Source organism: Eschrichtius robustus, chromosome 11 (genome assembly GCF_028021215.1).
Source record: "Eschrichtius robustus isolate mEscRob2 chromosome 11, mEscRob2.pri, whole genome shotgun sequence".
Lineage (NCBI taxonomy): Eukaryota > Metazoa > Chordata > Mammalia > Artiodactyla > Eschrichtiidae > Eschrichtius > Eschrichtius robustus.
In genome coordinates this window covers 90,108,512-90,231,720 of record NC_090834.1, presented here as the reverse complement: position 1 = coordinate 90,231,720, position 123,209 = coordinate 90,108,512, and the positions used below count along the sequence as shown (strand labels likewise).

At 44.2% G+C, this 123,209-nt stretch overlaps 1 protein-coding gene across 1 annotated transcript; it reads left to right on the top strand.

Annotated features, from left to right (window-relative positions):
- The first annotated feature begins 70,749 nt into the window (after window positions 1-70,749).
- SLC1A2 (solute carrier family 1 member 2) lies at window positions 70,750-121,168 on the top strand. Its single transcript, XM_068554638.1, has 10 exons — window positions 70,750-70,879; window positions 72,719-72,871; window positions 74,720-74,970; window positions 80,838-81,006; window positions 85,387-85,513; window positions 92,909-93,142; window positions 98,116-98,310; window positions 102,304-102,438; window positions 116,147-116,378; window positions 120,388-121,168. Exons 1-10 carry the CDS (start codon window positions 70,750-70,752, stop codon window positions 120,457-120,459), a joined length of 1,698 nt encoding a protein of 565 aa, XP_068410739.1. The 3' UTR covers window positions 120,460-121,168.
- Window positions 121,169-123,209: the final 2,041 nt, after the last annotated feature.

The window sequence follows — 123,209 nt, the reverse complement described above, 5'->3', positions numbered from 1 at the left end:
AGCCAGGGCACCCCCATTGCCTTCAGGAGGGAGGTCGGTGGAAGGATCATGTCTGGGGGACCTTGTACAAGGCAGGGGAGTTTACCTTTCCAGCCTCCTGTGGTTAAGGTTGGGATTTGTTCAGGGGCTGGTGCAGGAGTTGGTGACAGAAGGACAGTAAACTTGCAAATTGCTGAGGGCGGAAGGGCTCCATTAAACGAAGACATCTTCTTCCTTTACATGTGGACCGGAGAATGCGGGTCACAGTTATAAAAGGGTCTCAAGGGCCTGGGGCCTCCTCTAGCCATTCCCATGAGAATACAAGCTCGGGGGAGGAAGAGGAAAATTGTGAAGGAAATGTCCATGATGATAAAAGGGACTCTCTATTCTCTCCTATCTTTAAAAAACCAGAACATTTTAGGCAAAGAATTTTTTAAAATGCCTTTTTAATACCCACATACTATTTGAAGATGCATGTTCTATTGACGTCTATAATGATTTTCATTTGGTTACTTTTTGTATATGGAGGGGGGGCACAAATCACCAAAGGGAATGTTCAAAGCTTGCAGGAAAAGTGACTGATGACATTTTTCAAATTCATGAAACATCCTTCCCATTTTGTCTGAGTGCCTCTTCCTGATTACCAAATATTAATTTGATTGAAGGCTTGGCAGTGAATACCAGTTTTTGAATAATTTTTGCCATCTCTGCTCAGGACAAAGGCAGGAAAAAGAATGGAAGGGTGGGCTGCAGATGCTTGGGTCACTTGCAGCCATCTGGCTTTAAAGTGACCAGGGAAGGGACTCCTGTATTAGCTGGGGGGGGTGGGGGTGGGGGTGGAGGTGAGATCAGGGGCTAGCCTGGCCTCTGCCTTCATCGTGGCAGCTTTAGAAATCAGGGGAGTCTCCTGATACATCACCTGGACCCCCAGCTTAAGCTGCAATAAAACATGGTGCCGTTCATTGATCTAACAGATGCTTGTGGAGTGGCTGGCCCTCTGCTAGGGGTTAAGGATGACCCTTCTGGGTCAGATGCAGCCATCTGGTGGGACCCAGCAGCCTGGTGCCTGGAGAGAATGCATCTTGGTCTTCTGCTATCTGCTGGCCTCACAGCCTGGCCAGAACCTTAGTACAGGACACTTGGCACCTAGAAGGAGCTAGAGATGCTTGAATCTAGGACCAGCTACTTTCCAGATGAGTGACTTGGCTTCTTGGAGCTTCAGATTCCTCTTCTATCCCTACTATAAAGTGGAGATAATAGCACCTACCTTGCAGGACTGTAATGAAGGTCATCTGCCATTTGACTGGTACTGGAACAAATAGGTGCTTGAAAAAAAAGGTGGCTGTTTTGAAACATATTGCCATGTAAGCACAGTTGTGCTTAAATCTCCCTGGAACACCTAAAACTGAGCCTTCAAGCTGTATAAAACCTTTGTTCAAAGTGTGCTAATGCTACATTTATGCATGCTACCCCTTCGAGCACACACGTGCACCTCATTGCTGCCGAATCTGCCAGAGAGGGAGATCCCGATGATGCTGAGCCCGGACAGATGCTGTGCAGGACTCAGGGCATCCCTTCCAGGTGGCTTTCCCAAGCCCCTCCACCGCCACCCGGAAGATTCTGGAAACCCTGGAAGCCTTTAGTTCGGCAGGCAAAAGGTGTGCTTTGGAGCTCCAGCTCTCTCACTTGTTTAACTCAATAAGCATAAGTACTGTTTGGCCCTGGGCATTCCCGATAGTCTATATGGAATTGCCCAGCAGGACCCCTGCCCCGGAGCCGCAGAGGCCGGCTTCCTCCGCCGGCTGCTGGTGACGTCCCCGCCCCTGGACGCAGGGGGGCGCTGCAGCCCCACTTTTCCTCAAAGACGGCTGGTGGCCCTCCCCGGGTTTCCTGACTGAGCCCTGAAGATTCCAGTCCTTTGTACTTACGTGATTATTCTCTGTGTCTTCCTATGTGGAAATCAGTGGAAGGATGGCAGTGCCCTAAAAACACACACACACAAAATGTGCATGGCTTCTTCAACCAGGAAAATTTAAAAATTTGCAAGCAATACACTTTCATTGTAAGAAATATTTAAAAGTACATACCAGCAAAAAGAATTCCACACACCCTGTGAGAATAGTCTTCAACACACACACACACACACACACACACACACGACAGTTACAACTGATTTTTACAGTGTCTTTTTTTTTATTATTAATTAATTAATTAATTAATTAATTTATGGCTGTGTTGGGTCTTCGTTTCTGTGCGAGGGCTTTCTCTAGTTCCGGCGAGCAGGGGCCGCTCTTCATCGCGGTGCGCGGGCCTCTCACTATCGCGGCCTCTCTTGTAGCGGAGCACAAGCTCCAGACACGCAGGCTCAGTAGTCGTGGCTCACGGGCCTAGCCGCTCTGCGGCATGTGGGATCTTCCCAGACCAGGGCTCGAACCCGTGTCCCCTGCATTGGCAGGCAGATTGTTAACCACTGCGCCACCAGGGAAGCCCCACAACTGATTTTTATTTATTCACCAAAATAGGATATCACTCTGCAAACTATTTTGTTATTTGCTTTTTCACTTAATAATAGCCCCAGTGAACTTTTTCAGTCTTTCCCACACTATTTTTGTTTCAAAGTGACTTTGTTTAGCTGTCTGGGACCATCAAATCTGAGGTGTGAAGCCCTAAAGTATTAGGGTTGAAAATGAAAATCCAGGCACCTTAATGAAAAGCCCTAATTGAAGTGAAGAGAGGCTTAAAATGATGGCAGTTTGGTCACTCTTAGAGCAGCATCTGAGCAGTATTTATTTGCAAGGTGGGTAGCAGGCAGCTCACTTTCCCTAGAACTAAACGAGTATTTACCACCCTTAAATTCCCTGAGGAGAGGCCTTCTTCCCCAAACCTGTCCCCGTTTCCCCCTGGACTGGTTGACAGTCCCATGGGCCAGTTCTCCAGCCACAAAGGTAGAATTTAGTGCTACATCTAGCTAGGAAGGGATTGTTTGAGGGAGGGGAGGGTGCATACAAGGGAGAAATGATAGCCCAGGCCTTGTTGTCAGACTGGCACGGGTTCAAATCCCAGCTCTGTTATTTGCTGCCCAGCTGGGTGATCTTGGACCAGTTACTTAATTGCTTGGAGCTTCATTTATAAAGTGTGGTAATGAAACTCCTCTTGCAGGATTGTCATCAGTATCAAGTCAAATAACACATATATGTACATATATACACACATTGACTGGCTGATAATAAGCATCTCGCGCTCTGTTAGGGGTCAGCAAACTTTCTCTGCAAAGGGCCAGGTGGTAAATATTTTAGGCTTTGCAGGTCATACACAGTCTGTGTCGCAACTCTGCAACAATACGTGAATGAAGCAGTGAGGGTGTGTTCCAATAAGGGTTTATCTACCAAAACAAATTGCGGGGTGGATCTGACCACGGACAGTTGCCGCTAACCCTGCTTAATGTGAGTCTCCTCTGTAATATCAAATTTTCTCGTAGCCACAGGAAAAAAGTAAAGAGAAACAGATGAAATTAGTTTTAGTAAAATATTTTATTTGCTTCAAAATATCCAAACTATTATTTCTTCCACATGCAATCAATATGAAAGAGGTATTTTCCTTTAATGTTTGGTAATATTTTTAAACATCTGCAGTGTATTTTAAACTTGCGGCCCCTCTCATTTCATACTAGTCATGTTTCAAGGGCTCCAGGATGAAATTGGACAACACAGCTTTGGAGAGTGCTTCTCAAACTGCACGTCCCCACCGTTTAGTGAGTCAAGAAATCCATCTGTTAGAAAAAAGTCAAATTAAGAAAATGAGCTAGAGGAGAATAGAATCTATCAGAGCGCATTGCATATAGAAAGAGTATAGGTTGTTTCCTGCGGTTTTGTATATGCTTGCCTGTGTGCGCACGTGTGTGCGTACTTGCACATGTGTGTATATATGTGCATGTGTGTGCATGCTTACATGTGTGTGTGATGCATGTATGTGTGTGCTGTCACGATGAGAAACATCAGATGTATTTCTTCCTGTGGATTGTTGTCAAACATGCTTGAAATTCACTCTTTTACAAGCTAAAGTCAAGTTTTTTTGTTTTTGTTTTTAAACTCAGGCTGAGGTGTTTAGCTTCTTCCTCACTTAGGCCGTGCCTGTGCTGCACCAAAGCTCTCTGTTGGCCACATGACTGGTGTAAAACCAGTCAAACCAGTTACTAAGTGTTAGGCTGACCATTTCAAAAATACAAATCAAAGTTCTCAACTTTAAACTTTACTATCGCTATACTTAGTTTCAAAGAATCCTCATTTTACAGATAGTAAACTGAAGCCAGGAGAGCTGAAATGCGTATTTAAGATCCCAAACGTGAGCCGTGACTTCGGGTGAGAACGAGACACTCCATGTGCCCAGCTTGGGGACAGCTCCTGCCTCACGTGCTGGAGCTCTACCTGTGCACGTGGACGGCGGATGGGAGCCTGGGCCAGCTCCCCTGGTGATTTAAGTGTCATGAGTCATTTTTGCTCGGAACTTTGGGATTTATGAAACAAAAGTTAAAGGGATGTTGCTTTAAAGTATTTCCGTCTCTTCTTGATTCTTTCACTGATTGTTTCACACATTTTTCTGAGCACCCCAAAACGAAGGTGAAGTAGGTTCAGGCTCTGCTCTCACACACCTCAGCTTTTATCTTTCTATAAAAATATGTCTAATATTTTTCAGAGGGTAGTGGAGAAGAGCACGTTGTTGTGTCTGGCTCGTAATTCCATAAAAGAAGAAAATAGGAAATTGATAAAACTCATTTTCCCCTCTTCTCTTTAGCTATGTGATGAAAGATATTTTAAATAGCATGTATAGTTAAAATTATTTAAGGTCCATTGTCCTGAAAGAAATTCTGGGTTTATCCCACTCCCAGTTGGATTCAGTTTTCTTCCTTTCCCACAGGATTGGTGTGTAGAAACAACACAGACTTTGGATTCAGGCTGACTTGGGTACAAATCCTGCCTGCACGGCTTCTAGGCTGTGAGGCTTAGCTGTGGTCTCTAAGACTCAGCTTCCTCGTCTGTAAAATGGGGATCATAATTTTGCCCTCATAAATTTGTGGTAAAGAGTAGGTGGGGAAATATATGTTAAAATAAAAAAGTTTGAGTGTGGGCAAATACTTTCATATATGAATTTTCCATATGAATATGTTTTCATAATAATAGAGCCAAGTTGAGTATAGAAAATGATATATTTTTTCACTTCCTCTTCCTTCCAGAAGGGTGCAGTGTAGAGCCAAGAAATGCTTTTGTTTAGTTTATTTTAATGTCCTGATATTTAATGACTTACAGACTGCATTTTTAAGATATCTTTCCTCCACCCGTTCCCATCTCACTCTCACACATATACAGTTTCCGTCAGGAATTCAACATTCGAGAAGAAATGGCCTCATGTTTTGGATACTTAAAAAAAAAAAAAAGGGCTTTATGTTGTTGCCATGACACCCAAACCCTCTCCTGTCAGTTATCCAGAGTGAGTTATTAAAGAGTCCTGTCCAGAGAGTCATTCTGAGGGGAAGGTTATGTGGCTCTAATAGCGAGAGGGCGGTTGCAGTGCTGGGAAAGTGGGGCATGGGCTTGCCTTCTCAGCCCACCCACGGAGGAAGACCCAAATGAGCCAGCCATTTACATGGGATCCTCCTCAGTGGCCAAAGAGTCTATTTTCCTGGCATTTCAGGTTGCTTAAAAGGCTGAGTGCCTCTCTGAGTCACTTTTCTAGAAGCAGGATGCTTAAACTAGCACTTTCTTTCATTCCCAGAAACAGTTGACCTGTTCCTGCTCAGAAAATCCTTCCCACACATTAAGATGGCCATCTACGGCGATTGGTTGGCCAGGAACAAATTCTTATACCATGAGAGAATGGGGGAGGCCGCTGGAAGACGAGAAAGTCAGAAAGTATATGCTTGCAACTTATTGAGATATAAATGGCTGTCCTCATTTTTATTTTAAATTAAGAAGCACTGCATGGTAGCCATGGATAAGCTTCCCAGACAAGGTAATTTTAAGGCAACTTACTTAACTTTTCTGAGCCTCAGTTTCCACACATGTAATACAGGTTTAACCAAATCTTTTAGGGGTGGTTGTGAGGATAAATGCATAGAAAATATAGAGGGAAGTTCCTGGCACACAGTAATCCTTTGGTATGCTAGCTGTTGTTCTTAAAATGGTCGATCCCCAGGCCATACATCAGTATTTCTCTAACATTGTCAAATCTCCTGAAATCTGTTAGGATGTTCAAAATAAAACCTTTTGAAGCTGATTTTATTTTCATTTTAAAAAATAAGTATTGGTTTTCTTTCCCTTTCTTTCAGAAGAAAATGCTTGAACCTGCCATCCAAGTCATAACATCTTGATGGCTTTTCTTCACTATTGAGTTTTGGTTTATACTAACATCTTTGAATTTCACTGCAATGGTGTCTGAGGGTGTCAGTGTCTGAAAGTATCTAGAAAATATATACATTTTAAAAGACATGTTCCTTTACTGACACAGTAAAAGAGTGAGAGACAAGAGAAAGCAAGATGGGCCTAAGATTTTGAGTATTCCATTGAAGAGAAAAACCTGGCGGTGTGGAAGAAACATAGCAAGGAACATGGTTAAGGCCCAGAGATAATAGTTTCTAAAGGCTGGTTTTGCTTGTAGCTTTCTGCCTCCTCTGCCTAAATTCTAATTCTGATGAGAAAAATTCCTGTAGGGTCAAGATAAAAAAAAAATTATTACATGAGTTTAGTTAGAAGATGCTAAGGAGAATCCAGGGGACCAGAGAGAAATGAGACTAAGCTCTGTGTCTTTGAAGGAGCACACCCTGGGGACAGATCACGTCAGGAAAGCAGATGGGCTGGCCTGGTTCCTTGTGGAATTGGTGTTCTGAGATAACTTAGAGGTCCCAAACAGTGTATCTTTAAGGAATTCCAAAAAGACCATTTTACTGCCAGCCATGCCCCTCTGAGGATTTTCTGCCAGGCAAGAGTGGGAGACATAGCACTGCAAAACCTGGAAGATTTAGAACCAAACAGACTAGCTCTGTGACCTTGGAGAAATTGCCTAACCTATCGGAGCCTTGGTTTGCTCATCTGAAAAAAGGGAGATAATATTTTCCTTGTAAGGTTGTGATGAGGATGAAATGAGAAGCCATCTGTGATGTGCTTGTCATGTCATTGGCTTTCAACATCTGTTATTCCTCTTCTGTGTATTGAAAAAGCTGTCCATTTTTCTAATACGTAAAGAGGAGGGCAGGGATGGTTTCACCTGGGAGATTTACTGGTCTTTATAAGTTACATTTAAGAGTGATCTTTTATTTTTGAATATTTCTATTTTGCTCTCATTAGTTCACTCTGAGACCCACCACATAGAGTATGATCTTATCAATCATTCAGCCTGTGGGTAAATTTTTATAATCATACTTCTTTAGTTTATCCTTGTATAAACAACAAATTTCTGGGAAATTTACCAAGCGCCTCTCTATGAGTTATGCCATATTTAGGCAGATGGTTACCTATTGGGTACACAGAAGGGTAGGAAAACCATACTGCACTGACTGTGGGCTTCCTGGCCTTGGCAATCACCTTGACCTCTCTAACCTTTATTCTTTTTTTCATATGTAAAATATGAGGTTGATGATCGGGTTTCTAAAATCCTTCTGCATCCTCCAAATTCTACGGTTCAAGTTCTCAGTTATTTGTGTAATTGTCCAATAGCAGAAGCAGATAAGTGGCCCAACTTCTGAGGTGGTATTTTTCTTCCCTGAAGTTGGTGAATCTTCTGAAGATTTGAAAGTTGGAACACTGATGAATATGCCATAGTGCAAGTATGGATAGGTAACTCAGCAAGTGAGAAAGCTTCAGTGATGAACTGATGTTCTCTAATCCATAGGGCTTAAGGCTGGAGCTGTCTGAGGCTCATTTAGGATTCTTAGATCCTCCACGTGCTTGTCATTTTGAATTATGATCATATGCTGTGCAGATGGCCTCGGGGCTGGTCTTCCTTGTTTGAGAGGGAAGAGGTCATCTTCGTTTATCTGTACTTTTCTAAAACTCATGGGATTCTAGGGATGAGTTCAGAATTCAGGCACACTAGGATCAAGCCATATGGATGAGAACAATCGTCATCCATATTCCACGTGGGATCTGAGGTCATCCCGAGTTTGGCAATGTTTTTATACACTTTCAGTTAAAATATTTCTAGTATTATGATATTTCAAAAAGTCCTTCTCAGCTCTAACTAACCAATCATCCAATGACTGGTCCAAATTGCATTTGGCAAGGCAGCTTCTATTATTATTTTGTTTCTTGTTCTTGGATTCCATGACATACCCATGCGTCACACTATCACAGTCTTCTCTTTTGTTTTGTGTGAGTGCATTTCTCTTTCAAGCAACCAAAAAAGTCCAGACCAGGACGATGGAGGAAGATGGCAGGCCATTGCTAAACTTTATTAGGTTGTGGCCATACCGTTTCTCAACTGCCCCTTTTGTTCCCTGAATAGTCAGCCCTCCAAACTGGCCACTAGAACAACTGCTGACCCTTCAGTACTAAGAAGCATTCCTGGGTTGTCTCGTTTCAGGCACTGATGGCTTCCGGCAGTCAGTGGGCTGCAGACAGAGCAGGGCCAAGGGTACAGACACCATGAGGGTCCTCCTGTTCCCTCCCACCTCTCGGCTGGGCATTTCTGGATTGTCTCGTTTCAGGCACTGATGGCTTCCGGCAGTTCAGGGCTTATAGCACCCTCACCATTGATGATCTCAGCCATTAAAAGGAAGAGCCATCATGCCTCTTTCCTGATGCTTCCAGGAAAAGGCCCAGGGAACAGTCTCATTAGCTAGACTATCAGTCACACCTATTCCTGGTCTGACCATTGCAGGAAAGGTTGTCTGATTGGCCAGGTCTGGATCACTGGGTTCACTTCTAGGAGCAGATGGAAAGGGGTGGAAGAGCAAAAAGAAAGGAAAAAAAGAAAAGAAAAGGGGAAGAAGGAAGGAAGGAAGAAAAAGGAGTATGTCTGGCTACTACAAAGTCCTAAAAATCTCATGATTATGTGGCGTACACCTGAGCTCTGCAATACTTAATTTACGAAGAATTTTTTCTCCCTTTTCCACCTCTAGTTCCACGTATGTGTGATTTCTAAGTCAGCTGTGGCTTCCTTTCACCTGAAACTTTGGCAGTCGCTGTGTGCATCCTGCTTCTTTAAGCTCAGGGTGTCATTAGTGGCATAACAGCCACCTTGTGCGGCTTAACTTCTCCCTACAGATTCTAAAAATACCCAGCGACACTCAAAACAAACAGTGAGGCCGAGGCGTGCGCAGGCGCCCCTGCATCCAGGCTCCCTAAATGCCTTAGTGCTGTCACTGGAAAGGCAGCCATTGGCTCCCTCAGCTCTATTCTTCACTCTTTATCTTCAGTTTTGGCTCACCTATACTGCTGCTTATGCAGAGGAAGAAAAAGGGGTTATTGACGGAACAGAATTGACTGGAGGAAAGGGAAAGAGAAACACCAAACTAGTTCATGCTGTCATTTTGCAGCTCGCTGTAGACCTGAACTAAGATGTGTCAAGAGATCAGACCAATCCAGGGAGCAGCAAAGATTAGCTGGCATTTAAAATAAAACTCTTTAACCAGAGGTCACCTAGAATAACTCTCACGTATGTGTCCATGAAGAGACCCGAGGACCATATTCGGAGAAGGTTAGTGCTCACAAACGACCTGGGCCACAACCTGGGTTATTTTCCAAAGGCAAGGCAAAAACCAATCCCCTTTCTGTGAAATTCTTAGGTGGAGTTGATCCATCCAGGGAATTGAGGTTTTCCTGTTTCAAGGAGGTGTCCCATCTTGTGGGATTGAGGAGCTAAGTGTATTGGCATCACGTGGTTTGGGAAGCTGCCTAGTGTTGTTTGTCTGATCAAATCAGTGAGTACTGGGGTTTTTTGAAACCTGGCCAAGGGATTAAATGATAAAATCAGGTGGGTTATGAAAATATGTGAGTCATTACAGATCTGACCTTTTATAGATTTCCTGGAAGAATCAGACATCCTCTTTAAGGTAATGAACCTGAACCCAGTGGAAGCATTCAAGTAATGTCTTTTGTTGTTGGTGCCTAAATGGAATCTAGTAGATGTCACGAGTGATGATCATGGAAAGGAGAAAAAAACACAGCTTTTTACTAACTCTACGGATGTCTGGACTACATTGAACCTTCGTTTTAGCTGTTGGGAATTGCCACACGATTAATAGATTGCCCAGAAGTTGTTCTCAGAGCAGCCTTTCAGTTGGCTGGTTTATGGCAGGATGCTGGGATTTAAATTAAAAAGTTCAGCCTTGTAGGGTAAGCATGAGTAAGTTCTTGGGACAGAATGTACTTAGCGTTGTTTCCACCCATATGTGAGTGGAGGAAGCGTATGTACCCCGGACATATGCTTCTCATTGGGAAATGCGATCAAATGTCTCTCTCTGGACTGATTCTCATGGAAAGTCCTTGGCATCTTCTCAAGCCTCGAGTAGAGGCTTCTAAGCTCCTGAATCGCTAGGTGGTCTCTCCCAAGGCACGTGTCAGAGGCAGGGGTGCTTTGCTCTTTGTGGGTGGGAGTTTGCTCATTCAGGATTTCATGTCTGCCTTCTTTTAAAAATCTGCATTGCTTATTTAAATTGAATTGCCTAAATGTGGTGAAGGTTTCTGATAGTTTTGTGAATCTGTGCAGCCCAATAACAATGTGAGTAATGACGATCGTAGCAGGAACAAGAGCTAACATTTCTAAAGCACTTCCTTTATGCCAGACACTGGTCTGTGTGTCACAAATTTTAATGCATTTACTCCACAAACAATGGGGTTTCAGGTTTATCCCTCCATCTTCTCCTTCTCCTTTCAGAGCTAAAATTAGCCAGGATGCCTATACACCCTTTCCAAGATGGCCAAGTAATTGCCAACTTTTAACTGTATCCATACAGATTTGACTTTTAATAGAGTTTAACTGAAGAGAGCCACGTGTTATAAGTTTGAATAAGAAGAGCAGTGAACTTTTAGAGTTGCTCATAAAGACACAAATTGCTGATGTGAACGGAAAGGGTGAGTGTTTTCAGAAATGAAGATTTTGACAAATCAGTTCAGGTTTATGACGATTTTAAACTGCTTCAGATTAGTCGTTAACATTCTTTTCTAGCTCTTCCTCTGCCTTTGTGGAAAGATGTATAATATGTAGCCACGAGCTGCTCTAAGACTGTTGTCTTCCCAGGAGGTAGGGTCCCCTGAGTGTCTTGTGTTTCATCACCCAGACAACGTTTCAGAATAATTGGTCCCCAGAGTCCTACAGTACAAAGGCATTGGGCCACTTCCACTGTGCCTGTGTTTTAGAATCTGGGGATTCTGTCCTTTCCTAAATTCATGTATTGCTTTTCCTTTCGAAACGTGGAGTCCTACACTGCGAATGCACTTGTGAAGTAGGAGACAGTGGTATTGCTGATCCTGTTTCCAAGTTTGAAACCAAAGGGCTGGGCCTGCGTTTAGGGGAGCTTGTCTGGTTCGGTGTGGCTTTATTCTGGCTGAAATTGCTAAAGGAACTTCCAAGTGTAAGGCTGGTCCCATTTGCCATGTGCAAGCGTTTTCATTTAGAATTGCCTGTTTTGTGAAATGGGTTGTGAATCTGAGTTTCTTAAAGAAAAACTCACACTGGAATGCAGGAGAGGGGTATTTGCAATTTTCTAGATAGCTTGAGTCATGGAGGTGCCTAAAATAAGAGATGTAGGCCCCAAACAAAAGATAACAAGCAAAACAAACAAACAAAGCAAAACAGACAAACAAAAACTACTCTAATTGTTCAGGGTCTGAATAATCTGGATTTGATCAACGTGACAGGCAAAATCAAGGACAATGGCAAAATCTGCATGAATATGCCTATTCAGGCCTATCTTATAGGGTTACTTTTCAGGGGCTTGAGAGGAGGTTCATTTATTCTTAGCTACTTTATTTTATTTTCGCCTTGTGACTCTGCCTTGGAAATAGAATGAACGGAGAGAGCATGGGCTTTGGCCATCAGGAAGATCCGGGCTTAAAAAATTCTGGTGTGGCCACTCAGCTGTCTGGTAACTTTTCTGAGCCCCAGTTACTTCATTTGATTATGGAGTTGATAATCACTCCTCTTTGGTGATGATCAAATGGAATGATGGATGTAGAGCAGCTGGTACATAGTGTGTGTTCTGTGATATTCATCTGGTTCACTTTGCATCTCACTCTCTGAGTTGAGGACAAACCAGAGGATGATTTGATAGAGAGAGCCAGTCCAATTTTGGCTGAAATAAGAAAGTCAACAAAGAAAGGGAAGCCTACAGTCTCTCATGACAACATGGTTTTCACGCTATATCCCTTCTCTGCTCTTGACTTGCTGTGTGACCTTGAGAAGCTGTTTAACCTCGCTGATCCTCAATTTCCTGATGAGTGAATTGGGAATGATAACAATGGTTCCTTCCTCCTAGGGCTGTAGAGAGGATTAAATGAGCTAGTACAGGCAGAGTGTTTACCTCAGTGCCCTGTACATAGTTACAGGGAGCCGCGCATCTGTTTTTCCTTTACCCCTCTGGCCGCCGAATGCCAGCCACCTTGACCCTCATGAAGACTTGGTTCTCTCTGGCTTGCCCATTCCTCCTTGTGCGTGTCAAACCCGTGCCTACGAAGTGGTCCTTCAACCTCCAAGGGATCCAGGCCTTTCCTGGGCAGCGGCCATCTACCTGTGGGTATTGAGTAGATTTGTTGAATAGCAGCACTGAGAGTGGGAATCTGAGAGGGAAAGATGATACTGTCACATCTTGAAGCACATGTAAATGATCCGTTCTTTTTGCTCTTACAGTTTTATTGAGCTATAATTAAGGTGCAACACTGTATAAGTTTAAGGTGTCCAGCATAATGAGTTGAATGACGTACCTCATGGAGTGATGATCATCCATCACTCCTATGGATACAGTGGATATAGTGGTCATCCATCATCTCCTATGGATACAAAATAACAGAAATTGAAAAAAAGTTTTTCCTGGTGATGAGAGCTCTTAGCATTGACTTTCTTAACAACTTTCATATATAATGTAGAGCAGCGTTATTATATTCATCATGTTGTACATCATATCCCTAGCACTTATTTATCTTATAACTGGAAGTTTGTGCCTTTTGACTGCCTTCATCCAGTTCCCCCTTCCCCAATCCCCACCTCTGCTAAACGCAAACCTGATCTCTTTTTCTGTGAGATTGTTTGTTTGTTTGTTGAAGTATAATTGACCTACAGCACTACGTTGGCTCCTGGTGTACAACATTGTGATTCAGTATTTCTATACATTTAAAACTGAAGTGATGTGTTTTTCTGAAGAAGATACAGGTTTCTAAACCTAATCATTGCCAGCTTTTTTTCTCATTGTTGTTTACAATTTTTAACAGATTTAATGTCAAATCAAGATAAGTACTTATTCACATACATAGGAGGAAACAATGTAGTTTGATTACAATTACAAAGATAAACACATTAGTTTATAAACCGAGAATGTCAGTGGTTTTGACCCTTTTGTCATTTGTATTTTTTTGTTTTTTCAACACCAAATTCTAGAAAAGTTTTAGATAATTTTAGACTTAAAGAAGAACTGTAAAAATAATATGGAGAGTTCCCGTATGCCCCTCACTCAGCTTCCTGTAATGGTAACATTTTACATAACCACAGAATATTGATTAAAACTAAGAAGTCAACCTTGCTCCAATGCTATTACAACTCATTTGGATTTCCCCAGTTTTTCCAAGAAGGTCCTCTCTCTGTTCTGGGATCCGATCCAGGATCCCACGTTGCATTTAGCTGCCCTGTCTCTTCCCGTCTGTGACAGTTTCCTTGTCTTTTACGACTTTGACACTTTTGAAGAGGACTGATCAGTTATTTTGTAGAATGCCATTCAAGTTGGAATTATCTAATAATTTCTCCATTTCTAGTTTTTTAGTTGGCTGCTCTATATACACTTGACTACCCAGGCCGAGAAACCAGTTGCAAATGAATGCTTCAAGGCCTAATAAATCTAGTTGCTTCTGAGGCTAGCCTGGTGGGGGTATTAGAGAGCCTAGAGGTTAAGAGTATGGACTCTGGAGCCAGAGACCCTGGGTTTTGTTCCTGGCTCTATGACTTACCTACTGTGTGACCTTATGAATGTTACTTGACCTCTCTGTGCCTAGTGTCTTCAACTACAAAATGGGGATAGAAATGACTTCTTTGGATTATGGTGAAGATTGAGTTAAAGTACAAGGTGCATCAGACAGTCCCTTGCATGTAGCCATCACTCAGCATGTCTTAGCTGCTACCATTGCTGCCCTCTGCAGCCCCACCCCATGGAAGTTCAGGCCTAGTGATGTCCTGGTGTCACTTCTCAGGTCTGCAAATTCAGGTGTGGTTCTGGCCAGAGTGATGACTTTGCAGCAAAGCCCTGGGGTTTTTGGACATGGGCCTCAGGTCCCATGTAGAAAACCCATTTCAACGGGAGGATTGAATCTTGGCTGCCAGGACCATATAGAGGTTCGGTCTCCAGGGCCGCCTGGCGGTGCTCAGCTCTTAGAATGTACTTGTCGCATCCCCTACCTTGCCCAGTTCCCAGACCAGTGTACCCCCTGGCCATGCTGTATTAGTCCCACAACCTCTCCCCTACCAGCAGATGGGCTCACCCACAGCCCTTCACCTTGATACAGCCCAGCCTGCAGTCCCCCACCCTTAACCTGTGCCAGCAGCCCTGGGATCTGCTTGGAACTCTCTCCAGGGCCCCTTTCTCTGCTCTGCTTTCCGTTCTTCTGTTCTGCATTCTTCTGGGCCTCTCACCTTGGCCCCATCTCTTCACCTTGTTCCTCTGACTTGATGTGAGGCAGCAAGGCATGATGGTTACACACCCCACTTCCCTGGAAACATTGGCTGGGTTTAATTCCCAGCCCCATCACTTTAACATTACTTAGATCTCTGTGCTTCAGTTTCTTTGTCTCTGAAAGGGGCTAATGATAGCAACAATTATTACAGTGAAATTGACTGAGGCTTTATTCCTTGTGATGCACAGCTTTATATGTTACCTCTACTGTCACAACTGTATGACATAACTACTAACATGCTCCCATTTTACAGATGAGGAAACTGAGAAACAGAGAGTTTAAGTAGCTTGCCCAAGATCACAGAGCTAAGAGGTGGAGGAGTCAGGATTCAAACCCCACCTTGGAGCCCACATTTTCATTCACTTCGCTCTTTGCCACATGGAGTCTCAGGGGCTTTCTCTGAGGGTTAAATAAGATAACTTATATAAAGCACTTATCAATGTGCCTGGCTTAGGGTTAAAGTTCAGTAAACTTTAACTATTATTAATCCCGTGATCTGACTTCTGTTTCCTCTGGCTCATGGTTTATACAATTCTGGGTTGCAGTTTCTAGGGTTTATCAATCATTGACCTGGCACTCTGCACCATGAGCAACGGACACCTTGCCCAGTTCCCAGACCAGTGTACCCCCAGGCCATGCTGTATTAGTCCCGCAACCTCCCCTCTACCAACAGATGGGCTCACCCACAGCCCTTTACCTTGATACAGCCCAGCCTGCAGTCCTCTATCTGTTTCTGATCTACTCAGTTTCTAGTGTCTTTGCTCCTTTTCCATGTAGTTTCACCTGCACCTCCGATGTTTGGTTCTGCTTCTCTGGCCCTGTTTCTGCCTTCTTCCCCTCACCCACAGCTGGCCTCATGCCTGCCCTGGACCAGTTGCTTCCTGTCCCCAGGCTCAGGCCCTGGGACCTGTCGTGTGGCACAGACTGAGGCAGGTCCTTGTGACTGGTGCCCCTGCTGGGTTTGCCCAACGCGTGAAGGGACTCTACCCTGTTATGGAAACAGCAGCACTTGGCCATGGTCCTCGAGGTCTGAAAGAAGGTATTCAAGGAGAGGGGAGTGCAAAAGGACAGCTGTAGAAGGGACAGGGGGCAGGAGCCAGCCAGCGTTTTGTTCCCTGGTCCCAGGAAGCCCTTTTCCTCATCCAGTGACTGGAGGCCCCTCGTGTTGCCTCAGGCTCTGTTCCAGACACCGTGTCTGAGAGGAGGCCTTCTCCATGCCCGAGATCCGGCTCAGGCCCTGCTTTGGTGGATCCCGGTGCTTCTGAAAGTCTGCCCCCTGGGTTGTACACAGACCTGAATCTCTGACCATGCTGTAAAGCAGGGAGGTGTAGTGGGCGGAGTCCAGATGCTCCAGCCGGACTGCCTGGGTTTGCATCCCAACTGCCACGTGCCAAATGAGCTCAGGCAGGTTACTGCAATCCTCTGTGCCTCAGTTTCTTCATCTGTAAAATGGAGCTACTAAGGGTATCTACCTCACAAAGTAAATTTTAAGGAAGCTCAAAAAGTGTTGATCCTAATTATTTTTATTAGCGGGAATTTCTCGAGGCCACGTACAACATCTTACTCATCTTTGTGGCTGGTCCTGGGCTAGGTCCTTCCTGGTTATTGAGAATTAGTTTGCAATAGTACTTGAGGATTTGAGAATAAATATCTCAAGTTGTATGGAGTGTGCACTTGGGAGATGATACTCCAAGAAGTAGAAAAGTTAATAATCTAGCTCAGAGGGTTTTAATGTGGGCTCCAGGCCTGGGCTCCAGAACCACGGAAGCAGGGGAGATGAGGCTAACATATAGGATGAAACCACAGAGAATAGTAACGGAGCGAAGCCATCAGCTGGGTGGTACGAGCTGCTGCTGGAGGCTCTGTATGAAATGATGAGATTCTAAGTCCAGCTGAACATGAATGAAAGAAGCATCCAATCCTAAGAGAAAAGCCAGCAGGGAGCATGGCGTGGCTGCCTGGAGGGGTGATGGGGGGAGGGGCGGGGGGAGGGTAACCTCATCATTACTCTTCCCAGGCATGCTTCCTTCTCTTGCCCTCTCCATTCCCTCCCTGCCTTCTCGCCAAGTCGCTTCTTTGCTCGCCCTTCTCCCTGCCTACACTGTGCCCACACCTTGGGGAGCTGCCGACAGTGGCAAAGGCACCAAGGGCTGAAGGGGGAGTCGGATTGTGGGCCAGACCCCAGGTCTCCTTCCTAAACTTCCCATGAAGATTGGTGGTTTCATGGCTCTCAGGCTGCTCTTATTGTGTTCCGTTTTTGTTTTTTTCAAATTAAACAAATTTTAGACCCGCAGCCTAGTCAAATGAGTTTCAAGATCAGGTAGAGTGATGCTTCTTAAACCTCAGAGGGTTTAAGGATCACCTGGGGATTCCGTTAGAAATGCAGTTTCTCATTCCTCAGGGCTGGGCGGGGCCTGAGACTCTGCATTTCTGTCTCCTAGGTGATGGTTGCTTGAGTATCTGTTGATAAGCAAGAACTCCAGCACATTAATTCAGCCAGTGGCACTTCTGACTGTTCGATAAAGAATTAAAAGTACAAAGGTGTTGCCTTGAGCCTCACTGCCTCCTCCTAAAGATGTTAAATGAGGTCATAGTCTGCCTTGGCAAAGGTTTCGAGGCATTGTTGGCATATTCCCTCATCTGCTGGTACCAAGGAAAATGAGGCCACAGGTTCAAAATCAGCTTTTCAGGGAGCAGTCAGCTTTACTTTGCTCCGCAGATGTAGACTGTAACTCAGTAGCCATTGGCCACCAAAGTCATACGCAAGGGCCGGCGAGGGGAAGAGAAAAATCCACTGTGATTGCGGGATGAGGTCCTGAGGGCCCAGCCGAACCATGGTAGATACTTCTCCAGGTCAGCAGGAAGGGAGTGAATGTGGGTCTGGCGGAGTTGGTGCCATATCCAGGTGGTAAGGGGAGGCCTTAGACAGGAGGTGAATGGAATGATGGGAATCAAGGGGATGGGAGCCGTACTGGAAGCGTCCCTGATGGGCTGGTGGAGGGGACTTGCTCAGGATGGAGGAGGCAAAGTCGTTCTCACTCAGGGTGGCCACCAGGCCTAAAGTTGCAGGATGAGAGTCAATACGGGTGAGTCAACTCATTCCATCGCCTGGTAAGGAAAGAGCTCAACACTCACCCTGCTGATGGGAGAGGGGCTGCCCCCCCCTTTCTGGTTCTCTGAGCCCTCACAGGCTGTCAGATAGGGAGGGCAAAGGTTCACATCTTCCATCCACTCTGGCCATCTCTTCTTCCCCTTCACTACTCAGCAGAGACAGCGCATTCTGTTCTTGGTCTGGGAGGTTATGGAATCTCTAGCTGGCCACTAAAATGCCGGGAAGGAAGACTCAGCACCGAGGCCTCTTCTTGCCCGTAGTTTCTCCCCTCTGCCATCTGCCTCAAGTGAGACAGCTGCTCAGATGGAATGGAAAGAGATCTCACCTCACCCTGCTTGGTCCCCATCCCCCTGCTTGGTCCCCGTCCCCCTGCCCAGCCCTTCTCTTCACTCTCTGCTGCATGTGGAAGAGTCCCGCTGCCCCCCACTAAAGCGCAGGGGTACCCTCTAACAGCCCCTCTGTTCTTTGCGCTTCTCTTCCAACTTATAATCCTGTCTGTCGGGCTGCTGGATGTGGAGACTCCGGGCTGCTTCTCTCGTGGCTGGCAGGGCATAGGTACCCCCACGCCAGCATCATCCTTGTTCACTTGAAAGCTCAGGTAACTCATGCAGTTATCTAAGGGCAGTCTCGGCTCCTTCCTTGAGGAGGCTTAGCTCTGCCTGGAGTACAGGTGGACCACCACCAAAGGGAAGTAGGAAGGGATAGTGGAATGTTCTACCGTCACCACTCCCCCATCATTTCCCCTAGCGATCCTTGATTTCCACAACCAGATGAGCTCATTACTTTATTCTTATATGAACTGTTTCTTACTTTTCTAGCTCTGGATACTTATCATATTCGGATTTTTGTTAGCATTAGTTATGTATTTGAGTTACTACCATACCATCCTACCCAGCCGCCTGCCTCACCACGTACCCCCCACCAACAGCTATGATGATCAGCTGTCAGACAGTGGGGTCTAGCCCTGTTTGGCCTGCAATGGGTGGCATAGGAGGCAGTCCAGGAAAATTCAGAATAAATGTGTCACATCCTGATATGGAAACGCCAAGCCCCTTTCAGGCCCTTAGATATGGCTGTATCATGCTCTGGTGGGTGTGAGGGATCTAGAGTTAGGGACAGTGCTTCGACAAATATCCGCAAAGCCATTTTCATAAATGAAAGAACATAAGTTTCCATCCAGAACTTCCCCCCTCCTGCTTCCCACGAATGCCCATGGGCAACCTGGGGTGTCCATAGCCACAGCACTAAGTGTCCTTCAGCTGCTGGCCGGCCAAGCCCCTTGGGGGGGCTTCCTGAGAATGTCCAGACTGTCCTTTGCTTCAGAATCAAGTGATCACATCCAAGGCAGACAGAATCCAGCAGGCACTGGGGATGCAGAGTGGCTTTTTCTGGACTGTTCCACTTGTCCTGGGACTCCCAACCTCAGCCAGGGACTTTTGGGGTACACTCTGGGTGTGGCCCTGTGGTGGGTCAAGAACACCCCGGGTACCCTTTCCCACAGTCCTACAGACCAGGTACCTCCTTTATCCCCAAGGCCCCGTCCGTGTCTTTATTTCCAGCCTCCAGCCTGGGTTTCCATTCCTTCTCTGCACATTTGTTTTGCTTCAGTTTGGGAGAGGCAGGGAGGTGCAAGGCTGCTGATAAGGAACCTGGAGCCTTGTAAACAGATTCTGTGGATGGAACATCTACAACACAGGTGATGCTGAAATGTAACTAATAATTTTTAAGTTAAAAGAGTGTCTGACTCACTCCACCCCCCACCAATGCCTTGAGTTCCATGACAAAAGACCCATCCCCTGGGTATTACTTTAGTCTTCAGAGCCCCTAGTCTCTGGGAAGGCGGTGGGGAAGAAAAATCCACTCCGGGATGTGTTATTTCTGCTGCCTTCACACTGTCAACTCCAGAGCAGGACTTGCTGTTTGTGCTTTAAGACCAGAGACGGGTATGGGGAGGGAAGTCAAGTGACATGTGTCATACGCTCTCTCTCTTCCAGACTTGTGCTTCTCTGTCATTTTAAAGTGTTCTCTGCAGGTGGTGATCTGAAGTAGAGTCGAAGTAAAATCAGGTGAGAAATGTAGAAATGGAATATTAAAAACAAAAAGGCACAGGGGCGACAGCCTCGTCCACACTCACCCCCATCACAGCAAGTAGCAGGGCTCCACACAAACGATGTGTCTCCAGTGGTTTTAGATGAGATCTCTGCCCTCACGTGCTGTCCTCCATGAAATGATAAACCCCAGGACACGTTGGTGCACTCTGGGGGCCAAAGGCGAGGCAGGCGCATCACAAATTGGGCCTGAATCTGCTCCCTACTGCTTATGTCCAGGAATCAATGCCCTCTGTATTTTAGTGGGAGGCAACCAAGCAAGCTTGTGGAGTTAGGAAAAATAAAATAAAAATCCTGGTTGCTCTTTCAGGCAGTTGCTTACAAGAGTGGGAAAAGTGAGGCTGTGTGACCTTGACAGATTACTCAACTGGGCCTTCCTTTCTTCATCTGTAGAATGGGCATCAAAATACCTACCATACAGAGTGAACAATAATAGATAATGATGACAGGCATAATTTAGTGAGCCTGACTGTGGGCCAAGCATTTTTCGAAGGTCTTCACATTATGAAGCAGGGACTATGATTATCCCCATTTTGCAGATGAGGAAAAAGAAACCCAGAGAGGTTTAGCGACTTTGCCAAAATTGCACAGCTAAGAAGTGGTAGAGCAGGACTCAAACCTGTGATGTTAATAATGAAACCACATGAGGTAAGGATCCAAGGCAATGATACAACTTTACTCAAAGCATGAAACAGATGCTCAATGAAATGAAAGACGATTTTAGAGGATACACGAGATGATTGTTCACTGGTGGCAAATTAAGGAACATTGCATCCCGTGGTGAGAAAATTACTCCCTTTTCAAATATCTTCCAATCTTTCTGATTAGGACAAAGTTAAAACCTTGGTTAGGTGCTGCCAGGCCTTTATCACTGTCCTAAAACCTTTCAACTTCCCTTTTAAACCAGGAGAGCAGGAGGCCAAGGCTTCAGCAAACATCCAGGTAGAATTCAATAAAGATGTTTGTTGTCACATTTGTTTTCACGCCTACCTTCTGTTTATGACAAGTGTTACTGGTTTTTCATTGACAGTAGTCATGTAATATTCCCTCTGAAGATACATGTATTTAAGTACAAAGAATCCATCAGTGCTAAATATTATTAAGTCAGTACTAGTAGAGGTGGTATTCAGATATGGCAAAAATAGCAAAGGCCGATGTGAGTGGCTCAAGCATGAGAAATCCTGTGATACATCATGAGTAGGTTTCAGCCTGATGGGTTGCACAGGGTTCATATTTAAATGAATGTTAAGGACAGAGGGAAGGGAGGCTGCCACGCTCTCTTTCCATCTGGGAACAAAGGAAAAGAAATGAGCTGTTGGTAAACTGCACGCGACAAGTCTTTCCCTTGAAATTTTGGGTCTGATTTTAGCTTGTTCTAAGGGCTGGTGGATCAAGCAGGGGATGAAGAAAATGAGGTTGGTTTTGGTCTTCAGCGAACCACAGAGGCTGAGTGCTGGCGGTGGACCTCAGCTCTTAGGGTCAGACCCCAGGTTACAAATGGGAGGCTCCAGATGAGGAAGGGGTTTCCCCCAAGGTCACCCAGGCAGAGAGCCGTAGTGTGACTAGTGCCTTCATCCGTTTCTAGGCCAAGTGCCTCATCTTAGTCTCTTTTCCCAAAATAGTCACCAGGCCTGAACTGGTTCGTGGTAAAACCCAGATGGCTCAGGGTTCAGTCCTCCTCTCTAGGTGCTCACCGGTTCCCAGCACTGCATGAGGAACCATGAGTTACAGGAAACTCCACAAAGGGAAGAAAGTAAATAATCATCTCCAACCTCAAGGCTCTGCTGTATGATTTTGCCCTTAGACGAGCATCATTTGGGAGGTAAGTAGCCCAGGTCTTCTAGAATAGCATCAGTTAGGAAGGTCCCTCCAGGAGTGATAAGCCCCATATTAGTCAGATTTCACCAGGTTATGCTTCAGTAACAACAACTCCCAAATGTCTGTGTCTTACAACCACGGAATTTTGTTTCTTGTGTCTTTACATGTTGGTTGCAGGCCAACTGCAAGTATCCACCATGTCTCCTCCATGTGGGACCCAGGCTGAAGACGCAACCCTTAGCTGGGTCATGCCATTGTTGTAGCAGAGGGAATAAGAGCAATGACAGAATCTTGTGAAGGTTCTTGATGCTTCTCCTGGGAAGAGACATGTGTTATTTCTATTCTGTGTTGGTTCGGGTACCTAAGAGCAGATTCCAGGACAAGGATTCCAGCACAAGTAGTTTATTTGGGAGGTGCAGGAAATACCAGTAGGAAAGGGGGAAGTGGAAGGGCAGCCAAGAGAGGGTAGGTTATCAGGCCCGCTATCACTGTGGGCAGCTCCAGTTTAACCCATGGGGAAGTCTGTGGAGACAGGACAAATCACATGTCCTGTTATCCTTGGAATCATGTGTCCTGTCATCCTCTCCAGGAATGAGGGAGCAGGTGTATTTACACATTCAAACCTGCCAGTCACTGGTTGAGGGCTGCTCCTGGCAGGGGCATTTAATTCCCCAGCACTTCTGACCTGTATGGGGGCAGAGTAGCCTTTTAGCTTCTGAGAAAGCCCTCAGGCAAAGATACACAGACACTGGCAGTTGGAAGTCAGCTGGAGTGCATTCGAGTGATAGGCGAGTGTTATGGGTGAGGCAGGGAGAACATCTGAGACATCTCTCATCCCATTGGCCAAAGCGGAAAGGCAAAGCATGGCATCGGGAATGGAGATATAATCCTCCCACAGAGGTGCAAACAAATATTTGAGGTCTGAAGCACAGTTTGCAGCAGGCCCTGAGCCATGATGTATGGAGTACAGTAAACTCTTTAGTCAAGAGCATCAGTGATGCTTAATTGAGAACTACTAGGTAGACTAGGGTGTGTTGACCTTGGCATCATTGACATTTGGGGCTGGATAATTCTTTGCTGTGGAGGGTACATCCTATGCACTGTATCCTATGCACTTTAGCAGCATCCCTGGCTTCCACCCATGAGATGACAGTAGCATGTTCCCACCTCCAATCGTGACAACCAAAAATGTCTCCAGATTTCCAGCTGTCCCCTGGGGAGCAAAATTGCCCCCGCAGAGAACCACTGATGTGGATTATGCATGCATTGCTAATTCCCAGAGAATTGAAATAAATTCTAATTCCCAAATAATTAAAATAAATCATAGGTGCCTGGATGGAGGAGTTCACAGCCTAATGGGGGAGACAAACAGCAAGTCACTTGGTGTTGCAGCACTTTGAAATATATAAAAGAAGCAGAAATAGGTGAAAGAAGCAGAAATAGTTCAGGAATGGAAAACATACATTCGTTGAAGGGTGGGGATGGACAAGGAAGGCTGCATAGAGCCAGAAACATCTGAGTAAGGTTTTGAAGGATGAAGAGGAGTTTTCCAGATGAATGATATCACAGGTAGAAGTTAAATATAATCTTTGATGATAGTGGAGACTTGGGAATGCTATAATAATTGATGTTGGAAATGCTGACTTCAGAGCCTTCTCACACTCAGGCCAGTATGCAGGACTGTAGTTGAATCATCTTTACCTTGTGATGACAAAGCATTCTGAGTTCAGATGCACCTGGGTTCCAGCCCTCCTCTGCCATCCACCAGCTGTGGACTTCTCTGACTCCCTCCCCATTTTCATACCCATAAAATGGGTATAATACCTACCTTATGGCATTGTCTTGAGGACTAAATCATGCTATGTCTATAACTCTCAGCCCTGTGCCTGGCACACAGTATGAGAGGAATAAGTAACAGTTAATCATTACCATAAATATTATGAAATATGCTGAATTTGCGTAATGATAGCTAACTTGTATTGAGTGCGTGTTATGCTCCAGGCACCATCACAAGGGCCTGTATGTATTAAGCTTTGAGTACAGTAGCTATTGTGATTATTATCTCCGTTTTACATATGAAGAGGTCAAGGCACAGAGTAATACGGAGGGTGGGTGAGTGGTACTCAGACGCCAGCAGACTGTCTGAAAAGGCAATCACTTTGCTGGATTGTTTAGTACTTAGCATTTCCCCTTAGCTTTTTGAAGAGAAATCAAGGGCTTGGTTATAAAGTTATTTTCACCAAATTATTAGAGCCAGTGTAGCAACTTTTGGATAAATGAACTTTTCTCACTCTTGGCTTAAGGTCCTTAATACACTTATAGATTATTAATAGGAAGGTGGGTGAGCAGAGACTTTTTTTTTTTTTAATAAATTTATTTTATTTATTTATTTATTTTTGGCTGCGTCGGGTCCTCGTTGCTGTGCACTGGCTTTCTCTAGTTGCATCGAGCTGGGGCTACTCAGTTGCGGCACGCGGGCCTCTCACTGCGGTGGCCTCTCCTGTTGCGGAGCACGGGCTCTAGGCATGCGGGCTTCAGTAGTTGCAGCACGTGGGCCCAGTAGCCGTGGCTCGCAGGCCCCAGAGCGCAGGCTCAGCAGTTGTGGCACACGGGCTCAGTTGCTCCGCGGCATGTGGGATCTTCCCGAACCAGGGCCCGAACCCAGGTCCCCTGCCTTGGCAGGCGGACTCCCAACCACTGCACCACCAGGGAAGCCCCGAGCAGAGACTTATTTTTAACCACAGTATATGAGCTGGCCTCTCTCAGTGCGAGTCGACTGGGTCTACTGGGGGTAGATGATGAATCACCCAACATCGATCCCTTCCAGAAATGTCTGCGAGAGGAACACAAAGGGGAACTTTCAGCTGCTTAACCCTCCCCCAGCCCCCAGCCCTGCCCCACCCCCAGGCGGTTGAGAGAAAATGCCGAGAGTTTGTTTGCCAGCCTCCTGGATACCACATCCAGAGCAACTGGGGGTCTGCCTTCTCACCTTTTGTGACAGGGGCACATATGGTGCTCTTGGTGTTAGAGGGAGCAGAATCTGTTCCAAGAACTGCTTTTAAATCCAGCCTCTGTGTGCCTGGTGACAGCTATGGAGATCAGCACAGGGTCCCAGTGTCTGGGGGATGCCCTCCTTCTGCCTGTGGCCCTGTGTCTTGCTAAGCTCTCATCTCTGATGGCCTCTCCTTGTAGGAACAGAAAATACGCTCAAAAAAAAAAAAAAGAAGAAAGAAAATACAGCTCAGTGAGGGCATGGACTTCAGTGAGGGCATGGAACTCAGTGAGGGCATGGAACTGCATATGGACCTGCCATATGTAGTTCTGCATCCTGCACCCATTGTAGAAGCTCCAACAAGAAAGAGTCAATGAATGAAAGGTGTGGACGCTCCTTCTGTCACAACCCCGCCCATCGAGTGCCTAGACTACACCTGATCTGAGTTTCTCCCATCTTGGACTCAGGTCGTGGCTCCAATTCTTGCCGGCTTCATGTTCCAGGGCAGATTTCTTTCCCTCTCTATGCCTCATCAGTAAGGTGGAGAGAATAATAATTCCATACAGAGGGCGGCTGGAAGAATTCAGCCTAAAGCACCCGGCTTATAGAAAGTACTCTTAGTGGTAGTTCTTCCGTTTGTCATTTCGAAAATGGAGCTGGCTCCGTTGGCGGTATCCCTGGGGCGGGGGAGAGGGACTGGCCTCCTAGAATTCCACAACGTGGAGGGATCTTAAGGTACCCTCTGGTTCTGTATCCCAAATGATATTTGAAACCCTCTGGTGACCCCCTGTTTTACAAGTGACAAAAACCTTGGCAACCTAGAGGAAGAGGCATCCGTAGCAGCTTTGCTCTCATTAGCTGTGTCCCAGGCTCCAGCTGGGCCCTCTCCTTGCTGCCAGACAGCAGCCTGACTCTCTGCCTCCTACTCAGGCGTCCATGGGTCTGCGGCAACCCCAGAACATTCTGGGGTAGAATGTGAATGCGGCTCAGGCTGTGCCTGACTAATTGATTAGCTGGTTGTTTTCTCTGCACGACACCCAAAAGATGGTCTTACTCTCCATGGCTCACCCACACCCACCCCTGCCTCCTCCACTTCCCATTCTTTCTCGAATATTCATGCCTCACACTGCCCCTTCTCTAGAGAGACAGTAAACCCCTCCAGGGAGAGTCAGGGTCATGCGATGGTTCTGGGCATAGGCTCAGGAGTCTGAGTTTGAGGGTTTGGATCCCAGCTCTGCCATGGAGCTGCTGTGTGACCTTGGGCAAGTTACTCAGCCTCTCTGTGCCTTCTCCTGGTCTACAAATGTAAATAATAGTAGTGCCTACCTCACAGGGTTGTTGAAAGATTTAAATTCGCCAAACACATGTAAAGCATGTAGAATGTGCCTGGCACATAGTAAGTCTGCAGTGAAGAATAGCTAATATCAAGATCTTACAGTGACAAATGGCACCGACAGAGGATGGAGATGCTGCAACTAGAAGAGCTTGAATGTAGTCAAGCTCCCAAGGGGATCTGAGATCTGAAAATACAGTTGGCTATGGATTTGCCATGGATTCTAATGGCAGCTCTCCATAGCAAAATTGTTCAAAGGACATTAAGGGCTCATAAAGGCAATGGCTATTGTACCTAAGAAATATATGTGGATTGAATAAATACTGATGAAAATAATAGTTACTATGTGTTGCATGCTATCCATGTTCTAGGTACGTACATGTATGTTGACTGATTTAATTTTTACAACAATCTTGTGAGGTATTATTATTATTATTTATGAGTGAGGTATTTGAGGTTCAGAGTTGTTAAGTAATCTGCCCAACATTACACAGATCATGAGTGGTGGAAGTAGGACTGAAATCTCAGGTGGAGGCCTAAAAGGTGTCCACTGCATGCTATAGACTTACCTATGGCTGAGATTAGGAACCAAATAAAATACAATTTTTTCCCAGAGGCAAAGCTCTTGTGAAAATTTCGGATCGATTGGAAGGCTGCAACATCTCCGAACCTTAAAAGGAGAGGGTTTCTTTCATTTACGTTGGGAATTAGCAGGTAAAGACTCAGTACTTTGATGATTCCAGGTTAAGTGTCAGGGAGCGAGGCTGCCAGGGATGGAACGGTTAATGATCGCAGTGGCTGTAAGGATAGTGATAGAGGAGTGAGGGTAAGTGCCTAGGGAGGATGGTCTCGTGACAGTGCCTGGGGCTTGCCAGCGAGCTGCTGGGCTTGCCGAGTGGAAAGTCACAACACCTGGATGGGAAACAGGCACGGTTCTTGCTTATGGAGAGGAAAGGGACATCAAAGGCCTAAGATGTTCCTGATGAGGTCTTTAACTCCCATAATTACACAATGTTCAAACAAACCCTTAGTGACCTTGAGCTTTTCAGCTAAATGACAACAGTCAGTAGGACAGTTTGTTACTTCTGTGACATCAGAACTCTGGCTAGGTAAACTTTAAAGCAACTGGCAGATTTTTCTCGGAGGTACAGCAGCACCGAGATGGAAGACAGAACTCATTCCGGTGCTACGTGGCCAGTGCGTTCCTGGAGACGAGAGGATGGTCAGGTCAGAAGTCTTGGGTGGGGTGGCAGTGGACAGTGTGGGGTGATGAGAAGAGAGGAATCCCCTTATATTCCTGGAGGAAGAGGAGAAACAGAAAGTGGGACAATGGGTTACTATAAAACACTTATTGGAGCCTATTTTGGTATTTGGCAAACACTCTTGCTTTTCCCAGTGGTTGAGATAATGTGGGCTTCCTTCTGTGAACCAGGTCTTCCCTAGAAACGTAGACGTTTCAAGAAAGAAGGAGTACAAATTGGGAAATATAATCTGTTCATCAGAAAAACAATTGGCCCTGAAACATCTCAGGCTGGTGAAGAAAATGTGTGGGTCCCTGCATCCCAGTGCCTAACAATGAACCAGGCACATGGTTTGCTTCTCAATGAGTATGTTTTGAATGAATCAGTGAATGAATAAATGATATTCATACTTTTTCATATAGACGTTTTCTCCTTTAGATGATTGCTTAAATAACATATTAATAAGGTGTTTAGTGATGAGTTGGAAAAACTGTACCTTGTACCGAAATCATCATCCGTGATTGCATCTTGAAGAACTTAAGCACCCAGAAGTATGACACAGAGTCCTTAATGAGGATGTCTTCTGCATTCAACCCCAGACTCTTTCTAGAAGTTCCAATGTTAGCTAGCGTCTTCAGCAATCATTGCTGAAGAAATTGGTCCAGATAAAAGTCCATGCATCTCAGCTCTGCCATTTACCTGTTGTGTGGTAACTGTATTCCCCTGTGCAAGTGCACAGTATGTGAATGACTTTATTAAGACTGTATCATCAACCAGTTAATCCTGCTGCAAAAGGTCTTGGGACCAAAGATTTAAAAGCAAAAGTGTAAGTGATGTTGCACTTGGTGTGATGGAAAAGCCAGCAGGCTTGGTTTACATGATGGAAAGATATTTTCTGATATTGCTAAATATGTAAGGTGTTTGGTCCAATGCTCTACTCAGGGACTCTAGCATTTCTTATTCCTCCTGCAGCACAAAGTGTAGGTGTTACAAAGACCACCAGCTCCTCTTGTTGTTTTTCCCCTTCAAATTACTCTTTTTTTTTTTTTTTCCTCCATAATTGGGAAGGCAATGGCTTATGTTCATTCTGTTCTTCAATCATATCTTTTGAGTGTTTTCTATGTTTTGGGCCCAGTTTTAGGGTTTACCAGATTTGGGACAGTACTTAAATACTCTATCCTTTTACATGCTGATTTCTGTTTTTAGAAGCTCAAAAAGATAATAAAAAAATAATTATGGGACTTCCCTGGTGGTGCAGTGGTTAGGAATCCACTTGCCAGTGCAGGGGACATGAGTTCGAGCCCTGGTCCAAGAAGATCCCACATGCCGCGGAGCAACTAAGCCTGTGCACCACAACTACTGAGCCTGTGCTCTAGAGCCCACGAGCCACAACTACTGAGCCAATGTGCCTAGAGCCCGTGCTCTGCAACAAGAGAAGCCACCGCAGTGAGAAGCCTGCATACCCAAAGAAGAGTAGTCCCTGCTCACCGTAACTAGAGAAAGCCTGCAAAGACCCAACGCAGCCAGAAATAAATTAATTAATTTTAAAGAAATGAGTCAAATGAAGCAGAAACTGCTGATAGCAATAATTCAGGAAATCAGAAAGAAGAGATAAAGTGTGTAAAGGTTGGATTTTGAGCCAGGACTGTATGTATTTGACACTGTGGATGATACCAAGCTGTGAAAAACCTGATGCTTTTCCTTTTTCACAGTAATATAAATGACTTATTCTTTTCACATTTTGGCTCATTTCTCTCACTGTTTAAAATTAAGTCCTAAAGGTTCATTTGTTTATAGTTTCATCTTTTTAAAAAAAGGTTATTAATAATATGATCGTAAAAGTTCTGTATGCTCATTTCAGAGAACTGTTAAAATGTTTAAAAGTATAATTAAGGGGGAAAAATCACCTGCAATTCCTTCAACCAGAGATAATCATTATTAGAATGAATCTTTTTCTAGTCATAATATAGGATAATATTTGAGATCATGTTATGTATCTTTAGTCTTATATCTGTTTTTTAGGCTGCCTTCCCCCTCCTCCCTTTATTAAGAAAACGAACTCAAATCATGTTACTGTAAATTCCTGTTCTAACGTCCCTTCTATCCTCGTGATTTTTCTTATGTCCGTTCTTGTCTTGTACGGGCCTGTGGAGGACCTGCTTTATGCCCAGATGTGTGGGCAGGCGCTAGGTTGCCATATGGGAATGTGGATAAGAAATTACATCTTTAACTGGCTTCATTATGCTTCACTACTGTTGCGGCATCATTTGCTTAACCTTTTCAGAGTGATTGAATGGAGCTGTTCGTCATTTTCTTATTATCTAAATAGTGCTACAAATGACCATCTTTGTCTGAATTAAATTTACTTTTCTTGGACATTGTTCCCAAGATGGGGTTACCAGGCCCATGAATATAAACAGATTTATAATACTTGTTACCTCTTTCCAGAATTAGTAACTCCAATTAATACTCCCACTTATGATGTCCAAATGTACTTGTTTGCACAAAGCCCCACTCCTGTCTGATTTAAGTCACTATATTTATATTTGCTGCCTTAATAAGGATCTAAAGTTAAGTTCAACAGGTTTGAATTTACTTTTGAAAACTTTTACCTTTTCATAACCGGAGGTACATGCAATGCTTGCAAAAAAAATGTGCGAATTAAAAGAGCATGTTAATTATTAACACTAAACAATACTTTACAATATGTAATGTGCTAGTAGAAAGTTAATTTCTACTAAATAATAAAATTAACATGGTACTTTATGTTGGGGAAAAGCTCTGAAAGAAAAGGATTGCTTCCATTTTCATTTTCCCTCATTTTTCTTTATCTTCTCCCCAAATTGTCAGAAATTTTACACCTCTCAATGTCATTCACCTACTTGCCCTAAATGTTTTAAGGCAAGCCTAAACAGCAAAAGAAAAGTGATAGTCTAGACCTTCAGAACCAATTTGCTTTCAAGTGACAGAGCAGGGTCCTTGAATTTCCTTGCCTCGGAAAGAAAAGACGTAATGTATTCTTGACCCAAAGTGACTGTCTTGGAATGTTAACCCCTCTATGCTCACATCCTAACCAAAGGCATTCTGCCCAGAGTTCCAGTGGGGTCAAAGATCTCATCCCTGTACATTTTACAGAACAAAGCAACACAAGCCCCTATTATCCCTTATTTTTAACTAATTGTTAAAAATCAATTAGTGAAACTTCCCTGGTGGCGCAGTGGTTGAGAATCCACCTGCCAATGCAGGGGACACGGGTTCGAGCCCTGGTCCGGGAGGATCCCACATGCTGCGGAGCATCTAAGCCCGCGTGCCACAACTACTGAGCCTGCGTGCCACAACTACTGAAGCCTATGTGCCTACAGCCCGTGCTCCGCAACAAGAGAAGCTACCGCAATGAGAAGCCTGCACACCCCAACGAAGAGTAGCCCCTGCTCGCTGCAACTAGAGAAAGCCCACGCGCAGCAACGAAGACCCAACGCGGCCAAAAATAATAATAATAATTAAAAAAAAATCAATTAGTGATTTTGTATGGGTTTATTATAGGTTTGTGAGGATGAACTTGGAAAAAAAATCACAGGCTGCCCCCATTTAGATGTATTTGATAGCATTCAACCCATTCAGGGATACCCAGTGTGTGACTACGTACCAGGCTATGGGGTCTTTAGAATCACTGTGGCTGGATGGCTTACAACCTGCTCACAAGACCAAAACAGCTGTTGCGGGTAGTTGGCCATGCACTGTGTATTTCACATGATTATTTTTTTTTTAAAAAGAGATTGGAGTTTATTTATTTATTTATTTATTTTTTGGGGTTGTGTTGGGTCTTTGTTTCTGTGCGAGGGCTTTCTCCAGTTGTGGCAAGCGGGGGCCACTCTTCATCGCGGTGCGCGGGCCTCTCACTATCACGGCCTCTCCTGTTGCGGAGCACAGGCTCCACACGCGCAGGCTCAGCAGTTGTGGCTCACGGGCCTAGTTGCTCCGCGGCATGTGGGATCTTCCCAGACCAGGGCTCGAACCCGTGTCCCCTGCATCGGCAGGCAGATTCTCAACCACTGCGCCACCAGGGAAGTCCCACATGATTATTTTATTTATACCTAAAAGAAAAAACAACTGTGTAGTGGGCAGTGCTATTATGATCCCGTGCCATTCTCCAGAGGAGAAAACCGAGCTGTAAAGAGTTACCTAAGCTTGTCTGGGAGACAGTCAGCCAAGGCGCTGTGTCCAGGTCTGTAACTGGCCTCACTCACTCCAGAGCCATTGCACTGACCACTCCCTGCTGATTTGCGCACCCACGCAGTCAAACAAGGCCGTCAGCAGGCAGGACCCATGGGTGCTGCCCTCCTAGTGAGCCTCTGAATGCCGCCAAGTGCTGGCCGCCAAAAATGGTGCCAGTTGTGGGAGAGAACAGGAGAGAGACAGCGGGGGTGAATGGGGTGGAGACGCGGGAGGAGGGGGTTGAGGGCCAGTAGGAGGAGGGCAGACCACCTGAGCTTTTAAAGCGAGCCCACCATGGTTGGTCTCGTCACAGACCCTCAGGCTACTGGTTGTTTTTCATCCTGAGAGTAAAGTCTACGCTTTGAACTTTTCTACCAACCAGGTGGAGGCGCGTGACCTCACACTGGTGGAAAGAGCCTGCTGCAAGGGAGAAATTCTCCCAAACACAGAGGCTTGTGTTTGGTCTTTGTCTTTCAAGCACATTTTACATCACACTCCTTCGTCTATTTGTGTTTGTTTCTATGTGTTGTGTTTTAAACTACCATGTTTCTCTGCTTCCGATACATAATCGTTTATAAGAGTTTCCATTGATTTCATAATAGCATGGGGGCGGGTAAACCTGTATTAATTATAAGACACATTCCATTTTCAGAAATATTAAAATACGGGAACAGGATGTATCTGAGAATCGAGACAATTCAGTGAATTCTGAGTAAAATTGCTGCTCCCAGAAGGTGTGTCATGTTTCTGGTGGGGCTGGGCCTGTCCTCTGGTCCATATTTGTGTACGTATGGCGGTAGACAAGTGCCTTGGTATATGACGCACAACCTTAGATGTGTTGTGGTGAGGGGAGCGTGTTGTGGTTGGGGCCGAGAAGCGTGAGGAATTTCCCAGAGCTCATTCTGGGTCCTTTTCTGACATCTCTCGGGGCAGGGTTCCTTGACCTTTGCACTGTTGGCATTTGGAGCCAGCTAACTCTGTTCAGGGAAATGTTTTAGCAGCATCCCCGGCCTCTGTCCGCAAGGAACACCCCTTCTCTTCAGTTGTGACAACGAGAAATGTCTGCAGATATTATAGAATTGCCCCTGGTTGAGAACCGCTGTGTTAGGGCAAAAGAGAAGCGCCTGAAGCAGTGGACCAATACAGAGCCTTTGGCCACAAGCTTTCCCTTTTATTCTAGGGGGTCTCTTGTGCCAGGATACACCGGTAGGACACCTCTGTCATCTGGCAGCTGATGTTGTCTTTGGCCTTTATCTGCCAAGTGGCCAGATCTGAAGGTTTCTAGGGACCCTTCTAAGTGTGAAATTTTTCTCAATGGTTGAGAGGATTACAGGATTTGAAAGAGTATCAATAATAGCCTATCGCACCATTCCAATACCTCTGTTGAAGTTTTCCTTCCTCAAGGTTTAAAATGTATACTATTATTGTACTAAATGTTGTGGTCATATTATTTATTTATTTAACATTCATTCAAGTGAGGATTTGGCTTATAAATGAAAGAGGAGTAAGAAAGAGTCACTAGGAGCCAGTACAGAGAAATAATAAATGCCTAAATATTATTTAGCAGGCAGTGGATTAAATATCAACATGGTCCAGTGATGGTAGGAAGATGGCAAGACTTTCTTCTCTCCTGAAAGTCTAGCTCGTGTCCACCCTTGTAGGTGGTGATATTTGCCAAGAATTTTTGAAAGGAATTTGGAATCATCTGAGGCAAGAATTAATCATTTGTCTTCCAGCTCTCATTAGAGACTCAAGTTTATTCATGAAGCAAAACATTATTGAAATTCCTATTGTGCTCTCTTTTTTTTGTATTTTCAAAATTTTTAAAAAAATTTTATTGAAGTATAATTGATTTACAATGTTGTGTTAATTTTTGCTGTACAGCAAAGTGACTCCGTTATACATACATATATATATATATATATATATATATATATATATATATATATATATTTTCTTTTTCATATTCTTTTCCATTATGGTTGATCACAGGATATAGACTAGAGTTCCCTGTGCTATACAGTAGGACCTTGCTGTTTATCCATCCTATATATACTAGTTTGCATCTGCTAATCCCAAACTCCCAATCCGTCTCTCCCCCAGCCCCCTCCCCTTTGGCAATCACAAGTCTGTTCTCTATGTCTGTGAGTCTGTTTCTGTTTTGTAGATATGTTCATTTGTGTTGTATTTTAGATTCTACATCATATACCATCATATATCATCTACAAGTGATATCATATGGTATTTGTCTTCTTCTTTCTGACTTACTTCGCTAAGTATGATAATCTCTAGGTCCATCCATGTTGCTGCAAATGACATTATTTCATTCTTTTTATGGCTGAGTAATATTCTATTGTGTGTGTATATATATTACATCTTCTTTATCCGTTCATCTGTTGATGGACATTTAGATTGTTTCTATGTCTTGGCTATTGTGAATAGTACTGCTATGTATTGTGCTCTTAAGTGGTGATTTAACCGTGAGGGAAAAAAGGCCCAATCCTGCCCTCGTGGCAGGTACAGTCTAGTGGAGGATGGTGGACATCAACCCATTACACGGACAAATAGGGAAGTTAGACCTGATCTTCGAGGTCAGGAAGGCTTCCTGGAGGAAGCAATATTTGATCCAGGACCAGAAGGATGAGCAGGAGTCTGCTAGGTGAGGCAGAGGCGGGGATTTGCTTCTGTACATTTGTATGAATGGCTTGAGTAGTGGAAACCTTAACAGTAAAGAGACAAGTGAGTGAGAAAGTCAGTGCAGCTTCATCTGCTTCTATCAGAAGGTTCTTATTTATTTATTTATTTATTTTTGGCTGCATTGGGTCTTCGTTGCTGCGCGCGGGCTTTCTCTAGTTGCAGTGAGCGGGGGCTACTCTTCGTTGTGGTGCTCGGGCTTCTCACTGCAGTGGCTTCTGTTGTTGCGGAGCACGGGCTCTAGGTGCACAGGCTTCAGTAGTTGTGGCACACAGACTCAGTAGTTGTGGCTCGCGGGCTCCAGAGCACAGGCTCAGTAGTTGTGGCACACGGGCTTAGTTGCTCCATGGCATGTGGGATCTTCCCGGACCAGGGCTCGAACCCACGTCCCCTGCATTGGCAGGTGGATTCTTAACCACTGCGCCACCAGGGAAGCCCTCTCAGAAGGTTCTTAGACAGCTGCATTTACTCCATCCTAAATCACCCTTGGTTGTAATCTGCGAAAGCAATTTAATAATAGTTTTTTCAAGTAGAAACAAACACTGCAATAGATGTATATATTGAATATTATATGCAATTATATATTCCAATTTCAGAAGTTCTAAAATATTTAAAGAAAAAAAAAAGCTTATCTTAGAACCAAGGAAATAAGGCATCAAATTCAAGTGTCAGTCTCAAAATTTCACAAATCATCCAGTTTGGCACAGGATGTTATTGTACTTTATGATTTATGTGAAATTGACTTGAAGCCCTGCTCATACTCGAAGGGCCACTGAGTATCTCTTCCATGGATTCTTAGAGGCTTGCATTTCTCCAAGGCACCTCCCAATCTGAGTCCTGCTTCTGTTGAATTCTTCCTCTCCACCCTGTCACCATCTGTGCACGCTCTTTCCACCCTGCCTTCCCTCCCTGGAAGCCGTTTTGATGCCCCGCTTCCCAGGGTTCCACAGCCTTAAGGTTGCAGACACTGCAGAGGTTACTGATGGTCTGAGCGGCGAGGGAAGCGGGGTGGCTTACACTGCAGAACAACACAGCGGGTGGGATACAGTGGCACCTTTGGCATTTCTGTTCTTAGGGAAAGAGTGTGTAGTGATGTGGTTAAGAACAAAGTTTCTGAAGTCAGGCTGAGATTTTCAAAACCCACTTACTCTGTCACTTTGGGCAGATGACTGTACTTTTTGGTGCCTCAGTTTCTTCACCTGTGGAATGGGGATGAGAGTAGTACCTACCTCACAGGATCGTTGTGGGTATAAAGTGCTTGGAAGGACATCTGGAGTAAGTGCTCTGGAAATGTTAGCTATCATTACTATCAACGTTATTGTTATTGCTATTATTATTGAAGGTCCTTTGACCACCCCTACTAGCTGGGATTATCTTCATTGGCCATCTCTGCCACGCAAGCTCCCACCTCCCCACTGTGTTGATAGGACCTCTTGCTTCCTGGTCAAGATCCTCCCTTTTCCTCCCCACCCCCATCCCTTCTCCCCCACCCCCTGAATTCCCATTTACCATTTACGTCTCCTGCAGCGCTGTTTACCCATTGCATTAGCTTACTCCCAACTGTATCAGCCTAATGCCTGGAGTGAACTGTGTCCTTTAAGGTGTATTACAAAATAAGGGCAGCTCTCATTCTCTCTCTCTTTCTCTCTCTCTCTCTCTCTCAGATTTGGTACAACTCACTCTGAGATGTTTTTACAAACCTAACTGGGGATGATGTTATTAGGAGGAGAAATGTGTCAGTGCTTTGGAGAAGCGAGCTGGAGCCTGGCTGGTTCCTCAGCCACTGGAGTGGCTTCTAGAAAAACAACCTTGGCACCGGGACAAGATGAAAATGCCTTGTCTCTGTGACCTCTGAGGCTCGGCCAAGGCAGGAGTGGATAAAGAGCTAACTTGCCCCGCCTGCCAGCCAAAAATAGGCCAACTGCATCACAAGGCTGTCGGTAATTAAACCTTCCCTCTGCAGAAGGCTGTGGCTCAGACTGGAAAGGGGCCAGGGACGGGTTAAGGTAATTCACCCCCAGCCCTGACGTTCCTCTCTTAGCATCAGAGGCAGGCTTGGAAACCACGTAGTGCTACATGGAGGTGTAAATTTGTAACCAGGCACGATGTGTAAACAGCCAGGTGAGGGAGCATGTGCCAGTGAGGTTACTTACAGATTAACTATTCTTTGTCTTTACTCTGAATAATGTAGACTTTTTGGGGGGTCAATCGGCTTATTTTTGTAAGTTTTTTGTTTCTTGTTCTAAAGGTTAATTTGTGTTTGTTGTAGAAAGTTTGAACATAAAGGAAAGAATCAATGAGGAAATAAAATGCATCCGTCATCCTACCATTACAGCCACTGGAAATCTTTGGTACCTTTTTTTTTTTTTTTTTTTGGCATCTTGATGCAACGTATGGTTTTCCTAAAATTGTGATCATATGCAGTTTTCTGTCTTGCATTCTAAAAGTACACACAGAGCACTCACAGTGATACTGTATCTCATGAGGTCACTAAATATTCCTTGAAAACCAGATGGCTTTTGGCTTATTAACCTCCTCGTGGCCGGGCTGAGTGCGGTGGAGTGGTGGCACACATGTCCACGTTGGTAGGAAAATGTGATAGTCTGGAGTGTTCTTCAAACTCCACAGTCCCAGGTGCCCACGTGCCATCTGTGAGAGCGGAGACATGCTGGCCATTCTCCAGAATGTCTGGAGGCTGCCCCAGCTTCCCTGGAGAACGTGTGACACAGTGAGTAGAGCCTGGGCTCCTAAGGAAAGCATTTCTGGTTTGTATTCTGTCTATGCCACTAACCAGTTGCCTGACTTTGATTAACCTACCTCACACTCTAAACCTCAGTTTTCCCATCTATAAAGTGGAACTAATGATTGATTGTATCTATTTCTTTGGGAGAGTACCTGACTCGGAGTAAGTACTCAGCAGCAATTGTTAGTATACTATTATGATTAATCTCTCAAATGAAGACTGGGTCAGCTGATTCCATTCTATGAGGATAGTGGGTAGATGGGTTCACTCTGGAAGAAAATCTCTAAAAGGAAATAAAAATGTGGGCGGGATTTAGTATGTTCTCTCAGAGAGGTGGTATGGTCAAGGTGCAAGATGATACAAAGAATGGAACTAAGGCTCCTTCCATTACGCTTTTGAGGCCATGAGTGGAGGGTGCTTCCAATGCCTGCGAGGAGGTCACCCACCCCAGGGTCGGGGTCCAGACCAGAGAGAGGCTCCAACCCCAGGCGGGCATCTTCCCAATCAGACTTGATGGAGCAGCTAAGAGTATTTAATACATCGTCAAAAGTTTTGTTGCTTCTGCCAAGCTTGTTAGGGCCTGAAATTGACACACTGGGATGACATCTTATCTTGGTGTGCCTTCGTGGAAGGATCCCCAGGTACCGGGGGTTCAGGTCTGGCTCCAGTCAAGAGCGGGGGAAGCATCTGTGGTGGCTGGAGAGGCCCGGGTTTGAAGCCCAGCTCTGCAGTAGCTATAGGACCTTGGGGAAGTTTCACACCCTCAGTCTCTCTTTTCCTTCTCACTTGATCTGGGTTAAACGTTTGTACCTTGTGGGTTGTTGTGAGGATTAAAAGAGATAAAGCCTAGGACATGCCTAATGCCATGCTGGACTCACTGTAGATGCTCAATAAATGTCGATAGCATCTTCCACCCCTACACTCTGCAAGATAAAACAAGGAAGAAGAAGAGAGTCTCTTGGTTTCTCCATCTGGAAATAAGAAGGGTTGATAAAACTTAATGGATCACTCAGCCTCTTGGGTTTGGGAGATGTTGTCTTGTCCTCCGATTGTGAGTCCTAAAAATCAGTAGTGAGCTTCCAGTATTTCCTGGCACATCCTGGCAGGTAACCAGAGTAAATGCCATGTGCCGGGCACTGAACTGAGCCCTTTGCGTGGGTCATCCCATTCAGAGCTTACATTCCATAAAGGAGAAAAACTGAGGCTCAGAGACATTAAGAAACTCACTCCAGGGGCTTCCCTGGTGGCACAGTGGTTAAGAATCTGCCTGCCAATGCAGGGGACACAGGTTCGAGCCCTGGTCCGGGAAGATCCCACATACCGCGGAGCAATGAAGCCTGTGTGCCACAACTACTGAGCCTGTGCTCTAGAGCCCGTGAGCCACAACTACTGAGCCTGTGTGCCACAACTACTGAAGCCTGCGTGCCTAGAGCCCGTGCTCTGCAACAAGAGAAGCCACTGCAATGAGAAGCCCGAGCACCGCAATGAAGAGTAGCCCCCATTCGCTGCAACTAGAGAAAGCCTGCACACAGTAACAGAGACCCAATGCAGCCAAACAATAAATAAATAAAAAATAAGTATATTTAAAAAAAAAAAAGAAAGAAACTCACTCCAAGTTTCTTAGCTGGTAAATGGTGGAGCTGGGATTTGTACCCAGGTCTCACTACCTCTGGAGAGCTTGTTCATAACTAAAGACTTCTGTCCCCTGCTGGAAAAAATAAGTACAAAACAGACTAGAATGTCCTTTTCAATTGCTAAATTGTAAGCTCCCTGAGCCCAAGGACTGTGGGTTATCCACTCCATCCCCTCCGAGGCATGCAGCAAATAGGAAACTGTGGACAGACATCCAGAAAATCTAAGCATCTGAGACAGGCTTCCTTTAAATGAAGATGTCCTGTGAATAGTAAGTGCGTTAGATACATATCTTTGCTATGAGAGAGAGAGACCAGGACTTTCTCAGGTCTCTGGGTGAGTGCCCAGAGCAAAGGAGATTGCAAATCTGGAGGGGAAGGGCCTTTCCTCGCTTTCTGTTCCTCTACAAACGGAAGGGAGGAAAAGGAGCTAGGATGAAGAGGACAGCTCCATAGGTTTCAAAAGAAAAAAAACTATCGGAATTATTGATTTCTGGGTGGGCCCTGGGCGTTTGCCAGACAAGGTTTGGTGGTCTGCAGTCCACAAAAAAATCCATGTTTCTAAGGACTTATAGAAAATTGCCACTTCATCCATCATTTGATTTTTTGTTCCTAGGGTCCTGTTGGCCTTTGATTCCCTTTGCACCTTTGATTCCTTCCTGATTCTCCGTTTCAATGTGGGCTTGGTTTTTTATAATCTTTATTTTCATCCATAGAGTCCACACCTTAATTCCGGCCTCATTCCTCACTGCCTGGGCCCCTGCAGTGCCCCCCATTCATGTCTCTGCTTCCAATCTTGCTCCCTGTTTCTCCCAGATTCTCCTCTCACGTTGTTCTGCTTGTTCCTGAACTTTGCCCTTCCCGTCCTGCCTCCGAGCTTTTGCCCTCCATTTCCTCTGCCAGATGCCTGTCTCCCCTTCTCTATCCCTATCGAATGTCTACCTACAGCCTTCCAAACTCAGTCCACACTCTTCTTTCTCCTTTGTGACTCTGTTCCAAACTGTCCCATCCATCTGTTTGTAACTCCGGTAGCACTGATGCGTGTGTGCATGGTTCCTTTGGCAGTTAATCAGGTGCTTCCTTCCTCCCCATCTATTCAGGAGTTCTTTAAGTGTCTTATTACTGAGTCTCTACTACATACAAGACACTCTGCTGAGGGTTGAGGGACAGCAAAGAGGATTATAGGGTTTGCTCATCAATAAGTACTTGAGGGAAGACTCCCAGAAATGGCTGTTCATTGGCTCAACCCATTGCTAGAAGTTCTTTCACCAACCGCAAGGGATGGCCAAGCTGGGCATGTCTCTGCTTTTGACATTCCACAAGTCTCCTTTGCAGAAGCAGATGCCTGGGGAATGCTTTGGTGTCAGCCTGGATTCACAGGCATGTTCCTAGTGAGGCCGTGCCCATCAATTCCAGAATTTATCAGCTATGTTAGTAACACCTCTTGCAGGGCAAGGCATGGATGCTGTCCGTTGGCTGGGTACTTTCCCTGAATGAGGACAACCTCAGCTCAACCCAAGAGGAGCCCAGACTGTCACAGGGCGTTTGGCCCCTGGCAGGGTCAGCATGGAAAGCTGGCTTCGGAGGAAGAAGCCCCTTCTGCCACCCCTGCATTCCGAAAGCTCACAGCACCCAGCTTCTTTGTCGTCATTGTTCTTAGGAACAGATGAGTGTGATCATTCATTTAACAAACATTTGCTGAGCACAGTGATCTCTGTTCCCTAGCGCCTACCCGGCGCAGGGCCTGGCACAAAGATAAATATGACAGTCTCTGCTCTAAATGAGCCTACATCTAAGAAATAAAGTGTGTGCAAATTACTGAGGGAAAGATGGCAAATATGGGCACTCAATTATGTGTCCATGGCAGACATTTCTAATCGATCATAGAACTCATTCACTTTGAATCTGGATTGAGCTTCAGAATCCTTCTCAATACATTGCTCCAGGCAGCCACTATTTTTGACTTGGATTTTGCCCAAAAGTTGATTGGCTTGTGATCCATTCTTATCTTTAAGGTGGTCTAAAGGCCACTGAGCTAGAGGGAGGGAGGCTCATTGAGTTACTGTGTCTGTCAGTTTAGTGGGAGTGCTCAAAAGTAACGCTGCTTTTGGGGAGGCCCCTTAAGATCGCTCCTCCTGACACCTTCATGCTTCTCCTGGTCTCTCATGACTCCTTTCTGCCTGCGTTTTGGAGGATTCTTCTTCCTCCTCTTTCCCCATGAGATTCAACTCTCATGCTTTTTAAGGTCTTTGTTCTTGCCTGTTCTCTCACTTGGAGAGCTAATTAAAGTGGTTAACTCCCAAATCTTTATCTTCAGATACATTTTTTTCCTAAGTCTCCCCTCCTTCCTTTGGCATTGGAGCACCGGTGTGACCTGAGCCTACTTCTCTTTCCCACTCCCTCCCCAGCCCCCGCCCCTTGCCTCCAGAACCTCTGCTGGGAGCACCTGGGTTCAAGTCCTGTGGAGTCAGCCATGGGGCGTCCTGCCCCCCTTCTCTGCTTGGTCACGTCTTATCCAGCCTCTGAGTCTCAGCTGAACTGTCACTTCAGCTGGAAAGTCATACCCAACTTCTTTATGATTTCAGAAGAGCACCACGGCCTGAGATTCTTATTATCTTACTCTTTCAGGCGTTCAACAAACAGCCACTAACCGCCTCCTTTGAGTCTGCAGTGAATACGGTACAAACCTGCCCTCAAGGAGCTTAGAGTCTGGCCACACTCCTGCTGCTGGTTGTTCTTATTCACATGTCATGTCTCTGCCACTAGACCAAACCCCTTGTGGTCACTGTGTCCCCACCGTCCTGTACATATAGTAGATGTTCTCCACATCCCGAGTGGACTGAAAAGTGGCCTCTTTTCCTTTTTGGTTTGCTGTCAAAGCCATTGAATATGTGGTTCTCAGGGAAGCTCACAGAGGGTTGGAGGGCTGGCAGGAGAAGGAACAGCCCGTGGAGGCTGGACCCCAGAGCAGTGGGAGCTGGGGTAGAGATGGACACCTCAAATGGATAGAAGTTATGATTAAAATGCCTTAAGAACAAGATCTGGGTTTGAATTCCAGCTCTTCTGCTTAATAACTAAGAGATGTTGGCAAGTTACTTAATTTCTCTTTGCCTTGGTTTTCTCATCTGCAAAATGGGTCTTAAGATAATGTCACCCCTATAGTGTAGCTGTGAGGTTTAAATGAGTAAATGGGTTTAAATGAGCGTAAAGCACTGAAAACAATGCTTGGTATACGCACTGGCTATTACTTAGACTTTCCTGGCAATGGGATTTACTGGGGATTTTCTTTTTTATATCTTTGTGTAAACAAAGTGCCTATTATTTATGTAATCTGAAAAACAGGCAAAATTTTTTTTTTTAAGAGACAAGGAAAGAGTCTGGTGGGTAAGGGGGTCATAGTTAGCCCTGCTAGCCCCTGCTCCTTGCCCCGTGTGTGTATTTCTTGGTGCACTTTGTGTAGGAGAGGTAAGCTTCAATCCCCCTGTCTCCTGTCTGTCCCCATTGGTCCCTCCTAGTCCTAAGAGTTTCACAGTGTAAAGCTCCAACCCTCCTGGATGCTGTCATGATTGATGCCCAGAAGTCTTGCATGGAGAAAAGGAATGAAATCACCCAAGGGTTCCCTCGCAGAGAGAATTCGCTGATCAACGCAGTGGCTGGCGCACCAGGCCGGGGTGGGGTCCTCAGGACTGGGCAGAGGGCTCCAAGAGCGGGAAGGTGTGTGTAACGCCGAGCGGAGAAAGGAAGGAGGGCCAGACTCACGTTTGCAAAAGCAGGAGCCAAGTCCACACGTTTTATGAAGTGTTTTATGGTGAAGCTGTAATTGGAACCCTGGTATTTAGCAAGAATTATTAGGTGTGATGGTCTTAACACTGAGAGTCCTGTGGGGACCTGAGAGAAACTGGCAGGGGAAACAGGCAAAGTAAGCATCACGGAGTGGGTTGCTTGGATTCAGCACGCTGCTTAAATCTGCCTATTTATTGTTTTTTTAATTACTGTTATTAATTTTTTTACTCTGGGGCATTCAAAACTCAACTTAGAGACAAACCAGGAATATTTGTCAGTTACTTGCTGTCTCTCTGAAACAGAGCTGCTAAGCCTAATTGAATGGTTCGATTCTCTTACTATTATACCTTCTGGAGACTAAAAGTGCCTCTGGGTCACTTCCAACTCAGAAGGCAGTGGAATCGGATCCAATCAGAGTGCTCAGGACCCAGAAGGCTTTCCCTGTACAGAGAGGGGGCAGTGAGCAAGCCCACGATTGATCCTGTTCATCGTTACCCCAGGTTAATTTCTCAGTCCCCCAAGATGCGGGAAGGGCCTCCCATCCCTTTGGAAATTCAGAACCAGCAGGTTGTCTGAAGAAGGAATTCATCTCCTCTTTGTCTCTTTCATCCCATGAGGGATGGCAGCCATGATTCAGCCATTTGGAGCCACGCTAGCTCCAAAGCAACCATCTTCAATGGTTGGAGTAGAATAGAGTTTCTTAACTGGGGTCCATGGACAAAAGGCTCCAGGGGTCTTGGGGTAAGGAAAATGTTTCTGTATGTGCATTTTCAGGGGGAAACTTCTTGAATTGCATCAAACATGTGCTTACAGAATTCGCCTGTGTGCATGACAGTGAGGAAATCCTCCTTGCTGTTTTTAGAATTCACCACCTTGCCTGCTTCAGGGCCTTTGCACTTGCTGTTCTCACTCTCAGAATACATTTCCCAAGGATTCCACATGGTCACCCTTACTTTCTTCAAGTCACTGATTAAATGTCCCCTCCTGACCCCCTTATATAAAATAGTCCCCCATCACTCTCTGTCCCACCCACCATTACATCACTCCATTGTTTTTTCACAGTACTTTACAGTACGTATTACCATATGACATTAATTATTTGTTTATGACCTCACTCTTTGTGAGCCTCTCTTGTGTTCACTGATCTTTCTGTGGTATGTAGAATAGTGCCAAGCCCAGAGTACATGCTCAGTAAATATCTTCTGAATGGATGAGTAAATGAACAAATTAATAACTTTGATCATATTTGGGTCTCAGATGTAAAAAGTATTTTTTAAATGATGGAAAATGAAGGTCTGAGTTCTTTTTAAAAAATTTTTATTGAAATATAGTTGATCTACAACTCTGTGCTAGTTTCAGGTGTACAGCAAAGCAATTCAGTTACACACATATATATATAAACATATGTATTCTTTTTTTACATTCTCTTCCATTATAGGTTATTACAAGACATTGACTATAGGTCCCTGTGCTATACAGTAGATTCCTGTTGGCCATCCATTCTATACACAGTAGTGTGTGTATCCCAATCCCAAACTCCTGATTTATCCCTCCCCCCGTCCAGAGCAAACACGAGTCTGCTCTCCAAGTCCGTGAGGCTATCTCCGTCCCGCAGATAAGTTCACCTGCATCACTTGCCTAGACTTGCCACACAAGCAATACTACATGAAATCCAACCTGCTCTGTCTGGCCCACACCACCCAGCACGATAATCTCCAGGGCCATCCATGTCGCTGCAAATGGCATCATTCCACTCCTTTCCATAGCTGAGCAATATTCCACCACACACACACACCGCAACCTCCCCTCCATCCATCCCTCGATGGTTACCCAGGCTGCCTTCACGTCCTGGCCACTGCAAACGGTGCTGCTGTGAACTCCGCCATCTGAGTTCTTAGCGGGGCCACTTCTCAGCCATGTACCTTGGGTTTCAAGAATTTCATCTGCTGTGAAATGATCACCTGGGCACTGCAATGGATGTTTAGGCAGAAGCCTTCTAGGGATTTCACAGTGTTGGTGCATCTATCATTGATTTCATCAGTCCTTCGAAATTGCCAGATCTTTGTATGTGTGTGTGTGTGTGTGTGTGTGAGAAAATGAAGGGGTCAGATCTTGGTGCACCGATATTATTATTATTATTGATTGTTATTATTCTGGTGCACAGATAATGGGTTACCCCCTGTGAAGATGGAGTGCTGACATTACAGACACATCACCGTGGTTGTTGTGACTTGCCTGAGTCCTCACAATGTGTCAGGGCGGGACAGTGTGAAAGTCTCACTTGCAAGCTGCAGCCCTATCCTAGAATCATTATTACTACATTCTGGGGAAGATGTCCCAATGTTGAACGTAAGTGGCCAGGACCAGTTTGGGGCTAGTATTTTCTGATACATGAACTGCTGTGTGAATGGGATGCAACTGCCTCTGTTACTGGCCAAGGAAAAGTGGAATTCAGACTAGGAAAAGAGATTCTGCATTTTCCTCTAATTTTAAAGAAGATAAAAGGTACCCAGTTTTCCAGGAAGTGCATTTCCTCTGATCCTTCTGGACAGGTTATTTGTTTTGTTTCTTGGGCATAAACCTCAGAATCATTTCGGACTTAAGGTTATCTTTTTTCAATATCTGTGTTGGGTGAGCTTGGAAGTAAATTCAGCACAAAGGGCTTATGACCCCCCTGATAACTCCTTTCTAAAGGACAGCTTCTAAATTTTGTCTTTTAAAAAGTTAATACTTTCCTGCATTAAAAAATTTTATGTCCTCTTCAAAACATTTTAGATGGCTGATTCACCATTCCTCAAAATAAATTTTAATTATAGAGCATGACACATGACTTTTCTAAAAAGTCGAAACCTACACACAAAAAAAGCCTGCAAAAAATATGTATACACACACCTGCCTCGAAAACCCTCTTTTCTTCCCAGAGTTAAACCCTGAGAGTATTTTTTTGCTTCTCCTTCCAGGATTTTTCTCCATGCATTATAAATGTGCATTATAAATGTAAAAATTTTCACATATTTATATCTTGGAGATTTTTCCAAATAGTGATACGTCATCCTTTTTAACAGGTACATAGTCTTTCATTGCATCAAAGTGTATCAGAATTTATTCAACCATTATATATTGATGGAATTTAGGTTACTTCACAGGCTTTACTATTATAAACAATTCAGCAAAGAATGTACATCTTTGAGCACAGCCATACACATTTCTCTAGGACAGATATTAAGAAAAAAATATTTCCGGGGTGGGGGTCAAAGGGTATTGCACACTTTTAATTTTGATAGAAATTACCACATCAACCCTCCCTCCACCCTGCCTTACCAATCTAGACTCCCATGTTAAATTTTCCCACGTCCTTGCCGATCCTAGATGTTATAACTTTAAAATGTTTTGTCAATTTGATGTGCAAAGCTGCTGTTTTCCTTTGCTATGCCGTGATTTCCAAGGTGACTGAGAATCTTTTTGTCAGTTGCTTGTGATACTCCCTAGGTTGGTAGGTTTCTAACATGGTTTTCAAACATTTTCGTTAATAAGACTATTTCAGAAATGCCTCTCCTCCAGGGCTGACACTCAGTTGGTAGTTAAAATGTTGAAATATTTTGCAAAAACAACTGGCTTTTACCATATGTGTATTGATAGTGATGTGAAAGTGATTTGGAGGTATAAAGCATTTTCTGATCTGGAAGTCAATATGGAATCATAGCTCGGGTTATGTTATATACTTTAATAACCCTGAAAACACAGAATCCTATGGAAAGGAATATGTTGGTGTACATAGCTGGCTTATAACCATACTTTTAAAACTAATGTTAGAAGAATTCCCTCTGTCACGGATGTGGTCTGTGGCTAGGTAATAAACCAGATGAAATAACCAAAAATAAATAAATAATTAAGTAAATAAATAAATAAAATATTGAAATACTTTCACACTTGTTGGTAGAGTGCCTTGACCTCAAGTTTCTGTTCCCTCACCCCCTGCCCTGGACCTGCCTGGGAGGCAGCAATTAAGAGGTTAATAAGCAGGCTAGAGCTGCAGGGGACCTTCAAGGCCCTGCCCTGTTGCAATTCCAGCCTCTATTCAGATGGTTTGGCGCCCTGACGTACCATTTAAAAAATATTTCGACAATTTTCTCCCCTACTCTCAACCAAATGTACTCCACCTGTGTTTTAAGACCTTTGGAAGTTTCTGGCTTCTGAGAGATTCACTGGAACATACCGCTGGCTTGCTTCTTGAACTGGTCTCTGCTTTGTTTGCTGATTTCCCAGGATTACGCTTACGTAATTTCCTTTTGCCCTTAGGCTGCACGCCATAATCCCAGAGGGCACACTGGGGGAATAAGATGCCCCTTACGTAACTTGTTACGTATGAGTCCAAAGATCCAAGTCTCACTGGAGTGTCTGCTGAGTTTTCTAAGAAGTGTGAAAATTCATTTTGACAGGGGTTTATGTTGTCTCTTTTAGTCAATTGAATGCTTTAAAAAGCATTTTGTTATTTCAAAAATAGCAGAAGGAAATGGGGAAAGAAGAAAGGACAGTACTGCTACTCTGTGGCAGACACTTAGCAGAAGTTATTGTATCTAATTTAATCTTCTCTGAAATCCTCTTTCCTTCTAAGGAGACAGAGGGATGAAAATGAGTAGCTGAGGCTCATACAGCTGGAGATACCAGCCCTGGGCTGTAAAGCCAGACCCAGGTTCTGCCTATAGAATGTGCCTGTGTGTGTGCGTGTGTGTGTGTGTGTGTGTGTGTGTGTGTGTACAGCTCTGTTTCATGTCCCGTTCTCTTGAAGACAAACTTTGCCCACTGACATAAAGCTGATACGAAGCTGAGACCATTCTGAAGACTTCCAGTACCTTGGGGGCCAGGCTGAGGCCAGCTCTTTGATCTCTGTGCCAGAGATACCCTCCCTGGACCTGGCTGTGCCCAGATGTACTGGAGGCTTTGTGGCTGGAACCCTGGCTCCTTAATGCTCCCCTTCCCCTTTACCTCAGAGCTATGGCAGACCCCGAAGCAGCAGGTCCTGTGTAACATGCTTGCCTGTCACGAGCTGGGTCCCATTGCTTCTTCTCTCTCTGTTCAGGGAAGTGACGTGGAGAAGAGATCACGCCAGGGTGTATGTTTGCAATGGCCAATCTCACCAAGCCTCAAAGGAAAAGCTTAACCAGGAAGCATGAGGAAATGGGGTTCTGGTCATCTAACTTTTAGGGTCATTGGGAGATGAAACTAGAAGGGTTTGTCGTTAAATGTATTTTTGGTAATTCTTTTATTTTTAATCCTTACATTGAAAAAGTAATTAACACACAAGGCAAAACATTCAAATTTTGCTAAAGAGGAGGTAATAATCAATGAGTCTCCTTCTCACCTGAGATGCCCATTTACTCATTCTTCTCCTCAGAGGCCATCGCTATTAACAGTGTCCTGTGATCCACCAGAAATATTATCTGTAATCTTTGTGTATACAATAACAAATGTGTATATTTTGTACCTATCTACCTACATATCTATCTATCTATCTATCTATCTATCTATCTATCTATCTATCTATCATCTATCTAATCATCTGTCCATCCATCTATCCATCCATCCATCCATCCTTCTATTCCAACGTATGCTTAACTCTTGTTGAAAATCATTTGATATTCTCAAATTTATTTTCTCCTCTTGGTTTGGTGTGTTGGGACCAGTACACCCCCGACAGAAGGTCTTGTGTGTCCCCTGGGATGCCTGTCTGAGGTCCAGTCTTATTATAAAGTCCTCCAGCTGGTGAAGGTATAGCACTGAGCCACACACCAACCTCCCTGAGAGGTTGTGTTGCCCCACCCTCCACTACACTCCTCCTGGTGTCTGTCCTTCTCTTCAAAGCAGAATACAAGAAGATGCTGTAGGAGTGGGGTGATAATCTTCCCTCTACTCTTCTAGGTTCTTGGCTGATAGCTCGTGTAATAAAACGGCAGATTAACAGGAGAAAAACAAATTTAATTACTTATGCACATATGTACAGGAACTCCATAGAGATATGAGACCCAAAGGCAGCCAGGCAATCGAGACTTACATACCATCCTGAGCTAAGGAAAAGGATAGGGGTCTAGGGCTTCAAAGGGGAGGAAGGCAATTTGCAGGGAGAGAAGAAGAGCAGATATTTGGCAAACAAACATTTGCCCTGCCATGCAATTAAGTCTCTCAGATGAAAAATTTACCTCTGGTAATAGCTTTCTTCCAGAGATACAGACCTCCTTTCTAAATTATTTTAGGCAGTTAAGGGGAAGGTAAAAAGCTTTAACTGAGTCTGCTGGGTCTTGATTGACTTCAGCTCAAAATAATCCTCATACCAAAGAGGCATATTTTGGGTTGGCAGGTTCTGCTCCCCTTCAATGCCCTGTGGGATGGATGGATCCAGTTGGGTGAGATTTCATGGAATCCGTGCTTCAGCAAAGACTGCCCTTACTCATCCCTTGCTAGAGAAGGATCCTGATTTATAATCCTGCTCCCTACATGGAGACTACCTTTTTACATAATGTTGATTGCTAGATAATCGTATGCTCCAACAGAAGGAGGTAAATTTTCTCCCCAGCAAATTTTTTTCCCAGTTAAGTATGGCAAGAATGAAGGGCTGAGAAATGGCTAAGACCCCAGTTTTTATTACAACTTCCTCTGAATTACCATGTGAGAAGCCAGTACTCTACTGGGCCTTGTCACGGGATAGTCACAAGTAGATGGCACCACAGAGGTATCCCATGCAAATGGCTCATTTTACCAATGAATCTTAGGCTCAGACCAGAGACAACACATAAACAAATTTATACAGCAAACTAGTGGCACTTCGGAATTTGCAGCTGTTACCTCTGGCCCTTATACTGCAGTTTTGAAGGACTCTGCCCTGTAGACACATGGTACACCTAGTACATTTTTAAACAGAGGTAGAATCAGACCATAAACATTCATTGGCTTTTGGATCCAAACTGGGTAGCGTGGTGACTTAGTATCGGTATTATTCTTGGCACATTCTTGAGCCAGTGGAAAGAACTTATTCTGGACCAGCATGTGTTTTTATGACTCAGGAGAACTCCTTGCTGTTGGGATGACTCAGATGTTTGTTTTACATGAAGATTACCAAACACCTCTTGCTACTTTTGAAAGCAGTGAATAAAATGAATAGTTACTCATTGCCTTGCTTACTGCCCTCTGTCACTATTTCTGTTGGCTTGGTATGCCAGTAGCCATCCAAACAGCTAGGTTCCAATTTGGCTGTATGCTGATGAAAGGGTTCCCCTCAAATCCCCCGTCAACATGGACAGAGAGAGGCCCATGGGCATTTTTATCTACACTAACTGGGTCATACGCTTTGGGCAAATTCTTCATGACTAGCAAAGCCCTCTGTGGGTTTTGGTTAACCGGTAGTCCTGCAGTGATCCAAGAGGTGGATATTATAGGACCACAGCTCTTTAGCTTTTTTTTCTTTGGCAAATTTATTTCCAACTTTCATTACTCAGGGTCATTTACATAAATCAATGAAAAGAAATTTTTCATGATTCAAAAACAAGCCATATATGTATGGAAATATGTTAATATAAATGTTTCAGACATTACATGAAATTTCTAAAAAAAAAAAAAAACAAGCCATACAGTCCTCTGGTCTCAAGTACTACAGAGACCTCAGTAAACAGAATGGAACATTTGGGATTTGGTTAACTGTTCCTCTAAGCCAAGGGTCAGCAAACTTTTTCTGTAAAGGTCAGATAGTAAATATCTTATGCTTTGTGGTCCATTTGGTGGGCCATGATTTGCTGACTCCTGCTCTAGGCTCTAATTAGTTAGAAAAAGAAGACCAAAGGATGGAGTATTTGAATTGACTGCACAGTTACTTGAATGTCGTCTTTAAAAACTTGAGCTTTAGAGTTGGACAGATGTAGGTTTAGTTCTGTGGTTCTGCTGCTTAGTGGGTAAGTTTAGGCATGTTAGTTTCCTTGTCTATAAAATGGGGACAATAATAGTCTCCCCTTAAAGACTCATGAGGATCAAGCAAAGGAAGTCACTTGCCACAGGGCTGGTATCTCTAAATGATAGTAGTATAACTAGCGCTATTACTGATAACCGAGACCAATGAATAAGAGGGACTATTCAATAGCATGCCGTTGAGGAACTGACCTATCTGGTTACCTTCAAAGGGAACGAGGTGGGGAATGCCAAGAAAACTCTTTTCATCATCATCTTCTAAGGGGGAAAATCTGAGACTAGATCACATTGACTTTGCATTGTTGCTGGGAGCCTAGTGCTAACTCATGACAGACCGTCTTCCTTTCTCCAAAAAATGAGTCCTTACATCATTCAGAGGAAAGTGGAAAACAATAATCCCTTTCTTCTACACACACACACACACACACACATACTCACTCTACCTGGAACAATTCAAGGACAGGTCTATGATTCAGTAATTCAAGGAATATCTAAGAATGTATTCTCATCTGGAAGTTCCAGGTTCTTGCAGCCAACATATTGTGGTGAAAAAAGATTGGGTTTTGAATGAACACAGATCAGCCTGTCATTTCCTGCTCTGCCCTTTCCTAGCTATTTGACAGCAGGCAAGTTACTTAATCTTGCTTCCTCAGTTGTACAATAACTTACAATCACTTCTCACACTGTACAAAATGTCTGTCTTAAAAGATGCTGTAAATAATTACTGCCCAGCCAGACTGTACAGGCTGGAATCCAAATGACCAAATCTGCACACCCTACCCTTTATTGTAGACTTGTAACAAAAAAAGGCTGAAGTGATTCTCAGCATTTTAGCACATGCTGAGTCATTACTCTAGAAGGTTCTAATCCTGAAACCATGATATCAAGGAGCCCTGCTGAGAAGACAATGTAAAGCCTACTCCACCCTCTGTGGCCTGCTAGCGTGACATTGACTGTACCTCCTCCATTGGCTCTATCTGCTCTCAGGTCACTTGCTTTTCTGTTTTCACAATTGTCCCCTGGGAACCTTTGCTCAAAGTTGTAAGTCATGTGACATCTTTAGTAACAACATCATTCACTCTAAACCATGCTCTACCTACTTTGTAGCCTGGCCAATAAATATTCATTCCTTGCTTGGGGATTTTATTTCGGCACACAGGGAAAGCCTCCATCTATTCAGTGATGAAACTAAATGGGACAAGGCCTGCTAACTTAACAGGAGCCAGGCATGTGTGCAGATGAAATCAGGAGGTAGTTTACTCTACTGTTAACATTTTTTTCAGGAAAAACAGCAGTGCAAGCATGACGACAAGTGGTATTTGACATTTGGCCTTCATGTCAGGGAGCAATAGGGACTGGTGGGGACTGTGGCAGACTGGAAAATCGGTGTCTGTCTAAAGGACAATCACTTCTCAGTTCTAGCTGATTGTCGCCACTCAGGAATTAAGTCTGAGGATAGCTAGATTGTTCCAGTACTTTAAGAGATGGGAGAAATCTGGATTTTGATGTGAAATCTACTAGCTTTTACATTTTGTTAAATAATTCAAATTAAAAAAACAGTAACAACAACTGTGTGTTACTCTTGCATTTATAAGCACTTACATAAACTGAAAGGGAGAACTGGTGGGGAAATAATGAAGTTGGGAGTGGGGGAAGATGGTCGTGTGGATTAACACCTCAAAAATTGTATACGGCATTTCTTGTAACACACTCCAAGTGGAAAAGCTTGCCTATTTCATTCAAGTTTTGTCTCGTTCCTTAGACATTACTTACTAAGGCAGGAAAGTGGTAAACACCTTTAGTACTTTTCAATAACACGGTCAAAACGAAGAGCATTGTTGTTTAGTTAAGAAAAATTTAAATGATTAACAATTTATTGGCATTTATCACTGCAAATTAAGAGGGTTTTAGAATCAATTCCCAACTTGTTATCGTTAATAGTGTTAAAGTTACTGCTGACTGAACTTAGCAGTAAAGAAAAGGAATACTTGCCTAAAGGAGTGAATGGGTTCTGTGACTTCTCTCCATTATTTTTAGTGTAAAAATATACGAATATTTTCTTAGTGGCTGAGAAAGAGACCTCTTTGGGAGTACTTGACATGCTGTGTAGGGATGGGGAAGAGACACACTCCAAGGAGCATGCTGGAGGAACAACAGCTGGGCAGCTGTTGGACAATCCATCAGGCTTGCGTTTTGCTCAATGGACTATGGAAATTGAGAGTGAGAAATTTGGGGGAGTAGGAGGAGGAAGAACAAAGATGCTTAAGATGAACTTTTATTATGTGTTTGCTGGGTGGTGTGTGATGTAAAACCTCTTCCCCTTCTCCCCATACAGTAGTGATTACTCTGTATTGGATTGTGGCGTTGCATCTGTTTTCAAGTAAGGGGCAGTGGGCTGAATGTGAGCAGAATGTGACCTTAGGGTAGATGGGGTGGGTAGAGGAAGGAGGCAAAATTGCCCAGGGCAAGAAAGCCTGCCCCTTCTGTGTTAACTCAAAGCCCTAGGGTGTCCTGGAGTCCAGGACAATGATATCAAGGAACACTGTAGATCCTACCCAATCCCTACTGATCTCGGAGAGACAGCAGTGAGCGGTGGCTTGAAGTAAGATCTTAGTTTTCTGCCCAGGAACTGGACCAGGGCAGCCTGGATGAAAACCAGGAATCCTAGCTGCTAGTCCTCCAGGGTCTGGAGGCTGGAAGCAAAATTCCCCTGGCCCTTGCCCCCACTGAAAAATGCATTTCTTAAGGAGGCAAAAACTGAAAAAACAGGTACAGAGTTTATTGTTAGAGACACAGCACAAGTGGAAGAGCACACAGGGAAACAGTTTGTTTAGTTAAGGCAGAAGGCAAGCAGAGATTACACACCGGGAAAGAAAAGATGTGGGCGTCCCCCCTAATGAGGAGGAGTGCAGTAAAGAGGCGGTTAAGTCATTTATATCCGGCAGTTCTTCCGGGTCTTTGTTTACCTTTGGCCAACTACCTGGTTTCTTTTTCCACACCTGACCCGCCCTAGGGCCCTCCCCAACATGCGTGCGCAACTTTTTTCCAAGATGGATTCCAGCCCAGAGGCCTATGGGGGCCTTGGCATCACCTATTATGGGGTGGCACCCCCTCCTTTTAGAACCCCAAGGAACCTTTCTGCACATGTGCAGTGTCTCCCTTGCCCCAAGGATAGGAAATATGTGACTTCTTGATCTTTTACTCAGCCAGGGTCTAGCCCCTCTCTGTCCCTGCCTTAACTTATCTTAAAGTGTCCACAGGAGGCAAAGTCCAGCTATTTACCCTGTTCTTGTTGTTATTTCCATCTCGAAGTGCAGACAGGAGGCTGGTCATAAATATCTAGCCTGGAGCCCACTTGCCTCCTGCCTCAGGAAATGTAAACAGGAGACTAGTTGTAAATGTCCAGCCTAGAGCCCATCTCTTTCCTGCCCCAAGAAATGTGAATAGGAGGCCAGTTGTAAATGCCTAGCCTGAAGCCCATCTATCTCCTGCCTCACTATTACCATATTTTATCCTAGCACTTAATTTGATCGACTGGTTTTCACTGAACACCTTGGGTGCCTGGCATTGTACATGCCATTATATGGTGGATACAAGGAATGACAAGACATGATCCTTGTTTTGATGTCATGATTTAAGAGCCAACCAGATAAGGCCTTGACACAGAAAGAAACCACACTCAAATAAATGAAAGATTTTACAAGTTGAACAACATTGAGCCTTTCTTCCCAAGCACCTGGGTTGAAGGACTTTCACCTCAGTTGCTGTGGAGTGAAGTGGTGTTGGTGGTCCAGTGGCCAACATACCAGACCACTTCCAGGGGTGTCAGGGAGAGTTGCTGCTGGAAGGACTTCAGGAATGCATAAAGAGTCAAGGTATGATCACCTGTGCTAATGAGAAGCCCTGGTTGCTTTTGGCAAGGTCATCAGACATTAGTTTGAGCTTCTGGTCAACTTCAAGGCTAAGGATTTTTGTACATCCTTTCCTTGTGCTTTGTTTAGGCTCCTCGCCAAATCTGTATCCATAGGAGTAGCCTCTTGTTCAGTGCCTGAGTTGGGAAGGCTTCTGCCACTTGCCAAAGTTACCTCCTAGATCCTATAGACTTGGGTCCCCCTTGTACCTGTACCTCAACAAAGTCTTAATGAGCACCTAATGAGTATTGGGTCCAGGGGTAGATACCGGCCCTCGCCTTGCAGAGTTTAAAGTCTAGTGGGGAAGACATTCAGACATCAAGGAGACAATCTGAATGTGATGAAATGTGAAGTGCAGGATATTACAGGCATGAAAAGTAGGTTGGGGGTTCAAGATAGGATTACTCAAAGAAACAACCTCAGAGTCAATTAAGATTTCAGGTTCTAATGTAAGAAGCAATACAGTTCTAGAAAGCCATGGACTACGACTGGCTATTAAAAAGGGGGAAATGGATCATGAAAAAGGATGTAGTCCACTTGTGGGCTGTGCCATGTTTACATAGAGCACTGTGAACCAATCTGTCTCAATAAGCTACCAGTCTGAGAAATGCACATTCTTCACTTAAGAAGGAATTTTCCTGGTGAGAGGATTACCCTTCTGTGGTGATTGAATGACTCAGTTTATCACTTGTGAAATAAACATATAAAACTAGTTAAGAGGAGACTGGGCAGTCAATCTGGTGGAATTAGCAGGGACTGAATATTTAGTTGACTGATCAATAGCCACATCCTTAGCGGCTTATTAGAAGGAACCAAAGTAAGAAAAAACACAAGTCATCTGGGAGGCCCTGACCTTGGGCTTTATTGTTAAGCTAAAGCAATAAAACAGTCAGTTACTTTTACCAGCAAAAGAGGTTTACCCGGGAGCAGTGAAGAATTGCAATTTGGGACATGCAACTATGGTGAAACATGTGCAAGTCTGGTAAAGCAAAGGAGAGGAGACTCTTTTATGGAGGAGAAGGGGAAGTTGAGAGGGGCTGTTATAAACAAAAAAAGTCCATTGGAGGAAACTGGGAGTTCAAAGTCTAGGGACTTTTCATTGGCTGAGTTGCGACAGTCTCTCACTGGCTGAACTGTTGCCAGGCAAGCAGAAATTTTTCTTCCTCCTGCTCAGGGTAGTAAAGTAGGGTCTCTCCCTGCTGGGGATGCAAAGTATGTCTCTTCCTGTTGGTCTGTGCATGAGAGCTCTCCCTTCTGGTCCTCTGACTCCATTGTAGTGGGGTTTCCCTTCATTAATTTTTACAGATGATGGGAGCCATTTAGAAGCATGGTGTTGACCAGCCTTTGAAACAGTTTAGTGGTTAAGCAAAGATGTTGCTTTAGCCTGTGTTTATCTAGAGCTTCCCTCAAAGCTGGAAGAAGGAAGGAAGGGTGGTGTGGAAGAATTCTGCCTACATCTCAGTAAGGGAGGCTGAGAAGCAAGTATTGGAGCATACTGCCTCTCTGGACAGAACTCTAGAAGGAGAGGAGTGGATATTGATAAAAACTCTCAGTATCTGCCACCTTGCCTCTTAGGCTTATTATAAACATCAAATAAGATACTTAGCCTGGGATCTGGTACTACATTAGCTTTCTGTTGTTGCTGTAACAAATTGAAACAAATTGAGTGTTTTAAGGCAGCACAGGTTTATTTGTTTTCTTATAATTCTGCAGATCAGAAACGAAGATGGGTCTCACTGGGCTAAAATCAAGGTGTCAGCAGGTCTGTGTGCCTTTCTGAAGGCTCTAAAGAAGAGTTTGTTTCTTTGCTTTTGCCCGCTTCCAGAATCTGTTCACGCATTCCTTGGCTCACGGCCACTTCCTTCCTCCATCTTCAAAGCCAGCAATGTTGGGCTGAGTCTTTCTCATGTTGCCATTTCTCTAGTTCTCTCTCTCTCTCCTGCCTTCTTCTTCTTTTAAGAATCCTGGCGATTATACTGGTCCCACTTGAATAATCCAGAATAAACTCTCCATCTCAAGTTCAGTTAATTAGCAACCTTAATTCCCTTTGGCCATGTAACTGACATAGTCACAGGTTCTGGGGATTAGGACATGGACATTTTGGGGGAGTGGGCATTATTCTGTATCCATATTATTATGCTGGTACACAATAAAAAGTCAATCAATGGTCCTTATTTATTACCAGTACACCTAGTAACTTCTTTCTCAAGTGTGAAGTTACCTACTGGCCTTCATTCTCCAAAGGCAGGACCGAAGCCTCAGCTCTGGTAGATTTTAGAAAGCCTTCCCTTGACTGGCTCAGGGGGGGCAGGGATGTGGCCAGACCCCACCTGGAGGGTTGTGTCCAGTCTAGGAGGAACATTGTAATGGGATGTAAATTGTTTGAGGTGCTGCAACCAGGATGGTGAGGAATTTGAGGAAGAGGAAAATCTGGGCAGAGAGGAGAGCTTCCTTCATGTGCCTGGAAAGCTGGTGGGTGGAGGAGGAGTTAGGCTTCACGTATTACAAGTGTGTTGTGATTAAGAGCATGCACCTTGCACAGGTAGAGCTAGGTTCACATGCCAACCCAGCCACTCACCAGCTGCCCGGCTTTGGGCAAATGACCTCACCTCTCTGATCTCCAGTTTTTCATCTATAAAGAAGGAATAATAATAGTATCTACCTCGTGAAAGTGTTTCCAGTGGTCAATGAGATAGTGCATGTGAAGTGTCTAGTACATTGCCTCGTGTTAACTACTATTATTGTTAACTGGTTCCCAGGGTAGAAAAATAACCAGTGGGTAGAAGCTACAGGGAAACAGATTTAGGCTCATGGTAAACGAAGAGCTTTGTAATAGTCAAAGCTGTCCAATGGCAAGACGATGAGACGTGTGAAGTCAAAAGCTCTCCTTCACTGCACCTGTCTGGGTGTTGACTAGACATCAGCCCATGGATTGACAACACCAAAGTCAGCTGGGTGCTTTCTAAAAAGTCGGGAGGTTTAAGACCCACCTGATGCTCTGAATTGGGATATTGAGGGATGGGGCTTAGAGATCTGTGGTTTTTTAAATAGACTTAATTTTTTAAGAAAATTTATAGAAAGTTTAAAAGTTAAAGTTTTTAGAAACTTTACAGTTTTAGGTTCACAGCAAAATAGAGCAGCTGGTACAGAGAGTTCCCATTGACCCCCTTTTCCCACATGTGGACATCTTCCCCCACTAGTAATATCCCCCCACCACAGTGGTACGTTTGTTACAATTGACAAACCTACACTGACACGTCATTGTCATCCAAAGTCCATAGTTTACATTAGGGGTCACTCTTGGTGGTGTACATTCTATGGGTTTAGAGAAATGTACAATGACATGTATCTGCCATTATAGTATCATATAGATACTGGTTTTACTGCCCCAAAAACTCCTCTATGCTCTGTGTTTTCATCCCTACCCCTGGCAAACACTGATCTTTTTACTGCTTCCCTAGTTTGCCTTTTCCAGAATGTCATATAGTTGGAATCATACAGCATGTAGCCTTTTCAAACTGGCTTCTTTCACTGAGTTATATGCATTTAAGTTTCCTCCGTGTCTTTCATGGCTTGACATCTCATTTCTTTTCTATTAGCACTGAATAATATTGTATTATCTGAATATACCACAGTTTATTTATCCATTCACCTAATGAAGGGCATCATGGTTGCTCCCAAGTTTTGGCAATTATGAATAGAGCTGCTCTAAGCATCCGTGTGTAGGTTTTTGTATTTTGGAGATCAAAAGTAATCCAGAGACAGATTTGGGGCCTCCAGACCAGATAATCAGGACAAACCAGATAATTTGTCTGAGGTTGAGGTTGAGGTTGAGGTTGAGGGAAGACTGAAAGCTTCCCTGGTTCTGAAATTCTAGATTTCCATGAGGATTGTGTGTAGTTCTTGCATCAGGCTTTGGTTTGGACTAGGCATTAGCCTTCTCTCTGGACTTTTCTCCCCCAAACCAAAATCATTCTCTTGGTCAAAGGATCAGTGTCAATGTTTGTGGTTAGCACAAAGAGAGCAATTTTTCTAGTTCTGGAGAGAGAGAGTGGGCTGACCTGTTCTTCCAAGTTCAAGTCTGCCTGGGTTCAAATCCAGACTGCTACCCACTAACTGTGACATTGGGCAAATCATTTAACCATCCTGTGCCTCAGTTTCCCCTTCAGTAAAGGTTGCTAATAATATATTTACCTCCTGAGATTATCGTGGGTATTAAATGAGTTCATACACATAAAACGCTTAGAAAAAGCGTGTCTAACTGCCTGGTACGAAGTAAGCTTTGCATGAACGTTACTTGCTATCATTATTGTCATCATCATGATTTTTATCCTTATGATTACAAGTTACCAGACATGTGAGTGCCTCTGAGGTGAAGAGTCCTTCCCGGTGAAGAAGTGGGGGAGCTGGAGTGACCCCTGGAGGCATCTCACACCAGCCTGTGCTTCCTGCACGCTGTGGTTGCCTGAGGGGAGGAGCCACTTCAGTGGACGCCAGTCCGCTCAGTGGTACACCTGAGGCCGCAGCGGGGCGTGGGCGTCCAGGAGCATGGATTGTCCAAGACGGGCAACAAGGTGATGGCTTTCCAGAGCTCACGATGCCTTTTCCTTCCCCTAGGGGCGCACTCCTCTCTCTGTTGTCCTTCTCCAGGAGCTAGGATCACGTGTCCCATAAGTTGCTAGTGCCTGGGCAGAGATGGAAGTTTTGTTGTGTCCGTCACTCTGCAAACATCCGTAGAGAGGATGTAGCCAAAGGACCCTGGACTCAAAGGCAGAGCGCAGCACAGGTTTAATTCTAGCTGCTTGACAACCCGGTTCAAGTTCCAGTTCTGCTGCGTCTGAACTTGGGCGAGCTTCAGAATCTCCATTTCTTTTTTTTTTTTTTTTTAACATCTCTTTTGGAGTATAATTGCTTTACAATGGTGTGTTAGTTTCAGAATCTCCATTTCTAAGACGACGGACTAATTCCTTTCCTCTCAGGGGTGTCATGAGGAAATAAGTCAATGGGTGTGAAAATATTTTGTGAACTATGCATATTTTAAGTTATTATTAACTTATGTGTTTAAAGGTCAACAGATGAAATGTTGGTTATTATTTATAATTTAAAAGATGAACACACAGAGTGAAGTAAGTCAGAAAGAGAAAAACAAATACCATATGCTAGCACATATATATGGAATCTAAAAAAAAAAAATGGTTCTGAAGAACCTAGGGGCAGGACAGGAATAAAGACGCAGACGTAGAGAATGGACTTGAGGACATGGGGAGGAGGAAGGGTAAGCTGGGATGAAGTGAGAGAGTGGCATGGACATATATACACTACCAAATGTAAAATAGATAGCTAGTGGGAAGCAGCTGCATAGCACAGGGAGATCAGCTCAGTGGTTTGTGACCACCTCGAGGGGTGGGATAGGGAGGATGGGAGGGAGATGCAAGAGGGAGAAGATATGGGAATGTATGTATATGTATAGCTGATTCACTTTGTTATACAGCAGAAACTAACACACCATTGTAAAGCAATTATACTCCAATAAAGATGTTAAAAAAATAAAAGAGGAACACAAAGGGACGAGCCTTCAGGGAATCTTCTTTTGGAAGATAAACTGTGTGTGACAGTACTTTGCAGTTATGGGCATGGGAAAGCAGAGGCAGATAAAGACCAGGAATTTCTTTTTTTGGCCTGTGAGACCACTCTCTTGTAACCTGGGCTACCCAGAAGCCCCACTGCTTTTGTCTCACCTGAAGGAGACCTTTACATGTTCCCCAAATATAAGGTGTTTTTTGGGTCAAATTAGTATCTGTTCTTTTGTTGGCAAATCCACCGCCATTGGAATCAGTCATTTGGGGTCCGAGCTAGAAATATAATATATGTTTACTTCTAACACCATAATTTATTTAGTTTGCTTGTTTATTTTTAAAGTCTTTATTCAAGTCTAAGGTGCACACAAAAAAGCACATAGATCTTAAGTAACTAGCTTGATTAATTTTCAGAAATTGAACACACATGTGAACATAGCCTCCAAATTAAAAAAGGAAGTAAAAAGAAAAAGAAAATTGCTGGCCTCAAGAAACCCTGTTGAGGCTACAGAGTTTTGAACTCAGTGACTTCAGAACTGCCTGGGGCAGTAGCAAAGTTCACGTCCAGTGTCCTGACCTCCCCTCTTTTTATTTGGCTTCTGGATGTGGTTCTGGTCAGGACCTGTGTCGAGAGGTTTTCCCCAGCAAGTCTTGTTCTTCAGGATAGATCTGAGAAGCTCCTTCACACTGGGGTGTCAGTGAATGCTTTTCCCTGGATTTCTGGCTTTAATCTGGTCTCCTGTGGGGATACAAAGGAACAGGTCTCTCTCGAGAAGGAATTTCAAGGCCTCTGGGAGACAGAAGTGGGTGACTTTGAAGAGCAATAGAGAAACCTTAAAGAAGTCCTGAAGCATCACCCCACAGTGTGGCCTTTTGAACGCCAGCCCTGGGAGATCTGACCATTTGCATGGTCACGGTGGTGACTTGCCTTCTTGCTTGGAACTAACACTGTGTTTCGTGCTTGTCTGCTTGGTCTAAAAGGAGAGGAAAGGCCCACAGACAGACTGCTCTGCTCACTAAGAGAGAGAGGACTGCACTGAAGAAAAGCAATTGTAGGGTGTGACCAAAACGCCCAGAAAGTCTCAGCTACTGGACGCCTCACCCAGTTTCTGCTGGTGCCTGAAGGCCCTGCAGCTAATTAAGCCACTTAGTCAACATTCCAGCCACTCCCCTGTCTGGGGGACTGATTGGGAAGGCTCAGTCTGGGAAGCTTCTGGGGCTAGAGAAAGAAATTCTCCGGCCTCAGGGCCAAATCCAGAACTCTGTTAATCAAGGGAGCACCTCAAGATCAGAATCCCATTGGGAAGGGAATAAATGCCCAGGCTCTTTGGTTGAAAGATCACATTTTGGAGAATCCAAATTTAGGGATGTTGATCTTGGCAATTGAGTCCTAAGGTGTCTTTCTGTGTCCTCATCAGTTTCCCCTGAAGGCCACGTTAGCTGAGCCCAGATTGGTTCATGGCTCCACCCTCCCCCAAGGAATGCTGGAAGCAGTGGAGCCTCCAAGTTTGGGCAGGGCAGCTGGATCAAAACCTCCGGCAGGGAAGGGCCAGCCCTGGGTGGTGCTGACCCGCCCCTTCCTGCCACCCACTGGCTTTTCTAATGCAGGTGTTTGTGCTTTTGTTCTCTTCTCTCTTCCGCTCAGATTTCCTAGTCTTTGAGAATACTACCCTCTAGAACTGTGTCACACAGAACCTGTGACTAGAACATGTTTTTTATCTAGTCACCCATTCATTCATTTATGTTTTTTAAACATACAATAATTGAGCATCTGCCAGAAACCATGCTGAGTGTGGGGAAGACAGAGTCAAGTAAGTCAAGATCTTGCCTTCAAAGAGTTTATATTCTAGTGGGGAAACAGACAAGTCAATTGTGATAAATACCTTGAGAGAGGTAAGCACAGGTAAGCTCAGGTAAGCTGCAGAAGGAGTGTCCAAAAGGCAAATTTGGAAGTCAACAAAGACTTCCCGAGGGAAGTCACACTTGAATCGAGTTTTGAAGAAGAAATAGAAATTAGTCTATGAAGGCTGGGTTGGAGGGTAGGGTGGGGAGGACATCTTAGCCAGAAGAGACGGTTTGTCTCAAGGCAGACTGATTGGGGCCAAGTTCCCTGTGGCTCAAACCCAGAGTGCACGCCCCATGAATCTCCTCCAGTTTACTGAAGTTATGTGAAGTTTTCAAATGTATTTTCATGTTGTTCCGTGAACCAGAGGGGGTGACAGTTACTTCAGAATCGACATGCCTCTGGGGACCGGGCTGGCCAGTGTGCTCCTAGGCCATGGCTCAATCTTTATTTTTAGAAAGGGTTCCCAATTTGGGAAGATCAAACGCCCCCATCCCAGTCTGTCTCTTGGGCCTGGAGGTTTACTGTTCCTTGGTGTCTTATTTCTGTTTTGGGTGGTGAGCCTTTCTGGAAATGGGCAATTCCACTGGGTCAAGGCCGACTTAAGTCTCTACCCTGGGGAGGACTTCACAAAAGTCCAAAGGTTTTATACTTGAGACTGTACTCCTGATGCTCTTGGAGAGGTAGTCTAGGCCATTCCACAGTGGGGAAGCCTACAGCAGTGGGAACTTCCCAGGCTCCCACCCACTTGGACCCCCTTCTGGGACTTTCTTTTTGTAAAAAGCACAAATACCATTTGTTGCTAAAGTGACTTATTAAAACTCAGCAGTAGCTAAGCTATCTGAATGGTCATTTTGCACCATTTTAGGCATTTAAGACAAAGAAAGCAAACTAAAATTGAATATCAATTATATGTTAGATGCTGTTGGTGCTTTCATAACTATTATCTTATTGAAGGCTCTATAATGACCCAGTGAATTGAGTGCTATTGTCCAAGAGATTAAATGAATGCCTTGTCCCAGCCACAGCTGGAAAAGGTAGATTTTAACCAAGAATCCGATGACCACGTTATTATGTAATTTCATTCCACCGAGGTGCCTTCTCTCAGCTGCTAATCAGAGCCAGTGTTTTGACTTCTGGTTCTCGGCAGGGTGAGTGCTATTTTATTTATTCCTTCGTGGTTTTGTCTCCTATTACTTCTTCCTTCTCTCCTACTACTTCTTGTGTGAGAACATCCAAAGTCCCACCTGACTCTCTATTTGCGATTCATGTCATTAGCCAGTTTGAGCCCCTTGGCCTGGGAAGTGATATGGAGACAGGATTCCTTTCCCTCAATTTTTCATCTTGAATGTTCCTGTGAGAGCATTCTGTCCAGTTCCAAGGGAGTTGACTATGAATGAGATAGGTGGCCTCTCAGTGATTCAGTGGTGGATTTGGCTACTGGCTGGTCCCAATGCCAGTTCACCTGTTTGACTATATTCCCATGGCATTGACCTGCCCACCTTAGAAGTCTAGACTGAGAATTGGTCAAACGTGGATGGGGGATTAAGATGATGCCTGTGTGGGGCTTCCCTGGTGGCGCAGTGGTTGAGAATCTATCTGCCTGCCAATGCAGGGGACACGGGTTCGAGCCCTGGTCTGGGAAGATCCCACATGCCTCGGAGCAACTGGGCCCATGAGCCACAACTACTGAGCCTGCGCATCTGGAGCCCGTGCTCCGCAACAAGAGAGGCCGCGACAATGAAAGGCCCGTGCACCGCGATGAAGAATGGCTCCCGCTCGCCGCAACTAGAGAAAGCCCTCGCACAGAAACGAAGACCCAACACAGCCAAAAATAAATAAATGTATAAAAAAAAAAAAAAGATGATGCCTGTGCCTGAATTGTATACTGAATTTGACCCCAAACTCAGCTTTAGTAGCACTAGAAAAAACGTGTTTATGTAGCAGAGATAGGAAAGGTAAAAACGGAGATAAAGACATAAAGAAATGGTTGTCACTGTTGTTATTGGTTTGTCTCTTATCTCTAAGTCACCCATGATCTCTAAGTTCATTCAGTGCTGGATAGAATAGAAAGGAGGCTGCATCTCTGGAACTGAAGGCTATTAATTACCACCTCCCACCCCAGGAGAATTAGAGAATCACAGAATTTTAGAACGTTAAAGAATTTCTAATCCAGCCCTCTTATTTTACAGATTAAGAGCCTGGGACCTCAAATATAAAAATCTGCCAAAACTGATACCTAAGCCCAATTGGTATTTCATATTAAGAGTGTGTTTTTATCATTTCATAGTGCTTTACTCTTCTGTCTGTTGATTATGGTCAAGTAACTTTACATCAATCTTATATTATTTCTGACACAGCCAGTTAACAGCAGTCCTGGTGTTAGAACCCAGACCTCCTGACTTCCCATCTCATGTTGTCTACTAGGTCCAATCCCGTCATAATTTGGAATAATTGTAAACTGTGCTCTTTAGCCAGACCTTCTGATATTCAAGGAGAAGCTTAAGATGTATCATTTGTGAAGTCTGGTGTTCACTGGCAGGACCTTTCCAGAAAGCATTTATGTGATCTAGGAAATGGACACAGTGAACAGAAGGGACTGAAGGAGATTTGGAGGCTGTGAACCTCTAGGTTTCATTCATTCTCAGGATCGATGAGGACACAGTATCTATCAGAGAGATTCTGACTTCTTGGTCAGTGAGCATCCTTTACATGGTTAAACCAGGTCTTACAGGATCTAGCATGGGTGAAGAGACTGGTTGGTGGAAATTCCCAGCTGTTTTAGAGTGCCAGACCCTCTCCCTGTGGGTGTGACATTCTTTAGGGAACCAGGGAATTCCCAGATGTGGGACAGTCACAGCTGTAATCACTGTTTTGTGTTGCTCAGAGCTGACAGCACTGGTATTTCCGGCATCCTTTTCCAAATACCTTGACCACCTTGGGGGAAAGCCCCATCAACAAACACTATTTTTGCTCTTGAGGGTCTGACCTAGTGTCCCCCATTTAGGGCCATTTCTGGACATTGTCTCTTCTGTGCCTCTGAGGTCTTTAGACTTGGGTAGCAGAGGGTCAGATGGGTGATGCCCGTTGCAGACCTCACATCCTCCAGGCAAAAACACACCGGTTGCTTTTAGGTTCCTTGGGGAACATTCTGTTGTCACCTCATTGAACCAGCGAAGGAGGAAAAAGAATTTGGTGCCAGATAAGTTGATACAGAAGTGGGAAGGCAGGAAATCCGAATCCAACACCACATCTAATGAGCCTATTATTAGAGGCTCTTGGCAGAGCAAGGGAAAGCAAATGCAAATGAAAAGCAGGTCCTGAGGATTGTTTAAAATTTAGCACCAGCCCCATTACACTTTCCCGTTGGAGTCACAGAGGATGTTTTGCATGATAAGCTGAGCTTGCCTTTGAAACAGGACTCACGTGGATTTGTGTGAGAAAGAACAGGGCAGCGGCTGCAAAATTAACAGCTGTTTAAACAGTTTAGTGGAGAAGCTAAGGCTGAAGGAAATTATAGGCTCATCGTTCAAGTTTAAATTATACAAACAGCTCTCCCATCGCATGGCCTTACTTTGCTGGGCAATGGAGAGAGATGTGGGGGAATTGGCTTATACTGTATTAAAGAATTACGTTGCTAAATCTTCCATCCAGAAGGCACTCGAGTAGAAATAGAGGTGGTGAACAGTGTGGGGAGAGCATCAGGCTTGATGGATTTCGTATAACCAAGCCACGCCTGGGCTTTCAAAATCCTTATTTCTTGGTTCCATCTGCATGGCCACAAGTTGTAGGGAGGGAACATTAATGAGGGGATAAGTGTGCACGTTTGAAATAACTTATTGTCTTTATACAGTGGACCTACCCAGATCAGGCCTTGCCCTTTCTGTTCATTGCCAAAGAAGTAAATCTGCAGGCTGTCGTGACCTCAGGCGTCCTCCTGTGTCCAACTCACCTTTCTGTGATATCCATTTCTTTTGCTTGGAACTGGGACAGTCATTGAACCTCCACCATATTCATGATGGTAATGGGATGCAGCATTACTGCCTTGACTTTTATTTGAGTCAGTGCCTGTGCTAAAAACCAATGCATGGACACCAAGATTGGCATCTGGTGGGAGCTTCGGGCTCTAGTTTGGACCAACAGATTTCCAAATTGTGTGTATGCCGTTTATTTGCTAAGCTCTGGACAAACTGCATAAGTAATTTAGGAGACCCCTTATTCCTCCAGGTTTCTGTTCAAATGTCCCCTTATCACGAAGCCCTCCTTCCCTGACCACTTGATGCAAAATAACTCTGCCTTCTTCCCACCTGTCACCCACTTCCTAGCACATGATCTCCACTTGAAATATATTTATTCATTTATTTGTTATCCCACTAAAATGTGCAGCCCGTGAGAGCAAGGGCTTTGTCTATTTTGTCTATTGTGATATTTTATCACCTAGAACAGCACGGGGCCTGTAATGTATGCGCAATGGGAATTTGTGGAACAGATGCAGAATGGTATGAGGGGTGCTAGGTGGTATGCTGCCAGTCTACTGTAGAAGGGCCTGGTTCCCAGGAGAAAGCACAGTGCCCTCTATAGCTGCTCTACAATTCTTAGTTTCTTTGAGCAAACATTTATCAAGCGCTTGGGACCAGGTGTTAAAGGATGTAGACATTTAAATTAAATCCATCCTTTAAGATCCAGCTCTGGTATCAGCCCCTCCTGGGGGCCTTTCTTGAACAGTCTTCTTCTTCCCCAAAGCTAGGTTAGACACCATTCTTACCATGTCCCATAACATCCTGTACAGGGCCTTATCGTGGCCCATATGTAAAGCAGACAAGTACCATGCAATGTGCTTTGTGTTTCCCCTTAAGAGCTCCTTAAGCACGAGGATTACACCTTACTCATCACTGACTATAGTGTTGGACACACAGAGTCCTCAGTAAATACCAGTTATCCTTGTTATCGCCGCTGTTACTATGTGTATTCAGTAACCAGCATTCACAGAGCTGTGGATGTGTGTAATCTCATTTGAAAAACTATATCTGTTCTAGGGATGTAATGAAAGTTGTTAAAAGAGTCAAGCCTAAGAGTTCTCATCACAAGGAAAAAATTGTTTTCTATTTCTTTAATTTTGTACATATATTAGATGATGGATGTTTTCTAAACTTACCGTGATAATCACTTCATGCTGTATGTAAATCAAATTATTATGCTGATCTCCCTGTGCTATGCGGCTGCTTCCCACGAGTGTCCACCTAGAGGGGTGGGATAGGGAGGGTGGGAGGGAGACACAAGAGGGAGGAGATATGGGGATGTATGTATATATATAGCTGATTCACTTTTTTATACAGCAGAAACTAACACACCATTGTAAAGCAATTATACTCCAATAAAGATGTTAAAAAAATTATCATGCTGCTTACCTTAAACTTATACAGTGCTGTGTGTCAATTATATCTCAATAAAACTGGAAGAAAAAAACCCAGAACTATAGGAAGAAATAAAGAGCATTGGAAATAGTGAATATAAAATAAAGCAAAAACAAAAACAAAATTATATCTGTTCTTCTGAAGATATATAAGGCTTAGAAGCAGCTCTGTATCATGCTATACAATATTATTTAATGTTATGTTCTATAATATTCTCCATTTCAAGCTCTCCTTGTGTTCTGGGGGATGCAGGGATCACTTAGACTGGTCTAGGATCTTTACAAAGAGTTCTCAGGGGACTCCCTGCTTCCCCAGAGGCCAGCCAAGGCCCTGATGTACTTTAATAATGATTTTCTATGTGCAGAGGTTAGGAGCTCCTCTGAGCCTGGAGCACATGTTTAATTTCAAGAGGGCAAGTCACAGGCATTCTCTCAGTACTCATGGGTTCATGACATTTTGATGCTGCCAATTTGACGTGGCTGTTTTGATTCAGGGCTTCAGGGACATCTTGTCATGGCTTAAAAGACAAATCATTAAACACACAGCGATTTTGTGCAACTAAGAAGTGTGGCCAGTAGGCATCCGACCACACTGCTGGATCGGGTGTGTACGTTAACCTAATATTTGTGTGTTTTCACTTGGACACGGCTGTCTTGATGCTTGACACTTTCATTACATCATGTGGATCCTGCCAGAATGTCTGGTGTAAATACTTGTGAGTCTCACTGAAATACCAACCATGTGCCTGATTCTAACTTCGGTGGCAGGAGGGCTTCAAATGAAGCAGAAGGCAGGGGATTACACTCTCAAGGGGCCCATAGAGTTTTTGCCAAGGGCTGGCTAACGAATGCATTCACCATTTCTGAACACGTACGGCCTCCATTCTCCGTTGGCAGTTTCCTGGTTTACAGCTTCGGATTACTGGCTGGAGAAGTGTTTAAAAAATATAAAAAGATCCTAATGCAAGCATAGAAATATGGTCTAGCCATGTTAAAAAGATAGTTTTGATCATTTTCCCTGCTGTGCTGTAAAAAGAACTTTTCCGTCTGTTTCACTTGGTGATGGGAGGAAGTGGTACTTACTGCTCGCCGGTCAGAAAGCCCCCGTCTGCTTGCTATGAGCTTCATGCCCTATTTTCTTCTTTAGACTGTCTGAGCGATCATCAACACACACGTATGCCAGATAGTCAGAGATTGCCCCCAGACTAACTAGATGAGTAGAATATTAGGCCATTAAGGGAAGACTAAGAAGTTTATATTTTGACTAATGTTATCATCTGGGCATTCTACCAGACCATGTCACATTATTCCTAATTTTAAAATATTCTGTTATTTATTTATTTATAATTTTTATTTATTTATTTTTATCTTTTAATTCCATGAAAGGAGTACTTTTTTTTTTTAATTTATTTTTTATTTATTTATTTATGGCTGTGTTGGGTCTTCGTTGCTGTGCGAGGGCTTTCTCTAGTTGCGGCAAGCGGGGTCCACTCCTCATCGCGGTGCGCAGGCCTCTCGCTATCGCGGCCTCTCTTGTTGTGGAGCACAGGCTCCAGACGCGCAGGCTCAGTAATTGTAGCTCACGGGCCCAGTTGCTCCGTGGCATGTGGGATCTTCCCAGACCAGGGCTCGAACCTGTGTCCCCTGCATTGGCAGGCAGATTCTCAACCACTGCGCCACCAGGGAAACCCTAATTTTTATTTTTTATTGAAGTATAGTTGATTTACAGTGTTGTGTTAGTTTCAGGTGCACAGCAAAGTGATTCAGTTATACATATACATATATCCATTCTTTTTCAGATTCTTTTCCCATATAGGACATTACAGACTATTGAGAAGAGTTCCCTGTGCTATACAGTAGGTCTTTATTGATTATCTATTTTATATATAGTAGTGTGTATATGTTAATCCCAAACTTCTAATTTATCCCTCCCCCCACCACCTTTCCCCTTTGGTAATCATAAATTTGTTTTCTAAATCTGTGAATCTGTTTCTGTGTTGTAAATAAGTTCATTTGTATCATTTTATTCTGGAAGCAAGTATATTAGGCAGCCTGTTATGAAAAAGTAAGTCTTGTGTTGGGTCCCTGGTCTTGACTCTGAGACTCTGGAAGCTAAGCTTGGTGTCTTGAAAGAATGATGGTGCAACTGGGTGGGTACCCTAACTTAAATGTCACCCTTGTCGTGAATGTTCCCTGGAGAAAGGAACCACTTGTGTTGGCTGCCATGCCAGGCCCCCAACATACATTAGCATGTTTAACTTCCACAGGGTAGGCCTCGAGCCCTTCTTTCTATAAACCACACAGCTAGCAAGTTATAGAGTCAGAATTTGAACCCAGACTCTCTGTTTCCAAAACCCACACTATTTCCATTATAACCAGTGATTCCAAACCACTAATCTGAAGAGTTCTGTTGGTTCCAAAGGAAGATCTCCCCAGTCTGTGGTGAGAATATCTGGGTAAAGCTGACACCTGCCTATCTGGGAAGATATTGTCATTTATTCAGAGACTGTGACTTGTCTTTCTAGGTGTTAAAGACCTTTTTTTGTTTGTTTGTCACATGATGGTGGTTGTAAATGGCAGCTAGCAAAAACGTCCTAAGACGTCAAAGTGAAAAATTGGCCTCCCTATGTTGGTCCCCAAGCTTAAATTTGAAATCTTATTGGCTTGGGAAATGACGTAGCTGGAAAAAAAGGCAGTATACTCATTATCCTGGCAAGGGCTCCATTGGCAGAGTCTTAGCATAGCTTGGGTTCACATGGGGTTTTTCTGGAAGAGGGCTGGGGTGCATCTACGGGTGAAGGTGATTGCATGCTTCTTAAAGCCATACTTCTTTGACACTGAGTAGTATGACTATTGGCAGCTTAGAGGACTCCTGATAATGCAAGTGACCTTTTAAAAACCACAATGGAATGAATGTTTTTTAACTAGATAAACCATCTTTTCCAAAAGAGAGGTAAAACTTGGACTACCAGCATTTATGACTTTTCTGTGTCCAGAATGGGGAAGGCTTGAGCTCAGAGGCATTTAATTTAGCAGTGACTTAGGCTGTGATGCTCCTGACCTTAGATTATTCAAAAGCCATCTTCTTGCTGTTGATACAAGAAGGAAAGAGCTCAGGTTTTGAAGCCAGGCATATATGGAGTCTGACTATCCATTCCTTTTAGCCTGTGACGCTGGGCAAGTTACTTTCTGTAAAACAGGGCAGAGATACTCGCCTCAGAGAGTTACCATGGTGGGCAACTCTTTTGTTGAAAAACCTTCCACTGCCTATGTGATGCCTTTTCTGTGATGATCCAAGATAATAGGGATAAAAGCACTTGGCGTGTTGGCGTTCGGTGTGTCCTAGTAACCTGCTTATAGGCAAACTGGAATTCAGGGTGCCCTGAGTTGCCCTGGTTTTTACTTTCCTGCCCATGGTTCCAGATTCCCAGCTGTGCCTGGGGAAGGCTGTTTCGCCTCCTACAACCTGAGGCCCTCAAACTGCAGAGATGCCCAGCGGACTCTGACCACTGCCTCCCCTTCTGTTCTAGTGCCAACAACATGCCCAAGCAGGTGGAAGTGCGGATGCACGACAACCACCTCAGCTCGGAGGAGCCGAAGCCCCGGCATCTGGGGCTGCGCTTGTGTGACAAGCTGGGGAAGAATCTCCTGCTCACGCTGACCGTGTTCGGTAGGTGACAGACCTGCCCCACCCTCCCCTCTTCCCCTGGTCTCTCCTGGCTCTGTATGGAAGCTGGTTCTGGCAGCCAGCCCTCCCCCTGGAAAGCAAGCCACACGCTCTGCCTAACTCTGCCTTTACCCAGGCACGGCTGCCTCAGTGATACCGTCTTCCCTGTCACCTGCCCTAGCCGTGTTTGCCTCCTTGGGATTCTTGTGGTTCTCAGATTTCAGTATGCGTGTACATTTCCCATGGGTATGTCAGCATGCAGATTCCCAGGCCCTACTCACAGAGACTCTGGGCCACTTGGAGTGAGACCTAGGAATCTGCATCTTAACAAACCTTCTAGGTGATTCCAAAGCAGATGGTCAGTAGACCACATTTAGAGAAGCACCTGTGTCCAGATAAAGGCAACAGTTGCCCTAACCCCACTAACAGGGCTCCCAAGGTCTAAGCTTCTTCAAGCACCTCATTAACTTAGATTCGGTTAGCACATTAGCTAACGAGGTCCGTGTGGAAGAGGCTTGTCCCAAAGCCTTGATCCATTCCAGCTCCACCTCAAAAGCCTTACTCCCCTGCCTCTGGCCTCACCTAAGCTCTGGTTGTCCTTTCGTGTGACTGTTGATACAGACTTGGCCTTGGGTTTTCAACCAGGATTGATTGAAAATGGGGAAAATTGCGGTTTCTTATAGTGACAACCACATCTTTTCCTTTCTCAACCCCTCCTCCTTGTTCTTCAACTCTTATGAGGCTATAGGCAGAAGCAATGAAGAGCCATCTACACACACACACACACACACACATCGTCCATGGCTTCTCCTTCGAGTCAGTCACCTTGGATGTCGGTGGACTAGTCAGGACTGGGAACTTGCCCCCCAGCTCAGTTCACTTAATAGAAGAAGACCACAGGCGTGGTAGGGTTTTCCAAGGGTTACCCTCCACAGAAGCAAATTTCATTCATCAGAGGTTTTGAAGAAGTGTGTTTTTCACCTGTGGAAGAAAAAAAGATAAGGCTTTTGGCCATGTTACTCCCTTTGCATGTCTGGAGTTAACACCATAGCCACATACCTAGGACCTCCCCACCCCCTTACACCAGTCATGCTATGACCCCACTTGTGGTCTCCAGAAGGTCGTTTATGTTGGCCACCAGTTTGGAGAGATCCAAGGTTTTCTTGTGGAATCTCTGCGTATGCAAAGTGAAAGGCTCCTGCTATCATCTCTGCCCAAATTGTTTCCTCCCAAATTATATATTTTTAGACACCCCCCTTGACCCCCCCTAAGATCAGCAAGTCTCAAGATTATGTACAAGGGCATAGAAGTCAAAGACAAAACTTCTTGAGGATAAGCCATGGGGAAATTATCGGAAGTCAAAGAAAAGAGAAGAATAAAGAAAACACCCCAGCTTGGTCACTTAAATGTTCCTTTTATCTGGTATTCAGTTCAAAAGGGAAGAAAAACATGAAACACCATGGAATGTGGCCAGCCTAGGCTGCGAAGAGAGGCAATCTCTGGCACTGTGGATTATTTCTACTGACAATCTGTGACTCTGCAAGTGGATGATATCCTCAAAGAAGCCAGAGTCAAGTTGCCAGGTTATATTTCCCACAAAGCCTTGAGAAGGCTCTTCTTGACTCTTCCAGTGCTGCCTTTTAGAATAGTTGGAGATACAAAATATTTTCTCACGAGTCATCAAAATCAACTTCACTTTTCTAATGGTATTTTTGTAACGTGTTAGTCATCATCTGATGATGGAGACGTATGAGGAAGGTCAATGTCATTGAACTACATCCCTAGAGCTATTCATTTGATGAGGGCAAAAGCTAAATTCATATTTTTCCCCCTTTCTTATAGGTGTCGTCCTGGGGGCAGTATGTGGAGGGCTTCTTCGCTTGGCATCTCCTATCCACCCTGATGTGGTTATGCTAATAGCCTTCCCAGGGGATATACTCATGAGGATGCTAAAAATGCTCATTCTGCCTCTAATCATCTCCAGTTTAATCACAGGTAAGACCACCTCTCTGGCACCGGGCCAAAGCGGGTCATACTCCCGCTCCAGCTTTTGGACTGACCATAGAATCTCAGTTTGGTTGAATCAATGAATGTGATCATCTGTGTCATTTCACTTCAGAGCCTCGGTTTTTCCTGTCTCTAAAATTGGGATAAGCAACCCTAAAAAAAGAGTTTGCCACCTATTGGTTGGTCCATCTGTCTGTCTAGCAACAAAAGATAAAAAGGAAATAGCCGCATGTTAAAAGTGATCATATCTAGTGATTTTAATTTTTAATGTATACTTTTCTCATTTCCCAAATTGTATTTGTTCAGAAACTGACAAATAAAGGTAACAAATAGAAAAAGAAATTTTCTCTTTACTACTTAATTGGGTGTAGAGGGAAGTGGGTATTAAAAATAAATGAAATACTAGATATGAAACCCTTCGAGTTTTTCAGAAGAAAGGTACCCTTAATGTATAGGTCATGTTCACTTGTTTTTTGGCTGAAAGAGTTGTTTTATTTGAAAGAATTTTTTTCCCCTCCCTGGGCTTATACTGGTAGTTTCCTCCTTACTAAATAATATTACTCAAACAAGGTATAAATTGATAAAGTTTAGAGACTAAGCTCTGAGTTAGGGATGAAGAGCTGGGCTTTGGTTTATATCTGGGTGCCAACAGGCTGGGTGACCTTGAGAAAGCTGTCCCTCTGGACCATCCACCTAATGAAGGTCGTGAAGCTCTGGTAACTCCAAGAGATTCAGATGCTACAGTCTCATGGCTGGTGGACCAGTGAGTCCAGTGAGGGAAAGAGCTGGGACTCAGTGTCGGGAGGATCTTATCATTCAGCCCCAGACTGAGTGAAGCTCAATCTTCACTTTAAATGCTCCTTTTTAAACCAGAGAAAATTTGTTCTCCATGCCTGTTTAACAGATGGTACATTGGCCAACCTGGTAAGGAAACCTCACTTCCGTCGGCTAGAATTAGACTTCAGGTTGTAAGGAGAAATGTGTCACACGTGGGCCAGCTTCACTCAGAGAATTATTAACATCCATAATAACTTCCTCCCCCACGGCAAAAAAGACTGGTCCCCAGAAAGGGTTGCATCTCTCAGTCTAGTAAAAGCAGGAACTGAAACCAGGAAGTAGAAAAACTGAAGAAACTACTGGAAAAAAAACCCAATGAAGGCTGGAGTTTTTGTGACTTGCTTGGAATTTCCGCTAACCATCACAGAAGCTCCTGAAATATAAATGAAGCTCCCACCCGTGCTGGGTGTTTTGTGCACCTGTTCTCACATCCCTACTTGAGGTCAGAAAATGTGGTCTCCATCAAGTTTCACCTCGGGGGAATGAGAAGGCTGGGCTAGAATCACTTTTCCAGACTTTTGATTTCATGACCAGTAATGTATTCAAAAGACGTTTTGAATACATAGGGCTACCAATCTTTTATTTTCCTAAGTGAGGACATTAAAACAAACAAAAAAACCTAGCACGTACCAGGACTTCATAAAGAAAGGATATCTTAATATCAAATAAGTGGGAAGGACATAATCTCAGAATTAAAAATTGAAGAGAGTATTCAATTTTAACTCACTATTGCAGACTGACAAAAAGTAGTCACCAACCAGTTTATAAACCCTGAACCAGATGTTCTCCAACTCTCCCCAGTTCTCTAGAATCTCAAAAATATCCTTGGGAAATTGAATTGTAAACTGTGGAATTGACCAAATATTCAGTGAAGAAGGTTTAATTAACCATTAATACATTTGAGTGATACGAAGCCGAGGGTTGGTTATAGGTATGCAGAGAGGGGCAGGTAACAGGAAAATAATAGAACTAATACTTCTGGATTTCTTTTCCATCCAGGGTTGTCAGGCCTGGATGCTAAAGCCAGTGGCCGCTTAGGCACGAGAGCTATGGTATATTACATGTCCACGACCATCATCGCTGCGGTGCTGGGGGTCATCCTGGTCTTGGCTATCCACCCGGGGAACCCCAAACTCAAGAAGCAGCTGGGGCCTGGGCAGAAGAACGATGAAGTGTCCAGCCTGGATGCCTTTCTGGACCTTATTCGAAATCTCTTCCCTGAAAACCTTGTCCAAGCCTGTTTTCAGCAGGTAACCTAGAGTTCTGATATCCATTGTTCTCCAAACTCCTAAGTTACAAATGTGGTAACTTAGAGACTGTTTTCAACAAATCAGCTCTGGGGAGTAATTTTTTTCATATTTATACTCTGCCTAGGGGTTGTATTGGGTCATCTGGGGCAGGAGTTTAGGATTAGAGTCGTGTTGTCTTTGTTTTTTTAACCTTCCCTTTCTTTTGCAGTACACTTAATAGCATTTAGCTCTGGGATCCCTCTTCTCCTTTCTTTCTTTGATCTCTTTTTCTTCTTTTTGGTTCTTGTCTCTGTGTCGTCCAAGGGGACATTTTGATCACCCTTGCCCGCAGCTCTCTAGAGTACTCAGTGGTTCTTGATCTTAGCAGTATAGCAAAACCACATGTGGTCCATTTAAAAATGCACGTGCTCTACAGAATCAGAATCTCCAGGGTGGGCCCAGGGACTGGGTATTTGTCAAATTCTGGAAGTAATACATGAGGATTTTGGAAAGTTTATAGATGCACATAAAGTAAAAATTCAAGTCCCCACGTCGCTTCCCTAGAGCTACTCATGTTTCCTCCTATATATTTTCTTTGTCACATATGCGTGTGTATGTGTGCATAAAATTAAAAAAAATTCAGCTCGGGTGGTGCTGCATCGTACATACTGTGTTACACCTTGCTTTTTCGTTTAACAGTGTTTTAGTGTCATCTCTCTCTTTCGTTTTTCATTGTTGTGTAGTATTTCTAAAGGATAAATTCTAGAAGCAAAACTGTCCTGCCAGAGTTGATATTTTGAATTTGCTGGGTGTTGCAAAAATAGCCTTAAAAATTTTGTATCGATATATATGTTCCTACCAGCTGCACACAGGCATATCTAGTTTTTAACACACGACTTTTAAAACCAGTTGATTCTGCTGGGTGTGTTACCGACCAGGGTTCTTGGACTCTTTAATCAATAGAAATTGATAAGAGGCCAGATGAGAAATTCAGGCAAGGCTTTACGTGGACTTGTGCTGCCGTACAGCGAAAGCAAGTTAACAGCTTCCCTCGCTCCCTCCCTGGGGTGGGGGGCAGGGCCAGCAAGCTGGTCCCTTAAATGGGGTGAGGGTGAGGATGGGTCCAGGGCTCAGGCGGGAGGGGTGGCTTGGGTGGTGTGCCCACCCCCTTGGTGGTGCTGTGTGCAGGGATCATGAGTGGTACCCTGCTTTTGCTCCAGACACCCCAGAAGTGGCAGTTGGGTTTTGGGTCTTTTTGTATCTGGTTGTTCATAATTTGCCCCAATTGCGCATGCACGCAGTTATTTTTAGTCCCTTATAGTTTCTTTGTATTCTGCTGTTTGTCCAGGTGCAAGCACTGCAGCAAAGAGTGCCAGATATCCCGGGTCCCAGATCCCAGCCTCTCTCAAGTGGAACCACTGAGTTAGCTCCCCAGGCCCCCCTCACCAGCCTGTTGTCTAGACCTAAGGCTAGTTTAGGTTCGAATACACCTCAGTTCACATTAACTCTGGTTGGAAGTAAACTAGAATCAAGGAACCTCCTTCAACCATTTCCAGGGAATCACAGAAGAATAAATTGAGGAAACAGGTCTCAGAGAAGAAAAGTCTGCATTCCCAGCTGCCCCCAAAGTGCCATTGCCAATCACTGCTGAGCCCAGTTTACTCTGGATAAATCTGGAATATGGTCTCTGATTTCCAATACCACTTCAGAGGCACTTGTAGCAAGGAGCTATATTAAAGGAAACATTCCAGACAGGGGAAGTTGGGTGGGGAGTGAATAGAAACAGGCTAGGGGAGGGGTGGTTACTGGTACCCTCTCTGTGCAATGTGCCTGCCCCTCAGCCAGCCTGCTTAGAAAGACGAGTTTGCTTGCTTTGGGGTGATAGACACAACCGGGTGCCAAGTCTATTCTTAACATTTTGGAAAGAGCGCTCTGGAGCTGTAGCACCTGGAGGCTGAGCTGGTAGGAGTCTGGGGGTAGGGGTAGCATCGGAGGGACGGGGAGGGACAGATTTGGGCCTCCCTTCTGTGCTCCATCACGACCACGCTCCACGCAAGAAGGAGTCCCTTTCGTCTGAGTCAGTGAGGCAGAACTGAGAGGCAGGCAGCACCCAGAGCTGTTGCTCTGGGCTGGGGTGAATTTCTGTGGTGTCAGCCATGCTCACGCTCCCTGACCTGTCTGGTCAATGGGCAATCTCTAGTGTCCCCCAGGGCAAGGGGCACTGGGGGACACTAGAACAGAGGACCACGCCATTCCCTGCCTCACCCCTGCCCTGGACCCACCCCTCCACTGACAAAATTCATATGAGGAGTGAGCCCTTAGTCCTCCAGCTAAGCCCAAGGACATGGTCCTTTGGGTTAGGACACTCAGAGAAATAATCATGTGGAATATTTGACCGCAGGGTGAGGGAGGGTGCTGATTCCGTAAGCCAGACTCCAGGCAGCCCAGAGGAAAGGAAACTTAAACTAGGTGCAATCCCACAGGCTTAGGAGGGCCTTGAAGAGGGTTGGAAGAAAGGGAACTCTTTGACGGTGACAAGGAATTACCAGAGAGAAAGGGTGCTGGGTGGTGCCTTCCGTGCCCTCGGGGTACAGCTGGGAGTGGTTTCAGACAGCCTCTCTTGGGTGGAGGGAGCTTCAGGACCAGAGGTAGACACAGAGACAGAAAGAGAAAGGCGTGCTGTCTCCAGCGCAGAGGCTCCGCCCCCAAGGTGGCAGGACCTGTGTCCCTGAGAGCAGGGAGGCCTCCTGTTCACTGCTTCGGGCTGACTCTGAACCAAGGTGAGGTTTCCAAGGTGGCAACAGGCTGTCAGGTGTGGCCTGACCACATTCATCAGGCACAGTGAGAGTGATCACATGGGGTCCTTTCTTCCGGGGAATTCAGTGAACTGGGTTTGCTCCTTTGGCCGATATTTGGGTGCACAGGATGCCACACAGAATGAACCAGTCGGGGTCCCTGCTCAGTGGAGCTGACTTACATTCGGGGACTCAGGGGAGATAGACCAGAACAAATGTCAGGTAAACGCACAAGGTACTTGAAAATTAAGGTAAGTGCACTCTGAGAGCTGGAGCAGGATGATGGGCTAGTAACCGGGGGAGACGTCTGAGCTGAGGCAATAAGGGGTCAGAATGAGCCAGCCCGGGCCTTCCCGGGTGGCACAGTGGTTAAGAATCCACCTGCCAGTGCAGGGGACACGGGTTCAAGCCCTGGTCCAGGAAGATCCCACATGCCGCGGAGCAACTAAACCCGTGCGCCACAACTACTGAGCCTGCGTTCTAGAGCCCGTGCGCCACAACTACTGAGCCCGCGTGCTGCAACTACCGAAGCCCGCGCACCTAGAGCCCGTGCTCCGCAACAAGAGAAGCCACCACAACGAGACGCCCGCGCACCGCATCGAAGAGTAGTCCCCGCTCACCAGCAACTAGAGAAAGCTGGCGCGCAGCAACGAAGACTCAAATGCAGCCAAAAATAAATAAATAAATTTATTAAAAAAAAAAAAAAAGAATGATCCAGCCTGAGGAGAACTGGGGGAAGAGCCCGCTAAGCGGGGGCAGAGGCTCACGGAGGTTGGCAAGCATTTGGTGAGAAGAGAAGCAAGGCCGCTGAGTGGGGAGTGGAGTGGGTGAAGGAGGGCCTGGCGGGCCGGGGTCGGACTCAGGTTCTTATTCTAAGAGTTCAGGCAAGGAGATGACTGTTTTTCTATTTTTAAAAAAATCAACCTGGTAGCTCTGGTTATAGACAGAGCTCCAGGTAGCTACTTACCTGGGGATCGCAGGTAGCCAGGAAGAGGAGGTGAGTCAGTGAGCAGGCTTTGCAGGTTTTAAGGTGAGAGACCCTGGCGGCTGGGACTGGCGTTGGCAGCCAGCTGGGGTTCTTCAGCCCAAACAGGCTTGAACTGAGAACTCAGAGGACCCGGCCTGTCGTCCAGCCTTCAACTCAGCCGCTGAGCCGCGCTCTTTGGAAGCTGGATTTTGGAGCTGAACATACCTCATTTTGCACCCTGCTTCAGTGAACTATTAGCTGTCTGTCCTGGGGTTAGTTACTCAGCCCCATGAGCCTTGAGGGGCTCCTGTTGACATAAGAAGTAATAGTTGTCAAAGGTGGAGCACCTGGCCGCCCCCCTGATCCTGGAAGCACCATTTATTCAGGCCCATGGCCGTTACTCCTTTGAACTTGAGCTTTGGCTTCTTTAGCCTTCTCAGGATAGACCTACAGTTGGCTCCAGTCCCCACTTTGTCCCCAGGAGGGTGACTCTGTTGTTCATGGAAGCTTCCCTTCAGATCCTTCCTGCGTTCTCTCTTTGTGCCAGCGTTGCCCAGACCAAGGGGGCCATGAGCTGCCTGTTGCCATTCAGCTGGGGCTGCCCTTCTCCCTGCACAAGTGCATGTGGCCAGGTTAGAACACGGAGTACCTGTCTTGCCTCAGGGAATGCTGTGCTTCCCTCTCTCCCAGTTAGGAGAGCTGGTCAGGTCAGCCTTGCTTATTCTCGGGCCCAGCTGCTGTAGGGTTGGGTCCATAGAGTTTATCAGGCAGCGCAGGTGGTGAAAGACCTCAGTGGTGGTCAGTGCATCTGAGTTGAGGTCCCAGTTCTCCCAATAATTCTATGATGTCTGATGAGTCACTTGACTTCTCCATGCCCCCTCTTCTGTATCTATGCAGGCTTCAGCCATCTGTCGCCTACTACGTGCCGGCACTGACATTCTAGGATTCTGCATGACTTCTATTTTAATGCCCCTGCAGGTAGTGTTTCTCTGGGCTTAGACGTGAGTTTTCACAGCATGCAGGGTGCCTGGCACCTTTAAAAATAGGGTGGCCGCCCCAGATGTCGAGGAATAGCATGAGAGCTTCTTAGGGGGCCGCTTGCACAGGGATGCTTGGGAACATTGAGCAAGGCTTGGCGTCACCTCCTCGAAGGAGTGGGTGTCTTCCCACCTTACATACGGAATATGAGCCAGTGACCCTGCCATGGGGGCTGCTGGCAGCTGGCACATCTGGCAGCTACACGGAGATTCCCAGCAGAGCCAGGCTCTGGGAGGCGCCTCCGTGAGAGTGGGCCTGTGAAGATTCCGTGCGATAGGAACCAGGCAGGGAGAAGCGAATCACGTGGATCATGAGATGCTGATCTGACTTCCAACAAGACCCCTGCCCTCCTGTTCCTGACCAGATCCAGGACCCTCCACAGGGGCTGGCAGGTCATCCAACTGGGTCTCACATTTGCTACTATCTCCATGGGAATGAAACAAGCAGACAGGCATCCCTCAACCTGAAGCTTGGGTCCCGTTACCAATCACACTGCTTATAGTAGTTACAAAAGAATGTTATAAATCCCATCATTATCGTGGGATGAGGACAGTCGTATCCCACTGTATTTGTGCCATGAAGCATCACTCTGTCAAACACACACATATAAAGTATTCCCCAATTTCATAACCTTGTTTGGCCATTTCTTTCTTTTTTTTTTTTTTTTTAATAAATTTATTTATTTATTTATTTATTTTTGGTTGTGTTGGGTCTTCGTTTCTGTGCGAGGGCTTTCTCTAGCTGCGGCGAGCGGGGGCCACTCTTCATCGCGGTGCGTGGGCCTCTCACTATCGCGGCCTCTCTTGTTGCGGAGCACAGGCTCCAGACGCGCAGGCTCAGTAGTTGTGGCTCACGGGCCTAGTTGCTCCGCGGCCTGTGGGATCTTCCCAGACCAGGGCTCGAACCCGTGTCCCCTGCATTGGCAGGCGGATTCTCAACCACTGCACCACCAGGGAAGCCCGCCATTTCTTAATTATAATATTTTTGACATATTGGGAATTCAAAAATTTATGTAAGCGGCCAGGCTTTTGGTGACCTTTTGCACCAAACCTCTCATCTTTATGGTTTTTTTTTCCCCACTCCATTAGATTCAAACAGTGACAAAGAAAGTCCTGGTGGCCCCTCCATCAGACGAGGAGAGCAATGCCACCAGTGCTGTCCTCTCGCTGTTGAATGAGACTGTGACTGAGCCGCCTGAGGAGACGCAGGTGGTTATCAAGAAGGGCCTGGAGTTCAAGGACGGCATGAATGTCTTAGGTAGGCACACTGGTCTTCATCTCCTTGGGGGAGGTGCCTCTGCCGGGGCCACGTGGCCAGCTTTCCCTGCAGGTCAACACCTAGGCGACCTCGCTTCCTTCTCAGAAAGCCGATCGCCCTGCTGTCCTGTAGGTGGAGCAAGAGGCTGTCTCTGGGGAGCGATTTGAGGGTCACTGGGCCTGAGAACTGAGAGGTGAAGCACGAGGGAGACGGGCAGGAGCCATACCATGTGGGGACGTGGCAGCAGGATTGGGGTATGGGCGAAGCGAGGGGACTGACATTCACCGGGCACATCCCCCCACTTTCTGCGTGGTGTTGGCAAGTCACTTTCTCTGACTCTCCATTTCGTGAAGTTACACATCCAATCCTTTCATTTCCTAAGCATTTTTTTTTGAGGCGCCCTTGTGTCTGTCCCAGGACTATGCTAGGCATGGGGGCTGTCCCACCGCAGCCCTCACAGTCTGTAAACAAACGCAGTGCTATCAGGAGTGAAAGTGTTGGCGTTGGTGCCAAAACGGGCTTAGCAAAAGGAGACTGTCTGGTTTAACTTTCTGGGATTTCAGTGAGCTTGGAACCTTCTGAGAGTGTCATCCCAGGGGTTCTTTGGCTCTGACGTTAGACTGGTTTGTATCCAGTTTGGATCCCTTATGGACCACTCACCGGTTATCTAATCATGGGCTGGCTGCTCCACTTCTTAAGATTCATCTGTAAAGTGGGCATGGGGTTGGCATTTCTCCTGTAGATCATTGTGAGGATTCAATGAGATTGTGCACGTAGGCACAATGGTACGCGCCATATGCTTTATCATGTGAGCCGCTGTCATCATTAAAGGCCGGGGGTGGAGCGCTAAGCTGCTCAGTAGAAAACACCCCACAGAGGATAGAGACTCCCCATTGTGTGGGTGACTCCAGTTTGCTCACTTTACTCCCCATCCACCCTCTGGGTTCACTCCCCCCACCGTAATAACCCGCATCCACTGTTAGAATGGTGTCCCAAGACAAGACATTTGGTCATAAGCTGGGAGAAATGGGAAATCTATGTGGAAGAAGTATGTTGATCCACGCAAGCGAGATTTCCAAGGATTTGAATGAGAGCTGTTTAGAAAAGGTTGAGCTCACTTTACCATCTAGGAGATCAAGTGCCCTTGTCTCTTTGATAGGGGCATCCGATAAAATACAGGGTGCCCAGTTTCATGTGAATTTCAGATAAACAACAAATAATTTTAAAGTGTTAAGTATGTCCCAAATATTGCATGGGATATACTTGGACTAAAAAATTTTTTTCATTGTTTTTCTGAAATTCAGATTTTACCTGGGAGTCCTTTTTGTTTGTTCTAAATTTGGTCACCGTTCTCCTTACTTATCCAGAATGGTGGAGAAACAGAGGTGGAGGGAGCAGGACTTCCCGGCCAGTGAAAAGTGTCTTTTTCTTTGACCTGGCAGGAAGCGGAGAGTGAGGGAAGAGATAAGCTGACCAGGTTGCCAGGCAACAAAAGATCAATAAACATTGCTGACAACCAGTGGGAGGCGAGAGGAGGAAGGAGAGAGGAGAAAATAGGAGAGTTCCTCTGAGAAGGAGGGTTTGCAGATATCCTCAGCATCCAACCCTGAGTGGCTCTTCTCTCCCACTGTCCAGATATCTGTGACCCTTTCAGGCATTCCCAAATCCCCTTGCCCCCCAAACCCTATGGTCAAAGTGGCCCCACTATTTTCTACTGTGGCCGTGAGTAATGGGGCCAGAGCTTTGGGGTGAATCATTCAGAAGACTTTTGTGGTCATTTCCAGAGTCCTGGTGGATTCTGGGAAGTCACATGACCTTTGGCTGTACCAGGGAGTTTCAACACAATTCACGACTCTCTCAACCCCAGTGACCAAGTCTACGAGGGCTTTGTTCAAATGAAACACCCCTGTTCCAGCGAGCTCAATGAGGCAGTGTTTACAGAGGGAAATGCACAAGCTGGCTGTGGGTTTCCAAGTGCAAATTGAGGCTCTGGAAAGCTAAGGGAAGTTAGACTGTTGAGAAACTTCCCATTTACAAATCATGGCTGAAATAAGGTTCTTTCCATTGTCTTCCAAGGGCAGAGATGGTGGCCTTTTTTTTTTTTTTGGTTTTGGTTTGTTTTTCGGTTTTGGAAAGTCCCGAGGATCAAGCATTGCAAGAGTGAAGATAAAAATCCTGGCTCTGGCCCCCCACTTCTTTAAAGACTCCTTTCTTTACCCCCAAGACCTCCAGACTGCTCCGGGGCTCTACTTCAATCCCAACCACTTAAATCAACTCCTGTGAGATAGCGCTCCTTTCAACATCTCTCTCTTACACTCATAGAGATGGCCCGTTTCTGGTGACCCTGCCAGGGGAGCTATTTTATTCTAGTTCTTTGGGACCTTGAGACCTTGAACATTTTCTCTTAAAATTTCCAAATGGAATTAACCAAGTGATACTAGCTATTCTCAGCCAGAATGTTCACAGATCATTGCTCACCACACACCTAGCAAACTCCTCTCCATGGGCTTGACAAGAGCCTGAATTTGATTTCCTCCATTACCACAGAACTAGGTCACTCTCTCCTGTCACTCTGATTCTAGGTCACGCTAATTCTCATTAAGCCTTTGTGTTATGGCCAATAACTCACTTGTAAGTCACTAGTTAATCTTTCTGGCCAAGAGCTAAAAAGGGGAAATATTAAATACCAAGGATTAACAATTTCAGTGCAAGTGCTAGATTCTTTTTGCTGAGGGTAGCAAAGGGTAGTTGAACAGTCTGGGTTGCCATGTGCTTGGTGTGGGAGGTGAGTGGTTTTGGTGACTAGAGAAAAGGTAAAAGCAGAGGTTCAGAAAGAATTTTCCCCTAAGAGAATCATATTATAATGCTATCATTTACTTTGATACAGCTCAAGACTGCAGGCATAAAAGGACGGACGCAATAGGAAATTGGATGGAATAGGGAGGGACTGGAAATGAAGTCTGCCAAAGTGGGACAGGGTAGGTGTAAGGAGAGGAGGGAGAGAGAGGGAAGAGTGGATGGCCCATACTGCAGGTCAGAGAAAAAGTCAGATGGGCAAGCAAGGGCCCGTTGCCAAGGGGACAATTACATTGATTTATAGTCCATGCAAGTCTTCAGAGTTGGAGCCCCAAGATTGGCAATAACATATTGGGAGCTGGGGGGCACATGATGACTGGTTATCAGAAATCCGGAGAGCCTTCAGGCAGTAACAGGGACGTCCGTTAGCCATGTAGTGTGCCCCAGTCCCTGGGAGGGTCTGGGTGAGACTCCAGGGTGAGAGGCTGAGGAAGAGGGGTGGGACAGAGCGGTGCCAGAGAAAGTATTATGGGGAGAGAAAAGCCAGGTCTTGCCTTGGAGGAGCTAACATATCAGGCAGGTTCCCTGGACAGATACTCAGGGAATGAGGTAAAAGGTAACATAGAAATAAGACCCAAGGTTGGCTGTTGGGCTTGGTCCAGGACCTAGTGCAATTTGATGCCAGCATCAAGAGGTGGGGACAGGGTTCCTCAAATCCTCCTGGCCTGGGATTAGATTGACCCTGGGGGCTGGGGGGAGGAGGGCTGCATTTAGATGGAAGTCAAGTGATATCAAGTGAAGGGAGAGGAGGGCCAAGGGGCTAGGAAGCAACAAAGACTACGTTCTCACTTTATGATCCTGAAAAAAAAAAACACAATAAAAAAGAAAGCGTTGTAACCATTTTGACCATGGAAAGAATGATGATGAATTAATAAATAACAGGTTAAATCCAAACAAATTGGGTCATTTGGGGTTTCCCAACTGTTTTGGATTTTTCATTGCTTTCCCTTGGATTTTTCAAGATTCTTCCTCCTTCTCCAATTAGGCACACAGCAATAGGAAAAATATTTTATGTTTAGGATTTTCCTAGAGTGAAACATACCAGCCATGCATTAACTTGGGATAACACCAAACTCATATAGACATAACCCTGGCAGAGACTGAATTGGCTAATTGGTCTCTGCTCTTCTAATATTGGCTCCAAAGTTTGTATGATAACCCCCAAGTCCCAACAAGCCTTCCTTCTTTAATCTATGTACTAATGGAATCTGCTTCCACATGATTTCATAAGTGAGGAGGAGAGAGAAGAGGGTACTTTTTCGTTTGGAATGAAAATGAATTCCTTTTCTCCAAGCAAATAACCTGCTTGCAGTTCAACTTGCTCATGTGGAAAGTATTCAGGAAAGCCGTAATTATCCAGGGGAAAAGTGGGAAACATAATGCTTTTGTCTTTTAATGCCTAATTCATAGGGTAACAGGTGGTAAGAATGTGGCTCCATTCATTATGGGGGATAGCAATGAACAAGGGAGAAGAAACACATACTTTGTAATTTGTCCTTCTGTGTCCTGTGATTCACCCAACAGGTCTGATAGGGTTTTTCATTGCTTTCGGCATTGCCATGGGGAAGATGGGCGAGCAGGCCAAGCTGATGGTGGAATTCTTCAACATTTTGAATGAGATTGTAATGAAGCTAGTGATCATGATCATGTGGTAAGTGGGCTTGTTCTTACTTCATGGTGGTGGCTTGTGAGATGGTCTTGGGGTCGCCAGAGGGCACTGGAGCCCTCCCAGCAGGAAAGAGTGGGCAGGCATGAACCAAGCAAAGGGCTCTCCAGAAAGACTTTGAGAAAGGGATGAAAATCTCTTTTTTGGAGCTTTCACTAGAAAATGGGCTGGAAAACTATAGCCTGTGGGCCGAATCTTATCTGCCATTTGTTTTGTATGGCCCGTGAATTAAGAATGGGTTTTACGTTTTTATTTGACTGAAAAAAAAAAAATCAAAAGAGTAGTACTATTCCACGACACGTGAAAAGTATGTGAAATTCACATTCAGTGCCCATAAATAGTTTTGTTGGAACCCAGCCATACCTATTCGTTCATGTATTGTCAAGGGTTACTTTTGTGCGAAAAGACAGAGTTGAGTAGCTGTGACCAAGACTGTGTAGCCTGCAAAGCCTAAACTATTTAGTACTTGGCCCCTTACATTAAAAAGGGATGGCCCCTTCCATCCCTGCCCTGGAAGAAAAGACTTAAAAAAAAAAAAAAAAAGAAAGGACAGAAAAGCTGAAAAAAACAATTAGTAATCCTGAAGCTGAGCAGTATCAGGATACACTAAGACACGGCCAAGATCTCAGGGATATGGCATGACCCAGGGTGCATGGACGAACCACTGCGCCAGTATTCTGGTGTCCAAAAGCAATGCACCTTAGACCTGGGTTACTCGTGACTCATATAGAAAAAAAAAAAAAGGCAGTTCTCAGGCCATGCAGGAAAAAGTGAAATCACAAAAGATTAGAACTGTAAGGGCTCTTGGAAATCTGGTCCCACTCTCTGGTTTTACAGCAGAGAAAACTGGTCCAGAGACACTAAATCTTGATTCTTTAACATCATCATGATCACCATCATCATCACAACTCTCTTTTACTGATTTCCTCTTATCTGCCAAGAGCCATGATAGGGCTTCATACCTACCAACTGTAATCCCCACAACCCTGCAAAGATGGTGTTATGGTTCCCATTTGACAGAAAAGGCAACTGAGGCTCACTGAGGTGAATTAACTTGCTTAAGAGTAGACAGCTAGGGAGAGGAAGAGCTGGAGTTTATGCTGATATCGAAATCTCTGATATGTAAGTGGGTGGGGTTTTTTTTTGCTGTTGTTTGAATCAAGTAAGCAATATTGTCTCCACTTCATTTCACGTGTGTTTATGGTCAGTGGTTCTGAAGTATAGGGTAGCCCAGAGCATAGGCTTTCCTTCACCAAGGAAACTGTGTCACCTCCAGTCACTGGAAACTTCTCGTGTCTGGTATCTATCCGACAGAAAGATTTTTACATACGTTCATTTCAGACCCCTACGACGGTCCTGTATGCCTGCCTAGAAATAAGACCAAACCACACGTGTGTTCTATTCACCACAGGAATTCTGCGTTACGGATTCCCTGGCTCCTCCTTCTCCGGTGCTCCCCACCAGCCTTCCCAATCCGCCTCCGATCCTCCTCCGATTCTACGTGTCTTCCCCTGAAATTCCACCTTCGTTCTCTCTTCCTTTCCTTGGCCCTTACTCCCAACTTACAAGGGCACAATCTGTTCTCGACTTATATTTTATCTCCAAACATGATGATGTGCCTGTAGTAAATTCTTATTAAAACTTTAGGAACGAGGGGGCTAGCTGAAGGCCCCAGGGTCCTAGATCAAGAAGATGTTTCCCATGATTTCATGAACCATATTTAATAGGTCTGGCTTGTGTTGGTCCTTGCTTTCTTGTACTTCGGAAACATGGAAAGGATGCTAGTACAATAGCGTGTTCTTTTCGATTCTTGTACTGATTCTTCATCTTCCCAGTCAATGCTAGATTTCTGAATATTTCTTTTGTGTGAAGATTTAAAGTCACACACGATGTCATGCTGTAAAAATACTTTAAAAGTCTTTTAAATCCATTCTGAGCTTGCTGAGAGATTAATAAATGGTAATATATGAAGCAGACTAGGCCTCTTGGTTTTAAACCTTAGGATCTGCCTTCATTTCCTAAAGTTCCTAGCAGAGTGAGCACCCTAGCTCTGAATATGCAGTCCATTTTTCTGTATTATGACGCCAGCGATGTGGGTCATGTATGAAGATTCCTTCCTTTATCCACACCACTGTCATTTCCACTGAGCCCTTGAAGCGGAGGGAATCTTCTAGGAAATCAGATGAGTCATGGGATAAAGCGTAGCCTCCCTTCTCTGCAGGGATGGAGTGGGTGTGGATCGAGAAGTTTCCTCTTCACTGAAACCAAATCTCCTAAAGATTTAGCATCATATCCCAGGAGATGAAGAGCAATTGTGAGTCAGGAATAGGACCTACGGAACAGTTTCTGACAGCTGTTGGGTTACCTCATCTAGGCCAACAGTCCGGAGGGTGTAATATGACGTGAGATGCCAATCCTACACATTTCTTTCATTCTTTAGCTGCCTCATCAGCAAGTGAAAACGATGTGTGTGAGAAGGTTCTGGATAAAACAACCAACCACTCCTTAACTGACACCCTCAAAGCTTAAATCATCAGAGTTCTTTCATAGTCTTCTCTACGTGGTAGTAAGAAGAGCAGTAATAGCAAAATGCATCTTTGAGGGGATTACTATTATTCTAACAATAATTATTATAAAATTATAACAGAATTATTAAATTCTTGCTATATGCTTAGTACTTTGTCAATTACTGTCCTGTACCTATTATTGAGACGATAATAATATTATAATTATTATTAAATCACAATTAAGATTTACCAGGTTCCTGCTGTATGCTTAATACTATTCCAATACTTTACGTGCATTGACTCATTTATTTTTCACAATAATACCTAGCAAAAATAGGTACTTTGGTGAGCCCTATTTTCCAGAGGAGAAAACTAAGCACAGAGGTTAACTCATTGCACAGCCTAAGTAATTGGAATTATAGAGAAGCATTACCTAAATCAACTTCCATCTGACCTCAGACTGGATTGAACCCAGGATCCTCCTCTAACTAGCTGTGTGACTTTAGGTAAGTTAGAAACACGCTAAACCCCTCATCCTGATCTGTGAAATGGATTGATCATAGAATCCATATCATAGGGTTGCTGTGAGAATTAAGTGAAATTGTGACCAATAGTTATGGAGCATTTCCTATGTGCCAGGACCTGTCTGAGCATTTTGTATGACCTAGTATTATTGTTGTTGTTACACTGTAATTACCATTATTATCAATTCAATCTGTAACCCTTTGCTTCTCTGTATTTGTGAATTCCTTAAGAATCCTGCAAAGCCCTCTGAATCACCAAAAGAAAAGAAAAACCTTCATTTCGGTGTGATTTTCATATCCTCAGTTTTTCGCGAAGTGCTTTAAAACATGTTTTTCAAAATCTGCAAAACTTAAATAGAAAGTAAAACTTTTCATAATCTCACCACCGTAGAAACATAAAGTGAGAAGTGAAATCTCTGCTCACTCTTTCAATTCTCCCTCCCAGTTAACCCACCACCACCACCATCCATCCATCCACCCATTCATTCCTTCACTTCCTAAATACTCGAGCACCTCTTCCATGCCGACAACAATTTCAGGAGCTGGTGATATAATGGAGCCTGGAGGCTCCATGAACTGACGACTTTCGCTCTATCCTGATGAAGAGTTCTAATCCTCATATGGTAACTCTCAGCAAAAGTCACTTCTTGGATAGCCAGAACCTTTCCCTAAGTGGACTGGGAAAGTGGAGATTTGTGTTACTTCCTTACCCTGAGTACCGAGAGCACCTTAGGTAACTCTTGGAATGTATGTTTAAGTCTTTACTGACAGACTCTTCCAACTCTTGAGTTCTCTCGAAATCTGTCCCAAACTGGCGGAGTGGTGTTGCTGTTGGCAACATGTGGGACAGAACCAGAGTGCCTTTATGGCAGGACTGAGAAAGTCCCTCCGCTTACCTCCACTCCAGGTGTCTGGCCCACCATCTGTCCTACGCCTGAAAGTCCCAAAGTTATCACTTTAGTGGGTTAAAACCAAAGGCCTTGAATAAGGTGCAGCTAAATAAAAAGTAAATGGTTTCCAAAGACTAACCAAGGACTATCTGTATTTCATCAGTTGCAGATCAGATTTTATTCCTGGAAACACTGATTTATTTGGAAACATTGATTTCCAAGCACATCAGAATCACCCGGGAACTTGTTTGAAATATAACTGTCCCAAGGCCAGCTCCAGGAAATTCTAACTCAGTAGGTATGTGGTGGGTCCAGGGGATCCATATTATTTCAGGCAGGCCAGGTAATTCTGGGGCAGGGGTCTACGGATGCACTGACTGAGTTCGGGGTATGTTAGTGCTGTGGATGGTCTGTTTGTGGAGTAGGGAGCAGACCTGAGGGGGCATCTTGGCTGGAACCTTAGGATGACAAGGACGGAGGCGCAAAGTGGGCAGAGGCAAGAATGGGTGATGCAACAGTAAGAAAAAGATGCCACAGGCCAGTCCTGGATGAATCAGTGGCTTTGAAAATGAAGCCCAGAGCTGAGGATATAGCCAGTCTCAGGGCAGCATGGGAGCCATTCCCTCTCCCAGCTCTGTAGTTATGTCCTTCTAATTTAGAAACGGGTCCAACAATTACTGGGCATCACTTGGCTTCAGAACACTCGGGAGCTCTCAGCCTCTTTATACACTTTAGTTTATGGCTTTGTTTGCTTCATCTCAGAAACTTTAAATGGTGACCTTGAGCCCTGAACATTTGCCTTTTCTTTTCCATTGAGTATATTTCCAACAAGGTAATTCATTAATATGGAAACCCAGGAACTCAGAAGCTCCAGCTCCTGAGTGGAGGCTTAAACTACCTGCTTTGAAAACAGGTGCAGGGAAGTAATGACCCCAAAAAACAGCTTAGAACAAAGTCTCTTTCCCTGTCCTAATTAATGCTCATTCTAGTTCCAGAGACCAAAGTGTTTGGGTTAACTAGGGCCCCTGCTTGCCATATTTATTTACCCTAACACTCTACCTTCTGGCCTTTGAATGGCACTGTCCATTTATAGTGGGGACTCAGGTTTCTCCCAGCGAGCTGAGTACTCTGGAGATAACCTGTTACCTCTCTCTAACATTTGGTTCTGGCAGATGTGTTCTCCAGGGGTCTCTATAGCTGGTCTTGCTTGGCAAAGAGCCTTGAAAACATTTTCTCTCCCTTCTACAAATCGCTTGTCCTAGAAGAGCAGGAAAATTGAATGGCACCCAAAACAGCTTGTATTTGCGTTTTTCTGGAGATCTCTAAGGGGTGATTGGTGCTTGGGAAAGAATTAGTCTCTTGGTTTATGAAGCTAGATGCTTGTTGGTTTTATCAGAAAATGCATTCTGCTTAGCTGTTTACAATCTCAGGGAACACAGAGCTGGCCCCTGAGACCACCCGACTGATCTATGAGATGTTGTGACTATGGGCACAGCAAGAAAATATAAAATGGTGAGAAAGCCAAAGGTTTAATGACTTGACTCCCTAATTCCTGGGGAAGCAGCCCTCAAACATCGCCAGCCTTCACCTCCAGGAACGGAGAAAGGGAGACTACAGGCTAGATGCTCCTCAGGGAGAGTAACTACGCTCATGTTTTAACTACTTAGTGTCAGTTACAAATCAGCTCTTTCAGGAGAAGATTCCTCTTGAGAAAATAGTTTGGACGTAAAAACATCCGCAGTTGGGTGGAAGTAGCCCGTGAGATGCCTTAGAAAACCTCTTCAACTCAGACTTGACTCATTACGCATAGGTGATGAGGGGACATGGGGTAGATGTGTGAAAACAGAACCTGCAAGGGACTCCTGTGTCAGGAGTCAGAGAACTAATGGCACTGACAGGGATGGGGGAGGGACTTTTGATAGTGCGTACATATGCATGTTCAAAAACGTAATCCTCACAGCAATCCCATGAGGTTGCAGGTAGCCTCTCTAAGCCTCGACTTGCACATCTGTAAAATGGGAATAAGTCACTAACCAAGGTCATATAGCTGGTAAGTGGCTGGACAAGCTCCATGTCTCGTGTAATTGTGTATATGACTCTCGTCTACTCCTCATGGCTTTGCTTTAACCCAGGAAGTGCTTTTGCTCCAAACACAACTGAAAAAACAAAATCCACCAAATCTGCTTGCTGGCCCTCTCTTTTTCCTGACTCCCCTCCCCAGGCTGGGAGCGTGACTTCATTTGCCCCACAGTCTTTCTTTCAAATATGTTCATAATTCTTAATAAGGTGTCAACGTTCCCACAAACATCTTCATTTCAGTCAGAAGTGTTACAGGCTGAACAAGTTCATGCTCCAACACCACCAGATTAGGCAATAAAAAAAGGGTATTGCCAAACGTGCAAAAAGTATACCCAAGGTGAGAGAGAGCATGGTTAGCTGACTCAAGAGTGAGGACAACAGTAGATTGTTTCCAAGCATGCTATAAAAGAATAATAATATAGAAATATAAAATAAGTCTATTTTAGGATAGATTGGTAGAGAACAAATTGTCTGCTTATGTACAAAAAGCTACAATTGCTCCTTCAAGGAAGTGGTTTGGTTGGTAGGGATGAAAACCCCCAGTGGTAGAGTTTCACACATCTGAGATTATCCTCCTCCTCCTTCTTGTTTTCATGGTCTTGGGTCAGTTATTTAACTTTTCCAAACCTCAATTTCCTCATTTGCCAAACAGGCATAATGATTCCTTGGTTTTAGGGTTTTGTGTAAGAATTAAGCGTGTGGATGTCTCCCCATATTCTTGAAACACGATGAATGGCAGCCAGCATTACTGTTGGAGTAGGTATGGAAAGAAACACTTTCAGACTTGGAAGTAATAAAACCACATTTCTCTAAACATGCTTCTTGGCTCAGATGGTTTTCTTGTTTGGGCAGCTCTCTCTCTCTCTCTCAGTGTATTTCCTAGATTCCTTCCAAGGCAAAAACAAAGCACTATTTACAAACACCAGTGTTTGTAAATTGGTGAAACTCTAATGAGCTTTCTGAGAAGCTCTAAATTTATTCTCAATTTTCGAGGAAGGAGATCTGGAACAGAGAAATCAAATAAGATTCTCAAAGATGTAACCTGGGTGTCCCTCGACTTTTATCTTGGTGCTTCCTTAAGAGGTGGTAAAGCGTGTCTCCTTTAGCCCTAAAAAATTACCTGAGCAACAAAGTTTGCCTTGGGATTTTTCATCAAAGCAGGGGCCACCAGGTCCATAGGAAATATTTCAGATAATGAGGTTAGTCGGAAGCAAAATATAGCATCTATCGAATCTCATGGTCCTCTTTTGGCAACACTCTGTACAGGAATGCAAAGGGTTTTCCTCAGCGTGTGGTACGAAGGAGGGCCCTGATTTAAATTCTGAATCCCATCACCAGCTCTTCAATGCTTTTTTTTTTTTTTTCTTTTATGTTTTTCAGGTACTCTCCCCTAGGTATCGCCTGCCTAATTTGTGGGAAGATCATTGCAATCAAGGACTTAGAAGTGGTCGCTAGACAACTGGGGATGTACATGATCACGGTGATTGTCGGCCTCATCATCCATGGGGGCATCTTTCTCCCCTTGATTTACTTTCTAGTGACCAGGAAAAACCCTTTCTCCTTTTTTGCTGGAATTTTCCAAGCTTGGATCACTGCCCTGGGTACCGCTTCCAGGTAGAGAATGCAAGAAATCACTGTTGTTTCTCTCTGCTCATTCCTTTTACTTCTTTGTCACTTCCTCTTTTTCAAAACCTTCCCATCAGAGCGTTCAGTGAGAACACTTTTCACATATTTTAAAAATATTTTTGAAAAAGTGGAACACTTTAGATTCTTTGCTCCTTTTAGGAACTTTTAAGCGTTCTGATGAACTTTTTGCTGGTATGCAGCTGTCTTAGAACTATGATCTCATATTGTTTCCCAGGTGAATACATGCTATTCATCTCTAGGCATAATTTGCCACATATAGCATTAGTTCAGTTTTAAATGTTTTCCAAAAGGGTGTAACAGGATGTTATTTTATTTAAGAAATTCTCTCACCTGTGATTTGAGAAAGGCTATTATATCACTGTATTGGAATAATTTTTCAAAAGTAGGAGAACAAGGTTTTGCAGGGTAAACGGTAGGGTAGGTGAGATTTTTCAAACAAACCGGAAATCAGACAAGTCTTTGAACCTGTAATGGACTATTCTGCCCCATTGATTTTGAGGAAAGTCAGGTTGGCATTGATTTGACCTAACATTGACCGAGAGTCAGTTGCTTCTTCATTACCTAGTCCCAGTGCCTCCCAGAAGCCAGTGAGGGCTCCAGATATGCAAGCAAAAAAACCTCTTTTTTTTTTTTTGATATCATCTTGGACTGAATTTAGCAAAAATAAAACCAACAACCCAACAAAAACAGATACATAAGAAACAGCCAGCAATGTAGAATTTCAAAGACTAAAAGAGTTTTATTCTTTCAGCCTGCAATATTTGCTTTTATGTCTGCATGTGTATCCTTGGGTCACAAAACAAAGACTGAGGCCATAAAGCAGGTGGCAGGGAGGCAAGTAAACTCTGCAACCCATAGCTCAGCGTTATCTCTGGAGTCACAGGTTGACAGGTCCTTGTTACAGAACCCATGACCACTCACTGCCAGGGAGGCAGCTGCTCTGTGACACAGGGAGACTGCTTTTTTTTTTTTTTCAAACTACTGAGCAGTCAGTCAGGTTTTTCTTAAGTGACCTAACAGGCCAATAGTGGTGACAACCTGGGAAAGCCAAATTATATTTCCATCTTGCAAATCAGTGAGAATTCTGTACTAGTAGAATGTGAGGTTTCAGAAAAAGCTAAAATGTATACAATTTGGGAGATCTAGATTCTGCATTCAGTTTCCCAAGATGAAGGGAAACACTTCAAAATTTCCTTTTTCCTTCTTGGTCCTATACATTTCTTATCGCTAAGTATTTCTATCCGTAAAGATTTTCTCTTTTTGGTGAAAAAGTTAACTTTTTTTTCAAAAATGAAAACAATCATGTTTAGTTTTATTTTTGATTTCTGGTTATGAGCATGGTATTTGGTCATTATGAAAAAGTTCAGACAGTGTATAAAATTTTGGAGGAAAAAAAATGGGCAACACCACTGATAACTGGTAGTAACCTTTTTGTTAATCTTTACAGTTATGTACATTTCCAGTTCTTATTATGTATAGATATTGTACACTGCTATTTTCACTGGTCAACATATCATAAAAGTTATATCTATTAATATAGCTCTTACTATAACTATTACTACATATCTATTACTACTATTTTTAAACTTCATAATAATATACTGTGGGTACTACAATACATCCCCCACCCCAAATGTACATTTGAACCTTGTCTATTAAACAGGGCTGTGACAAGCATCCTTGTAAATACATTTCTGCAAGGATGTCTGGTGATCCCCTCAGGATAAATTTCTAGAAGTGGAATTTCTGAATCCAGTGGTAAGCACCCTGATGGTTTTGAAACATATCACCAGATTACTATTTAGAAAAGTACATTCGTTTATGTACCCACTAACTGGGCATACGAGTGTGCCTTTACCCACCTGCTCATCAACACTGAACATTATCTGTCACTTTAATACTTTCAAATCCTATTGGAGAAAAGTGATCTCACTGAATTTGCGTTATTTTGATTACTAGCGAAGGGAAAACATCTTTTTTATGTACTTTTTGACCATCCTTCCCTCCCCTCCTCTGCCCTGTGAATTGTTTGTGAGCTTAATTTCCTGTTGGGGTGTTTATCCTTTCCTGATTGGTTTTCACCTCTCTACATGTATAGAAATATCAACTCATGTGTCATATGTTGTAAATAGTGTCCCCCTTCACTTGACATTTGTCTTAAAAACTTACAGCGCTTTTTGCCACTAGCAGGTTTTAATTTGTATGTAGTCAAAGTCGTCAGTGTTTTCCTTTGGTATTTAGAACTTTGATTTTGCTTAGGAATATCTTTTCCACCAAAGATTATAAAATATAACTTTATATTTTCTTCCAATACCTTTATGGTTTTGATATCTACACTATTACAAAATATTATCATTACCTTTTCTTTTGAATGACTAGACAATTATCCTAGTCCCTTTATAAGACAAAGGTAAATCTTAAAAGCATAGGGAAAACCCCAAATCATATTTAAATCAAAGACAAATTCTTGGGTGATCTGACCAAGACCACAAACATTAGACTCATATTTCCCCCTTGCCCTGTATTTCATCTGAAAAAAAATATGGTTTTAATCTTTGGTTAAAATGTGGCTTTTGCCTAGATGAGGAATTTCTTTTTAAAAAAAGTCACTGTAGCAGGAGTCACGTACTAAGAATTAACTCAGGGTTTATTTGCCATTATGACCACAGGGGGAAAGCCCTGGGACAGCCAGCGCTAAATATACTTTCCACCTCCTCAGACGCTGGACTGAATGAGGATGTGCAGGGGAAGGGTTGACCCCGTTTTCTCAATAGGCACAGAGGCTGGTGTCAGGGCAGCTGAATGGAGTGGGCATGGCCTGCGACACGTCTCTCTGCATCCCTCTGACTTCCGAGTGTGCTGTTAAAACTAATCTGGATTAAAAAAAAGAAGAATCTCAAGTACCAGACAGTTATTATTAGCAACGTTTGAAGACTGTCATATGGCCACTGAGGCAGGAACCAAAAAAACAATGTCTGAATGTCAGCCTGTCAACACAGGAAAGAGTTAAAATTCTCAAGTCCCAGTTTGGACTGATGGGGTACATATGGATTTTTAAGACACAAAGCCTGTCCAGTAGTGACATTAAGAATATTTTCATGCCTTACCAGTTGTTTTCTCCAATCTGTTGAATTGTCTAAAGACCCTTTGATGACACTGTGGGAAAATGAATGCAGTGATAATAATGGATATATTCCAGTCCTCCCAGCAGTGTCCTAAGATTCATACTGATGAGAATTCAGCTGCCAACCATAGCCACGCAGCCATTTCAGACCAGTCATGGTGTCCTGGTAACCTCAAAGGGGTCTTAGGAAAGGGCTGGGAGTGCGTGAGAGAGGAATAAAGGGACACTAACTTCTCATTAAAACAGCTGGGGCAGCAAGCCAGGTACGATGGCACCCCAGCATGTGAATGAGGCCAGACTCCACACTTTTCTCCCTGGGCTTATAAGGTTTTGGTAATGAGAGGTCTCCAAACATCCATTTCTTCTCCCCACCTAAGACCAAAGAGGAGGCATGAGAGAGGCGCCTGATCTAAAATCACAAAGAATGTTCCAGTAAGATGACTCTGGTTTCCCTAAGGTTGTTAATAGGGCTTGTGGGTCCGTGGGTTGATAAGATGCAGATCTAGGAGACCCTAATTTTAGAGCTTCAGGGACCTTGGTTCTGCGTAGGCCCTGGAATCTGCATTTTACTTAGCATGCCTGAAGCTGATGGTCCTGTCCCACTCTCTGAGAAACTGACACCTCCGCAGGTGTCTTTGTCCAGCTTGGCTGGAGCCCTAATTCTGACAAGTAGAAGGAGGGAGCTACGACTAAGGCTGTAAATGCAAGAGAGAAAAATGTGCTGTCTGCACTGGGGACAGTTTGCTAACATTTGAATAGGAGAAAAGAGAATGTACCACAATGTACTCCCATGGCAGTTGGAATGTTCTACATTGCTTTCCATATCACTTAAACTTTGAAGCAAATCCGCCTGCCCTCCCATCACCTCTATCCACATGGAAATAATATTCTGGCTTTCAGCAACACTTGCTCTTATAGGTCTCCTGTTTTAGAAGACACAGAACATGTCAGGAGTTCTGGCCTTTGAGATTGATTCATATGGTCGTGAATTCCCATCCCATGCCTGGGAGGAGTGGGGGTGAAGTCACTCCACGTTGGGTCTTTGATTAGCTCCAGAGCACAGGCTTTTCTGCCCTATGTCATTGGAGAGACTGTAGAATTGGCAATGACCATTTTTCAGGGAGTTGGACTGTCTGTGAGGGTCCGCAGTGAATTGCTAGAAGCTTGGATTCTTGCTGAATGGTCCTTAACGTATTTGTCCAGCATTCTCAACATTAGCAGGCCCGGCTCAGGGCAATTCCCAGGGGCTAGATACAACCCATGTAGTCATCTTGTTGGAAACAGTGTTTCTAGCATGAAAGTATGGGTCATTCAAAAATTCCTCATTCCATCTTACTGTTGATAGCTGATCCTTTTCTGACACTTTTTTTTGGCAGCCCAATTGATGTGGGCAATCACATGGGCTTCAATATTTAATCCAAGATGGAAACAGTGACCAAAGGGAAAGGAGAACTTGAAGCTCTGAGTAGATCTCAAAAGCTAGAACCAACAAAAATATTTTGCTGACTATTAGCATCTTAATAAGATTGTATTTGAGCCCCCAAATCAATGGGCTTTTTTCTTCTTTATTATTAGAATTAAATTTTATTTGGATTTTATTTTTTAAATTTTTACTGGAGTACAGAACTCTACTCAATACTCTGTAATGGCCTATATGGCAAATCGATGGTTTTTAATTTAGCTCCAGACACTGCTTTTTTCAAGTCACATTGATTGGAACAAAAGAACAAAAACTTTGTGGTGGCATTTCGGTTTGTGCTTTGTCCTGCTTCTCTAAAGTGGACATAACTCTTGTCCCTCTCTCTTCGCCCCTTAGTGCCGGAACTTTGCCCGTCACCTTCCGTTGCCTGGAAGAAAATCTGGGGATTGATAAGCGTGTAACCAGATTTGTCCTACCAGTTGGAGCAACCATTAACATGGACGGTACAGCCCTTTATGAAGCCGTGGCCGCCATCTTTATAGCCCAGATGAATGGCGTCATCCTAGATGGAGGCCAGATTGTGACCGTAAGGTGAGTGAAATGGGTGGTGTGAGGCACTGAAACAACTTTTTACCTTATCCCCTTCCACACTAACTCCATTTCACAGAGGCCACTTGAACTGCTGTTCTCCAGTTAGAAGAATGGTGAAGGAAGTAAAGGAGAAGAGGAGCTACTGACAGGCTCAAAGGGAAGATCGGTTCAGGAAGGAATCAGGCTCATACTAATGCCTTATGTTTGTATTGCCCATGTGAAATTGCTTCAGAAATTTGATATTATTTGATTTTTGACAATCCTGTGACGTTGCAAGGCAGTTATTTATATGATTATTTAATAGATGAGGAAGCACAGGCTTCAAGGGGCATGGTAGTTTGTCTGAGGCTGTAATACCATCAGTAATGAGCCAGCAGGGCTGTCACTGGGGCCAACATCAACTGACTCTGGATCCAGTTTTTCTTTCATTAAAATATGTTCCCTTCAGCATTCCAAGGAGTGACGGCAAAAATGATGAAATACAGGGAGGAAGAGATTCCTCAATATAGCATAACATTATATTACAAATAACCAGCAAATATTTTTTTTTTGTTTTTACTAAAGGTATTTTTACCATATGTATTCATCATTTTAAAAAATTCGGAAAGAATACTTTCCAAGACGTCATTAAAAACACATCGCTTCTCCGCAAACTTAAAGATCACACCTACTTACATATATTAATTTATCTAATCCTCACAACCACCCTATGAGGTATGTACTTGTCTCAGTCAGCTCGGGCTGCTGTAACAAAATACCATAGACTATGGCTCAAACAGCAGATGATTATTTCTCACAGTTCTGGAGGCTGGGAAGTCCAAGATTAACGTGCCGGCGGGTTCAGCTCCTGGTGAATGTCCTCTTCCTGGCTTGCGTATGACTGCCTTCTAGATGTTTGCTCACATGGCCCTACCTTGGTGCACGGAGAGAGAGAGCGAGCTCTCTTACATCTCTGCTTATAAGGGCACTAATCCGATCATGAGGGCTCTACCTTCATGACCTAATTACTTCCCATGGCCGTATCTCCAAACACCATCACATTGGAGGTGAGGGCTTGAACAAATGAATTCAGGGGGGACACGACTCAGCCCATAGCAGTATTGTAGGGGAGCCTCAGTTTCCTGTATAATGGGTACAATAATCACATATTCTAGTGTGGCTGAGAGCATAGTCACCTGTCAATAAATGTTAGCTACTAGTATGATTACTATTACTGATGCTTAATAAAATACAGTACTCCTAGGATATGAAAGAAAAATGTGACTATGATATAGTGAGTGCCGTGATGTTACTCAGTGGAAAACATGCTTCGGGTCAGATTATCAAGCCATCTAAGTCCTGTCCTAACAGATTGCATGTGAGACTGCCAATCTCCCTTGCTTTAAAATTCAAAGACAAATAGAGCTTCTTAATGGCCCTGAATTCTCCGCATTGATGAAGCAACCATGCTTCCCATCAAGCTCACACCATTAGATGAGGACTTAGAGGTGAGAGGATGTACCAGTGAGTGACCAGGTGATTGAGACTGTGCTTGAATTATTTAAATGTATCCTTTATTTTAACAATGATATGACTGAGAATTTTCACTGGACAAAGGATAAAGTTGGCCAAATATATTTAATACTTGTGGCCCTGGCAAGTTCAGCTGAATCTGCCATATCTGTACATGTCACAAGGGCTGTCTCTGGGGGGACCGCCCCCTCTCCATGGAGTGTACGTAGTTCACTGTCTTCAATTTAGTCAGAAAAAAATAGCCAAGTCCAGCTTCATTGCTGTGCTTCCAAGTACATTCCTCATCTTTTCATTTCCCTGCAGGCAGGAGAACAGTGGCCAGGAATTCTCAGCAGATTCGTTAAGTCATAGCGTTTTCAATGTGAGGAGGAGTCAAGGGACATCAAAAGCCAGTGTGGTATTGGAATCAAGCAGACGAGTGTTCAGATCCCAGCAGACCATGTTCAAGCTGTGTGACCCTAAGTTTCTCCACCCTTCCAATCAGTGGTACTACCGTATGTACCTTGCAGGGTTACTGTGACGTTCTGCTGTGATTAATGTGTGTGTGTGGTAACTTGTACAACATCCAAGAACCAACCACAGGGAAATGAGTCAGGGAAGGACAGGAAAATCAGGAGGGGATAAAAGGACAGGGGGAGATCACCGCCCAGGGAGCTATTACAGGACTTAAAATGCCCCAGACACTCCACCTGTGGTCGGGTGAGGGTATAATTGGGATGGAGGAACAGAAAGAGAACCAGCCACCAGGAAGATTTCTTTATAGGATTTTGTCTCACACAACCAAGGGGTAACAAGACAATGTGGCCACAGTACACAGGGATGTGTAAGAGTGACTCATGTAACAGAAGCAACTGATGTTGTAAACAAAATTGCCGAAGCCAAGATCGTTGGAACTTGGGAAGTTCCCCTTCCCTGGTGTTCTGTCCATCTTGGGAAAATGACTGAGAATTCCCCCTGCCAACTCTTGGGACTAGGGATGTTTTCATTGCAAAGCAGCTCCGGTTGCAATGTGCCGGCCTCTTCTAAGTGCTTTATTTCTGAGCTCCTGATGCCTCTACAGTGAGACACCATTGTTATCTTCTTTTTTACAGATAAGAAAATCAAGGCACAGAGAGGTTAAGTAAGTTGCCCAAAGTCATGTGGTTAAGTGGCAGAGTTGGGATTTGAACCTAGGTCATGCAACTCTAGAACCTGCACTGATAACCACCACACACTACTACCTCCTATGACCTAGATGGATCTCCCGCAAAAATGGAGTTCTTTAAACCCTGACACCAACTCCACATTAATGGGGCGGGGGAAAAGCAAAGATGGGTTCTAGATCCCACCTAGGGGAAGTGTCTATTCTGTGAAAGCCTAAATGTGGGAAGGATGGCAATATGGAAAAACCAGTGCAAAACACAAAAGCTCCCAGGACCTTTCCTTCCTCATATGTAAGAGTAGGTAAATTTGGGTTCCTCTTGACTGTAAGACCAGGATTCTGTGCTTGGACACACCAGTTGGCAAACCAGTTTGGGAGTCTGATTCTTAGTTTCAAGCCCGAAGACCTACTGAAAAAATTCTGGAATCATATAACCACAAAGAAAGCAGCCCCTTTTTTCTTTTCAGCAGCCAGAAAAGCAAGTTGGAAATCCACGTTTTCATAAGCCTCCTTCCATTTAGAAATGATAGCTTTCGTAAATAACATCCGGAAAAGAGGAGAAAAAGTCACTGCCCTTTGCTGGACTACAGAGGCCCTCTGGTGTCTAGACAAGGCCCTTGAACCCTAGATTAAACCCTCTTCCGGAGACAACTTCAAAAATGGTGCTGGGTATGCCCTAGGCATTGCTTGGAAAGCAAGGGATGAGATGCTTCAGAAGGAAAGCCTCCTGTTATTTTATTGTCATTTCTTGGCACCCTCTTTCTGAATAATGTATTTTCCAGCCCATGGTGAAACGTCCAGGCATCTGAACCTTAATGTCATTCGGAATTCTTCTGATTGGTTCTCCCGATGTCCACTCAGTTGAGTCTGGATACTTGCTGTTCTGAGTTCTCATGTTAACATTGGCAACCTTCTCAGGCTCTTGCCACGTAGACTAGAAGTCTCTGGTTCTCACAGAGGCGTAAAGGGGTAAGCAGAAATGGATGCTGTGGTGTTCCTGTGGAAGGATTAAGGGTGACTTGTTTTTCTTCTTTAATATTCCCTTGCCTGCTTTTAGAGCCACGCTTACCTTGTTTGAGCCCTGTGATATATTCAGTGAATTGGATGTCATGATGGGGGTAAGACTCTCATCCATGAATTTATAAGTTTCCATCAAGGTTAAGCAGAATCCAAATAGACCCTATTTCCTGGGTCTTGGTACTCCAGATTTCTTTATTCCTTGGGAGGAAAAGGGGATTTTATGACTGCCGGGAGAAATTAGAGCCGAGAATTGCCTGCCAGGGATGGTTTTGCCAAGACCACTTTCTCTTCCCTTGACCCGGCCTTTTCTGTTCTCGCAGCCTCACGGCCACGCTGGCCAGCGTTGGTGCAGCCAGTATCCCCAGTGCTGGGCTCGTCACCATGCTCCTCATTCTGACGGCTGTGGGCTTGCCGACCGAGGACATCAGCCTGCTGGTGGCTGTGGATTGGCTGCTGTAAGTGTCTGTGTGTGTGCTTCTGCTGGGGATGTGAACACTCCCCAGGGGTGGATAAGACGCAGGGCTGCAGCCAAGATCTTCACCAATCGCCATGAGAACTCCCCTGTTTCCTTCCTCCTTTCTTCCCTCCGACATTTGCTGAGTGCTTATTTGGGAACCAGAGAAGGAAAAGAATCTTTGAGGGCTTCAGAGTCTAGCGGAGGAAGCAGGTCAATTATAATACAAAGTTAAAAGCAAAGCTATAAGGGACCCATACCGAAGCAGGCAAAGGATCTCAAAGCATTATGCTGAGTGAACGAGGCACAAAGGAATATATGCTGTATGATTCCATTTATATGATGCTCTAGGAAAGACAGTATAATCTCTAGCAATAGAAAGAGATCATGGTTGCCTGGGCCCAGAAATAGAGGCATAAGGATTGACTGGGAAGGGCACAAAGAAAGCTTTAGGAGGGATAGAAATGTTCCATATACACAGGTATGCACAGGTGTCCACATTTGTCGAAACTCACCATACCACATGCTTAAAATGGGTACATTTTGTTGTATGTAAATTACACTTCAATAAAGTAGATTTAAAAAGAGCACACACATAGAAGAATAGCGATAGAGACAGACACACATCCCAGTCTAGGATGGATGGGCAGAGTGGAGAAATCAGAAAACAAGGAAGATGGCTGCTGAATTTGAGGGCCTACTATGTGCCAGCTGCTACATGGAGCCCTTCACCGCTGCCTCTAACAACTGCCATTTTATAGATAAGAAAACTGAGGTTTAGGGAGAATGAATAGAGATTTGGCCCTACGTCTGCTTGGCTTTGGAGGCCACCAATTCATAATCATGGCCACATTCAAGCTTCTAAAGGCAGTGGTAGCTGAGCTGGATCATAACAGGTAGGTAGAAGTTACCGAGGTATCCGTAAGTGGGGGGGAGAAATAGGACATTCCGGTCAAGGCCAGCCCACACAAAGGCACTGAGGCAACAAATTGTGTGGGGACCTATGAGTGGTTTGGTATTGTTGGAGCACAAAGTGTAAGGCAAGGAGTGGTAAAAGGTGAGGCAAGATGGACAGCCTTGAGGCCGTGCAGAGATGCTTGAACTTGACAGTGTATACATAGCCCAGCTCCCTTTCCCAGTGAAGGACATTGTCCTAGTGTGGGACTCTCGGCCCATTCCCAAAGGTGGGTCAGTCTAGCCAGATGGTCCCCAGTAAGGAGGTTGGAATCAATTCTTGCTAAGGGCTCACTGGGGCTCTGATATTCTATGAGATGTACCCTGATACTTCTGGTTCAGCCCTGGAGCTAAGTGACAGGGGCTGGGGGATGCCATTGGCTTCAAAGTCAGAGGCTCAGAGTGACAAGTGCAGAGATCCAAGGCCAAAGTGCTCACACTTATTTTTTTTTTATTACCCTACATTCCATTAACAATCTTTCTGACTTTTATTGACAAAGATTTTAAGAGCCAGAAGCCACATTTTATGGACTTGAGTTTCCTCAGTGCTAAAGCAAGTTCCACTCTTCTACAATCACCCTTCTGAAGAGAGAAACGTACAAGTGACTGAAGGGAAGAAGGACATCTGGGAAGGCTAGAAGGAAGCCTGGTCTTTCCAGAAAGCTTGCTTGCTGTTGAAGTTTAGGTTAGAAATGAGAAGTGGACTGAATCTGTTCAACTCGGGAGGGCTGCGAGGAAGGGCACAGATCTTCCTGACTGGTTCTTCCGTCACCAGAGAAATGCTCTGGAAATGCCTTTCGTGGGAAGGTGACAAACAAAGGAAATAACTCTTATCTGTCCCTGCCTGTCTCTCTCAGGCGGGGGTGGCAGGGTCCTCAGTGCTATCTTGGTTGTTCTCTGTGCCCTACGCTGGCCCCAAGGGGCAGTCTTTCTCATGAGGTCCATTCAGATGGGGCAGTCATGGGGGCAGCTGAGATTCGGTGGTGGTGAATGGTGGAAGGATTTGGAGGGAATAGGATGGAGACAAAGGGGTGGGGTTGGATTTGGTTAGGAGGAGGACAAAGAGGAAATGAAGACGGTGGCAACCACTTGGGGACAGAGCACACAGCAGGAGCTCAATAAATGCATGCAAAAAGTTACCCACAGAGCTGCTGCATGATAACCAGGGGCCTTTCTACACGTGAAGAAAGACAGAGGAAGCTATTAAAGTCCCAGCTGCTTCCCTTGTGGCTTTGGCTTACTGAGCCCTCTGCCTCTTTGCCCTTTGAACTTTCGTTGTCATTGAGGGTCCTTTGCCTGCTCCAACTACATTGCCTATTCTCTTCTTGGGCTTGTTGCTGAGGCTTGAAATCCACCATTAGAGATTCATCTCTTTAACAGTTTTTATTATAGGTGCTGCCCCCATTATAATGCAAATGCATTTAAGTGGAAAAATGTACTTGTGTTATCAGGGATGAAGGAAAGGAGCAGATATTTGGTGGGTACCACCATGCTCTTTACATCAGTTTAAAGTTAATCCTTAAAGATCACTATGGTGTGTTTAACAGATGAGGAAACTGGGCATCAAAAGGCACAGGAGAGCTTGTGCAGCCAGGTCAGGGCCCTTCACGCCACCCCACACAGCATCCTAGTTGGTACCCAGCAGATCTAACAGTGGGGAGGAGGAGCAGAGGGGTCCAGAGTCGGAGAGGTTGGGGAAAACAGACCGATTCGGGTCACCCTTGGTTCTACATACTAATCAGAGAATTTTTTGTCTGACCTGTTTTTTTCCCCTCTCCCAGGATTAAAACAAAACAAAACAAAACAAACAGGTTAAGTGGGGACAAATGGGATACAATCAAGGTCTCAGCCACTCTTAGAATTCAAGTCCTCCAGCCCCGCCCCGCGCCCCCCCCCCCAGGTCAGCCATTGTGGGCCCTGTCTTCCTGACAGTCATCTGCTTCCAAGCCTGTTGGAGGAGAGTCACCTCATGAAACATGCAAGACCCTGTCTCCTCCTGACCTAAATGTTAGCGAATGGGCGGTCACATGCTCACACTTGCACCCAGAGCAGGGCGTCTTAACTCCAGGGCTGAAACGTGCTAGCAGAAGGGAGTTGGCTGAACAACAAAAAAACAATGATACATTTGGATTAACTCTATTGATGAAATTGCATTTGAGAAAACTCTGCCCCAGGCTGCAGCTGGAAAGGGAAGAGTGATTGAAGGCTCGCCTCTAGTTCTGGGGTCTGATCTCAGATGGAAAGAGGCCCCGTGATCAAGGGAAGAAAGGCAGAGGCAGGAGCCCTGGGTCTGAGCTCTGCACCTAGTGGCTGTGGGGCTGCGGGCGAGTTACTTACTCTCTGGATTCAGCTGCGTCGTGTGTACAATGGGAACAGTAACTTACCAGCTTGAAAGCACAGTCTAGACCCCATGCCCTTGAGTGCCCTTCTAGTTTTAAGACCTAGACTAGGCTTCTGCTGGTGATGGATGTTTGTATACAAATTAAGCATGAACGTTCCTTTTCAGAAGAAAAGAAAAAGGGAGGGTAGAGGATCCTGGGAAAGTGTGCATAGGGGTCTGTAGCTAGGTCAGATCTGCTTTGAATTAGGAATGGTTCCACATTCTTTCTCACCAGCAAGAGGAGTTCTGGAAACACGCTCTTGGTCATGGGCGCCGTGGCTGTTGGGTGCCCATCAGCGTGTGAGTGGGGCAGGGGGATGAGTTGAGAGAGGGGTGCAGGGATTCCCTGGTGACACGTAGTCTGTGGGGGCGGAAAGCAGAGACAAAGAACAGGGGGGCATTTCTTTTCCTCCCCAGGCAAGGTTTGTAAGCTTTCATAACTCTAACAACTTTTCAATTTAAAACCAAACAAAGCCCGCAGTGACATTTAATGTGCCATGGTGTTTGCCAACTGCTGGAGATCAGCCAGCCTCATTACTGCCCGCCGAGCCCTGGACGTTTTTCAATGAGCAGGCTTAGCTGCTCTGTAAATGTCATGGTGAAAACCAAGATTCTGGGCCCTGAAAAGTGTCCGAGTCCTAGAACACCGGATGGGTGGGGCTGGTAAAACCAGAACCTTCCCCAGAATCTAAGAAGCCCTTTGTAACAGGAGTCCTTGGCAGGTATTTATGAGATCTTGTGACACCCCTCTCTCTCTGAAGGATTCGGGATGGAAGGAGAACTGTGGGCCAATACCAGGAAGAGCTGATAAGTAACTGGGTCTGGCCACAGGTGGGAAAAGGAAAGCCAAGTGGATCTATGGCCCACTTATCACATGGGACTGCTAGTGAGATTGCTTCTGGCGACATATTTGCTCATTAGGGGGTATACTTGAGACGGCACTTATAAGGAAGCCTGAGGGAACCTCCGCCCTGCAGTGGGCACTCAGAGGCTCCCTCATTAGCCTCCCAGGATGGAATAGAGCATTGGTTCTCAAACTCGAGCATGCACCAAAACCTCCTGGAGATTCAGGAGATCTGGGGAGGGGCCCAAGAAGTGGCTTTTTTTTTTTTTTTTTTAACATCTTTATTGAAGTATAATTGCTTTACAATGGTGTGTTAGTTTCTGCTCTAAAACAAAGTGAATCAGTTATACATATACATATGTTCCCATATCTCTTCCCTCTTGCATCTCCCTCCCTCCCACCCTCCCTATCCCACCCCTCTAGGTGGTCACAAAGCACCGAGCTGATCTCCCTGTGCTATGCGGCTGCTTCCCACTAGCTATCTATTTTACATTTGGTAGTGTATATATGTCCATGACACTCTCTCACCCTGTCACATCTCACCACTCCCCCTCCCCATATCCTCAAGTCCATTCTCTAGTAGGTCTGTGTCTTTATTCCCGTCTTGCCACTAGGTTCTTCATGGCCTTTTTTTTTTTTTTTCCCTTAGATTCCATATATATGTGTTAGCATACTGTATTTGTTTTTCTCTTTCTGAAGTGGCTTTTCTAACAAGTTCCCAGGGGATACTGATGATCAGTCCAGGGACCCGACTTCCAGAAGCAATGGACCAGAGGTAGGGAGTAGGAGTTCCTGACTGTGGTATATGAGCATCTCTACTCTTTTTTGAGCACTGGTTGACATTGTGTGCACCCATTCAATGAAACTAGATCAAAAGGACACAGGACTCTAATAACTAATACTCAGTGAGTGCCCCTTCATTGTCAGACATTGTTCTAAGCACTTTACGTAGACTTGTTTAAAAAGTTGCAGCAAATTATGAGGCAGCTAGTAATATTATCCCCGTTTTACAGTTGAGAAAACTGAGGCTCAGAGCCAAGAAACTTATCTCAGTTTAGTAGATATTAAAGGGCTGAACTGGGATTCAAACTCAGACAATCCGGCTATTCCGTAGATGTTCCAGGCTTGCCCATCTGGGTTCTCGTTCTCTTATTTAAGACACACACGCATGCATATTTACACACACATAACTGATTTAACCCTCATTCCATGTCTGGTGGAAAAGAAAACCAATCCCTACATCTACCCTATCTCTGAAGAGTCTAGGGGCTCATGTTTAAGCCTTTTGCTTTGATTTCCTATTTCCACTGATCTCTCTTTTTTTCTGCATCTTACGTCATCTTCTTTCTCTGTCATCCTTAGCATGACATTCTTATCTTTTTCGACTAAGTCTTTCCTTCCCCTGCCAAAGTGTCCCTGACTCAACGCAGTGTAATTGCCCATCAGGGGAGTGGGGTGGAGACGGGGCGATAGTTCCACACAGCGAAATCATGTTTTAATGCTTACAAAAGAAATACGTGCTCCTGGAAGGGAGAGGAGGGACCAAGCTCAGGAGAGTTACAAAATGAGAAAGAGAAGTCTCCCTTCACCTACAACTGAATCTTGAAAAGGAGCAAAATACGCGACTCCCCGCAAAATGCCAGTTGGCACATGGGCTACTTTAAGCTGAAAGCAGTCAAGACCCAGCAGACTCAAGACAAGCTTTTTACCCCCCCTTAACTACCTAAAAGAATTTAGAAAGGAGGCCTATACCAGGAAGAGTGCTATTACCAGAGATAACTTTTTCACTGGAGAGACTTATCTGCGTGGCAGGGCAAACATTTTTTTACCAAATATTTGCTCTTCCTGTGAATTATCTTCCTCCCCTTTCAAGCCCCAGACCCTTATCCCCTTCCTTAGCTTAGGATGGCATATAAACCTCAACTGCCTGACTGCCTTTGAGTCTCTTATTTTTATAAGGCTCAGGTATGTACAAAATTAAATTTTCCTGTATGTCCAAAATTAAATTTTCGATTTAATTATTAGACTAGCCAAAGAATCTAGAAGGGAAGAAGGGAAAATTTTTCCACCCCTATAATTTCAGGTCTTGTTTCTCTGAAGTAATCACTGCTAATAATAATTTACAGAAAGTAAAAAGTTAATAATAGGCATTTATTTTCTTTAAAAAAAATCCTTTAGTGTCCCCCACCCCTGGGAACCTCTCCCTACACCTGTTTAGTTCCAGTCTCTGCCTGCCTTGCTGGGCCTCCTTGCTCTCCACCTCTGTGTCTTACCCCAGCTCTCAAGACACCTCTCTCATTCTCCTCTGCAAGGGAATCTGGTGTCTCTCGGTGTCTCTCTCCTCCTTCTTCTAGATCTTGTCCTGCATCCTAACTTTTCACCACCAAAATATCCAACTGGATGTTCGCTAAACAAAAGACAGTTCTCTTTCTAGAGTTAATCTGCTTCCACTTCTTAAATAATGATCCATCCCCACCCTGCGTCCTTCACATACCTGCCTACCTCCTTCCCCCAGGTCCTGCCCATGTCATAAATGAATATGGTATCAACTCTCAAAGGGCTAATAGTCTAGTAATGGGGATAGATGTGGTCAAAAAATCTCCACAGTGCTAGGTGCAAAAGAGGAACGTATAAGACGTGATGGAGGAATAAGACAGGAAGTGATTTGCTCCCCTTTTCGCTTGGACTAATGATGATGTTGGCAGTGTGCAGTTAAGGTTGAGCGCTGAGTTTGGGTCAGGCGCCCTGTCAAGCCTTTTATAGGCAGAGTTTGGCTGAGGACCTCTCAGAGGACAGGCGCTCCATATGGGTTAGCCGTTGTTACCTTCTCCACGTGCTTGCAGGTGGATATTACTTTCCGTATTTTACAAATGAGAAAACTGAGTGGAAAACGCTGTTTTTCCAGCTAATCCTGCTGGAGCCAGGATTGCAATCCAGGCTTGAATCCAAAATTCACACTCTTAACCAATGCTTCTGTGGGTCCTTCTTCCCTTCCCTAATCCCATGTGGTTTGAACTCTCAGATGGCCGGAATCGTGCTAGCCTTCTCAAGGTCTGGGGCCTCAGGCGACCCACCTGCCACACTGTGCACCTTGCATTCTGAGAGGCAAGACACAATGGTCTGTTTCTATGAATATTAAGCTGACTTATATGAAATTGCCAATAGTTGGCCTTTCTGGACTCATTAAAATGGCAATTTCATGTGGTTCACTCCAATACCAGGGACCAGATGAATCTTGAGTGACCCTGCCCCCTTGGTTCTGTTCGTCTGTGAGCAGGACTTTCAGACAATCCCACCATCTTCCTGCCAGAAGATTTAGACTGAAAGAAGGAGAAAGAGAGAGAGCACCTTGGCAAATGCTTTGCTTCCAGGGCACCAGACCCAGCGCCGCAGCGTGAAGGAGCTTTGTCAAGCTCCCTTCTTGGTTTTGATTCCCGGTAGCCTCCAAAGAATAGCTATGTCATCTGTAGTGAATTCATTCAATTAAAGATTCTGCCTTCACCTCTGTCCCCTTCTCAAGGTCCTGATGCACCACATCCAGACCCGAGAATAACAGCAAGCACCCTAAAATTCTTTTTACCAAGCAGCCTAAAAACTCTGGAGGTCAGCAGGGTTTCATGAACGGGTCAGGGCTGTTGGGAGAGAAAATGAAAGTATTTGCCTGTGGAGAAATTTTCCACATGTGAACCATAAATCCCCATATCCTGCTTTTGGCCAGAATCGGACTTCCCCAGAGTTGGTCAGATATTCCCCTGGTGGCCTCAAAAGCAAACTGAAATTTCTGTCTTCCGTCTGCCTCTGTCTACCATTCTGTCTCCTCACCATCTTCTTGAATAAGTTGATTCTACATAGTATGCCCTCTTCCTCCTCTCTCATTCAAGTTTCTAGCAATGGCGAGCAGGCTTCTGTTGTCCCTGCCTCTGTATGGAAACTACCCTTGCCAGGTCGATCATGGCCTCTTCGTTGCTGAAAGCAAGAGACACTGCTTTCCCTTATCTCACCTGACCTCCAGGCAATCATGGGTATTGTCCTTCACACCCCTATTTTTGAAACACTCTTCCCCCAGGCTCTTCTAATTTCCTGCCACCTTTGCAGGCTCTTACTCCTTTGCCCAGTCCTTAAATGTTGGTCTCCCTCAGGGTTCTAGACTAGATTGTCTGCTTGTCTCACTCTGCTTCTCCCCAAGGATGAACTGAACCTGCCTTGGCACCCATCCATGGCCTCTCTAGGTGTTGACTCCTAATTTCCTACCCGTAGCTCAGCTGTCTCTCCCGACCTTTAGTCCGTATTCCCAACCACTTGCGGGACATCTCCCCTTGGCTGGGTCACGGTCCTCACACTCAACATGTTTAAGCTGATACCAGAATCTTTCTCACCCCAACCAGTTGTGTCCCCTACATGTGGTAGCCCTGTCCACTGGTTGTCCAAATCAGAAACTCGGGAGGAATTCTTGACTCTTTTCCTTTTTTATTCTCTATAACCAATCAGTCCTCAAGTCCTGTAATTCTGTCTCCTAAATGTCTCTCAGATTCATCTTTCTCCATATTCCCCACATCTTCACTAAGTTGATTTTGCTCTTTCAGTCTTGCCATCCTTTATAATGGAACAAGCGTGATCCTTCCCTTCCATGGCTCCTCGTCACACATGGGATAAAGTTCTAACTCCTGCACTTGACTGATAAGGCTATACATGATTTGGTCAGTCCTTACTTTCTGCCTCTCACTGTACTCACTAGTCATCCTGAACGCTCCTGAGGGCGCCCACCTCTTAGATTTCACACGTATTAGTTCTCTCTTCTCTCTAGCTCATTGTCTCAGACCCACCCTTAGCGCCTGACTCAAGACACTTCTATTCAAGCCTTTGCTGGGGCCCAAGTGTAGATAAACTGTCCTGCCTACAAAACCCAAGGACACACAGCACCTATTCCTACTAGAATATTTATCTTACTCTAGTGGGGGATACAGACAAGTAAAGAGAGTGTAGGTTCTACCAGAAAAGAGGACAGAGAAAGGGTCTTTTCTTGCTCTTTACTGCTTGGACACCTGGCATAGTGCACACACTAAGATGCTCGTTATATACCTGTTGAATGAATCAATGAACTAACAAAGAACTCAGCAAGTATTAGAGTCCACATTCTTTTTTTTTTTTTTTTTTTTTTTTTAATTATCCTTTATTTTCTTCATATTTAGGAAATGTCAGTGTGGCCTTCTGCAATCTTTCCCATATGGTTTATTAAACATATATTTGAAGAATCAAAAAAAGTTATTGGAAGGGAGATTAAACATTGATAGTGACTGCTGCCTTTCTATAAAATCTTAATAAGATTATATTTTATTTTTAAATTTTGTATAAATACTTATTTTTGGCTGCGTTGCGTCTTCGTTGCTGCGTGCAGGCTTTCTCTAGTTGCGGCGAGCGGGAGCTACTCTTCGTTGTGGTTCGCGGGCTTCTCATTGCGGTGGCTTCTCTTGTTGCGGAGCATGGGCTCTAGGCGCACAGGCTTCAGTAGTTGTGGCACGCGGGCTTGGTAGTTGTGGCTTGCGGGCTCTAGAGCACAGGCTCAGTAGTTGTGGCATATGGGCCTAGTTGCTCTGGGACATGCGGAATCTTCTCGGACCAGGGCTCGAACATGTGTTCCCTGCATTGGCAGGTGAATTCCCAACCACTGCGCCACAAGGGAAGCCCTAAGATTATATTTTAAAGGAGGATTCTTTTTTTTTCTTTTAGTTTAAAATTTGGGTCCAGTGGTCTTGTGTACCACAAGTTATAGAATAATACAAAACCTACTTTTGCAAACAGTCTGTGGCTTAATAAAATTAAAATTGTTTTCTCAACAGATCCTTATGAAGTACTTACAAATAATTTGCAAGAGATTATTTCATACTAACATTTGACATAGTTTATTTTTCTGGCCTACAGTTTGGTGATATCACTGACCTTTTATCTTGAATTATTTGATGGATTTGAGCACATAACATGCAAAAGATTTAGCTTACCAGGAAAGCTAGACCTGGTAAAATTCAGTAGTCAGGAGTTGTCTCTGGGAACAGGGAGAATTATTACACCCAGGAAGAATAAGTATTTTCATAAGGATCAAAGTTGTCAACCAAAGGGATAAAATTCTGGTAATGAAATTTCAGATAACTGGCTCACTAGTGACAGAGTCCACATTCTTATCTTATTTCCACTTAGCCATTTTCAGGCTTATGTGCTCCTGCAATCTTTAATGAGTATTTAAGGCATTCCCATTGTGTCTCTCATTTCACTTAACCCTCACAACTTCTTGTGAAGTTGGAATTAGCCTCATTCCATATTTCATGCTCAGGTAAGAAGTGAGAGAGTTAGAACACTTGGGTTAGGGTTTTAGCCCTAAGTACAGGGCCCTTTGTATGTTGATTTGGGCATCAAACATTAGTCTGCTTTGATTTCACCCAACTCTGTCTTCCATCCATTACTGTCCTGGTGACTATTTCCATTGGCTAGAGTTCCTTTTCAAATTCAAAGAGACCTGAGCCTATGGAAGAGACATGAGCATTGTGCACATTTGGAGAAAGCTCACCCAGAAATGCTATTCCCAAAACTTTGTTCAGTGACTGCTCAGGAGAGTAGGGTTTTGTGTCAAAGAAAGCCAAGAGTTGAGGAAGGGGGAGTTTGTGAACTTGTATCACTCATTTGAGTGGAAATGGCTTTATTAAGCTGGAAAAGTAATTAACCCTTGAGCATAGTATTTTGTGCTTTTGTCCCCGTGATGGGATATGAGTGATGCTTATCTCCAAAAGGGGAAGGAGACAGCACATAATGAGTATCAGCTGTGGATCAGGAACTGGCGTTATCTTCCCCAAATTCTGTAAAGTGGGTATTTTGACTGGATGAGAAAAATTCTGGTTGAGGAAGTCACCCAGGTCACACCGTTCATATATGGCTGAGCTAGATTCAAAATCAGGGCTGTCTGGCTCCTGGGTGCTTTGCATCACGTGGCAGACAGTGGATTGTTTTTTTTTTTTTTAATTTAATTAAATTAATTAATTTACTTTTATACAGCAGGTTCTTATTATCTATTTTATACATATTAGTGTATACATGTCAATCCCAATCTCCCAATTCATCCCACCACCACCACCCGGCCCCTGCTTTCCCCCCTTGGTGTCCATATGTTTGTTCTCTACATCTGTGTCTCTATTTCTGCCTTGCAAACCAGTTCATCTGTACGGGGATTCTGGAGTCACATTGCCTGTGTCCAAATATGGTTCTGTGACTCTACTAGGGTGTGTGACTTTGGGAAGCCACTTAATCTCTTTGGGCCTCAGTGTTTCCATCTCTTAAATGTGGATAATAGTCCTTCTTATAGAGTTATGGTGAGGATTAAATATGGTAATATCTACAAGGTATATTCCTATACAAATAAAAGTTAGCTACCATCATCGTCACTACCACCATTACCTTTGGTCCCTCTACTTGCCAATAAGGCAGATTCTTCTGGGCCATGAGATGAGTATTCAGAGCATTCCTCTCCAAAACTTTAGTGCTCTTTGGAATTTAACAATTGATCAGGGGTGTTGGGTGCATGGCTCAGAGCACAGGCCAGGAGGGATGGAAAGTATAGTGGAAAAGCAACAAAGTAGACTACAACCGCATGATGAACAAATAACTCAGCTGGTTAGTTGGGTGTGCTGCCATAGGAATTGGCCTATAAATAGGGTTAATGTTTTCAGGGGAGAGAGTAGCTTAAGCAGGCATGTTTGGATGTTCTACCTAGGAGCTGCCAAAAAAATATATGAATTGACTTGATAAGATTAATAGTGATATTAAAAGTATACATCATGTAAAATTAATGTTTTGTGAGTTCTTATTAAACATCTGGAACTGTGCTAAGCATTTTGTTCACAACAACCCTTATGTGGGGAACACTTTTATTATTTCCATTTTATAAATGAGACAACCAGGACTCACAAATGTTAAGTATGATCAAGGTTGTCCAACAGGTAAGGGGAAAAGCTGGCCTTTGATCCAGGTCAGCCTGCCTCCAGAGTCCATGCTTTTTCTTAATACATATTCCTTCTCATCTCCTTATACTGGGGCTTCTTAGTGATCTTGATTTCAAGTGCCTGATTCTGTGGATGACCTCAAGACCCAGTCTTCATTCATGTTAAGACTATCACCCTGGCAGATTCTCCAAAGCGGAAGGGAGGGGAAGAGCCTTCTCAGATGGAGAGATGCCCCTGAGAGTGGAAGCCGGGCTTTGATCTTTATTTTTTCATGGGCAGCATCTTCCTGCTTGAAACCTGAAGGACAGCTGGCTCCCAAGTTCCTTGCAAGAGAACCAGGCCAGATTCCTCCTAGTGCAACTTCATAATTACTATTCTCTAATGAGAAATAGATTTGATCATAGCAACTAGAATTTATTTTAGGCCTTTGTTCCAAGAACCTATTAAGGTTTCCACTTTGCCTTAAACCAATTCTAGTATCGTCCTTTATTTATTTATTTTAAATTGAAGACTAGAGTGCCCTGAACTAAGATGTCTCAGCAGCATTTTTACCTAAACTCCTTCTTTTTCTTTCTTTTCTTTGTGGTTCTCCAGCATCCTTCTTTTTAGAGCTTTGAGTATCTCATAAGCATGGTCAAAAGGACTCTTCACACTGATGTAAACTTATGGGTGAAAGACTACAACTTACTCTTAAGAACTTAATTGGTTTTCCTGGTGCTGACGTTCTAAGAGGGAACATTATCAACCATCCTATTTTTTTCAAGTCAGAACTTGAGAAACAAGATTTGAGGAAGGATTTTTCTCAACCCTTCTTGGTTCAAGAGGCCCTCTGGAAGATTTTATTTTTTTTTTAGTTAACAGAGAGAGCAAGAGAAAGTATTTTGGTTTTTTTCAGGACACATAGGCATTACACATATAGGTCAGGGAGGAAATTGTGACTGAGTTTCTTACCCAACAGCTGTGTCTGTGTATACGAGTGTGCTAGGGACAGACTGGGGCCCAGGGGGAAGGCAGTGTTGTTTAGATCCTTACAAAAAAAGAAGAATTTTCTACTATGGGGGAATTCACAGGTGGTTGCACTTTCCTGTAGAATAAGTAAATAAAATAAGTGGAGGTAATCTGGAATCTTCGAAGAACAGTTTAAATCAAGAGGACTTGCTGGACACAGCTAGGAATGGCTGCAGTCTGGGAGCTAATTCTGAGATCTGGACACATTATTTCCCTCTACTTCTTCCTCCCCTCCTCCTCCTTTCTCTTTTCCTGTTGTTTATTGGGCGCTTACCATTCATTAGACATTTTGCTAAGCAATTTACATACATTGTCTCATTTAATTTTCATACGAGCTTATGAGAGAAGTATGATTGTTATCTCCAATTGACAAACAAGGAAATCAAGGCTTCTAAAAGTTAAGTCACTTGCCCCAGACCAGGCAGAGGGAAAGGTAGAGCCAGAACTCAACCCCAGGTCTCTCCGTTCTAGACCTTGACCTCCCAACCATCACATCATACTGCTTCCTCACTAAACGTGTCCTGTTCTTTGTCCCCAGGGACAGGATGAGAACATCCGTCAATGTTGTGGGAGACTCTTTTGGGGCTGGGATTGTCTATCACCTCTCCAAGTCTGAGCTGGACACCATTGACTCCCAGCACCGAGTGCATGAAGATATTGAAATGACCAAGACTCAGTCCATTTACGATGACATGAAGAACCACAGGGAAAACAACTCCAACCAATGTGTCTATACTGCACACAACTCTGTCATAGTAGATGAGTGCAAGGTACCTTTCCCATTCATGGATATCGAGACCTGTATATAATAGTGCATGCTCAATTTCTTAAAGCAAACACAAAAGCCCTGCATGTATCATTGTCACATTTATTTTTCTAAAGAATCATGTAACTCCAGCATCTATAAGTCCCAGATCATCTAACTCTGTGTCTAACGTGGCAGGAAATCAACAAGTCTAACGGTGAAAGAGCCAATCGGTTGCTTGTTTTATCCATGTGATGTAAAACAATCATTTTGACTCCCCCGTCCACCCACTTCACAAATTCAATCAGTTTTCTTTGAATATTATGCTCAAGAATTTGTGGCTTCTAGGGCCTTGCTGGCTTTCAAATATTCTGTTCAAGTGAAACATCAAGAGAAATACTCAGAATCATTTGATTTACGTAGCACAAGTATTCCTTCTTGCTGTATATCATGTATTGGTCAAAAATGTGCCCACGTAACTTTGTGCAGCTATCTTTCTCGTCATTATTTTTGTGGGAAGGTGAGTTTTGACCTGGCAATCACTTTGCTCCAAGAATGGGGAAGCAATTTCAAGTAAAGAATAACTCTCCTTCAGGACAATTATCCATAGATGTCTTTAAAAAAAACACTATATGTCACATACTGCCTGGCAGCACCATTTTTCCTGAAGCATGGATGTTCTGGACTCTTTTCCAAGCTGTTGGATGCTAAGTCTTCAAGCTTGATGGGCTCTGTCTAGCCTTCATTGTAACTAACTTGACATTGTCAAAGTGTCATGACCAGAGTGAAGCAAACTTGGAGAAACCCTGGCAGGTGAGCAGGGTCAACTCTAAGGGTTGTAAGTGGCAACTGAGGACAACCTTAACCAAACACAGATTTCTGATACCTTTTTGACTCCTGTTGACGGATCTCATTTAATAGTTAATTTCTCCCTATGTTATTTCTGGGTCATTCCAAATATATGCCATGGCTTCTTCCAGACAACTAAGGATGACACAGAAGCAACCCCCTCTACTGGACTGTATCATAGGTCAGCCACCATCTTTGGTTCATCCCCTCTGTATAAGCTACATGTGTGGGTAAACCAGGGCTCTGATGCAAATTAGGGAGGGACCCCCGCCCATCAAGAGGCAATTGCATAAATTAATTGACTCAGTGAAAACAATTAAAATTGTTAGAAATTCAGATACACCTAAATGGTACACTCCATTCTCCTGGAAAGTTAGTGTTTTCCACATCTCAATGATTGTGCTGGATTATTCCCCATCAGAATATTAGTTTTGGTAAACAAGGGTCAACATTCCATGGAATAGCTTTATGCTCTATTGTATTTAACAAGTATTCATCGTGTGCCTTGTGGGGTTTAATTGAGCACCCCCATCTTATTCCTATGACCTCCTATATTTTGATTATTAGTCAAGATTTAGTGAGTGCCCATAATCTGCAAAGCCCTGAGTTAGGCACTGGAGGACAGCAAAATGAATGTACAGTTATATAGTGGAGATACAGCTTGATCCCAGTTACTGCCCTACGAGGAAAAATAGTAGTAGGAAACAAAATAAAATCACCACATATATTCTTTAACTTTGCAGTTATATATAAGGAGAATCCTAGTGGTTAACTGCCTTTGGTGCGGCCCTTCTGGAGCATCTCAAGAGGCTTCTTAACAATATCGTGTAGGACAAGTTTTGAGGAAGGTGTATAGGCATGGAGATGTCTTTAGATTTCAGACTTCCTGCACTTTTTTTTTCCCTTAAAGCATATCAAGCACATCCGGACCAATTTGCTTCATTTATTTTAGCAAACAGTTCAATCCCTAAAGGGAAATGTTGGTCAACTGTCTCTATCACTGTGAAGTAAGCCCATGAGGAGAGAGACTGCATCCCTGTTTATCACTGCTGTGCCCTAAAGCAGTGCCAGGCATGCAGTAGGCTGTTCAGAAATATTTATTGAGTGTATGCTTTTAGCATCTCGACCCCATGCTTTAATTCAGATAACCTTTTTTGCTGGACAGTTTGATAGAGACAGTGGCTCAGTCTTTCTAGGTAATCGACCACCAAACCAACCACCTGCACACTCGTTGGTGAATTAGTGTTTAGATGGTCAAATGGTGAAACTGAGCAGATCATGGAAATGATGAAACGGCCATATTGGTTTAATAACTCTTCGGCGGTTTGCATTTTTTAGTGAAGTGATGGGTTCAGCTCAGTGAAGGTTGTGAGGCGAGGCCAATCGACCCTTCTCGCTCTAGACCAGTTAACTGAGTTGACACCTATATGCAAAGGAGGCAGTCAGAGCTATGGAGATGAATTTGAAGGCTTTCCCAGAATATCTGAGTCACATTTACTCCTGCCTTTGAACCTCCTTCTGGTCCATTCTCAGTCTCACTGTTTTAAAAGCTGAGTTGGGAGACGTCACTGCTTACTGCCAGTTCTCCCCTTTTGGCTCTTCCATTACCCAGGTGTTGGGACGGAGCCGGGTGGAGTAGACTGGGGGAGCAGAGTCCCTGCTTCCTTTAATCCAGCCAGAAAAAGGAAATGCCAAAAGAGCTGCTGTCCCAGCTACTTCAGAGACACAGGTCCCAGTATTTGAAAACAACAACCCCCCTGCCCCTGCCGCCTGAGCTCTGTCTGGTTTTCCAAAGGCACCACACCATGATTTATAATGTGGCACAGCTATTGATCTGGTTCATCACTGAAAGCCAAATAGGTACATTCAAGGTCATGGTGAACAGGCAGCTTGCTCCAGGCAGATAGTTTGTCCCTGGCCGTCTTTCCTGACAGTTCACTGAAGGGGAAACAAGTTTGCTGCTGCTCTGGTCACAACTTTAACCATTCTAAGCATTGTTCTGTCATGTTGGTCTCTCTATTTTCAAACTCTTGCCTTGTAACCGTAGTTTGAAGTTATGCAATGTTTTTAATTTTAATCAGAAGAACTGCATGTGATGCTTTCATTTGCTTGTTGCATGGTCTTTTTAAAAAAAAAAACAATGCGGGGGCCTCATGGGGACCGGAGGAATGAGTAGTTTTTATTTTCACTTGCTTGGTTCGTGAAAAGTTTTCTGTTCCTAGCATGTTGTGTGTGTTCATAATGCATGCCTCTCACTTCCACTTGGGTAAGAAGAAGGCCAGATTTCTTTCAAACATTGCTGCGTTTGTCATGTCTCCATATCCTAATGCTTCCATAAATCCAGTCTCTCCATTATGTGGAATATCAGTCGTGGGTTTAAGTTTGCACATGACGTTGAGGACAGACAGATGGAAGGTAAGCTAGGAAAACGGCTTAGACGTGGAGGGGAAAACTTCCCATTCTGTGTAAGGGTTCAGTTCGCTGAGAGCCAGGGAAGCTCTGGCCTCCTGTAATAATAATAATAATACTGACAGTCTGGAGATTATAGTTGATTAATAAATGTAATAATAACACTGACAGTCTGGAGATTATAGTTGATTAATAAATGTCTGCAGTGAAATAATTTAGATATACTGATTTCAGCCTTTTAATTCCCTCCTTTCCTTTTTAATTTTTAAAGCCTGGATAGCTTACATGGTAGGGCCAGACCATCACGATTTGAAAATTGGACATGTATAAACTCCACCTGGCCTCATTGCAACTGAACCTTTCACGTGCATGAGTAGACCTAGCTGCCTAGTTCTGGATTTTTTTTCTCTGCGGTTGTCTGGAGTAGCACAAGGGCACTATGTTTTCAGGACTGCATTGTCGTGTGGTGGGTCTATGGGTAATTAGACACCCTCACAACCCTAAAATCATAGTAGAAGTTGTTTATCCCCCAACTTGCAAAATATCTCTAGTCGCTCAATACCCCCCAAGGCAAATATGTATTTTTTTTTTTTTAATGTTCGCAAATCAGTGTTGAAAACTAAGACCAGTTCAAAATCAATTTGGAAGGAACAACGTTTAAAATGAATATTTAAGTCATGTAGTAGAATCTGGGTCTGGTGCTCCTCCACATAACCTCCCGGGTGGTTTTCTGGTTTGTGGCCCGTAAGCTGGATGTTGATGATAATTATTTTCAGGTAACTCTGGCAGCCAACGGAAAGTCAGCCGACTGCAGTGTTGACGAAGAACCTTGGAAACGTGAAAAATAAGGATATGACTGTCAGCAAATTCTTGAATAAACTCCCCAGCGTATCTTATGGTAAAAGAGGATATAAACAAGCTTCCTTTGAAAAGAAAAAAAATACATATATTTCTGTGTTTACTTAATCTGTTAGCTGAGGCTTAGAGGATCTGTTGTGAGTCAGTGATAGGCACGGTGCTGTGTCTTTGCCAAATAATGCTTGGTAACCGTCTAATTTTCTCACTTGTACTATTGTTTGAATGGATGCCGCTGCAGGAATCAGTTTGAATTGAAGACGCGTTCTTGCCAGCTTCCCTTTTCTCTCAAGATGCAAAACCGTGGATGCTCTTTTCCCAGGGGACACGACTAAAGCCGTGTGGCACATTCCAGGGATTTGGAATAATGGGCAGACAGTCAGTGTGTTACTCCTTTCGGTGTTCTCCATGCCTCACCTTGTAACACACAAGAGATTCTGTTAGAAGCCTTTAGAAGTAAATTCCCTTAAATGTCTTGTAGCGTATGTCCTTGTGTTGATTAAAACAAAGTACCCATCTTAAGGTACAATTTCTCTTCTGTATACGCTTTAAGTTACATGGCTAAATGTTTCAAAGAGAGTCATGGTGGGAGCCATATCTTAAAGGTAGCCGGTTATGGAACCCACTGAGTCTCTGCTCTACCCCATCTAGTTTATGGGGATAATTGTTGAATTTCAAAGTAGGTTTCATAATTTGCTCTAAATTTGGTAAGGGATTAGGATGTAATTTACATGTAACTTCTGTGTATATTGACAAAAGTAAGAGAGCACAGTCAACATAAATTTTAACCAGATTCAAAGATTCAAATTTGTTTTGTGTTTGGTTTGCATCACCTGGCATAGTGAAATCAAGTGAGATTATTCGATCTATGCTTCAGTGTCTTTGTTTCGTTCATACAATTCTTATTTGGGTCTCTACCAAAAAAAGACATTCTTAATCCCCAAATTATTTCAATCATATTCTCGTCAAACTAGAAGGCTTAATCATTTTACTCTCCTCACAGATGGAGGATAGTTGGGTTGGCTGTGCCTCTTTTAATACTAATCTCATGATAAAAACAAAACCAAAACACTGTTTGTTAGTTATCTAATATGTGGAAAGCTTTTTGTTATATTATATCAAAGCACCTAAAACCAGTTACAGGACACAGTTGGAAGCAGAGCCCATCTTTTCCCCCAGTCTTCTCTGTGGAAAGGAACAGAAAACAAACACAGGTGCAAAATCCTATAAAGGTGACATTCTTATGGCAAAGTCAAGGCAGCCTAGAACCATGAAGTAGGAACAAAGGATGGCTTTACAGAACTTCACAGATGGAATCTTCTCAAGGCTGTGGAAGTTTGAGGGAATACATAATATAATTGGAATAGCCCAGTCGGTGCCTTGCATGCTGTAGGCACCTCCAAGCTACATTTTTCAATGTCTGTACTATCATTTTCTGTTGAATAACCCACAGTATTTTCCTAAGGTTGCTGGCTTTAGGAGTTTTCTGAGGACTTGAGCATGAGTCATTGAGAAATAAAGCACATTTGACGTGTGTAGAACCTTGGTCCAATGTGAGAGTAAGGTGTTTATCTGCGGTCAGCAGATGGGTGCTGAGATATTTATGAAGAGTCATAGAGTCCAGATTTTCTTAGGAGAGGGTGTTTATGGACATACATGCCCTTTATTACCCCCTCCTTGTGACTTTTCTCTTCCAAATCAGATACCTTTGGAACACACAAGAGACATGAGATTCTAGTAGTTTTGTCTCTTAAGCCCTAGTTGTTTTTGTTTTGTATAAGAATCAGTGTTGAGCAGTATTAAGTAGTTTTTGCTTTTTTTTTTTTTTTAAATACATTTGTCTTTATTTTCATTAGATGGACAGTTAAGAGGGTGGCCAAGGGCATGCTGAAATGTAGTAGTGGAAAATGCATCCTTTACAGCAGATGTTGTGGGTCAAAGGGACAGTTCCCGGATTTAACTGTGAAACTGTTAAGGATCATCGTTAAGTGGTGCTCCCAAGAGCTTTTTTATGGTGAGGAGAAGGATTTAGGCAAGGCATCTAGGAGCTTGTGGTTCTGCTGTTTAAAGCCAGGTTAGCACTTTTACACGCTGACATGTTACTCAAAGGAGTGGTCTCAGGATCGTCTTCCGAAGACTCTGCCTAAAAGTCTTCCCTGTTTGCTTGTCTTCAGCTTTTTCCTAGTTATCGAGTTAACCTACAAATATACAAGGCGACAGCGTGTTCAGAAGAAACTAGGTGCACAGCTTAACAAAGCAGGTTTTTCAGGTTTGAAACTATGCAGTAAGTTTCATGAGAATATACTTAGGATATCAGTTCATCTGGAAGTTCAACAAATCAGTAAAAATAAACAATGTCTCAAATTCAGAACTAGCCTGAAAACCCAGGATGTATGTAGAGCTGACGTGTGACTGTGTCCTCTGGTTTTTTTAGGCCTCATTCATTCTTCTCATGCCATGCCCATTGGGGTTTTCCTTGCCCAGCATATGTGCCATAAACAGAACAAATAGATTCAGAATATACCTCTAACAACCTTTTTCTAAACAGGATATTATAACCTGTCAGTTATATGCATAGATTTATTTTAATAGGTCCAACACAAATATGAATGCTTGTAACAGTCCATTAATGTTTGACCATGCATAAATGTTATACTTGTATACAGACATGGCAGGCCAGATACAGACACTGCATCCCTTAAGTTCTGTTAAGTCAGGGCTTTGGCAACACCGTTTTTTATGA

Excerpts from the sequence above, each read along its gene's own strand:
- SLC1A2 (XM_068554638.1), top strand. The coding sequence starts at position 70,750 with ATGCCCAAGCAGGTGGAAGTGCGGATGCACGACAACCACCTCAGCTCG. Across the intron at positions 70,880-72,718 it reads GCTCACGCTGACCGTGTTCG|GTGTCGTCCTGGGGGCAGTA; the intron begins GTAGGTGACAGA and ends CCTTTCTTATAG. Across the intron at positions 74,971-80,837 it reads TCCAAGCCTGTTTTCAGCAG|ATTCAAACAGTGACAAAGAA; the intron begins GTAACCTAGAGT and ends CCACTCCATTAG.